The following is a 101066-nucleotide window of genomic DNA, read 5'->3' on the forward strand; positions in this document are numbered from 1 at the left end:
GTAGTGCTGAAAGCTGAGACTTACTTGAAAGTTGTTGTTCTTCAATAAAGTTGAAGACAAAAATGAAAAATGCGTGGTTGGCTTTTGTTTTGACTTGTGTGTAACAGTCTACCTTCTTCAGCTTACCGAGTCATTCGTCAGCAGCCAAGAGCGACTACTGGTTGCTGGCTCCTCTGTCTTATTAATTTCTTTTAAATCACTGGTGTCAAACTTAATTTAGTTCAGGGCCCACGCACATCGCAATTTGATCTTAAAGGGGCCCGAACCAGAAACACAATAGCACAAAACCTCTACGTGACGACAAATCCGGATGTTTACCTTTTGTTTTAGAGGAAAGAAGTGCAAGTAGATAATGAAAATGTTTATTTTTAATCCTTTAACTAAAACATTTCATGTACAGCCTGTAATCTCTTAAGTCAAAAAAGTGCAATTTCTGCACATTGCTGCCCTCTGCTGTTTAGTTCTGAGACTCTTGGTGAGAAGGTGCGACCCCTAGTGGACGAAATAGGAATTGCAGTTACTTCTATTGAAACAGTTAAAGTCTGTCCATGTCACTTTGCAAATTCACTCCGAAGACCAGATCGGACCCTCTTGGTGGGCCACTTTTGGCCCACGGGCCTTATGTTTGGCACCCCCACCCGTTTTGAAGTGTGTTTGTGAGTGAGGAAAGCAATGGAAGTATTCAAGGAGGAAAAAAAAAAAAAAAGGAAAAGGCAAAGTGCAGACATTCGAAATGAGATGAAAGGCTAAAAAAAAACTGAGAGGCATGCCTGAAATAGATCTAGAGATATGAAGGAGCTCGGAGAGTGAGAGATTTGTTCTGAGCCTCTGCAGGTCTGTGATTGAAACCATCTCCTGTGTGTGAGCGAGTCTGGATGTATGTGTGTGTGCGCTCACCAATCGGTCAAGGGGCTTGGTCAGGGAGTCTGTGCCTGAGGAGCTTTACCAAACATGGTCACATAACTCAATGAAAAGTTCCTCTCTGCTGCTACTACAGCACACTTTCATAGTGGGCTGAATGTCAGCATGTTTTGTGCGTAGGGAAAACACACCTGCGCCTTACACGACGTCTGTCTTCGTTCAGCTCGACGTGGCACACGTTGGCGATTCTCAAAGGAAGGCCGCGGCCTCTTCGGTGTGTTTGCTTTGTGTCAGATGTTTGTTTGGGAGACATTTTAACTAGACGAATTCTTAACTCTTCCCTGCCGGTACGCAACGCGATCCGGTGCGCAGTATTGAGCAAAGTAATAGAGACGTAAAAATAAACACATCAGAAGCACATGCCTATTTCAGGAGGAATTTATGTGTTAGACCTTTCCCAGACTTGGAGAAACAAAAACACACATTAAAAAAGGGGGGGGGGAAAATCAACATACCAGACTTTGGAGGAGCTATAAACAGAGCTCATTTTACAAGGTGCTTAAGCCCTTGACAGGAGCTGATTAAAATGACTTTAGGACCGGCTCGTTAACGAGCAGCACCTAAGTGTCACCGCCGACCTCAGCCAAAGGTGTCACGAGCCTGTGAGTAAGAGCCAAGACTGGGAGGTGTAAAAAAAGAACTAAAAGCCCAAGAACGAGGCAGATTTACTACAGATTCACATACACCCATCAGGCATAACATTACGACTTCCTAATATTGTGTAGGTCTCCTTTGTGTCTCCAAAACAGTTGTGACTCATCAGAGAATGGACATGGGCCTTCTGAGGGTGTCCCGTGGTGTCTGGCAACAGAATGTTCTTAGTGGGGGCCTTTGGGTCCTATGGGTTGAAGGGATGGGCCTCTGTGGATCATCCCACAGACAATTGATCAGTTTGGCATCTAGAGAATTTGGATGCCAAGTCAGCACCTCTGGTCTAAGTGGGTGCAACATGTCTAAGTAACATTCACATGAATGGATGCTAGGTCCAGCTACAATGATGTTTCCCAGAAGTTTCCCAGCAGAACACTGAAGTGTCACAAGATGGTCGATGTTATGTACTTCCCCTGTCAGTGGTCATAATGTTGTGCTCCTAATGAGACAACAAACGGTGTCCCGGGGTATCTCCTCCCAGGTCTGGACCAGGGCATCTCTTAGCTCCTGGACAGTGGATGGACGGAAACGTAATGTCCCAGAAGTGTTCTACTTGATTTAGGTCAGGCAAGCCTGGGGACCAGTCAGTGGTATCAGTTCCTTCATCCCCCAGGACCAGCCTGCACCAGGAGGAACCCAGGAACCATAGCACCAGTGTAGAGTCTGACAATGGGTACAAGGGTTTCATTCTGATACCTAATCGCAGTCAGGATGCTGTTTTCTAGCCCATAGAAGTCTGTGCGTCCCTCCATGGGTATCCTTGATGGTTGAACGATGTTACAGTCAGCATATTGTTCTCCACAGCTTCTCCAGAACCTTTTTTTGATTATTATTACCATCTCCTTTCCAGCTGGAAACTGAAGCCACTAAATCAATCCTTCTCAAAAATGTCAAACTTTCGCCTCAATCAGTTAGTCTGTTTGTGTTGTTGTGTAACTTTAGTGTATTAACACAGTAGTCCAGCTCCAAATACAAGTATTGGGCCCTAGCTTTCGTTCAGGCAGACCATGAGGTCATGCTTAGCCAGATTTATGGTTGTGAGTCAAATCCACTGTACGACGTAGCTCCGTACCCTATGCACCTCCCAAGAAGTGTGACTACGCGCTGCTGCTACACAGACCACAACAGCTGGGACTGGTCCAAAATGCATTTCGTTGTTTACACATCTCCTTGGCCTCTTTCCGCCTCCTACAAATCATCTTCTCGGACGTCTTCTCTCTTTTCTGTTGCGCTGTTCTCAGTAAAAGTAACTGTTGTTCGACATTTATTCTTGCGGGAGTATAAACCAACCTTAGGCCAACCCGCATCAGCTGATAACTCGGCTGAGGCATCTATTAGTAAAATCTTGTTCAGGGCAACTTATTTAAACTGTTTTGGCCTTTGCACTTTTGCTGTTTTCTCCACCCCAGCTTCTCCTTTAATGGGGAAACTACTGTTTTTTACAACCTGGACCTAATTTCTGGCATAAAATACGATTGTTTACTCACCCATATAACTTTGCTGTCATTTGGAGTCATTTGGACGATATTTAGTTCCGCTTATATCCATATAGTGGGAGTGACTGGGGCACCGAAACACAGCCTCTAAATAACGCATTTTCTGCCACGAAACTCGTTCATTTCACCAATATTTTGTTATGATACACTAGTGCTATTCCCCGTTGAGTCCAGAGTTACCTGTTATCTGTTTGCGGACGTGCAGTGGTTTGTTGTTCTTTGGCCAGCTGTTCCTCTTTCTGCCTCCGCATCCTCCTTTCAATGAGCTCCTCATCCGTATACTCTGGCTCATAACGGTAAGGACATCCATCATAAACAAAGTCGTCATCCACAACCTCAGAATCGGGAAAATATTCAGCCATGTTGCAAAAAACTAGCAGTAGCAAATTACAGGTAAACAAGCCGACCGTCGCAGGTGTGCGCCGCGCTCAGAGATGACATCACCCAGGTCAGATGTTAGTAGGTCAATCTACAGACCCCGGATGACGATATCTGGTAACTCCGGACTCAACGGGGAATAGCACTAGCGTATCGTAACAAAATATTGGTGAAATCGCAGCAGATAATGCATTATTTAGAGGCTGTGTTTCGGTGCCCCATTCACTCCCATTATATGGATATACGCGGCGCTCCGCTGGATCTAAATACTGTATCTTCTGAGTGACTCCAATTGACACCAAAGCGTCATATGGTGAGTAAACGAAAGTGTTTTATGCCAGAAATAAGGTCCAGGTTGTAAAAAAAACGGTAATTCCCCTTTAAGCTGTTTTGACCTTTGTACTTTTACTGTTTTCTCCACCCCAGCTCCTTCTTTAAGGTGGGTGTCACTACTTTATCAGCTGCTAAGTCTGTGTCCTGAAGGGTTTCCTAAGTCAGGCTTTCCATGTTGGCACAATAAATGGCAGAGAGGTCCAAGCCATACCCCCAAAATTATTCACTGCAAATGCAAAGTATTTCTTTGTCTTCCTGACTAAAATATTGTGCAATATCCTGTAGAAATACACTGACTGTGGATGAATACCTCATACAACCCCACCAATTATCCCTTAAAGAGTAGTTTAAGCCTCAGTTGAAGTCCAAACACGGCAAAGTCTTGAAATGTCTCTTGAAGTGTAGTTGATTAGCTGTGCTTGAATTGCCTGTTGAAGCAAAAATGCGATGGAAATCCAAGCACTGAAAGAAGCTGAGGTAAATTATGTGTGAACATTGGAGGCTAAATAATCAAACCCTAAAATGGATTGACGTGTCATTGGTCCAACGGAAAGGAGTCGAAATGTGAGTTGAGGGAGGAGATGAGATGAAAGCCGCGGAAACGTAAGAGTGATAGCTCAATGGAGTTTAACAAAATTGAATTACGTTAATGTTGAACACTGGAAAAGTAAAAGACATGCGACTTCATTCTTAAAGTATACGGTAAGTAAGTAGTTCAAATTCCGGTCATGTCAGTGTCGGCTCAAGTGGAAGCAGATGAAGGGTATGAACAATTGAAGTTGCGAGACTTTGAAGAGCAGTAGAAGTCAGTGAATGTAAATACACCTTTAGTGATAGAAGACAGTATTTCCCATGTGAGTAAAATATCATTGTCCATCATTCTCTGACGTTGACTTGCTAAAGTGTTTGACTACACTTCCATGAAACATTCCTTTGGATGAAAATTTTTAACCCGTTTCTAATCCACCCTCCTCAAAATTTCCATCACCACCATCATTCCTTTTTTTTTTTTTTTTGTCGTCTGTGAAAATTCTCAGACATCAAGGTTATGGTATATCCAAAAAAGAAGAAGCTGAAAATCAGGGCGACTGGACTTTTCTTGAAGACGTTTCATCCAAGTAGCTTCTTCAATTCTAAAGGTGCGATGTGCAATGCCCACAGATGTTCCTACTTGGGGTTTACCCCAACTGTCCACCAGTCCTTTAGAACTGAAGAAGCTACATGGATGAAACGTCTTCAAAAAACTCTAAAAGTCCAGTCGCCTTTCTTTAGCGTGTTTGGACCTCAGATCTCCACCATCTTGTTTCAGAGTTGGTCTGATGTTCTTCTCCTGAAAACCTGACTCCGGTCTGCTCTTACTGGATCCAAACACATGCACACATTTTCCCAAAAGGCCCGGTCTTTGCCTGTATGTTCAGAAGAAGATTCTCAATGATCCAGATTATGCTATATCGCTTGTCTGAGTTTTCTTGGAGATGTTTCATCCGAGTGGCTTCTTTGGTTTTAATTGACCAGAGGAGAGTTTGACCACGGTCTGTTAATAATGACCCAATACTCCCCAACAATTGGACGTTCAGATTAGCCTCGGTGGTATTGTCTACATAACTTTTTTGCTGACGCCTCCATATCGGCGGGAAAACTCTGAGGAAAAGTGAATGGTGCCAGCACTTTAAACAGATAGAAATTGACCAGTACAAGGCAAAACTCGACAGATTATATATCATGGACCCTTATCATGCCCCAGGTTCATGACGGTAACGTAACTACAATAACAAGTAACTGTTTTATCCTGAATATCTTTCTCATTGTGAGTAGTTTTAGTGCTGAATGAGCAACACCCCTTTGTATTCCACGTTATGAACATTAGCCTAACTTGCCTTTATGAAAAGAAATCTGTTGGACATCGTGTTAACAACATGCTAAATAAAAAACGCTGGATTCCGTACCTGATATACACTGATTGCCACACAAGCGAAATTCCTTCAGTTTCTTTAGGGATCCCACCGCTCCGTTTGCGGAATCTTTAGGAATCCTATGAAACGATTTCCACTTTGCCTGTCCCAGACTATTCTGGTGTCCTGGGTCACAACAGCTGTTGACCGTTTTTGGATGCAACCAGTACCAGGACAAGTTGCTCGCAGTTGTCAACCAAATAGTAAAATCGAAAAGCGTGCTTTCCTGCCAATATGGCGGTGTTGTGATTGTCGGTGCAGGGTAACATCAGCAACCGGAGATCTATTGGCAACTGTTTTGTTGTCAAACTGTAGGTTCCAGATTTCCAAATCTTTTTCTGATCATAGACTTGTTAATTTTGGCTCCATCTGTTGTAGAGTTACCAGCAGATCCTGCGGGGAACATTTGGGAGTTCTTTCTTTCGGGCTGGACTTTCTGGAGTTCTGGACAAATCGGAAGTCACTTTTTGAAAATTTTCCTGGTGGATTTTATGGATTTTAAGGTGAGTATATATGCGGATTCTATGGGATGGATCACTATCATGATCATTTATTTAAATTACTGTATAGTAGGTTTCCCACATAGAGTACGTTTTGTGGTTTGCTTGAGTAAATACCCCTTTTAAAAGAGGTCCGTCCAAATGCAGCATGTTGAAAATGTCAAAACTATTTTTGTGTGTTTCCTCACGATTATAACAAGTGAAAGCTGTTGAAGTGTCACTGAAAATGTGAGCGACGTGATGAAAAATCCCTTCCGTCAGTTAATAAACTCCAGTCAGATTTTTAAGGTTTTGCTGAAGTGGCTGAAAGACCAGCGTCCAGAGGACTCGAAAAATACTCCATAAATATTCCATATATATAATCAGATGTCACTATCTGGTGATTGAATGGGTCTGAGATGGAGCTTGTGGTTTTATTGACCAAATCCAGGTTTGTTTGAAGCTTCCTGTCCTACTGTAGCGACAGGTTGGAATTATAATGCCATGAACTCAGCCTCCAGAACTCCTCGGAGCTGGATCTTGAGGCCTTCTACCATAAATAGCCAGACAGAGTGGAGTGAGGAGAGGGGTCGGTGGGTGGGTGGAGGGACGGACGGACGGCTCGCTGTGGAAATGCCCTTCTGAGCTCCGGCTCCAGTCTCCTCCTTTTCTATTCCCTTTCTGCGTTGGAGCCCTCGAAGCTTTCTGTCTAAATGACTTGCTCTCGGTATAAACACACAGTCAGCCGCCAGCCATCCGAGACGTTTCATCAAATTATTTATCGCCTCACTTCGAATCACTCTCTCTGATATGTGCCGTGCTTGTACAGTACTGTACAGTGTGTTTCGGGCTGGAAATTAAAAAACTGTAAAATCCAAACAAAGGAACATTAAACTGCTCCTTTGTTTGGATTGGTGGGTTTCACCATCTGAACATAAAAGCATAAAACACATGCGGCTAATTTAAAGTCAAATTATTATAAATACAAAGCACATTATGGCAAAATTTCTCAGCGAGTCGATAAATTCGTGACACATTTATTGTCCTTAAATGAGTACCCTTTAGCTCACCTGCTACCTTCTCCAAGGCAATAAATGCACCCAGAAGTAGCACCTATTAGCCTAGGTGTTAGATAAACCGGGGCCAACGTAAACAGGAAAAGCCAAACCCTGCAGTCAATATCTGTTATTTTTAGTGCGAGGGATTCCTCGTTCACAAGACATTACATCTCCCCTCTCCCTCTCCCAGTCAGCTCAGGCCCTTCCCTTCTCCCATCATGCCCAAATAAAGTGTCCGAATTCCATGTGTGTGCTTCTTCTTCTCTCTGTGAAATGTTTATAAGACCCTTGCTTGGTTTGTGCGTGGCGCATGTGTGCGAGGGAATGCGACTGTGTGCATAAATGAGCATGGACTCACGGCTTGGGTGAAAAAAATAAAAGAGAGATTTATGCAGAATTCTGTATTCCAGCTGGCTGTTTATGGTAATCTGTCGAGATCTGATGTGATCTCGTTCCGCGTCACAAATTATGAGGATAAAAGCGCTGTGTGGTGGTGGCGGCGGTGGTAGTCTGAGGCAGAGGTTTAACCAGTTTGATTAAGGTCCGTCATAATGTGCCTGCTCACTCTTTTATTGGACTCTGATTTGCTGGTTGTTGGTGCGCAACATAAGCACAATGTGCTGAGGTGATGAGCTCAAATTCTACCTGTGCAAAGAAATTTAATGTGCAGCTTTAATGTATTTAAAAAAGATTTATTTCTGGTGGATATGTAGGAAATGTGATTATTATATTGAAAGCTTCAGACATTCCTTGATTTACAAATGAATGAACATCCTTTACATTCGCGCAATGCTCATTGAGGAAATTAGCACTCGTATTTTGCAGTTTACTGGATTTTTACATCCATTTTCTGCAGCATTCCAGATTAGGAGCATTGGTTGCGTTGCGTTTTAATGTCAAAGTACCCCACAGCAGCCACTGGCACGGTCGACGTCCAATGCAAAAGCCAAGGAAGCGTCCAAGAAAAGTTTCTGATGCGCTAGATTAAAAGCAGAAACTCTCTAATCAGAAGGATTGCAGGCTAAATTGATGGTGACAACAAATAATACTACTTCTAGAAAGCTACAGGATTGTCTAAATAGACAATAGTCTTGAGTTTATATTGTGTTTTTCTACCTGTTAGTGCTCAAAGTGCTTTAGACTCGCAATGACGCACCAACCCACTCGTTCACACAAGCACACACATTCTCAAAGCAATGCCAAGCACTGGCAGCAACCGGGGTTGCAGTGTTTTGCTCACATCGAACCGCTAACCCTTTGGGTCACGGACAGCTCTACCTACCTTTCTGAAGCCACAGAAAGATAGTATACAAAAAGTATAGTGGCAAATTTCTACAGTTTTGAATTCATTTGGGTCGAGCGAATGCACTAGCCACAAAGCCTAACATGTCCAAGAGCAGTAAGATGACATCCATGCCTGCTCTAAGTGGCAAGCTGCAAGACCACATAGCGAAGCCTGTCCAGAGGTGCCGAAAACTGCAGTTCCTTAAATGGCCAACCAAGGCTGGCTCCAAATGCGAGTCAGTCCCCTTAGACCTCCGTGTTAAAATGTCCAGACTTGCGATAGAAATAAACATGTTTCCAAGCAGGTACGGAACCTCAAAGGCTAATTTGCCCCTTTATAACTTACAGAGGTGATTTTTTATTTTTTTTTGATAACTCACCCATTTCAATAAAATCAAGACTTAAAGTTATGCATAATTTAAGCCCCACCCAACCTGAACTCTTTGACCATCTTTGAATCAGCCGGGAGTTAGGAGGACACAGGCACTGCCAAGATGGTGACAGCCAAAGCCACCGCGCTGAGCTTCAAAACCAGTCTTCGGTAATCTTGTTCTTGTGCCATTATGTGCAGTCAATAGATTAATAGGTGCAGTGTTGATTGGTTGGCATGTTTGCAGTCTGGTAGAAAAAAAATGTAGTTGTGTAAGAAGGGGGATGGGGTTAGATTAGCCAGGCGGTTTAAGGAACTTCCAAGATGGCGACGACCAGAGCCACCGCGCTGAGCTTCAGCCGAGAAACTATGGGTTTGTTCATCTACGCGCTGTCCATGAACTGCCCTCTCCAATGAAGAAAAGCCACACCAAAGGTAATCTATGCCATCAATGCTCGAGTTAAGAAAACAGGTAAATGTTATGTCTGTCTGATTAGTCGGGTTAGCGCAGTTCTTATCCCATTGGTTGACACTTCAACTCCTCTCAGGTGCTTTTGTATAATATGGAACCTTATTTTCTTGCAATTTACACACTTCAACACCAACAGAAGTTTCAGCTCGTTTCCTCGGGTAATTCAAGTGCTCTCGTCTCTACTCGACTGACCTTCTGCTTGTTTTTTTAGCACTCAAGGTGCTTTCAGGGACCGAGCTGCGTCTGTGGCTCCCCCGCTATCTAAATGTGACTGGTAAGTGGCTGCGTTTATGTAGCGCTGTTATCCAAAGTGCTTCACAATTTGACTCTCATTCACCTCCTCCTTGTCACTCACGCGCAATGACGGTGGCGGTGGCGAGCTACCATGCAAAGTGCGGGCCGTTCCGAGCAATTTTGGGGTTTCGGTGACTTGCGCGTGAAACGCTTTCGACACGCGGACGGGTCGCCCGGAGTGATCGAACCGCCAACCCCGTGATTAGCGGCAACAGATCGCTGCGTGAAAGCACCGCAACGCTTTCAGCCGACAATTCAACTGCTTTTAGCCTTCAGAAATTGGCTTCTAAGCTGTACTCTAACAATTCACACACACGTCACCTGACATTTGAACTGCCATTGCTCATACGCCAACTGACGCCGCACGATTAAAGTTTACTTCCTTGTGTTGTTTACGGTTCAGCATTCCTTTCAAGTGCTTTCATCTTGCGTGACGGTTCAACTCCTTTCACTGCCGAGACAAACACAAAGGCATTTCATCTGGTTTCAGCCCTTATTCATCAGCTGTTGGACATTTTATTGCTTTCGGAGCTTAAAATTCAATCTAAAATCACAAATGTTTTGTCGACTTCCGATGCTTTTGGATCTCGCGTTTCAAAACTAAAGTCTGTAATGTCTTTAATGATGGTATTTAATGTATTTTAGAGCCTTCTCCACAGCCAAAATATGAGTATGATGGCAGATTACTAAAGTTGTGATATGCTGTGTCTCATAATTCTGCAAACAACCCTAGCCAACCCTTGAAATCACACTAGAACATTGATTTATTATCAGTTGATTGAAACTCCCCAAAAGTAGCTACTACCTTGCACCTCCGATCACATTGTGATGTCTGCAGTTACACCTCTCATATCTACTCCCTGTAATTACCCTGCTTTATCATATCTCAGATCTGGTAGTGGAGGAAACCTTGAAAGCGTTGCTATTAGGTCCCCTTCTATCTCTTTATCAGATTTACACATCCTGGACTCCACTTGAAGCTGTGGGATCAATAGTAATCAGGTGCTGGACTCCTAAAGAGATTTATTTTTCCTGCAGAAAAGTTCTTGTGATATGTTTTTTTTTTTTCCTCTCCTTTGGTCACCTGGTGTTTTCATTCCTCGAGTACCAGCACAGCTGAAGGGTGCCGAGTTGTGAACATAGCTGCACTGTTGTGGTCAGTGGAAGCCTGTCATGCAGACCATCGCTCTCCGCTAATTATTTTCAGCTGTGGGTGTATAAATTCACAACACAGGGTCCCGATTGAAGTCCTTTGTGTTGCTGCTTGTGTTCTGCATTGGCGTCTGTTTGCGTTAGCGTCACATCTACGCTAGAGTGAACGGCTGTAGAGATTCAGCCAGAGAAGGCTACGTAGACACAAGTCCCTAACTGATGACAACGTGGCAAGTTCGAGGGCTGAAAAGTGAGGAAGTCCAACGCAAAAACTTTGTATGGTGGACGTCTGACAGAATAAAAAAAACGATATGTCCAAGAAAAGTTTCTGAACGAGTCAGTCCATCTTAAAATGTTCAACTGCTAGCTGTTTGTTTAGGTATCTCCCGCCCACCTCAGCTCCGCTTACGCTTCACCTCTTTGACCATTTTTTTAGATTAGCCGGGAGTTAGGCAGATTCAGGCACTTCCAAGATGGTGACGGCCAGAGCCACCATGCTGAGCTTCACCGAGGAAACTCTGGGTGACCAAGGCTTCCTTCATCTATGTACTGTCTGCCTTTACTGTAGTCACTTCTTTCAGAACTCTCCAATGAGTCACCATTTTTGAATTAGGAGATGTCAGGCACTGCCAAGATGGTGACGGCCAAAGCACCGCGCTGAGCTTCACCAGAGAAACTATGGGTGACCAAGGGTTCCTTCATCTATGTACCGTCTGCCTTTAGTCACTTCTTTCAGAACTCTCCAATGAGTCACCATTTTTGAATTAGGAGACGTCAGGCACTGCCAAGATGGCGATGGCCAAAGCCACCACGCTGAGCTTCAAAACCACTCTTCAGAGGATTTATACGTCGTTATGTGCAGTCAATGGAGTCAATGGAGTCAATGGCAAGCTCAGTTTTGGTCAACTACTTTGTCCAGACAATGTCAGGGCCAACGCTAAAAAGGAGCTTTCAGCACAAATCTGAACAAGAATAATTTACATATTGAGTTGTTCCACATTTTTTTTGACTCTGCCACCGAGTGGCAGCAGACGGCAACAGCAGGTAGACTGCATCTGCTAAGCGCTGCGTAGCACCAACTCTGTTAAGTTCCTCTCTCTTTCATCGATGCCTGGCCTTTCCAGAATGTTCTGCTCAGGCTCCAGCGGCATGCCTGCATGATCGTGACACACAAACACACTCAAAAGACAAGAGGAGGCGGGGGTGAATCATGCTTGTTCGGGTGAGCCCCCACCCCTCTCCGGCTCCCTGCTACACAAATCCCCTGAATCCGCTGCATTCCTTTCCTTGTCATCTGCCTATGGAGGGAAAGACGAGTAACACGCTAGAGTAAAATAGGAAAACCGCCTCATTGTTAACAGAGTGACGTCAGGCACTCAACAGTAGCTTTCGCGCAAAGGCAAACACATGACAAGCACGCCACAGTCACCCCTACAACAGCGTATAGTGACACATACCTCGTGTATGTTTGGGTTATAAATTAGTTCTTTAAGTACTTCTAATTAAGTTTTGGCTTGAATACTAAAATTAAAACGATGCATGAGTAGAAGAAGAAGAAGAAGGAATCTCAGCTACTGTCCCAGCTACAGCTATAATATTGGTTTTCAACAGATTTCAGTCTTTTGTTGTAAAATAAATTCTGACCTCAGTCAGGAAACATTGTCAGAGAGAAACACCATGTCACGAATCACATGGTGTACGCTGCTATGTACTAGCATAAATGACAATAGCCACATTGGAGTGACTGATCTAACAAGCTAACGCTATGTGCTATTATCTGTCATTTAATTATAAATATTTAGACTGTTACGAGTACACTGTCCATTTTCTCTTAGTGGACTGTAAATATAGAAGTACGCAGTTTGACAAATTAGCATGTTAGCTGCATCGCTGTTTGGATGTAATGCTTGGTTGTCAGTCCAACTGACTGAGATATTTAAGCAACTTTTACCAATGAAATTTTGTACATCTTTGGCCACTTTATAATTTAATGACAATGGAAATCCTTCACTTCTAGCACAAGGTATTAAGAATAAAAAAAATATATTATGCTTTGCAGTTTGCCACAGAAGAGTCCATCTTCTTTTCTCAGATGATAAATTCTAAAATATCTCAATGGCTTCATGTCAAAAATGTTCAATACTGACTCCGGTTCATGGAATGAATTACCTGCAACCGTAGCTGCCTTCAGGTGGTGCCATGTTTACGCGGAAAGTCCACAGGAATTCACTGTTTTAGTTTGGCCCAAGACCGGTCCACTATCAGGGAAGGGGCGGAGCTTGTGACCTATAATGCAGCCAACCACCAGGGGGAGCTCCACATGCTTTGGTTGTCATGGCGTCCACTTTTACTACAGTCTGTGGTTCACACTGTAGGCAACAATAGCAACAATGTGATCAGCGAGGCTAGCTACCATTGTAGCTGGGCATTGAAAAAAAAAGTCTTCTTCGTCTTCTTCGTCTTCTTATTATTATTATTCTTATTATTATGATATGTAAGAACTACATGAACTCCTTTTTATAATTTTATATTTTTTTAAATATTTTTTATGTCAGCATTATTCTTGTTTAATTGTATTCACTCTGTTGTTATTATTATTATTATTATTATTATTATTATTATACCGTACTGCAACTACTCCTTTTTATAATTTGATATTTTTAAAATATTTTTATGTCAGAATTATTCGTGTTTAATTGTATTCACGCTATTATTATTATTATTATTATTATTATTATTATTATTATTATGATATGTAAGAACTACATGAACTCCTTTATGTAATTTTATATATTTTTTAAAATATTTTTTATGTCAGCACTATTCTTGTTTAATTGTATTCACTTTGTTATTATTATTACTATTATTATTATTATTGTACTGTACTGCAACTACTCCTTTTTATAATTTTATATATTTTTAAATATTTTTATGTCAGAAATATTCTTGTTTAATTGTATTCACTCTATTATTATTATTATTATTATACTGTACTACAACTACTCCTCTTTATAATTTCATATTGTTTTCAATATTTTTTTTTATATATATATATATATCTGCATTATTGTTGTCAAATTGTATTCACTCTTGATAGTTATTGTATTATTTATTTATTTAGATTTATTTTCAGTAATTTTTATGTCAGGTTCAGGCTCTGGGTTCACTTAATAAATAAAATAGTCAGTTAATCAGTATTTTATTTTTATATTTTAACAAATATTTCCTCTATAATTTAGATAAAACGCGCAGATGATATAATAATCTTTGTATATTTAGCGAATATTTGATGATTCACACCTTAGAATACAATGTGTAGTTGATCAGATGTTTGTTCGAGGGCTTAAAATGTATTTTGAGACTATGACCGGCGAACATGACGGTGACATAACACCGGCAGAGCGCATCTTAACGCGAGAGTCGTCCCAGGAGCGACGGGAAGGCGGAAAAAGTGACACCGATTAAAAATCCCAATACCGGAGCGGTGACATCACTCCCCCTTCGACCCGGCGAGGCTGCGCCGCGATTGGTCGGCGGCCGCGGCCAATCAGAGCGCACACACATGGGAAGCGTTTAAAAAAGATTCAGAAAAGTGTCGGAAAGTTGTCCCAGAGCGTCCTCCGAGCAGGTTCCGAGCGCGGCTGCGGCGAGTTGTTGCAACACGAGAGAGAAAGAGACCCCGAGGAATTTTTAATTTTTATTTTTTATTTATTATTATTTTTTTGTTGTTGTGCCTGTTGTTGTTGTTGTTGTTGCTTTTTTTGTGTTGAGGACTGTGTGTTGCGACTGCCCTCCTGCCCTCGGACAGAGAGCTGAAACCTGCTTCTCCATTTTTAAAGCTCTCCTCACTGTAAATAGACAGAAACAACAGAATGTCAACACATTTCAGGAGCGGTCCAGCCTTTGGACTTTCTGCCGAGGTCAAGAGTAAGGTAGGTTTATTTAAATGCATTTACAGAATAATAATATTAATAATAATAATAAAAACACTGCAGCTGGAGCTTTGGCTGCTCAGGTGGTCTCCATCAGAGGTCAACAGGAGCAAATCATCTGCAAACACCATATCTGTAACTGTTTTTAAATAGTTTTCCTAAATAATATCTACCTTTAAAAAGTTTAAGAACTCAAATTGTTCTTTATATGATATCTTTAAGCCCCTGGCACAGATTTTTTTTGCATATCAAACTACTGAAAGGCGTTTAACATGATTAGTAAAAGGGTCCGTGCTGTGATCCGGTGCCAGGTCGTGTGTCCTGACTTTCTGGGGTAGAGGGGGGGCGATCGGTGAAGGAGATGATTGTTTTGGAGCCGAGGGCAGGTTCTTGAGTGGCCAAATTATTTGGGGCGATTACGAAAGGTCAGGGAATTTAGCCCGCGCCTGTTATTCCTCTGCTCCCGGGTCAATGATCTCCTCTGCTTGCAAGAAATCAAAGCGAAAGGAAGTCGTGTTAATTTGGCAGATATGAGCCTGTAGGGACGTCGGGATGCATGTGTTTTGAAAGAATGTGCATTTTCCAAATTAAACTGTTCTTACTGAGGGGAAAAGTGCAGATTATTTTAACTACCAGTACAAAAAAATGTGCAAAAAAATGCCTTTTCACTTACGTACTTCTGCAGGAAAAGTGGCACATCATTGCACAGTGCAATATTAGATTATTTAAAATGCCTCAGCGTGCAAACGAGGCTTTGTGTTGGAGCTAGTTCCGTTATGATCTCTGCAAACGCATCAGATTTCATTGGTTAAAAGACTGCGTGTTGGGAGATGTAGTGGAGTGGAAGTAGTAACAACTGTGGGCTGAATTTTTGGCATTTTATTAACGCGTGACAGTGTGCAGATGAGTCAGAGTCTCTTTTCCAGCTTCGTCATTGTCATGGAGGGATGTGGCCTCTCTTCCCTGAATAGTACCGTCTCTCAGCGGTGCCTTCATGTCACACCGAGGTGCGGGGCACTCTGTGAAGCCCGCATTCCTCTCATAACTGCTACTCAAAAGGCGCTACCCTCTATATGGGAGTACAGTGAGTGGAAGTGGGGCTCCATGCCGGGATGGCGAGTTCCAGCGGCGTGACGTCAGGGCGGAGCAGAGGCTGAGGGACTTGACAGGTACATCGGCATCATCTAATGGCCTTTTAAGGAGTGACCGGGCTCTGACTTGGAACATGAGAAAGTGTCCGTACTCTAAACAGTTTACACCAGAGTCAAATATGACAAAACACTGTCCTGACAGAACACAGGTGGACGGGGGGGGGGGGTGGGGGGGCTGGATGGCGAAGACAAAGCGGTGCCAGCAGCTCGCGAACTTGGACGCAGGCGGAGGCGTAGCGTGGGGGCGTGGAGGTATTTCTGAGTTTGTGTGTTTTTTCCAGGGGTTTTCCACGTATCACTTGCAGACAGGTGGACGCTTATTTACCCTCCGCTCTGTGGGCTCTGAGCCGAGTGACACGGTTCCTCTTACAAACTTAACATTTCATACACAGTTCTCTCAGAGTTTTCGGTCCTTCAGCTGGTCCAGCATGACATGAGCTAATGGTGGCTAACACTTTTTTCTTTTTTTTAATACTTCCACGATCCTGCGCTGCGTTCCATCATGTTTTAAACGGACTATCAGTTGAAATGTTTTGACTGTAGTGTTGAATTTTACTATTTAAGCTTTCCTTCTTAGTAGATATAAAAGTAATTTTTCTTTTTTTTTTTACTAAAACCGTGATTTCAGTAAAGAATTATCCAAAGAAGATAAAAATGAAAAACATATGATGAACTAAAATACATCATGTTGCTTCTTAGCCAGTCGGGGCCCATTGGCGTATATTTGCCCCTACCTTCTCAGACATTTAATTTGAGGAAAGTCCTAATTTGTGTTACGTATTTTTCATTTTTCCTTCTTTTCAATCAATCATCATCGCAACATCCCCTCAAATTAATCTCAGATTAACTGCTACACAGATTTTTTAGCACCGTGGTTTGATTAATCTCAACCAGTCACAACAATACAAAGATCTGCAGTCTAATATATATTGGATCGTTTTTATACTTTTGGTACCTTAAGCAATTTAATTTAATAAACAGAATTATTTTTATTTTTTAACATTTTTTTTTATGCGATACATTGAACCCTAAAGAAAACACAAAGGACAGGACATAAGGGATGAAATCCACGATAACTCAGTCCAGATTTGCAGTTTTGTGTTGCTATCTGTTTACATTGAATTCCCAGAATCCTTCACTCTGCAGAGATTGAATAAAGCCAATGTAGAGGCGTCGTAGATGCACAAAGCTTGGTTTCACTGCAGTACAATGATCTCCACAAAGATCTTTAAGTGGTAAAGGTCCAATAACAGAAACTTGGAGAGTAGCCTGCATTGCCAAAAAATAAAAGGTAGACATTGGTGCAAACCGTACTGCAACCTTTTCTTGGTCCGATGTCACCGGCAGATGTTCCTTAATGCTAGCGTGGCACGATGGAGTCCGTTCTTCCTCTCTTCTTGTGCTAAGATGCTTTAGCGTTTAAGCAAACATTACATTGTCTCGGCTGAAGTAAATTATCTCAGTACTTCCAGGTCACAACTGGACCCTTCTAGAGTTTTCTTGAATGCGTTACACCACTCGTCCGTGTTGCGTCTTTACTTCAAAGTTTAGTTTTGCGGTTGGTGCAAACCGGAACCTCGCACGACGAGGGTGCATTAATGACCCAGTACTCAATAGAATTAGAAGATCCTCATTGATGAACATCCTTTTATTCGATTCCTAATGAAAACCAGTCTTTTGGAACTAGAAACGCCAATTGGATGAGTGGTGAAGACGACTCAAACTAGTTAATTTGGGTTTGTTGGGACTTGTTTTGGAGATCTTAGCCTTAGCCTTAGAGACCGGAGGTGCTAAAGACGTGTCCAGTATGAGAATATAAAGGTGCTTTTGGAACATTAAAGCAAGTAAACCTATTGCAGTAGACCCCCAGAATAAAATAATGGCCTCTTTAATATTTCGATGTTGTTTGAACATCACTGTTTCCATTGTATTGTCTATAAAGAGCGCCAGGTGTCAACTATCTGTTTTTACCGTAGGTGAGGTTGAAGCTGGTTGGTGTTCCACTGAAATGAAGGCTTCTAATAGTCTATATTTCTTTTCCTTGCTCTGCCTGAGAGTGCCTTAATTGGTGGACAATTTTTAAATTGATCTAATTGAGCTAATGGCAGGGTTTTGAGTCAACAATATGTCAAACCAGTCCACAAAAAAGATCCCACAAACTGCTCTGTTATTTATTTATTTGCCTTATCTGTGTGTCACGCATCAATTGTCTGTCACGGCTCATAAAAACAACCAGTTCCTGATTCCGTGTGAAACGGCAACACAACTAAACCAAACTTCCTCCGCTGGAAGGCAGGACCTGTCGATCTTGGCCTGCCTTTATCGGACGTGGTTTTGCCTGAGTAGACGGCCCCGCTGTAAAAGGGCAGATTCTGGAAAACCCTGAGGGAGAGCAGAAGGGAGAGAGAGAGAGTGAAAGAAAAAAGAAAGCAGCACAGAGAGAGAGGGGTAATATGAGCTCGGCCAATTGGCGAGGGAGAGGGAGGAGCGTTTAGGGAAGCTGTTTCTCCCAAGTTTGGTGTGATGGACTAGAAGCCACGGTATCCCTGCTGCTTTGAAATTCTTGTTTGTGTTGGCTGCTGGTCCCAGACTGTGAAGACTTATCGGCAGAACATTCAGGAAAAAGGGGGCGAGCGTGCCGGAAGGGGTTAGGGTTAGTGTTGGGGGAGGGGGGGGGGGGGGGGGAGGCTAAGGGCTAGCCTTAAACCCACCCCACACCAGAATTCAAAGTATTGGGGCAAAGTGTTTGTGCCAATAAGGAAATACATGGAGAGAGAATCGAGGGAGAGCCAGTGAGTTTCTACATGCAGGAATGTCCACAGGCCTTTTTACGTTTTCATTTTGGTTCCTGGTCTCTTCAAACAACCCCGTCGATTATAAAGTGAGGCTCTCTACAACCATTAAGAAAATAGTGAGTGCTGTTATTTTAGTAACACAAAACCTCAAATGGAATATTTTATTGAAGTGAGGTCTGCGTTTGGGTGTACCCTTTTAAAGATTTAAGTGACGTTTCTACTCCTTTTGAGGTTATCTTCATTTTCCCATTGATGGCATACGGTGGAAAATATTTAAGCATATTTTTGATTTACAGGTGGCCTTTTGGACATTTTAAATGAGCTGAATGAGAAAAGCAATGTATATTCAGCTCGTCTATATAGCTCAAACTCGGTTATCTACTCTAGATGACCTACGGGTTTTAGACACATCCAACTGATATCCGAGAACTATCGGCAACTAAGGCCGACTTTGACAAAAGAAAGTTACAATTGAATACACCACAAAAGACTGCAGCTCTAAAAGGAGATAAGTCTTCGTACCAGCAGGTGGCAGTAGTCTGGCTTCATTGTTAAAAAGGGAAAACGGGAATAGCTACAATTAGCTGGGAGGCTAGCTGCCGACTGTCGCACAGAGCTGGCCTCTCCCGAACCATGCTGATCAGTTGGTCTTCGGTTTATCCATTCTAGACGATCATGTGAAACTATTCGTGGATTTGAATGTTCGGATTAGATGGAAATGCAAGCCAATCGGAGTGATCTCTCTCCTCAGCTTCACCATTATTTAGCTTGACTAGCGCCAATGGTGCGGGATACGTGGCCAAGAGGTCTGGTACACATGTCGAGGCATTATAGCACACAACTTTATAACTAAATGAAATCTAATTTATATGAACTTTTGTTTTTTTCTCTGAACTTAAAAGTAATTTGTTACCCGCAGGTAAAAAGAAAACGTTACAGGGACCTACCGTATTGGCTCATACGATTATAAAAACACGGAATTTACCGTAGGAGACGGATTTAAGTACGGGTAAATCGTAAATATGAGATAAGATACATCCTCTAAGCGTTTAATCAAAAACTATTTGTTCAAAAAGCTCTGACCAATCAGAGGAGACTGGGCTTTTCGTGGGGGAGGGGCCTTAAAGAGACAGTAGCGAAAGAAATGGGGCATTTCAGTGAGTAGGTGTAAAGAGATACTAAAGAAGTGTCCGGTATGAGGATAATAACAGCATTTATGGACACTAAATCATGTAAACCTATGGCAGTAGACCCCCAAAATAAAATATTGAACTTGTAAATGAGCACAACATGGCCTCTTTAATGTTGTGGTATTGTTTTAATGTTCTAAGTGTGACTTAACTGATGGACCGTTTTTAAAATAACTAGTTCCAATTGTGTATGATTTTTGTATTAAACTGTTTTCTGTGTGTTGCTCTGCCACGTCGGAAAGAAAATTAAAAAGCACAGGTCTGGTCAAGTGTTTCACCGCTGACCTCTGCTTTATTTTTTCAGCTGGCAGGGAAGTATGACCCACAGAAGGAAGAAGAGCTGAGGCTGTGGATTCAGGATGTGACCGGCAAAAAGGTTGGGGACAACTTCATGGAGAGTCTGAAGGATGGAGTCCTGTTGTGCGAGTGAGTGGATAGAGACTGGAAGGGTACATGTAGCCCAGGAACTTTATTATTGAGTGATCCCCCTAAAAGGAGACGCCTCTGACGCATTCTTTCTCTGCCTTTGTAGACTCATTAATGTTCTCCAGCCAGGTTCTGTGAAAAAGATCAACAACTCCAATCAAAACTGGCACCAGGTAAAGTCTTAGTTATCCTGAATGTGATCAAAGTGAAGGTCCTTTTCCAGAAACATGTGGAAGTCGATTCGTCTGCTGCCACTGGCACTGACGACAAAGACTTTTATTTACATTCCACGAAGTTGCTGCCATATCAAACGTAGCCCATCTAAGTGTGGCTTTTATGAGCCTTTTACAGAACCTACAAAAAGCAACCTGAGCTTTTAAGGGTGGATTGAAGCATGTTTATGAAAAATGTCATCGTGATATCAACACTTCTGAGAACGCACGCGCCGTTAAACCGATCAGGCACAACATTAAAACCACTCACAGGGGAAGTGAATACCATTGACCACCTTGTGACAATTTGATGTTCTGCTGGGAAACTTTTGGACCTGGCATTCATTCATGTGGATGTTGCTTAGACATGCACCACCCACCTAGACCAGACCAGGCTCCTTGATGGCAGCAGCCATTCCCAGAAGGATGCGACCACAAAAACGCTTTAGGAACAACTCAAAAAAACATGAAGAACAGCACAAGGTGTTGACCTGGCCTCCAAATTCACTAGATTCCAAACTGATCAAGTATCTGTGGGATGATGCACAGATGTCCCTCCCCTCAATAGGACCTAAAGACCCCCAACTAACACAGGACACCCTCAGAAGACCCATGTCCATTCTGAGTCAGAACTGTTTGGAGGCACAAGGGAGACCTATACAATATTAGGCAGGTGGTCATGCCTGATTGGCGTATTTAGCAATTGTCATTTGTGCTAAGCTAACTTCCAACAAGCTGTTTCTTCATATTAACTGTACTTGTAAGAGTGCAACGAATCAAAGCAAATAAGCTAAATTCCCAAAGTGGAGAACCGATGACAACCATCACAGATTATTGTCTTTGCTGCATAAGGATTAGATTTTCAAGCACTGCACTTGTCAACTGATTCCATTTTCTACTCTCCCTGTTTTTCCTCAGCTGGAAAACATAGGAAATTTTGTCCGTGGCATCACAGACTACGGCCTGAAGCCACATGACATCTTTGAGGCCAACGATCTATTTGAGAATTGCAACCACACTCAGGTCCAGTCCACACTCATCGCTCTGGCTGGAATGGTGAGGGCAGCTAAACTGTTATTCCAGTGAGATCCATTACATTACAGCCTTGTGTTGGTGCCTTACTGTACTCACCACTGTCTGTACACTAGCATCTGATCTTTGTAATTATACACACGGCCGTATTTCCGTCATCTTTCTACCTTTTGAAAAAGAATCGCTCTATTACCGTCATTTTCCTTTCTGTCTCTGCCGCTTCTCCTCCGCAGGCCAAGTCCAAAGGTTTCCGCTCCAAGTACGACATAGGAGTGAAGTACGCTGAGAAACAGCAGCGGCGCTTCGCCCCTGAGAAGCTCAGGGAGGGACGCAACATCATAGGCCTGCAGGTCAGAGATGCCGAAATGCTAAACTTGTAATCTACTACTTTATGACCAGTCTTTCATATGGTAGAAAGAAGGTATCCAGAGAAGTTCTGGTGGCCTGGATGCTTCCCAGGGGGGGCTGTCATTTTACCTCCTGCTTGGTTCACGTTCAATGAATCTTTCTGGGAAACTCTTAGAGGAACATTTAAATTTCTTTGAAGTGGTGTTGTATGAGGTATATAGGAATCTTCACACAGCTGTCCTGATTTGCAAATATAACCTAGGACCAATGTGTTAATGGATAAGCGATAAATGAATAATCTACCACCTTAGGCATTACCTCTTAAATGATTCCCATTCTGTGTACAAAGACTTTAGGGAACAACAATGACTAGACTATACTTAGGCTCCTTTCATTTCACTGCGTCTCCAGATGGGCACCAACAAGCTTGCCAGTCAAAAGGGCATGACTTCCTATGGGACACGACGCCACCTTTATGATGCCAAGATAGGCATGGACAACCCCATGGACCAATCTACCATCAGCCTACAGATGGGCACCAACAAGGGAGCTAGCCAGGTAAGGAGAGATGTATGACTTTACGCTAAAAAAATCGTGACTGAACTTCCGTAACATTCCTCTACTGCAGGGGTGTCAAACCCATTTTAGTTCAGGGGCCACATACAGCCCTATTTGATCTCAAGGGGTCCGGACTAGTAAGACAATAGCATAATAACCTACAAATAATCACAACTTTTCCGTTTGTTTTAGTGCAAAAAGTACATTATAAAAATGTTTACATCCTTTTACGAAGCATATTTCAAATGACCTAAAATGTCTAGGGCAATTGCTACCATCTACAGTTTAGTTCTGGGTCTTAGTGTTGTGTTATGTCCTCAACTCTTATTAAAACGGTGCGAGAACGGTGAGAAAAAGTTACAAATGTAACCACAGTTCTATGAGGTCACCATTTCTGGCGGTCTTGAAGGATGAGCTAAAATTTAGAAAGTGTCCAAGCATTGTTTCTGACAAGATGCTCAAAGGAAGGTGTATAGTCTGAATGAGAAAGCAGTTAACCTGCGAAGGACAACCAGTGATTAACGATGATTTGGTGTTTTTCTTTGAAATGAGAGAGTCAACCGAGGAATTATGGATTGTAGGCGTGCGTCGTATGAACGCATCAACAGTGTTTGTGTATGTACTTTGACTAGTGTATCTTTTTCTTGTTCTATGAAAACCAACACCGAATTATGAATTTGTGTGTCCTCTGACCGAGTACATTTGAGACACCTGGATGTGTCGTTGCCCCGCCCGTTTTATCGAAGGTGTATCTTGAGGTAACCTGTGTGGACTTGGGACAGCCAGGTATCCCCAGAATGCAAAATTGTGGGAAGTTTGTTTTTAGTACTAGTACTAGTACTGTAGTCCCTGGGGCTGAGTTTGATTCCTTGTCTCTAATGTTTACGACCCATTCCAACAGACTGTCCTGCAAATGACAAATATGTTTTAACGCGATTTTCCAGACATCATGAAGTACGTTGATGTTCCTATTCAGAAATCACCGTAGTGCATCCTCCCATCCTGACACCCCATAAGTTGCCAATGAGGACTTTTTTCAGCTATGTACATTTCGTGCTTTCGCTGTGATTCCCAGACTTATTTGGGTGCAAGAGGGCACATGGAAATGTTGGGGATAAGTTCAGCTATTTGAATGGAATTTGAGAGGAATAGAAGTATTGTTAGTACCTTTTATAAATCCCTTAATTAAAAACCCCTCCGTCTTGCTTTCTGTCCCAGGCTGGCATGACAGCTCCGGGAACTAGGAGACACATCTTTGACAAGAAGCTGGAGTTGGAGAACTGTGACACCACCACCATCTCTCTGCAGATGGGCACCAACAAAGTGGCCTCCCAACAGGGGATGACCACCTACGGCCTGCCCCGCCAGGTCTACGACAACAAGTACTGCACAAACCCCACCGATGCCTACTATAACAACGGGAGCGAGGTGGAGTTTGACGGCTACAACCAGTATTCTGACTAAGAAAACCACGGACAGCCTCGCCCCTTGCCTCCCCTCTTCCTCCTCCTCCTCCTCCTCGTTCTTTGCTTTAACTTTTAAGACGACCAACCGCGACTGTCTTTGTGACGAGCAAAACCTCCCAGACTGTTATTTAACACTGATTGACGTCATTGTCGTCTTCATCCCCCCTTTTTTTTTTTCTAAACATGTTTTTATTCTTAGGAATCTATTGTTTGCCTTTCCATGAGTAAAAGAAGACAAGTGTTTACACTGACCTTACGTCAAAGAGTTTTACGCCAACTTCTGTCGCTCTGGTTAACATTATTACTGCTTAAAACACCCACGCACCACTCAAAGGTTGAGATTTATCAACCTGTGCTATTTATAGATTTTTTTTTTTTTTTTCTACGGCTTTTTATACTTTGCATTGTAATTAGAGATTTTTGACCGTGTTCATACCCTTCGCCTCACATCTGAACCCTTCCCATCCAGTTTTGAACACTGATGAAGCCGAATTTAAGTTTAAGTTCCTTGATAGGAAACAAGTGACCGTGTTGGTGCTATAGAACATTGACCCAGTCGAGTTCACGCCCGCACCGGAGGACTCCTCCCCGCGGGACGACGTTGAAGCTCCACGGACCAGAGACTGATCTGGACGCACGACGCAGGAGGACTTGTAGCTTTTGCGCGGACATTGCTTTGTTTCGTGAGCACCTGCGCTGACAAATAGTCATGTTGCCAAGCCTGCAGAGTTACGCACTATGCAATTTTTACAGGGCTAATATACATGTCTTTTTTTTTTTGAGAAAGTATTCTGAAAAAGGTTATGAGAGACATGGTCCACTGTGTTTTGTTTTGGTTTTTTTTTAATATAAAAGGACTAAATGTATGTGCGGTGGTATCCAGTTTGAAGTTTGGTAGTCATCAATAGTTCTTGGGCCGCATGTGAGTCCTGTTTTCCTTTTCCAACCATCCTTTCGGAAACATTTTCTACTTTTCCTTATGCCTTAGAATACTTTCGTCTTTAGGGTTGTTCTTTTGCTCTATTTGCACTTTACCTGGCCTCACCCTGTGTGCAGTGGTGGAATGTACATTTACTCAAATACTACAATTTTCCGACTCTTATCCTTCGGTATTTCCATTCGAAGCCCTTCTATACTTCTACTGCACTGCAATTCAATTGATAGTAGAGTATTTAAAGTAATAATAGTGTGAGTATTTTGTCCAACGCTGGTAGTAAATTGCAATATAAAGCCAGGGCTTGCAGATATTAGCTACTGTGAATCATGGCAAATAATTTCTGCGTCATACTGATAACCCACCGAATTTCTTGAATGTAATGTTATTGTACGGTTAGAGCTGCCACTTTAGGTAGTAGTTATGTATATGTATATGTATACACACTTTCATATTGGCTTTGAATTTTAAATTGCTAAATTGTGCTGCATCACACTCCAGCAGCCATGATTTAGGACTTGTAGAAGTGTGCCATCTAGTGTTGTAAGACTTTAATAGACAGACAGGGGGGAAAAAAGTGCATGTTCATTTACTGTGTTTTAAATTAACGACTCTAAATCTCTAAACGTTCCCCGTGTTAAACCAACGTAGATTCTTCCTTTTTCTTTATTTAACAGTGCATTAATTTGTCTTCACCGATACCCTCTGATACCCAGAATAGTGTTGAGTAAATGTCAAGTAACATTTCACCCTAACGTGTTGGCTTTTTTTTCTCTTTTCCCCAATATCTTTGCTAACTTTTTTTTTCTCCTCTATATGCCTTTCACTAAACATGACATTTGTGCAATAAAAACACTTAAAAAATACGGTCGTGGTTTTCTTTTCTCAAAATACACAAATGTGAAATACACTTTAGAAACTACATGGTTGAGGAAAATTGATTGTTACTCGAGAGAGGCTAAGCCGCGTCTTCCCGTGGACGTCATGGGACCTTTAATTTGGAAAAAATATGTACGGTATTCAATTTTTTGATTCTGTTTGAATTGTGCTATAAATTAATCATATAATGTTTGTGAATTTTTAAAGGTAGTTTAACAAGTCGCGGTTTGTCATAAAACTGTAACGTAATTAAAAAGACAATGGACCCAAAAACTTGCTTACGATATGTCTTCATGATTCACATTAACATATTTCTTTTTCCAAAATAGCTGCCGAAGATTGAAATAAATAAATAAATAGCAGCGATTTTCACTTGTTTCTTTTATACGTCGCGGTGTTTTACAGTCTAAAATAAAACCAAATGGTACAATTTCTACGACAAAACGCGACTTCACTAACGAGCTGAACCGACTCTTAAATCGAATCACATTCACGTCCTTACCGTACGTTTTTCTGTTTTGTGTTTTTCAAAAATAAAGTCCTACTTCGTCCACCAAAGGTGACAGAACTTCGCCTTTCTCTACCAATTATATAAATTAATTTAAGTAAAAAATAAAAGATTTGGCAGTGTATCAAAAAAACAAAAAAAAGGATATCAGTGCATTTGTGACATGATTGAAAATTAAAAAGAAATCTACTAAATACAACATAAATACTCCATTTCTTTTAAACATTAACCACAAAGAATGAAAAATGGACAAACGGGAACGTTCAGACGTACATAATAAGACAGGATCTAATTAAAATAAACTTCTCGCCGATATAAGACGTGAAGACGTTTACACTGAGAACAGTGTGGGAGACGGGTTACTGTCAGAACAGCCGTGCAACACTCTGGCCCAGCCAGGCGGAGCAACGCCGGAGCAACAGAAGACACAAGCTGAGAGTGAAAAACTAAATGTTTTGATTTCGGGAACGAGCAGAAGGTGAGGTTAGAGAGAAGGTGAGTTCGGAGGAATGCGACTACTGGTTGGCTGCTTCACAGGCATCGATCCAGTCGCTGTAAACATCCACTGGCTCGGACAAATCTGTCGAGAAAAAAGGTTAAGGGCGAAACCCAAGTGCACACGCCGTCTCCGCTACGTTTAAACGAAATAATAAAGGATTAAAAGGATACAGGTGATTGGAGTCTGGAACTCTTCTAAGCAAACACTGCACGATATAATCCCCGTGTTGCGAGTTCGCTCCCTGGAAAATTATCAATTACTTCAGTCACGTCGCTCTAATGCACGTATTTATATAACATTTATTTGGGAAATGCAAGGACTTACTTACATTTTGACGTCGCAGGACTTCTCGTGGTTACAGAAAGGGCAAGTGAACTGGGTGTCCAGGTTACCTGTCATCTTCTTCTTGGGAGGCGGTTTTCTCTTTGACTTCCTGCGCCCCATTGCGTCTCTGCAGGTACGGGAAAAAACAGACGAGAAAGTTTCTTCTTTTGTTGCTGTTGTTGTTTTATTTATTATCTACAGACTCTTCCACACCCCTTTGCCTTTTGAACTCTTTTACACAGATAGTTTAAATTTCTCCACCACTGTAGCACAGTGTACTCACCGAGGGGCAAGTGGGGTCACATACACAGAATATACGCATTTGTTTCACTCGATATTCTGTGTTAGTTTGACTGCAAACACTCTGGGATGTGTCCAAACGTTTTGGCCCGTCCTGTATTGTGTATCCTGGCACTGATTGCTTGCCCCTAATGTTTACAACCATCTCCAACAGGGCTGTCCAACAAATATGACCCAACATCGTGTCTTCCCTTGCGCCTCCAAAACAGTTCTGACTCTTCCCTTTAACTCCATAGCTAAGCTCTATGATAATTAAGTTAAAACAAACATGTTTATCAATAACGGCTCAATCATAATCGACTTACACAGAAGGAGCTAAAGTCATGTGATCAAAACATGCACATAAACAACTCAACGTTATGTCATTAATAGCTACTTCACGTAGCTTACAGTGTGCGTTTAAATGTTTAATTGTGTTTTATTAAAGCCACGGCTTGCTGTTTCGAGCTTTAAAATTATTCATTTATTTTAAAATTCACCCAAATAATGACACACATGATCAGCAAACACAAAGCTACCGCTACATGCTAGCAGCTAACTCGCTAACAGCTGCTAGCATGTGTGTAAAAAAAAAAAACTGCTTCAAATAAATTTAAATAAAAAAATTGCTTTTCGAAGTTGAGTTTAAAATGTAAAAGATAAACCGTTTTCATCTCTTTACACGTAGCAGCTTTCCTCGGTAGCCGGTCGACATTACGGCTGACTTACCGAAATAAATAAAGATGCTCGAAGCAGCGGAGGATGCTCTGAATTTCAATTCAATTTGATCCGGATGCAGCATCTCGCCGAGGAGGCCGCTGATTGGTTGGTTGGGATGCAGCTCGGGACGTGATTGGTCCAAAAAAGTATCCAATGGCGGATCTCGTTGTCCGGCTCCCACCGCCAGTTAGATACAAACTGGTAGAGATGGAGAAGTGAGAGCGTTTCAGAAGATAATGAATTTAATAAACGTACAAATGCAGATATAACAAGAACGTATATATATATTTAAATAAAGACGAATAAAAGAATAATTTAAAAATAAATAAATTAGCGAACAAATGTCATTTAGGCGATTTAAAAATCACCTAAACCAGCCAAAATGAATTCAAAACCGCTGACAGTTTGGTTGGCTGCACTTTGCCTACTATTCATTCACCTTTATTAAGTGTTTACATGTTATTTAACAACTGGGAGGCCTTAACCTTTACTTAATCAGTATTTTGCCGTCAAAAAAGTAGACTTACATAGATTAAAACAGCTTTATTTGCAACCATCATTAGCATGGTGTGTATGGATTAAATATTGATCACAATATGTGATAGTACTCTAAAATTTACGCCACAAATTTACGCCAATAACATGTATTCTTGTGTATTATTATTTTTATTGTAACAAACCAAAATTGCACACTTGAAATCGCATTATTTGACGGTTAAATAGCCATAAAGGTAAAATAAATTAATTACATTTTTATTTTTTTTGTATTAAAAACATCTTAACGGTTCTTTCGACCTAAAGAAACTACAGAAAACCGTTTGTGATGACAGTTAAAAAGGGGGGAGGGGCCTGTGAAGGTAAACATCCGAGCAAAACCAATCAGAAACGCCACAATATGACGCGTATCCTTTGCGAGGAACGCCATTGGTTGGTTTTTCTTTGAGGGGCGGGGCTTGGCTTGCTGAATTTTGTGATAGAGGAAGTGTCTCCGCGTTCATCCGCTGAACCTTGGATCCTACCAATTTGTCGCTGTCATTCCGCATTACCCCTTAAACAAAACGAACAAAAGGTGAGTGTACACTTGTTCGCGTGCGCAGTGAGAAGTTGTCCAGGTGAAGTGCAGAAGAAGCCGGCACCGGTGACGAGGTCAAACTTGTGTAACTGTCTTGTTAGCTCAGAGGCTAAAGCTGGTTAGCTTCACCGGCTGTTACTGACACTTTTAACCTGTCACCTGGTGTACCTGTCCGCTGCTTCTCTCTCGTGTTTACCGCTTTCTCTTTAATGCGTTTAGGGTGTTTTCATTGTGAATTTTTGAAATGTGTTTTCCCGCTTTTGCCTCTGCCTTGCCTCTTATCTCACTCTGGGAGTTTATCAGGTCTGCTGCACATGTGGAGGACCAGCCCCCCAGTGAGACTTTATCTCTTTGGGCCTGTTTGCTTAGCCTTAATGTTGCTCTAATTAGTCCTGCACATCAGAGCATCTAAAGTAGAGTATATTTAATTGCACACGTTAATCTGGATCAGATTTAAGATCAGTTTGTGCCACAATTACACTATAAGAAAGTAAGGTTTTATTCTAGACTAACTGTGCGTATACTTTTCTTTGAAGCGACACCATGCCAACAGAGGGGGAGCCAACGGACTTGGTCAAAGTGTCACACCTCCTGGTGCTGTCCTTCTCCTGGGGCATGCAGGTCTGGGTCTCCTTCATCGCAGGTACGTGGAGCACGAACTGAGGCCGCGGTGTGCAGCGTTTGCGTTTTCATAATCTGCCGTCGGTGCCCCGCAGGCTTCGCGCTGGTGAGGCAGGTGACTCGACACACCTTCGGCCTGGTGCAGAGCAAGCTCTTCCCTTTGTACTTCTACTTCCTGCTGGGGAGTAACTTCGTCAACCTGGCCGTGTACGCCGTGTACCACCCCAGAGAGCTGCTGGACTGGCATGAAAGCGTGCAGGTCGGTTCGTCAAACAACACATTTGCCTTATTTTAATAAAAAATCCCGCCGTGTTGCCTTGTGCGGCGTAACGCATCCCCTTCTCGTCTTGCAGATGGCCCTGTACTTCGTGGCGCTGGTCACGGCCGGTCTGAACGCCCAGTGGTTCGGCCCCGCCGCCACCGAGGTGATGTTCCAGATGAGGGAGGTGGAGACGGAGCACGGCCTGGGGAACCAGGTTGGCCTGGGCAGCGAGAAAGAGGCGTACGCCAAGCTCAGAGAGCAGGACCCCAAGTACGGAGCCCTCAAGAGTAAATTCGGCCGCTACCACGGGCTGTCCAGCCTCTGCAACCTGATAGGGTTCATCTGCACCACGACTAATTTGGTCTACATCGCTCTGAATCTGTCCACCATTTAGAGGAGAGCTGGTCGTGCTTTCAGATTAAAAACAATTCTGTTGATCACTGGTAATTAGTTTCAGGTCAGTAGCTGTTTATCACATATTATTATTATCGCAGTATTTCACATCAAGTGACTCAAGACAAACAATAATGTACGTATAGAGTTAAATAAAAGTCTAAGCAGCATTATTTAAATTTAATTACACTAAAAAAAATGTTCTACTTTATCTACACCAAGTGTCCTTATGTGCACGGATGCCTCGCTTTCCGGTGAGCGTCCTAAAAAACCACTGCCGCTTCTTTAGTGGGCTTGTCAGTCAGTGTTTAAATAACGCCACCTCGCAGAATACGATGACTTTTTATTTTTTTTCTCATGTTTGTATTTAATTTTATTGCTTTTAAGAAAGAAAGAAAGAAAAATAATCTTTAAAAATTAAAAATGAGAATGAGGACAGGTGCTTTGTGGGGCAGTTCACTGCGTCTCCAGCAGGGGGTGATGTTTGGACACAAATCTCTTCATAGCACATTTCATTTGTAATAAAATGAAGTTATATTTCATGATATTGTAATTGAAATATGTGTTGTTTTTTTTTAAAATAGTCAGCCATGTTGAATTAACACTGCGATTGTGATCATTTGCATCCACTTGTCTCTATTGTTATCATTATTATCTTTACGCACTAAAACCAAAAACACTTAATGAAATCAGTTTGTAAAGAAGCTTTAATTCTGCTGGTTTCACGCCCACGAGTGAACGCAGACCCGTGCATGTGGAAATAGCCAGGTTTTAATTTAATTACCGGTGACGCACTTCAGATTTTGAGAGGAGCGGCCTTGAAACTGCAGAGAACGGCGCTCTGCCGGCCAGCCACGAGCCGAGGGGAAGGCACTGTCCCTGCGGTATGGGCGCTAATGGATCGTAATGGAGTCATTTCAATATAAAAAAAAAAGCACCGGGGCTGAAAGTAAATGGATTGAGCTTTTTTTTTCTCCCCCAAATGCAATCAGTGCTGGCCCTTTCAAGGCCGCGATCGAGGTTTTTAATTTCCATCTCTCTCCCCCGGCCAATGAAAATAGAGTCGCATATAAACAGACAGAATTCCCTCTGATTGTTTTATCTTTGCTGGGATATCGGTGTCCCTCGTTGGCAGACTCTACGAGGAAGTTCGTCCAAGTGTGTTGAGGAAGCAGAGCGATTAGACACTGCGAGGCGTCTAGTAGGTCTTGAGCTGTCCTGTCAGGTTGCCCATCGCTGTGGCATCAGGAAACAAAGCGTGTTTAAACAGAGAACAAGTTTATCCAGTCACCTCTTCTTGGCAAGGGAGACAGATTGCAGCTGAAACGTTCTTATCTTCAATCCAGCTTGACTAGTTGGCACAACTGTAGGTTAGAATAACTGTAAATCTACATATAAATACATGCACAGAAATATATATATATACATTAAATAGAAAGGTCTAGACACGTTTAAGTCCTGGAGAAAGAACCATAAACTGTTGAAATTCCTGAAATCAGGGCGTGCAAAGTAAAAACATGAGGAAGTGGGGAAACAAAAGGAAGCGCTGGAGACAAGTTCCACCATTCCAGCTTCATTCCTGAGCCGTACAAGGAAATGAATTTCACTGGAAAGTAAGTAAGTGAAAGTCACAGCAGCAGTGGCAGTGGCAGTAGTGGCGCTCTCTGTAAACTTGCTGCTGGTTCAGTCTTGGAGCTTTTTTACCGATACTGCAGAGGAGCCCTGCGGCAACGCGGCGCACGGCTAAATTAATTATGAGTCTGGGAGTCTCGAGCTGCTTTATCCAGTCATCTCTAATGTGGAAATGTAGGGGCTAATTTGCAAGCGTCTAATCTCGGTGATGGATAATGCACCTACGCTGAGCTCCTAATAGAAAGTAGAATTTATCAATGACTGGGCCGCACGGGTTGATACAAACATTCACCACAGACACTCAGAACTCAGATTTAGCTGATCAGCGTCTCTGCAAAATGCACCAGCAAGGCCTCACATACAGAAACATACTTATTTTTCCCTATAATATTTGATGCATATAAGACAAATGTGTGTTATAGACAGATTAGCAGGAAATTTTACAGTGAATTTTCTGATTTACTTCTACTTTTTCACCAATAAATAGGCACCAACTTAGCTCGCCACTCACAACGCTTGCAAAACCACAACATATCGTTTTCACATTTGTTATTTTTGATGGATTAAAGTGTAAATCTTATCTAAAAAGTCACGAGCTACGGCCAGATTGCGCAACTCAGTGGTGATTGAGCCCAGGACTCGGTGATGAAATCACACGGAGCACATTTAATTTACAGTGTTCTGAAAAACTGGGTGTCTGTGGAGACATCTCTTCCTGCCACAGACAGTGGGCGGAGCTAATGTTTATCAGGCTGATGATGTAACACAAGGACACACTTGCAAAATTGAAACTTAGCTTCATGGGTGTTGTGGTTTTAAAATACACTGCCTAGCCAAAAAAAAAAAAAAAAAAAATGAAAGTCACCACTTGGATTTAACTAAGCAAATAGCTACGAGCCTCCTATTGGATAATTACTGCATTGGTGATTATCTTTCAGCTGGCAACAAGTTATTTAACTGATGCAATGAGTAGCTTCTCATTTCTTAAACAACCATGTCTAAAGACACATCCTGTAGTCGTGGGAAAGAAGTTAGTCTGTTTGAGAAGGGTCAAATCATTGGCATGCATCAAGCAGAGAAAACATCTAAGGAGATTGAAGAAACTACTAAAACTGGGTTAAGAACTGTCCAACGCATTATTAAAAACTGGAAGGATAGTGGAGAACCATCGTCTTTGAGCGATCACTTAAACGTTTAGTGAAATCAAATAGAAGAAAAACGACAGTAGAACTCAGGGCTATGTTTAATGGTGAAAGTAAGAGCATTTCCACAAGTACAATGTGAAGGGAACTCAAGGGATTGGGACTGAACAGCTGTGTAGCCTTAAGAAAACCACTAATCTGTGAGGCTAACTGGAAATAAAGGCTTCAATTTGCTAGGAAGCATAAAGATTGGACTCTGGAGCAATGGAAGAAGGTCATGTGGTCTGATGAGTCCAGATTTACCCTGTTCCAGAGTGATGGGGGCATCAGGGTAAGAAGAGAGGCAGATGAAGTGATGCACCCATCATGCCTAGTGTCTACTGTACAAGCCTGTGGGGGCAGTGCTATGATCTGGGGTTGCTGCAGTTGCTCAGGTCTAGGTTCAGCAACATTATGTGTCCAAAGACTGAGGTCAGCTGACTACCTGAATATACTGAATGACCAGGTTATTCCATCAATGGATATTTTTTCTTCCCTGATGTTCACGGGCATATTCCAAGATGACAATGTCAGGATTCATGGGGCTCAGATTGTGAAAGAGTGATTCAGGGAGAATGAGACATCATTTTCACACATGGATTGGCCACCACAGAGTCCACACCTTAACCCCATTGAGAATCTTTGGGATGTTGCACCAACACGTGTTTTTCTGATCTCATTTTAGTCGGTGGGCTAGGCTAAAATTAGCTTAAATGGCAAAAATGGCTCAAGTATAAATGAATAAATACATTTTGGTAATGCAAAAAGTGAATAATGACATTGACGTTTACATAAACCAACTTTTATTTGGATTAATTATGTATTTCATTTATTAATTCCTACATTTATTATGTTTGGTCCTCAGTAGTTTAACAACACCACACACTACATCCACCAGAACAATCATCTTTGAATCTTGAATTAACACCTTTTTGTATTTCACTATTGTACCTAATGTTTTGAAAGTTTAAAAATAAAGTTCAATAATTTTTTAACCACTAGCTTTGTAGATTTCTAAGGCGCTCACCTGTCGCCCAGGTAACGACGTTCAAACATTTTTCTTTGGGGCGTGTGTGCGTGCGTCGCCGCGCGCTCAGGTGCGCACGCGCCGCTGGTCCAGCCTCTCTCTTTCTCAGTCAGGGAGCTCCAGCTTCTCTGTACACACACACACACACACACACACAGACAACCCCGGATCCGGGAGCCGCTCCAGTCCCCCTTTACTGCGAACACCGGAACGCAGAGAAGAAATATCAGCCCGGCGAGGAAAGCTTGGAGCAGCTCGGCCAAGCGGTGCTGCTGTTACCGGAGAGGATATTCACTTTGTAGCCGCGCTTTGACTCTATAAACTCCGGCATCTTTTTTGCCGGACGGAAACTAATCAGAGTTGGACGTTTTCTTTCTTTTTTGAGGTGAGTTTCTGAGTCAAGCTTTTGTTTTCTTCCTGCCTCACACTTCCTGATAAGTAGGAAATAACTTGCTTGTGTTTTTATCCCCGTGGAAGTTAGCCGTCTGTTCCTGACTATCATTTGCATTTTTTTTTCTCCATTATCACCACCCTAAACCTAACAGCCTGTATTGTCTACATGCATGTCCTCCTCCTTCCTCCTCTTCCTCCTCCTCCTCCTCCTCCTCCTAATGAGAGAACAGATGTGACAGCTGCCAGCTGATCAATACAGCTCATTTCCTGTTGAATCCAGGCAGCCTGGCTCAGCAAACAGTGCCAACTCAAGGGACAGGGCTGCACCACCTATTCACCATATTGGCTTCTGTTTGTTTTACTGGAGATAATGGCGCCCCATTGTGCCATAAAGCAGCTCTCATCTAGTCTGCAGCTCAGTAAAACGTCCCGTCATCTGCGCTGCGAGGAGGATGGCTCTCAGTGGTGGTGTGGCAGGTGCTGGTGTGAGACTCAAAAGTCTGGGCAGCCTGTTTTTGTTTTGTTTTTTTTAAAGAGATGCTGCTGTTGCTTCATTGTTGTTGCGTCTGAGTGCATGCACTCGCTTGAAAACACACAAGTGAAATCCCTCTTTAAAACCGTTATCAGAAAGGTGGTATTTCATCTGTGTTATCGTTGTTTAGCTGTTAAAACCGCTGACTAAAGTCGAGAAAATAACAGGAAATTATTGTTCAAACTGAACACCTCCTGTCACGATAGAGTTCAGCTCAAGGCTGCTGTGCTAGAGTTCACTCACAGCCACTAGTGTGCCTAATAAACTGGCAAGCGTTTAAGTGTGCATCTCCAGGGAAGGGAACTTGAGACCGCAGAATTAGGCAACATCACCACAACCGGCAAACCCTTTGTTGTATCTGTGACACGTCTGTAGCGATAAAGAAAAGAAAAGGGGAAGTCAATTTAAGAAAATTCAAGAAAAGTCAACACGAGGCCTTTTTTTTTTTTTGCCTACAGCCATCCTGAGCTGCTCAGTAAACACGGGCGGCATGTGACCGGGTTTACCTCCTGGCCCCGAGCTGAGCCGAGTGGAAATAAGAAAGCGGTGTGACGTTAGGGCGTGTGAGTCGACGCTACGTTGACCCCCCGAGAACTTTTCGCATGGGGCATCATGTGGTTTGGGAGTTGCTAATGTTCTCGGGAGATTAGGGCAGACTTGCTTGAGAGCACGGGGCTTTAATGTGGTGGTAGGTGGGAAGCAGTGTTCAGGGCGTTGAGGGGAGTTTCTCTTTGAGTGATCGAAGTTGCGAAAGAGCGCTGTGGTGTGTTGACGGAGATGGTAAGCAGTTTTATTGCGACATGTAAAGTGTGAATGAGAGTGTATTTTTAGAGCAGCAGCAAAAAACACAGGCCAGGGTTAGGGCTAGGGCTGGGGTTAGCTCAGAGTTGCAAGTCATGGATTCGACTGCAGCCGTGCACCCAACCAAGCTATCAATGCACAAGTATTTGTCCTCACATGCCCTGCAGTGTAATTATTGCAAAAATAAACATGTAGGCACTGAGCGATTTAGCCAGGTCTCTTCTTTTATTCCTCAACAACGATCCATCCCCTCTTTCTTCCATTGCCCTCGGCGGTAGTGTGATCGATCACGCCATCCCAGCTCTGGAGACCTCCGTCTGCCGCGGTTAAAAGCCGAGCGGGGCGGCGGACTCCCTGCTTCGACCGCTAATGGGTCTCGCAGCTGAGTCCCGGTCTGGTCTCCACGGAGACGAGAGAGAGAGAGGGGCGTTGCCGATCTGCACCGATTGATCAGCTTTGTGTTTGAAGGGGTAGACGGGGTCAGCTCCCTCCTCCTCCTCCTCCTCCTCCTCCTCCTTCCACCGTTTGACTGATAGTACAAGGCTTAAAAGGCAGGTAATCCCACACCTGCCCCCAGGAGAGATTACGCTGAGGTTAATGGTTGTAGTGAAGCGGCCTGAACAGATGGCTTTCTTTTCCATAATTTAAGCACACACTGAGCAGTCAGTATTTTTGGAAAATCTCTTAGTGGTATCAAAAACAGAATCAGTAAGTGGATCAGTTTTGACTCGCGTTTGTCCGAAGTATTGAGCGCTAGTGGTCGAAATCTCCACCTTCGATGCACCAAAACATGAACAGCAACAACATCTGTACCTCTTTTCAAAGCATAACAGGCCAATTCATACAGATTCTCATCAATATGAGTGATTTAATTATCCACTGAGCAAATGAAATGCTCCTCTAATGTGAATATACGCAGCCTTTCTCAATTAAATACCAATATAAACTGATTTTTGTTTTGCTTTTGGACTATTGAAAGGTTAGAAATATTAAGTCGGACTGTTTTGGAGGGTCTGTTGTAGGTCCAAATGATAAGCATGCAAGGTTAATTGGGGAATCTGAATTGGCTGTAGCTTCACATCTGAGTGTGAATGGTTGTTAGCCCCGTGGCAAACCGGCAACTTGTCCAGTGTGCATCCGATCTCTTGCCAGTTGACGGCTACGATTGGCGACCTTTTAGAGGATACGGTGATGGATGGACGCAGTCGGCCGTTGGGTCCTGGTGTACCATCATGCGCCTATGGAAATTGCTTTTATGCCCCTAGTTTCTGCATAATGGAGATTGATCCGAAGGTCCCTCTTCCACAGAAGGGATAGGATGTACCTAACCAGTCCAAGAGGAATGAAGCCTTAGTGCCAGGCAGTGACCCTTCGCTCAGGGTCAGGGTTTCTCCCGCCGACAATTCGACACGAAGCTCTTCTGGAAGATTTTATAGAGCAGTTCAGCTGATTAAGAAAATAAACCGCCATAACGCTATAATTCCCTTTTTCTCCCCCCCAACCCTCCAGATGGCATCGAACGACTCGCGGCTCCAGCAGCAGCCCACGCCGAAGGATGCGGCCGACCAGAACTTCGACTACATGTTCAAGCTGCTGATCATCGGCAACAGCAGCGTGGGGAAGACCTCGTTTCTCTTCCGCTACGCAGACGACTCCTTCACCTCTGCGTTCGTCAGCACCGTGGGCATCGACTTCAAGGTCAAGACGGTCTTCCGCAACGACAAGAGGATCAAGCTGCAGATCTGGGTGAGTGGATTAAAGACACAATACACTGGATTTACAATCAGACCATTGATTGTAACAGGCAAACAGAAAGCATGAACAACAGGTTTTGTCTTTAAACTTTAAACTTTAGAGACGCTATTTCTACACTAGCAAAGACAAACAGGTTGGTGACATGGGAAAGTTATATTATTTGAAATGGCCGTTGGCAACTGGCACAGTTATTCCATCTGCAAAGATAGGAGGCTTGAACTCGAACTGTAGGTTGTGCAAGTTAAACCTGTAAACTGTGCAAGTGTTGGTGATTTCCTCATGTTTTCACACTCATTCCTACTTCCTTCTCAGATCTGGAATCTGTGCTCACACTAACGTGTAAAGGGGAGCAATCAACCTGATTAAAGGGACTTGATTCATGTTTAAGAGTTGATGTTAAAAAGCCTACTTGGGGGTTTAAGCTAAAGATATAATGAGAAGCTATTAGTATTTGCCTTTGAGTATGCCTCAAGGGCAGGTTGTTGCCTCAAAGATGCCTTAAAAGTTGAACTAATCTAAACTTTGAGGCAACAACCACTTGGAGTGACGCATCCCAAACGTTTACTGCACGAAAACATAATTTGGTTCTCGCCACTAAATTCACTGATAGCGGATACCGGGCTTGGCGCGTCGGTTGAACCCAAATGTAATGGCGGTATGGTTGTTGATGGAATTTTCTTTTTCTTTGCGCTGCTGACAGGAAGAGCTAGGGTTTGGCAAACTGCAGAGTCACAGAGTCTACCTCAAGGAAACGTTGCCACCACCAGATTAACCACGCAGATAGCGAGGCTTTGAGAAGCGTCGGGTGTTTTAGCAGTGATGGCAAGAAGACCTAGCTCTCGGCAATCCATAATGTACTGCTTTGTTCTAAAAACTGTACAAGGCCTTTTCTTGACTTCTTCCATACACTTGCGATATTTTAAGGTTCTGCTCGTTTCACTTGGACAAATATACGTACGTCCACTACCAACCAAATGTCAGCTACAAGGTGATGGATGACGAGGAAATTTCTTTATATTTGGACAAGGCTTTACTGAGTGTTAGAGGAGGAGTACTTCTCATACGTCTACCTAAGAAATATTAATTCACCATCAACAAATTAGGGTTATCTTTGGGTTGTTCCAGAGCAACATGTCTCAATAAGAAACCTGCACCTTGGCGTCATCTGCAGGGCCTTCATATTGTCCTATGAGGTGTATCCTTGATCAGCTTCCACCGGTCCTTATAGTGCACTCCAAATCCTATTGCTATACGTCGTTAAAGTTGTTCAAACAAGATGATTCATTTGAGCCAACAATCTGGGAGCCACTGTACGATGCACAAACAGTGACCAAAAATGAATCAGCGGCCAGCGAGGAGCCCACGCCAAAGCACACAACTCACCGGCCTCTCGTAAATGACAAGAAGTGCTGGCGGCGTGTGATACTCTAGTAGCTGAAAATGAATTAACCGCGATGATTGTAGGATATTAGAGACTATTGTGGCTGGTTTGCTTTCTGAGAAGGTCAATGCCAGGAAAGGACAGCCTTGATGGAACCACCGACGTCGGGTGACAAAGCAACCTGGTATTTCCTAAGCTCAGGAAGCGGAGGAAGTCCCCTATCAGCCGTCTGACTTATGAAGATATACTGCAGCGCAAGCGGAGCAGTGTGTTCAAAGGGTGTGGGAGCTGCAGAGGATACAAGGTCTTGATACGAGCCCTTCTCTACGTGGCGTTAACAATCAACTCTGCAATGGCCCCGGCTGTTAAAATCATGTCAGCCACCGTCCGAGAGAGATTTAACCAGATCCTCAGACGGAGAGGAGAGCATTGTTGACGAGCCCACTCCACCAGCTGCCGGCCTCGCTTTGTGCGTTGTGGAAACAAGCTAGCCTGATAACACGCCACATGGCCCCCTTTAGCACGGTGAACACACAAGAGCATATGTACAATGTGTTCACGCCGTGCACACATATTGTTTAAATCCCCTCCTTTATTTTTTTTTGTGTCATGGAAATATGTTTCTGATCTTTAAGCAAACACACACCCTTCGCACACTTAGCATAAACACGTCCACACGTATGTTGTCTCACGAGCGGTGTCCCGGGGGACGACATCCTGTGTGCGCCGCCGCAGCTTTTGTATACGCAGGTGACGCGTGTTTAAAGACCGGGGTCTTGAGAGTCTTCGGCCGTGCAGAAATCCTGATTCGAACTCCTCCACGTCTTTCATCACGCGCACACCAGGGAGCAGCTTTGTGTTTACCGGTAAAGGTTGATTGTAGCAACCCCGGAGACTGTCTGTTTGGTTAGTTCTCCCATTACGCTGCCAAATATTTGATCATCTCTGCGTGGATGAGATAAAGATGGACCTGGAATGTTTCGGTTTGCACTTGGACAGAAATAACCTGCGTCAGGAATCGGGAGTCTAGGGAAAGATTGAAGAGTAAAGCCGCCGTCTCAGATGGGGAGGATTTACGCGGCAGACGGTCCGTTTTGTGAAGTGAGAAGGATGATTCGGGCCGATCACCCTGCGCCAGTCCTGGCTGTAATGGAACATTCATAACCCTCAATGGCCTCTGGTTACCTGGACAACCCACCCCTCCTCCTCCTCCTCCTCCTCCACTTTGAAATGAGGAAAACATCAGACAAACACCGAAACACACACACACTCACAAAGGCCTCTAATGCAAATGAAGGTCTCGGACAGGTTACCAAGTAACCATGAGAGTTACTAGACCAACTCTACTACTACCCGTCTGATCTTTTTGCTTTGATGATCCATGAAACTAAACCGAGCCCTTGACTGTGTTATCGCCGGCCATGTCCATTTAATTAGAATTACAATTAGCTTCCAGGTCTTAGTCTCAGTATTGCTCACTGCACAGCGGCCACATCATCTCTGACTCCGAGGGGCTTACGTTTCTGTTATTTGCTGCAATCTGAGACGAGCCAGAAGTCCCAGTTTCATGAGAAATGATTGTGGCTGTCCTATTTGCTAAGGGATGTCTCGATCAAGTTTTTTTTTTTTTGTTGCACTGATCTGATCCAGATCTTTTAATATTCGCTATCAGCTGATACGAGTCCGGAACATTTCCTCCCTTGGAGATTTATAAAGGCTTTTCATAGCTTCTCCTAGATCACGTGTGCACCATGCAACAGGATTAAGTCCAATAAATAAGTTATTGTAGTGTGGAGAGGGTAGCTCGTTCCTCGGCTCCAGAAATGTTCTGGTCGTCCAACGCCATGAACTCCCTAACCCTCTCTCTTTGACACTGTCTCCAGGAAACTTTTCTCTTCTTTTAAACGCAGCGTTCATAATTTGTTGTTGTTATTTCAGTGCAGACTCGCCGTGTTTTACTTATTTATTTATTTTCTTGGTGGCGAATAAAGGTGGTAGTATTGAATGTTGAATGACGATCTCCTACTACCACCTCAACAAGCATCCACATTGCATAATTTTCAAATTTTCTGTCTGACTGACTTCATTTTCCAGAATAAAGTTCTTCCACACGTCATGTTTTGTCACGTGATGTTGGTTCTTCTTCTTCTTCTTCAATATTGGCAGCTTTGACCCTAGCCAACTGCCACTGAAGAAGAAGAAGATGCTTTTTTGACGCTACAAGGATTTTATGGCTTATGGCAGCCCTCAAAAAAATAACTACAAAAGGCTTGGCCGAATCTCGTACCCATCCGATCATTTTAAAAACTCCTCAGTCCCTACTATTTGCCGTCTTCTGGTGCATTTTGTCAGGTGGAAAAGTGGCATTTTGTTGAAGACAAAGGAGAAAAATAATGAAGGGTTCACAGCTCTGTCCTACGCAGGAACGTTTTATTACCTACTACAAATTAAACCAAAACAAATTACATATAAACACGACTCCTGTATTATTGGAAATAGTTTTTAGTAAAGCACAAAGTCAGAGAGAAAACTAAACAGTTTATCTACCCAGTAATACCACTGATCATCTTAGCCCAGATGTTCAAAATCCAGAGCCTGAGTAGTGCAAACTGTTTATATGAAGTTGACATGAAGTGTGTAGGAAAAACTGTGGAGAATGTAATCAGAAAATATGATTTTTAAAAAGTCAGCCACACGTTAAGAGTTTTCCTAGTTTAAAGGAACTAAAACAGAACCCACTTGTATGTAATGAACATCAAACATCCAGTTTAAAGTGTCAGTGACATGCATGTATGGGGATTGATCTGTGTGACAAGTTTTTGGGGAGTGAATTTTATTTGAAAATGCTTAATGTTAGAGAAACTAAACCTAACCGCAACCTAGAAATTCTCAATCAGAGTTCAGAGTAGCACTCATATCTGATCTTACAAGTAGCAAGGGAGTACAAGGGCAAACAAAAGAGGGAGCGCTACAACCAACGTAGTGACTAAACAGCTCAAGTAATTACTTGTCAAAGGCGAAATCATGTCAAACGCGCATCAGACAGGTTTGTTGGACTAAATTAGACCGGATCATTAAAGTAGATCACTGACTCTAATGTCAAACTGATTACTACTGCGGTAAAAACACACATAATGCCTCCTTCTGGTTTAAAATCATGCATTGAACAGTCACAGAAGGGTTAATTCTTTAGTTTTGTTGTTGTCTTGTGCAGCTTTTTAATGAATGTTAAGTGTGTGGAGCATAGTTTGAATAATGTGTGTCTGCAAACGCAGGATACAGCAGGACAAGAGCGCTACCGCACCATCACCACCGCCTACTACAGAGGAGCCATGGGCTTCCTGCTCATGTACGATATCAGCAATCAGGACTCCTTCAGCGCAGTTCAGGACTGGTGAGTCGGAACGTGTTGGGAAAGGTTGAACGCCTGGAGGTTATGTTTGTTTTTGTTTTTTTTGGCCTGGTTTGTCATTTTGTGAGTCGACTGGAAAGTGTGAGGGAGGAGGTATTTTGGTGTGATAGCCCCACCATGTGGTCAGTTATGAGGAGGCCATGCTCATTTCTTTCTGCACACATTTCTGCCTTTTGTAGCTTTACGCAAAGCTTTATCAACATTGCCGTCTATGTTTCCCAAAGATTTTAGACACCACATTATGCCAAATTAATGCATAATGCGGTTCTTACTTCCAGGGCGACGCAGATCAAGACGTACTCGTGGGACAACGCTCAGGTGATCCTGGTTGGCAACAAGTGTGACCTGGAAGACGACAGGCTCATACCCACGGAGGATGGCCAGCGCCTGGCAGAGGACCTAGGTAAAGTCAAGTTGACACTGACTACGTACTCTCTCTAAAACACAGTAGAAAGTAATGCTCTGCAACAATGAAATCTATATTCTTGACGTGAATACATATACTGAGCACAGACAACTCATGTGCTACATACTGTGTGCTGCAAGTATGTATAGCCTGTATAAAAACAGGCAGCAAGTCATCACCATCAATAAAAATGCAGTATTTCTCTGAAGCCTTCTCCGTGCACTGCAGCTAAAGGTCTAATAACTTTAACAAATTGTTGATGTGCTGCCTCCTTCTTTCTGTTACTGCATTGACAGCTGTTGAGAGGATGTGGACCATTCCTCTGCTAGCGTTAGCGTTAGCCTTTCCATATGCATTGCAGTAGTACTTTAGTTGTATTTCTACAAACTTGATGAGCCTCTGCTAGTTTGCTGCAACGACCCGCTGGGCTCCTTGTCTTCTTCTTGGAGGCGTCCATGTCAGCTAATCTGTACCGCCACCATTAGCTTTGACAGTGTTAGCTCCTGGGTGACGTCCGTTTTTTTCGTGTGCTTACTTGTCAATTGAAATCACATTCAGCTCCGTCTGTGCGTCTCAGGTTTCCAGTTCTTCGAGGCCAGCGCCAAGGACAACATCAACGTCAAGCAGGTGTTCGAGCGCCTGGTGGACGTCATCTGCGAGAAGATGAACGAGAGCATAGAAGGAGACCCTAACCTCATATCCAACCACAGGAACCAGGGCTTTAAAGACTCAGAACCAGAGAGCCACGGGGGCTGCGCTTGCTAAACCGTCCGCCTTCTTACCAAGTCTCCCAACACACACACAAACACACACACACACACACACACAATGAAGAACAACTTCCTCTCTGTGCCTCAAACATTTAAAGTGCCGCAACCTCTTCCACTCCCATCACTCGAGCCACGCTGAACTCTGCTTTGTCCACTCGGCAACCATCGCACAGCTAGCTGAGTTCATCTCCATCAGACCTTTCTAATCCACTGATGTGTGTTTTCTCTTCTCTTTTTGTCTCTTCATCATCATTTCTTCTGTGAGCTCATAATAATCCACTAAAACCTGCCCAGGTTTTCTGTCCACACATCATCCACCTTGACCGCTGCTGCCCCACTGATTCGTTGTGCTACGGATAGCGACAAGCTAACGATGCCACTAATGTTGGGATTACAAATAAACACCGGTTCTTCTGTCGTTCACTGTTGTGTTTGAGAGTCATACAGCGCACGTGCTTACGTCTGCACCCAAAGTACCCGGCACTTTTAGCCCCAGGAACTTTTTCTTAAAGAACTTTAAGCATCCTGTATACTGTTGGTTGTTTTCTGCGTTTCCGGGGCGATCTAAAGAACCGCAAAGTTTTAGCGACTTAGTCCGCTGACATGTGAAAAAGCAACAGTACACTTAATTTCTGCATGGACGTCTACAGCTGCATGCTGCACTCCAGTCCAGTAGGTGGCAGTAAAACATATAAATATACCAATAAAGGTAATTCCAGACAGACAGCTTGGAGGAGAGATGTGATTTACTGCTTTAAAAATGGTCTCATTCAGAGCTAGAAAAAGGAACGGATTTAAACAGTAGGCAAACTGAGCTTGACTGTGAGATATCATGCTACCAATAGTCAACGAATCAAATGTTCTTTGCTCCAAGTTCAACAGAAGTACTACCTCCCAAGCAAGGAGGTATTTCGGGGGGTAAAGTAATTTCCCAGGAACTTAATTTAGAGCCTGATTCCTGCCTCCAAAGTTTCTTGAAAGTTCCCGTGGTGGAAACACGTGTTGTCAGGTCAGCTCTACGCTTCTTCAGTAAACGGTAGACTCGACCGTTGAGAGAGAGGTGGCTGGAGCTATCGTTACCTGGGAGACGTTATATGAATGAATGAATGATTTTTGTGCAGCCCGCTCAAGCTCAAGGTTTGGGAGAAAGAAGTGTTTGCTTTCCTGTCGAGGGTTAAATACGCAGATACAGTACGTGTGAGGTAAATGCAGAGCTAGCTTAGCTTAGCTTAGCTTAGCTAAGGGGCAGACTTTTTTTAGTGCTGTCTCCTGTTCCCTTCTCTGGTGAAGGCTTCATGTTCCCTGTACGCGACAGTCTCATCTAAACTAACAAACATCAAACCATTCCTTTAACTCCACTCTTTCTCTGCTGGTAAACCTCAACCTCTTTTGTCCTGCCCCACACACACACACACACACCTGCTTTCGCCATGATACCAACACACACACACACACTCTGCTCTCCTGGCTGCAGCATGGCTAAACAGACGGCATTACAAACCTGCTGTGCTTAATAACTGAGTATTTACAGAAGTTGGTAAATGATCTTTTTGTTGTTGTTGTTCGTAACTGACATGACGCTTGTTTTGGGGAAGTAAGTGTGTGTGTGTGTTAGAAAGGGATTAACACTGATCTCAGAGAATAAGTCGGGGCCACAGCCGTGCGACTATCAGGGGGAGGGTTGCTTTATTCCTCACTGCTGTAATATTTGTCCTTTTTTTTCGCTCATCGAGGTGAATAAAATTAGGTTTTACATTCCGTCGACGTGTTTGTACGTTAAATTGCTTCGACGTGACAGTACTGGACCGTTCATTCATTCATTCATTTTCTGTAACCGCTTGTCCTGTGAAGGGTCAGCAGGGGGGAGCCTCTCCCGGCTGTTGCTACTGGGGCGAGAGACGGGGTACGCACCTGGACAGGTCTCCAGTCTATCTCAAGGCTAACACAGAGAGACAGACAACCATTCACACTCACATCTACGGCCAATTTAGAATCACCAATGAACCCAACGAGCATGTGTTTGGACGGTGGGAGGAAGCCGGAGCACTCGGAGTGGCCTTCATTGTCGACGTGCCGGCTGCTGACTGTCGGTTATTATCAACTGTAGCCTCTGTGCCACGATAGCGTCCCCACGTTGGTCACAGCTAGTGGTCAGCCCACTCCCTGCCATTGTACGGGCCCGTGGTCAGTTATCTCCCCTGTCAGCGCGCGCTGCTCCGTAGCGATACACTTTCACTGATGATCAGATAACCGATGCTATCGTCCGCGCAACGCTGGGCTTTGATGCGGGGGGCTCTAACACAAGGGTGTGCGGCGCGGGGACCCATAACACTACTTGTATTGCATCGTCTGTGTCCATTTTGTCAAATATGTGCAATTTTTAGAAACTCCAAGCAAGTCTTTCTTCCTTTGTCTTCATGTGTTTCGTTCCTTTAACGTTCAGGCTCCGAATGTGTTGGATGGAAGCAGGTGTACCTTAAAAAAAACAACTACTGTCACTGTCTTGAAATGTGTGTATGAAAATAAAGAGTGAATTCCTTGGACAAAACGGCGCCCTCATTCACTGTGTAGGTCTCCCCTGTTGCTTCCAAAACAGTTGTGACTCATCAGAGAATGGACATGGGCCTTCTGAGGGTGTCCTGTGGTGTCTGGCAACTGGGGGGGGGGGGGCTTTGAGGGTCGGGGTCTCTGTGGATCATCCCACAGATACTTGATCAGTTTGGGATCTAGTGAATTTGGAGGCCAGGTCAACACCTTGTGCTGTTCTTCGGGGATTTCGAGAAGACAGGGTGGGATGACTTCGTATAATTTACTGTAGGGACAATAAAACTGAAACCGTTTGGATAAAATTGACAGAAATATATGTAAATGTTTAATAATTGTTTAGAAATGTGCGTTTCTGAAGCAAATAATTGAAAATAATCTACTTTTCAGCCGCAGTAACTAACTAGACTTTCATATCTGAGACAACTATGGTAAAATGCCCTCGGCTGATCATAATATGTTAGTCCACATGGTTCCCTCACACTTGTTGCCGCTTCATTTTGACCTCCTCAGCCTCCATGCTGCTGAAAGAGGTGCCAGAAAACCCCCAAGTGCTTTGCAGAAGGCAGGAACGACTTCACTCGCTTCTGGGAGGAAGATGAGGAGAGGGCTGGTTCTGTGGAGCAGTACTCCTTCACATACGCCTATCAGTAAGTTAATAACAGAGTATGTGGCATAAAACCCAGTCATAGTTGGCTCTTCCGTTTTCCGTTTGCGATCGAGACGCTACTCATGAGTTATTTCAAGTGCTATTCACGAATTATTTTGAGGAACTGAAAATGCATTTCGCAACCTTCAATGAATTTAAAGTCAATGCAGATACAGTGAAAGTCGAGCTGATGCAATAAAAGAACAACTTTTCCCAACTCGGGTGAGGTGGCTTCATGTAACGACAATCAAACATCATCTTTCAATCCTTTGTTTTGGATTCACTACCTGCAAAGGTTGTGACTCATCAGAGAATGGACATGGGCCTACTGAGGGTGTCCTGTGGTGTCTGGCAACTGGGGGGGGGGGGGGGGGGGGGGTGCTTTGAGGGGAGGGTCCTCTGTGGATCATCCCACAGATACTTGATCAGTTTGGGATCTAGTGAATTTGGAGGCCAGGTCAACACCTTGTGATGTTCTTCATGTTTTTTTGAGTTGTTCCTAAACTGTTTTTGTGGCTGCATCCTGCTGGGGATGGCTGCTGCCATCAAGGAGTGTCATTGCTATGGGGTGGGGGTCCCTGGTCTGGTCTGGGTGGGTGCTACATGTCTAAGTAACATCCACACCAATGAATGCCAAAAGTTTCCCCTGCATAACAATGAATTGTCACAAGATGGTCAGTGTTATTCACTTCTCCTGCCAGTGGTTTTAATGTTGTGGCTGATCGGTGTATGGTAAAAGCTGAAGCATGCACACACGGTTAGGTCTTTTGTCGCCATGGCAGCATCTCAAGTGTGATTTATGATCATACATCCGTTTTTTTTTCTTTGTTTTTTTCACGTTTTATCTGAAGAACCAGAAAAACCGCACTCTGCCACAACAATACAGGTTTCCTCATCCTCTCCTTCCTGCCACCACAGACGGTAAGACACAGCTACCTTCTGTGCAGGGCCTCCACTTCCTCACAAAACTGTCTCAAAGGACCGTGGGGGGGTTGAATTGCGCAAAGCTGGTTTATTATCTGCAGCTTGAATGCGTGCGGTCCCGTGTCCACGCCAGGGGTCAGGCCGTCCTCCTCCCGTTTGTACGTGATGCAAAGACGCGCTGAATTGCATTCAAACTGACGGGGATGGGCCCGAGGGTACCTTATCATGGGTGAAGACGCGGGGTCGTCTGCAGCTCTGATAATGCTGGTCAAACGAAGAAAACATGCGTGTGCGGCGAGCAGATAAGAAACCGTTTGGGTCTGCTGCCTGCAGAGTGAGGAATCCGCGGTTTCCGGACACGTGCAGGTATTTTAAAGAGCTTTGTTCTAAGAAAAATACGCCAGCTCCTCAAAATCAATCAATGAATCAGCAATTCAATCAACCAATTAGATGTAGTTTGATTCATTGACTATTTATCTAGATATCTATTGATCCGTGTGCGTATTTACGCACGCCAACTTGGATCACTTTCTCAGTCGCCACAAACAAATTGTAAACATCAATGAGCTCGTGATTCCCGCCCATCAACTAGTGAGTAAAACGTTTTGTAAGATCTTTTCGCTCCACCTCTTCTTCACTCACTTTTAGGAGAACGTAAACAGATCGACCGTGCGCACCTTATCGCTCCCAAGCAGGCGCGTAACCGCGTTGCGCCATCCGCGGTATCAGAACAAAAAAACAAGCGTCACCCAGAGGGAGAGCGTGTTTTTTTTTCCCTCTTCATTATTATTTCGGTGTGTTGAGCTCCAGCGATGCAGGTGGAGGACGGAGAGCCGCAGTCTTTGTGTTCACGGAGAAGACAAAAGGATGACATGTGATCACCTGAGCCGACTGTTGGCACTCTACCTGATCTTCTGCGCCACGCGAACGCTTTCCATCGTCCAAGGCGCACGGGATTTCGAGAAGAAAGGTGGGGTGACTTACTATAATTTGTAGGGACAATAAAACTGAAACCTTTTGGGTAAAATTGACAGAAATAATATGTAAATGTTTAATAATTGTTTAGAAATGTGCGTTTCTGAAGCGAATAATTGAAAATAATCTACTTTTCGGCTGCAGTAACTAACTAGACTTTCATGTCTGACACAACTATGCTAAAATGCCTCCGGCTGATCATAATATGTTAGTCCACATGGTTCCCTCACACTTGTTGCCGCTTCATTTTGACCTCCTCAGCCTCCATGCTGCTGAAAGAGGTGCCAGAAAACCCCAAGTGCTTTGCAGAAGGCAGGAACGACTTCACTTGCTTCTGGGAGGAAGATGAGGAGAGGGCTGGTTCTGTGGAGCAGTACTCCTTCACATACACCTATCAGTAAGTTAATAACAGAGTATGTGGCGTAAAACCCAGTCATAGTTGGCTCTTCCGTTTTCCGTTTGCGACTGAGACGCTACACGTGAGTTATTTCAAGTGTGATTTACAAATTATTTTAAGGAACTGAAAATGCATTTCGCAACCTACAATGAATTTAAAGTCAATGCAGATGCAGTTAATGTCGTACAATCCAGAGCTGATGCAATAAAAGAACAACTTTTCTCAACTCCGTCTTCCTCCGCCCTGAGCAGAAATGAAAACAGCAGCAGGTGCCCGCTCCGAGTCATCCCTGCAGCGGGCGGGAAAAGGCTGTTCATCTGCCACCTGAACCGAACCAAGATGTTCGTCCAGATGGACATCCAAGTTCACCGTGAGGGGGTCCTGGTCCACAACCGCAGCCTTCTCATCGAGCTCGTCTGTAAGGGACTTCATTGCCTTCAAATTCCACTAAAAGTAGTTCAGGTCACAAATTTAGACTTCATATTCACAACCAAGCACATGGGCCGTGGTTGAGGTGGCTTTTTGTAACGACAATCAAACATCATCTTTCAATCCTTTGTTTTGGATTCACTACCTGCAAAGGTTCTGTTATGGCCTCAAACCTCTCATTGGCGTTGTTTTCCGGCCCCAGAAGCCACCAAGAGCCTCTAAAAATCTGAATTTCCGCTAGTTGTGCAACTTCTGAACAGCAGACAGACACGTCTCAGGAGTTTATGGAAAGAAAAACAGAGCTACTGCCTTACAGCTACTAAGAAACTAATCTGTCTTAGGTGTATACACTTGTACCGAGGATTTAGAGTTATTGGAAACTCCAGAATTTCTTTCTAACAAGCGACGTTGTGTCTGTCTGTTCGACAGTTCTTCTGGACCCTCCTGCTAACGTGGCGGTGAGCACCACGGGTCAGCAAGGTCAGCTGAACGTCAGCTGGGTGCCACCTCCTCTGAAGTACATGGATGACAGCATGATGTACGAGGTCCTCTACGCTCCAGAGGACAGCCATGCCGGGCAGGTATGTATGTTTGTTAGCTTAACAATACGCTCTGGGTTGAATACAACCTTGATTGCAGGTTAGATGGCTACTCATGAACCTATTTTACAGTTCGAGGTGGCGCGAGCCTGTTCAGAAATGATCCTGAGAGGCCTGCAGTCAGGTACAAAGTACAAGGTGCAAGTCCGTGTAAAGATGGACGGGATGAGCTACAATGGCTTCTGGAGTGCCTGGAGTGACCCGGTGTTCATGGAAACTCTGCCCGCAGGTATTCGAACGCATCTACGCATAAATGCAAGGCTTTCTTAAAAGGAACCACGCATTCAAAGATGTAACACACTGATCATCCTGTGCCTCCTCCAGAACTTGACCCACTCATTGTATCCCTGACTCTCATCATCTCCTTCATCCTCCTTCTGCTGTGTGTTACCATGCTCCTCTCCTATCAAAGGTCAGTCACAGTCCCTGACTATCCTAAGAAAGATGGAAAAGAGAGTTCGGGTATTATATTCTCAGCATCTGTTCCCTTTTCAGGTTTCTTATCAAGAAGATTTGGCCAACTATTCCAACTCCCGACAAAAAATTTCAAGGTCTTTTTACTGTTTATGGTGGGGACTTCCAGGTAAGGACAAGACTAAAAGTCTTCCAGCCACGCCAGCTTCTCTGTGAAGCCTTACTCTTGACGCAAGGCTTTCTTTTCATTGCGTTTTTGTACAGGAGTGGTTAGGGCACACCAATGGAGGCCTGTGGTTGACCCCGGCGTTCATCTACTCTGAAGAATGCCCCTCGCCTCTGGAAGTACTCTCAGAACTCAGCCTTTGCCCCACGACGCCCTCTCCGCCTCTGCCGCCCAAGGCCTCTAAAGCTCCGACTGCTGTCAGAAAGGAGGACAAGGGAGCGAAGAAGGAGCCAGACGAGCAAGGGCTGTTGGAAAGGGGCGATTCGGCTATGACACATGGGTGGAGACCCATGCCACATGACCACTGGCTAATGGACCGCTTACGGGCGCACCCGGTCCCCTGCTCCCAGTGTTGTCTGCTGGAGTCTCAAGATGCCTACGTCACCCTCAGCGGCAACGACCACGTTGAAGACGAGCGCCCGGATGACAACCTCGAGGAAACCTTACCCCTTGAGGTGCTTTTTGCCTCCAGAAAGACAGTGTTGTGTGAATCTCACTCCGACTTGGGATCGGTGCAGCAAAGTTCAGGGTCGGGTCGCCTTTCGTCCCAGTCCAGCTTTGAATACCCAAACAGTGCCTGGATTTCCAAAGGCCCTGGATACACCTACATGGCGGTGGCAGACTCTGGGGTCTCTATGGATTACAGCCCCATGAGCAGAGTGGACGATTTGGGGAAAGTGGTCATCTATGCAAACGAGTACAAGAATGAGATCCCTGTTCATAGACGACCCTTCCTGACGAGACAGTACCCTGTCCACGATGAAGGCTGAAAGGGAGCTTAATGGACTGAGTCTTAAACCAGATTTTCACCTAAGGCTACATAACCCCTCACATACTGTTAAGAAAGGAACCTAGGAGCTTACCAAAAACCAAAGGGTAAGCTAAAGGACATATACGAAGAATTCTCCACTGGATGTACCTGATCTGTACAGGACACTACCACTACACACAAACGGCAGCTGTGACCCGTCCATTAATATCCTACCCTGCAGATCTGACCAGGAATTTGTGATTCAAGTTGAGGGAGTGAACTCTTGAGTGTTTCTACAGTAATGCGTTCATATCTGGGCTAAGCATCTACTTATTTTAAGCTTAAATGTAAGAATCGCTAGTTAAAATAAACAGTAGACTCTGAAATGACTGTTAACCCTTTTCCTCTGATACGTCTTAGTGTATGTGGTTGGTGAGATCATTCTTTACTATTATTATTATCAGCCAGCTCCAATAAAAGACTTACAAGTATCCAAAGCCTGATGTGTAGTAGCGTTCCTCTGTGCTACACACCAATTTATGAGTGCAGGGCCCAAACTTTTCTCTATAGACAGCTACATACTTCTACAAGTAGTGGCCGGAATACTTTTTTCTGGTCTGGGGTAAAATAATTTCATCAGATCAAAATGTTTAGGTCCTGGTCTGTGCAGTTAAAAGATGCTGAGAACCTCCCAGGGTTCCTAGTCCCTGGAGAAAGTTCCTGCAGCGGCAAATTGGCTTATGGCTGCGTCTACTATAAGAACATTAGTTTTGATGGTCCGTAAGCAAAAATTCTAAATAAATAAAATGATTTGACCTCATTATGGAGCTACACCTCTCATCCTGATTGACAATTCAGTGAATAGTGGTTGACGCATTAGGAAAAGACAGGAAGAATTGGAAGAGAGATCAACAAATTGTTGGGTTTTTGGTCTTTTGTGGAATTTGTGGATGATCAAAAATCTTTAACTCACTGTATTTGTATATATCATGTCTTTTTGTTGATGTTTTATCACTGCTGTTTCGTAGAAGAATCAAACCAACAAGTAGACGTCATTTCCCAAACATAGGATCCTGGAATAATTTAACTACCACTACTACTACTACTACTACTGTAGGCTGTGCAGGAAGGCTTTAAGGAAATATCTATTCTCGGGTAACTGTACTTGTTGGTAAGTTGCTTTCTTGTCATGTTTAAGAGTTTATTTTAGTCACTACTGCCATCTGAAGAGCGCATCGTGCATGACATTTCTATGCAAGACATTTAAATTGCCATACGTTTTATTCGTGTTTGCTTTGCTGGCTTAAGAAAACAAAATTAAATTGTAGTTAAACTTTGTTCATTTCTATTTTTGTACATATACATAAAAAAAACATAGTGTGAAAATTCCTACTATGCAACATATATTTTAAGGTAAAGTCTTAGTTTTATCACTCAAATGGTAACTTTCTATAGTTTATATCTGTTTTGATGTCTTTTATTTTCAGTAATAGTTCAAATAATATTCTAACAACATTTTCTATGCGTTTTATTTTCTATTTGTAAAACTCTCTGTGATATCAGTCCAATGTTTCACACACAATGTTTAAGAAAGACAAATATTCTATATAAAATGTACATTTATTTTAATATACAATATATATTTCAGCATTTCTTTCCCTTTTTAAGGCGGCTTTGCCTCGTTTTCAGGGTCCCTGAGTGAAAGTGTTCATGTAATTTTTCTGTGTAACATTCAACTTAAATGTTTGTCAAATCTTTAAGTCATTAAAAATTACAAATAATTAAACGTTGTGCGTGTAGAACTGTTGTGTTAACGGGTATCTGAGAGGGAGAACAGCATGTTCCAGTATTAGTGGTAAGGTTTAGTGAAAGACTGGTTATGACACATGACATTGTAACATAGAAGTTTCTATTAATGCTTCTATTAAGTCTTTTCAAACCAACTTAAACTCCATTAGACCGTCAGGAAAGATGAAGAGCAGCCACTCTTGGGTTCCACCTGGAGTGTCCTCACAGTCTTTGGCAGAAGAGCCCTCTGTGACTCCTCTCCCAGACAGGTAAATGTGCCACACCTCCTGTACTCCAGCTGCAGCAGCTTCATAGCCTCGGTCTTGATCTAGAGTGCAGCGAACTTGGAAATAGCGGTCGAGGACATCCAGGGTGGGATCAGTGGCAGAGGGATCTTTGCTGGTTTGCCCAGCGTCCGCCACTGACAAGAAGGAGGCAATGACGCGACAGGGGGCCGAGCTCGACCCCCGCCGCTCCAGGACTTGTGTGAGAAAGGCGGCTGTGTCGCACAGCAGGGCAGAGATGTGGGCAGCGCGGGACTGCTCTGCCGGGTAAAACCCACTCTGGCTGTTGTTTCCGGGAGCGTCCAGGAAGCCCTCCAGTCTGTCTACTATGATCAGTGAGGGAGGTGTGGGGGATGTGTTGGAGGGCTCGTGAAGTTCGGCCACCTGCTGGAGGAGCTCCTCCACTGTCCTGGGATAAGAAAACTTTATTTTCTTTAAAAACAAAAAAAAAAAAAAAAAGTAAGTTGACAGGGACACAATGAAGAGACCAGTGTCTATGAGGGCTGCAAGGACAGCAGCATTTTGATATACACTATATACTTTGTGAATATATATGTGATAGATAGATAGATATATGTACACACATATATACTTTGTGTATATATATGTGTGTGTATATAGCTATATATATAGATATATATACATGTGTTTGTGTGTATATATATATATATATATATATATATAGATAAATAAAACTCAGACTTTATTCTCATTCATATATAATAAATATATATATATGTGTGTTTGTATATTTTATATACGCATTGTGTATTTTTCTATATTTGTTGTATAATTTGTACATATACACATTGTATATATACTCTTGTGTTTTTAATATTCACTTTGTATATTTTTAATATACAGATTTCATTGTCATTCATATATATATATTTTATTTATATATATTTTTGTATATTTTATATATACTTTGTAACTTTGTACACCTGTTTTCTATATAGTTTTGTTTATTTTATATACACTGTTTATTTTTTAATATACAGACTTAGACTTTATTGTCATTCCTATATCTATATCTATATCTACATATATATATATATGTTGTGTTAAATATACACTGTTTACTATTATTATAAGACTTTATTGCCATATATATACACATATACACACACACACACACACATATATATATATACATATATATGAGCTTTGTATATTTTTATATATACTTTTGTATATTTTATATATACCTTTATACACTCTACCTCACTATTCCTCCTGTCTCTGTGTAATGTTGCTACACTGGATACCGAATATTTTAACTATTTTCCCTCCACAGAGGACCAGGAACTTTATACATTTATTCCCCTAAGTTCTGGGGAAATGGTTTGAATTCCATAACCTTTAGAAATATATATATATATTAAGGCAGAGTCTTAGTTTTATCACACTCAAATGGTAACCTACGACTATGGGCCACACAGTCTGAGCGTTGGTCGACTTCTACCTTGAGACTCTCTGGACTCAGGCTGGGGACACATCTCTGCAGACACACCGGGAGGCTCTGAATCTGTGTCCGGGTGAAGAACACCACCTTCATCCCCATCTCCGAGGCGGCTGTCACGGCCGCCAGCAGCAGCAGAGAGCGGCTGATGCTGTGGTCTCCGAGCACCAGGGCGCTGCCGCAGGCTGCAGCTGGCGGAGGACTGACAGTCAGCTCCTTCTTTAAACCCGTTTGGGGCAGAAAAGTCCTAAAAACAAGTGTCAAAATGTCCGCCATGTCTCATCCTCCAGTATTACACACCGTTATACAACTGTAGCTTCGGATAAGGACGTTTACGCTCTAGTTTCCCGCTTCTGTTTACAAGTTGGACGTTGGTGTTCCAGAGTCATTGCTCCGGGTGAAAAGCGTTTAAGTTGCTCTATGGTTCCGCCTGTGTCCCCGGTAAGTATTCCCGCCACTATTTTACTTGTATATTTGCTTGAGGTGCCCTTGTACATTCAACAGTGCGTTTGCAAATTTTCCTTATTCTCTGCGGGTAAAGACAAGCTGAAAAAATCAGTTTGTATCAGCGCTTCCGGTGCGGATTCAGACAACTTCCTGTGTGTTTGCAGCATCAGCTGTTGTGGCCAAGATGGCGCACCGCCTGGCAGATTTGGATGCTCCTCTGGACGCACACCAAGCCGGGGACCAGGGGAAGGGTGTTTCGAGGCGCTGCAGAGGACGGCCCAGGCTCACGGACTCGGACCGGGCGCAGAGGCGCCTCGAATCCCGGAAGAAGTACGATGTCAGGCGGGTCTACCTCGGAGAGTCGCACAAGCTGTGGAGCGAGCTCCGCAGGCGGACCAGCCTGAGTGATGCTGGGCTGGCTGAGTATCTGATCCTCCTCAACTCCACCTACGGAGAAAAATACCAGCAGAAATACTGCGGGTAGGAATATAAATGTAGATGTTTTATTTCTTTCAGGAAAAACCTTTAATCAGACCTCAGATTAGTTGGATTTTGCAGAGCTGTTGTGATATCTGCTCTCTTAGACTGTACTTTGAGCATTTTAGCCCTTTTTTTAAAATCTCAGCTGTTTATTTTTGCAAAATCTGACTTGTTCAAGTTCTGTGTTTCTGTGTTACAGGAAGAAGATTGCAGCAGAAGTCTCAGTAAAACAGAAAAGAAGTAAGTGTTGCCTTTTAGTGGGTTTGATTAGTCCTTAATGTGTATTTTTTGCCAATTTAAATAAATAAAAATGAGTATGCATGCCTTATTTTACAGTATTGTGACCGCTTTACCTTGCTGTAAAGCAGTATTTTCCTACAGAGGAAGGAAGCCACAATTTTTGTCAATAGAGTCTGGTGACTTTGTAGAGAGCATCGATCGATAATTGATCCTCTCTGCAAAGCCGCCGGACTCTATTCACAAAAACAGCCATTTTATTTCGCAGAGCTCAGGAGATATTAGTCCAACGCCGTCTCGATCGGCTAATTCTGTTGCGTTATTGTGTGACTTTTGTGTTAAAACGTCGGTTCAGGTCCGATTCAATGTGTCACAGCCTCAAATTCTCACAGCGTTGGACCTGTGCTGTGAAAAATAAAATGACTGTTTTAGTCAATGGAGTCTGGTGGGTTTAAAGTGCTTCTTTAAAGTGCTTCTTTCTACTTCTTTAAACAAAAATCAAACAATTGAATCTTTCTTCTGTCCCTCAGGTAGGAAGCAGCGTATGTCCGGCCTCCAGAGTCTGGTGCTCTGGTACCAGGAGCACTCGCGCTCCTGCCCCCACGAGCCCCAGCTCCGAGCCCTGGAGCCCCAGCCCAACTTCTCCACCACTGCCGTCTGGAAGTGTGACTCCAACCACTCGTTCGTGCAGTACCTCTTCCCGCCACCGAGGGAGGCAAGTGACTCCGAGCACGAGGAGGCAGAGGACGGAGACGCCGATGGTGAGGGTGAGGGTGCAGCGAAAGCAGAGGTGCCGGCGTCTAAAAGCATCGTGGGCAGGAAGAGAAGAAAGGACAAGCAGTTCAGAGGTACAGGAGGGTGCATTTGGAGATTTGTTGTAGCTGGTAAATCCTAAAATTCCTCAAAGATTTCTTTGTTATTATATTTTCTCTGCAGATGTGGGAGAAAATGTGGATGTTGAACAAACTGTGAGCCCAAGAGAAGAGGCTGCAGCCCTAAACCACCAGCCCAGTTTAGAGGCCTCTTCTAAGGACGCCCCACTGACAGAACAGCCTGTCTGGGAAATGGCGATGGTTCAGCAGCAGAGCTCGCTCTCATCAACATTTCACTCCATCCCTGCAGAAGGGGAGGAAGGCGAGGAAGGGGAGGCAGAGGAAGAAGAGGAGGCAGAGGATCTGAGGCGAGGCAAGGACGGAGGTGAAGAAGGAGTGAGGCTCAGAGAAGAAGAAATCAGGACTGTTCAGCACGATTACGAGTGCGTTGCCATGTCGGCGTCGTTGGCCGAGGAACTGGAGAAGGCGGACGAGGACTCGGCGTTGTCGCAGAGCTTGAGCGGATCGGTGACGCTGGGAGCTCAGCCGGAGCTGTCGATCCCGCCGGCCATGCAGGTCGAAGAGCAGCAGGGCGAACTGTTCGACCCTCAGACTCTGCAGACGGTGGTGACCGGCTGTGAGATTCCCGATTCCCAGAGGACGACTCTGGAGGGCTCTCAGGTAGGTCCGTGAGAATCTTAAGACATCAAGGATTGTTTTTATTGTTTTGGTTTTTTTTTTATCGTGCCATCTTCTCCTCAGTTAATTATCATCACGGGCCCCAGCTACGAGGCCCTGGCATCGGAGGGGATCCAGCTCAACATGGGCGGCGGGAGCGTGGAGGAAGTCACCTGCACGGTCATCGGGGGCGTCACCTACAACCAGGTGTGCTCGTCCCACTCGAAGATCAGAGCGACGGACGACGAAGACTCCATGACAGGTGGGCTGCATTTGGGTGTGGAGCTTCATTGACTCCAGGAAGAAAATTTTTTGAATATTTCTGTGATTGTTTCCCAGGCAACAGATTCTGTATTTACAACAGATTCCTGATTGAAGCTGCTTTGGGACAGGGGCATTTCAGCTTTCTATTTATAACAGTGCGGTTATGAATGTAACCACAGTTCTATGAATTCACCGTCTCCAGTGCTCAGAATGAGTGAAACAGGATCTAAGAGTGAGTTTCTGATAATCCAGACAAGAAGGAAACTGGAAGATGAATTACAATCAAAGAGAAGTGTCCTGCGTGCATGTCCGTGTTTGCGTAGTTAGTATCACTAAATGTATGTAGCTATAAACCTAAAAGGGGAACTACCGTTTTTTACAACCTGGACTTTACTTCTGGCATAAAATACGATCGTTTACTCACCCATATAACTTCTGCGTCATTTGGGAGATATTTAGGTCAGTGTATATCCATATAGTGGGAGTGAATGGGGCACCGAAACAGAGACTCTAAATAACGCATTATCTGCCACGAAACTCGTTCATTTCACCAATATGTTGTTATAATACGCTAGTGCTATTCCCCGTTGAGTCCGGAGTCACCTGTTATCATCATCCAGGGTCTATAGATAACAAAATATTGGTGAAATGAACGAGTTTCGTGGCAGATAATGCGTTATTTAGAGGCTGCGTTTCGGTGCCCCATTCACTCCCACTATATGGATATAAGCAGATCTAAATATCTCCCGAACAACTACAAATGACACCAACATTATATAGGTCAGTAAATGATTGTATTTTATGCCAGAAATAAGGTCCAGGTTGTAAAAAACGGTAAATCCCCTTAGCCTATGCTTCCCGCAACTCCCTGTGAAATAAAAGAATGAAGGTATCACATAAATTACACTTGAGGAAACAAGAATCATTTACTAAAGATGTGACAAAAAATCCTTTACTATCTTCATGCCACTAGCCCTGTTTCTGTACCACACTCCTGACACTAGTATACAATAAGGACACTGTCCGTTACCACGCTACTGACGTCACCAAAAGAACTGCACAAACACCAGATGGAAATTTATGTTCCATGCAAACACAATGTCATTTGACCTGCTCTGTGTTAAGGTGTCGGTTTCAGCTTCCGTCATACATTGCAGTAGTTTAAACTTGTGTCGCTCTACGTTCTGAATTGCTGCAGTGTGCTCGTTGCAAATCAGGCGAGATATTTGCCGTATACGCTTACGCTTTTGGAAATAAAACACCGAGCAGTGCCGCCACAAAATACAGCAGCAGACAGTAGTTCTGATGAAGGGTTATGACAGAAAGTTGTCATACAGTTGTTTTGCACCACCTTCAGTTTTAGCGATTCAGCGCTGAACCGAACATCTACTGCAGCAGCTCTGGAGAATTTGCATTAAATTTACAAAAAAAAACAACCTTTGAATGGAAATACTGGGAATCTTGTTCCCTGCATATTCAGCGTTCTTGCAGACCTGATATAGAATATAATAAAAGTGCTCGAGTGCCCAATCCCCAACTCCTGAGTTCTGACTTTTTCCTTCATAGTCACTTCACAGTCGTCGTCTTTCGCTCTGTTTCGCTGCAGGTCTGAGCGACAAACAGCTGCTGCGTCCCACCGATGATGACGCTTTGGAGCTGAGTAGCAGCAGGGAGCTTCAGAGGAGTCTGAGCAGGTTTGAGAACCACATACTCCATGTGATTAACAGAGAATCACTAGCAAATCGTTATCAGACACATTGGAAAAGATTCAAGGTCCGTGAGATCTGCAAAGACTGTATTGCAGCACCCCTTACAGTGGCAAAGATTAGCACTAAAGGTCACGGATAAGTTACATTAAAGTAGTCAGTTATTGGACTTTCTTATCTCATTCTGTGAGCAACCTTTATTTAGCATTTTGTATAGAGAGATTATGTTAGCAGTAACCTATCCTCCTCAGGTCAAAGAGAAGCAGACGAGGTCCAGTCATCGAGGCTGATGGGATGCTCAAGATGTTCCACTGTCCCTACGAGGGCTGCAGTCAAGTCTACGTAGCAATTAGCAGCTTTCAGGTGAAATAACATTCCCCAGTTACACTTCTGATTCATTCGGTTTTTCTCGAAGAAGGTTAAAACAACTGCAATCTGTTTGCTCGCCGTAGAATCACGTGAACCTGGTTCACAGGAAAGGGAGGACAAAGGTTTGCCCGCATCCCGGCTGTGGGAAGAAGTTCTACCTGTCGAACCATCTGCATCGCCACATGATCATCCATTCAGGTGGGCTCGCGCAAACTCATTTTCGCGTCGGAATGTCGCCTTCGAACCCTCGCAAATGTAAACGTTGGTCCTTCTGCAGGGGTCCGAGATTTCATCTGTGAGACTTGTGGCAAATCGTTTAAACGCAAGAATCATCTGGAGGTTCACAGGAGGACGCACACGGGAGAAACGCCACTGCAGTAAGTTACAAATGCACGTTACTGTGGCACCTTTGGCTGCTATTACATAGTATCCCATTAATAATCGGACCATAAAATGCCTCATGTAACTATCACAGCTGAATTAGATTCCAGATAAAGGTGAACAAAGATGAATGGAGCTGCAATCACTGTTGCCACAACGTTGAAAACATGACTTCATCTTGGTCATGTTCCTCTCTTGAATGAATTCAGTGTTGTCAATAAAGTTGAGACACAGTTTCTGGCATATTTCCACTCTGCACATGCATCTAAACACATATTTATTTCATGTAGTGTTCCTGTAAATAGCTAAGTTGGAATCCCTGGTCAAAATTATTTCATTTAGGAAATAAACATACGTGTTGACTTGTTGGAGCTAGATTTATTTAAAGGGGAACTACCGTTTTTTTACAACCTGGACCTTATTTCTGGCATAAAATATGATCGTTTACTCACCCATATAACTTTGGTGTTATTTGGAGTCCATCGGAAGATATTTAGCTCCAGTGGAGCGCCGCGTATATCCATATAGTGGGAGTGACTGGGGCACCGAAACGCAGCCTCTAAATAACGCATTATCTGCAGCGAAATTCGTTCATTTCACTCATTCAACTCATTCATTCAACGGGGAATATCACTAACGTATCATAATAAAATATTGGTAAAATGAACGAGTTTCGCAGCAGATAATGCGTTATTTAGAGGCTGCGATTCTGTGCCCCAGTCACTCCCACTATATGGATATACACGGCGCTCCACTGGAGCTAAATATCTTCCGAAAGGATAACAAACAAATAACACCAAAGTTATATGGGTGAGTAAACAATCATATTTTATGCCAGAAATAAAGTCCAGGTTGTAAAAAAACAGTAGTTCCCCTTTAATGTCCAACGTCCTTATTTTTTCTATCTTCCCACCATCAGATGTGAAATCTGCGGCTACCAGTGTCGCCAGCGTGCCTCCCTGAACTGGCACATGAAGAAACACACTCCGGAGGCCCACTACAACTTCACCTGCGAGTTCTGCGACAAGAGGTTCGAGAAGCTGGACAGCGTCAAATTCCACAAGCTGAAGAGCCACCCGGACAAGCAGGCGACCTGAAGCAATCAAGACTGTGGGAACTGGTTGAACCCTCAGAAACCAAAGGAAGACTTCCGGTGAGGAGAAAGACTTGTTCTTTGCTGCGCTTGTCGAAGCCTCCAGCGTCCGGGATGAGAGCGAGAGCATCTCCGGTGTTCATTCGGGGCCAGCGGATAATGAAGGTAGAAGTGGACTGGTCTAACAGCTGTGCAGGTCACAAGCTGTGTTGGAGGAGGGCTAATTATGGGTTTTGGACATCCTGTATTCAGTGCTGTGTTAAACCACTCCCAAGCAATTCCTGACCTTTTTCAAGTGACTGTTGACTGAGCTTGGTAACCTTAGAAAATGGTTCTAAGGTTAATTTAACTAAGGTTTTGTTATTTTTAGTTGTTTTACTCTCTCTCATCAAAAACCCCAAATTACAAAAGCATTAAAGCTACATACGTTAGCATGGAGAGCTAACTGGCTTGCTAACTGGAGTAGTAATCATTGCTTTTTTAGCTAATGGCATTTCACACTACATTATTATTTGGCGTTACAGATTAAGTTGAAGGAAAGGTCACATCCATAACCAACTCACACACTCTATAGTGTTGCCTGACTGTTCGGGAGTCAGTCCAGAGTTTAGGCTAATTTTAGCGGCTAAATCAATTTTTGCTAAACCACTCCTGAGCAATTCCTGACCCTTTGTTTAAATCATCTTGGTAACTTTAGCAAATTGAACTAAGGTTAATGTAACTAAGATGTTGTTTTTTTTTTTCTGTGATATTTTCAAAAAAACAAAAGTACAAAAGCAAAATTATCAAAAGCTACATACGTTAGCTTGGAGGGCTAACTAGCTTACTATTTACACTAGCACTCATTGCTTTTAGGAGTTACGTTCAAGAAAAGGTCACATTCATACACTCTACAGTATTACCCAACTATGGTGGAGTCAACCCTGGATACTCAAGTTAGCTTAAGCTAATTTTAGCAGCTCTATATTTTAAGCTAACATTCCAGCGAGCCTTGCTAATCTTGCTAACATTTTTGTTGGCTTTGGAAATAAGCAGTGATCTTTTACATGTTTTATTACATTCTCTCCACAAATGGTCCCTTTAACGATTCAGTATGATTGAAATGACACCAGGAAAGATTACTGATAAGCGTGTTGGGGAAATACTCAGACACCACTCCAAATGTTTATTGAATATATTCAAACTTATGGCTGTGACACTGACAGTGGGCTTTCAGTGTTGGGTGTTGCACTACTCTGCTTTGACTGATGCAAATATTGGTTCCTCAATTTCACTCATTCAAAGTGAGTACCTGTTTTAATTTCATATTACCCCCTTTATCTCTTTGATCACCAACCCAGGGTCACAACTCAACAGGCACCAGTGACAAAGCATGTGGGTTTAAGGTGACGGTTTCTCAGGTAAATTCACCCCAGTCCTCCTGTGTCTCATTGTCTTCTTCTGTCTTTGATTCAGTTTCAAAGCAAATGCACTTTCTTTCTCTTCTGTCACTTTTGTCAACTGGTGAATCACAAAAATATGTGAAAATAACTCGTATTTATACCGTACTTTTCTTAAAGATATTTGATGATTAATGACGTGAAATGTGTGGTTTTGCCTCTTGTGTAATGCGCTCTAGGGTGTGTGTTTGTGTTTGGGTGTGTGTATAAATCGTGAGAAAAAACAATGCACAAGTGTCACGACACGAAGTAATGATGACAAATACCGGACCTTTAGAGTCAGATAAATGGTGGACACGTCAGTGGTTTCAAGTCGTTTAAAGCTGCCCTGCGGAACATCTGTATCCCCCTTGTGGCAGTGAGAGCAATTACATACAAACTGTTGACCTCGTTCGGTTCAGAAAGTCCCGCGCTCATGGTCTGAAAGAGAAATTTCCACATTCTAATTATTCAAATACACAAATCGAACATAGCATTATGACCACTTCCGTGATATTGCGTAGGTCTCCCTTGAGCCTTCAAAACAGTTCTGACTCATTAAAGAATCGACTTGAGTAAGAGTGCAATAAATAAACTACAGGAAATCACCGACTAGAACAAAAGCAGCCGACCGCCCACCCTTCAAAGAGGTAGAGACAAATTCTAACCCACACACACAAACCATATTTAGACATCTTTACATGTGCATTGCAACTGCATGGGATGCGGGGTGTAATAACACCAACACTTTTGCTGAAAATTAATTCCACATAAAGCTAATATCGCCAAAGAAATATATGAATGAGTCTGAAAAAAAAACATGCTTATGTCAAGACAGGTTGACAGCCAGTTATAAAGTCAAAGAAAAGGGAACAAACTCTAAGTAACTAATGCTGCTTTCAGTAGCAAAGGGGTTCTGAAACAGTTTGAAGTGTGAAACCAAACCGCATTAAGCCATGCTAAATAAGTTAGGTCAGGTTTTCACTTCCCTTTATGTACTGGTTACCTTTTGTGTAATTTTGAGGGAAATAACCAATATCATTTACATATTATATTTGACATTTTGTTCAAGGGGATGGATGAAAATGAATGTAAACATGGCACTACAGTTTTTTCCAAGCCTTAAAATGGTAAATCTTTGGTTTAAAAATGTCCAAACAGTTTGATACGCATCAGCACATTTGACACCCATCGCCGAATCATTTATCATGATTGCTTCTTGTAGTTACTAAGTAGCTATGAAATGTAGGTTTATAGTGTCTTTTTACTGGATGGTTTATGTTTGTCTTTGTGTGTACACATCAAGCTGTGGTTTGAATGAGCACAAGCCATCCTTTTGTTTGGATAAATTTTAAAGAGAACAAGCTTGTGCAAACGAGCACACCTCAGACACGTCATCAAGGTAAACAGCTTCTTTTACCTTACCGTGCCATGCTGGCGCAGAGAAACCCCATTAGGTGATAAGGTAGCGTTGGCCAGACCTTGTTTTGAGATAAATGAATGAGCCAGTTTCTCCATTTAAGCTGCTGTGATTATTTTGAGATTAATTTCCAACGTCACTCATGGTAAGTAAAGTTGGCAAACTCCATGTGAATCATTTTAAAGGATTGCCGTGATTTTTAAATTCTTAACTTGTTAACAAATTGAGAAAAGTATGTCTAATTTTATGCATCATGTTCTTCTGGTTCATTCATTGATTTGTAAACTCTAGGAACGAAAACATAAGCCTGCATTTTAAGAGTGAAGCGTTCTTTTGGGGTAATAGACCACTACTGTTATTCAAGGATTTAAAATTCTGTTTTTGAATCTACCAGTAGCGAGTGACAAGAAACTCACAACATATGAGAAATATGATCTCTTTCTAACTCCTATCAGAGCTCTTGCTGAAAGATTTTGGATCGCCTCGAGGCTTTTCAGAGAGTTATTGGGACATCATGACAATGAGGAATTACACAAGTCCAGCCAAAACAAAAAAAGTAGAAACAAGTGAATAAAGGCAGTCTCAGAGATTTGCTGTATTTGTGAGTTACCATATTCTGGTCAAATTCAGAGTAATACCATCTAGAGTAACTGTATCGTCAACAGAGTGAGGCATAAGCGTTGTCTAAATTTAAAAGTAGAAAAGTAAGTCATCCAGGTCTCTCGATTTAAGACATGCATGCAGATAAATATAGCTGGGTGTCATCGGCATACAAGTGCACATTTATGCAGCGTTTCTTGATGTTATTAGCAAAGAGAACTATGTATAATCTAAAAAGTATCGGCCCCAGAACAAAACCCTGAGGAACTCCAGGATGATGAGATGGTCAGACTGGAATCTACCGGATAGATATGACTTATATTCTTCTGTGGTGGTACCGCCAATCAAAACAGAACGCTCCCGTCTCTGTTAGAACATGTACAATTCAATTTTTTGATTTTATCTATACGGCGTCAATAACAATACAAATTGTCTTAAGATGATTTACAGAATCTGAGACCCCCAGAGCAAGCACTAAATTGACGTTGACAAGGGAAAAACTCTCTTTTAACAGTAAAAACCCAGTTCACATGAGGGGACCCATCTGCTTGAGGTCGGCCGAAGTCTCCCCAAAAATGTCCCAGACTAGCTTCATACAATCAAGTCATGTCATGTTGTTTGACGTTTTGTCAAATGCTCTGATGATCTGGCAGGACGAGCATAGAGACTAGTCCAAGAGATTTTTGTACTATGAGAAATTCCTGCTTAATTGGTCAACCAACTGACTTGCAACAGCTTTTACAAGCATATAAGAAATAATCGGGAGGGCAGATGTAGGTCTGTAGTTGCCGAAACCACCAGGATTAAGCTTTTTAAGATAAGCTTTTATTTCGTCAACCTTAAAAGCCAGCGTTCTGTAGCTTGTAAGAGATGTGTTGATGGTTAGGATGAAGAAATTCTTGAGGTCAAGCTCCGTCCGAGAGATCTATCTGGCAGTGCTGGTGAAACAATGCGATTATTTTTTTTTTTACTTCTAAAGAAGCTCATGAAGTCATAGATTAGCGGAAAACCACTTCCTTCCCAGCTTTCACGTTATCTCCTCTGACTCACTGCTTTCCTTTTCAGAGCCTAGAAGTACCATTAACAAGCCAATCATCTTGGGTAAGAGAGGAGTTTAGGTCTTGACCCTCCTAAAGTAAATAAATCAGCTAATAGTGGAATAACCTTAAGTTCTTTCAACATCTTTCACACCAAAGGTTCACTGTTTAATAAAGTTTAACCCTCGGGTTAATTAACAAGCTTGAGCGAATGACTGCTCCAGCTCCTCCTCTGTTACCTCCTGCGACCTGGTTTCAGCAAAGACAGAATAAATTAATTTGACCTGTTATCCAATATATTGTAATTTTAAAAAAACAAAAAAAACAACTCAGGGTTGCCCCCCCCCCCCCCAAACATTTTTGTCACAGTCCGATCTTTCTTCTAAACTCTAAAGATGCTATTTATTTATTTAAAAAAAAAAGAGAATTACCGATTGTTTATTCACCCATATAACTTTGGTGTAATTTGGAGTCATTCGGACAATATTTAGATTCACGTATATCCATATAATGGGAGTGAATGGGGCACCGAAACGCAGCCTCTAAATAACGCATTATCTGTCGCAAAACTTGTTCATTTCACCAATATCATGTTATGATACGCTAGTGCTATTCCCCGTTGAGTCCGTAGTTACCTGTTATCATCATCCGGGGTCTGTAGATTGACCTTCTAACGTCTGACCTGGATGATGTCATCTCCGAGCGCCGCGCGCACCCGGGACGGTCGGCTTGTTTACCTGTATTTTGCTACTGCAAATTTTTTGCAACACGACTGAATAGTTTTACGATTCTGAGGTTGTGGACGACGACTTTATGGTGGACGTCCTTACCATTTTGAGGCAGAGTATACGGATGAGGAGCTTGTTGAAAGGAGGATGTGGAGGCAGAAAGTGGAACAGGTGGCCAAAGAACGACAAACCGCTGCACGTCCACAAATAGATAACAGGTAAATCCGCACTCAGCGAGGAATAGCACTAGCGTATCATAACAAAATATTGGTGAAATGACCGAGTTATGCGGCAGATAATGCGTTATTTAGAGGCTGCGTTTCGGTGCCCCAGTCACTCACACTATATGGATATAAAAACGGTAATTCCCCTTTAATTGTGCATTTTCCCGTGGCTAGAATTACAATTTAAACCCTTCTGGGGCCACACTGTGTCCCCTGCTGATGGAAACTCACTGTAAATGTATTTTTTCCCAGGAAGCCTTGAGTTTTACCCGCGTTGACTAATTACACATTCTTACAATCACAGGTGGTGTTATTACATGATCATGTTTACCAGCTGTGTTCAAATTAACACCTCGAAACAGACGAACAGAGTGTGTGTCAGGAAGTCAGTCAGTGCTGCTCCGCTCAGGTGATACAGGTGATACTCCCTCTCTCTCTCCCTCTCCCAGGAGCTGGCGGCCCAGCTCCATGGTGATGTGTTATTATTCAGCCGCCACGGTCACACCCACACACTCACCCCTCCCCTCGCGGCACTTATAACCAGCCGACAGCCCGAAAAATAAGAGCAGAGTGCTGAGAAAAGTCCTCCGCGGGCTCTTTTGTGTGCGTTACAGAGTGACAAAAGCCACAGGAAGCAGGAGACAGAGAGCATATTGTGGGCTACTTTCAGGGGACGGAAGAATAATACACTCCTGTTGCTGGTGTTATCTCACAGAGCGCTTCCCACAGCAACAGCCTCCAACGCAACGGTGAAGGTAGAGGCTGTGAACAAGTGACCCAGCCTCAGAGCACATCCCTGGATTTCTTCTTTGAAAGGTAAGAAAGGAAAGCTTTACAGTGAGTGATTTTGATTGAACGTTAGGGAATAGTTTCTTCTTCTTCTTCTACTTTTGAGTTTTTGGTTATTTTTCAAGAGCGGTGCCAACATAGGGAAAGGATCCATCCAACAATGACCCTTTTGTTGTCCTCCGGAGACCTGCCTGCAATTATTCCTGGTCAATGCCGTCCTTTGAGATCTTTGTTTTTGAGTTGATTAGCCGGGGGAGAGTTCAGAGGATTTGCAGATGTGAGACAAAAGAAAACGCAAAACCGCACTTGTGTCATGCAGTTACAGTGTTGGATGCATCACCTCCAGAGCGAGAGCGCTCCGCTATCCGCTACGAGCCTCGTCTCGTGGGCGTCTTTTCGGATCCACATGTGACTCGGGGCTTGTTAATACATCAACGAGTGTTGGTGTCGAGAGCGTAATCGCTGACCACAAGGAAGTGGGAAAGACTCGAGAGGGAGTTTGCGGGAGTCAAGGCAACATCTCATAATGTCCTGGCACATCAATGTATGATTAACTTGATGACAAGCAGCTTTACTGTTAACGGAGCCAGAGCCTGACAAACTACTTCCTGCTTCGGGGGTTAATTTGATGTTACTTGTGTGACAGATATTTAGGGAAGCTGTTAATGAATAAAAATAACCACGAAGGCCACGCCGGAACAATAAGGCATAAATTAAATGTTACAAGGGGGAGGCCACGAGGGATATTCCAATTCTAAGAAAGGAGCCCGTTGCTGTGCACAATAAGGGTTCTGCTCTGTCATTGTCATCGGGGGATAACAATTTGTCTGTTTTGTCACACGACACAAAGGGCACTGTTCCCCCTCTGGGCGGTCTAAACACACACACACACACACACACATATCTGAAAGCGACAATCTTGCAGCAGCTCAGAGACGAAGGTGTTAAAACTAAAGCGGGGGAGGGGGTTCAGGGATGGGTTGCTGTTATTTTTTAGTTCCACACTTGACTTGTACTTCAGAAAATGAAGTGTTAAGACGCACAGAGGTAGTTAAAGGGTGTTTACTTCACGCTCTCTGAAAGTAGTGGAGGTCAAAGATTGGTTTGTTGGCTAAGCCTAGAGTTTTCTTTGCAAACACTAGAGTCTTTTATTTGTTTGATGTGTGCTTTAATATGAAGGGTCCATATTAGGGTCCACGTCGTCCCCAGGCTGGTGGTTTTAAACATAGCGCAGTGTTTTGAGTTTTAATGGATAAAGGAGAGGGATATAGGGAAGCAGAGGATGCACATGTGTTGGTGCTGTAACTCCACATCCACTCATTTGCATGCCACTGGCTTTTGATTTGTGTATAGAAAAACTTTTCCTCAACGGCCGCCTCAGTGCCCTGCATTTTAATGTTAAACAGAAACCCCCTTATCTGAGTTCCAAGAGAGGCAATATGCATGCCGCAAATGCCCTTACTGTAGAAATGGAAGGGCACGTCGAGTGTTTGAGGAAGATAAAGGGGGAAAAGGTGAGGAGCAGTCGGGGGAAAACGGCAGGTGTTTTCCCCCCCTCTCGCCCTTTGGCCCCCCTTGCCACCAGAGGACAAAGTGCATAGCGATGTAGCGGGACTGGTGACAAACACATCGGCGAGATGATTAATGCTGTGTGCACAAAGGAACTCTTACGTGTGAACAAACCCTTTGTTTAATTGCCGTTGAGTAAGCAAAGTGTTCAAAGGCAAAGTTTTTACGAGAAACTCTGCATCATGGAGGCCTACGTCACAAATCACTTTAGTATCAAAATAAACACAGTTTTCTATTTTTTTTTTTTCCCCCTCCGTAGGTTGAACAATCAGCAGCAAACATGGGATGCTTTGGATTCCTCAAAGGAATGATGTTCATTTTCAACGGCATCATCTTCGTAAGTGAAGGCTTAGCGCTTGGAATTTTACTCTTTTGCCGCTTCCTGCTGTGGCCGCCGACAGTACCTAGCATTGCACTGCACAAAAACAGTGCGGCGCAATGTCATTTGATGACTTTTGACACAGAAGTCAGTCAGTGGTGCTTTTCACAACAAGAGCCTGAGACATTTGCATCGAATTTAAATGTGCACGTGAGCGAAGCTATGTTTAGCTGCGGACTGAATCAGCAGACGTCCATCCTGTTAGCTTGTCTCTGATCTTAAAGATGATATATATTCAAGCAGTGGTTGAGCAGCTATAATCAAACTTGCATGTAGACGGTGGTAGCATAATAAAAACGAAGAACTGAACAATATTACCGCCGCTTGCAACGGTGTAGGCCTCTCATGTAGTTTAACGATGAATTCTCCGTGTAGATCTGTTTTGCAGGAAAAGCTTGATTAGCATCACTTCCAAAAGTTTCAGTTTTAGTGGCCCTAAAATTCCAGACTGTTGTGGAGTACAGCAAAGGTCAGGCAGATCAAAACAAATATGTGTTAGAGTGCTTGAAGCCTGAGATGTAGGAGGCTCCAGTTCTCATAATTCACCTCTTATATAAGACTCTACCACCCACTATGACAAAACTTTCACTATGAAACCTGCAAAGTGCTCCTTTGACCCTAAAGTCTCTAAACTCTCTCCTTTAGTTGGCAGGTGCTGCCATCCTAGGCGTTGGGATCTGGGTAAAGGTGGACAGCGGTTCCGTCCTCAACTTCCTCGGGAAAATTGAGGACGTACCGTCGGAGCTCAGTCAGGTGCTCAATGTGGGCTACTTGCTGATTGCATTAGGGGCTCTGCTGGTGGTCATCGGCTTCCTGGGCTGCTGTGGAGCCATCAAGGAGAGCAAGTGCATGCTGCTGCTGGTAGGTTTTGGTTTTCGTAATATATCAACGTTCGGGGGCTTGTTCCCACTCATTTTCTTGCAGAGAATTATGGTGCATTCACGTGCTCCTTGGATACAATAATGTACTTTTGAGTACAAGATGTGTTTTATTGGTTTTGCTTCAAGCTTTTAGATATGTGCTGATACCTGTTTAGGAAAAAACTAGCATTTGCAAAGTTTGGCTTACTTATGCCCGTCATGTTTCCGCTTGTATAAAGTCAACAACAAGTCGTTATGGAAATATTTCACACAACTGCATTGTTGTTAGCCTGGGAGTGCCTTTACACACATGAACAGAGAGTATAACACTTCTCTTGACTCTTGTAGTTGAAAGGGTGAAATTTCCATTGCTTAAATACTTTGGTAGATTTTTTCTTAACCTTTGTTGAGACTTCTTGTGTGAACGCATGCCAGGCTACTGAGCGTGTGAGGTATCGTGTAAACCACAAAAAAATACAGTCTGGATTTCCTGTGCCTTCATATGGGGTTGTTTTTTTTTTTTTAACATTTTCACAGTCCACGTGAACAACCGTCTATTGTGGTATTCACAAGTTTGAAAATGAAAATGTTCTGAAGAGAGTTTCTGAGTTTTGACTTGTTCAGAAATGATGAAAACCATGGGAGTTTAAGTTAATATAAAAAAAAAAAAATCGTTTTTAAATTATTATTTAAAAAAATTATTAGTTTAGCTTTAGCTAACTAAATTATTAGCCTCAACAGCTTGAGGTTCTCAGACTTTACGGCTGATGTTACCACTTGAACGCCAGACATTTTCACTTATTTCAAAACCACAAGCTCACAAGTTCAATTTGAAGGCAACACAGAATAGAATTTAGTTAGATTTAGAGGTGCTGGTAGGACGACTTAGTTTGAGTTTGTAGCCAAATGACCTAACTAGCTCCACCTTGCATAGAAACGCTGTTTGTGCTAAGCTAAGCTAGCCAGTTTCTGAATGCAGCTTCATATTTAGAGTATGCATAACACTGGTATTAGTCTTCTCATTCTTCAGAATAAAAATCACTTCACACAATAAATAAGTTCAAACTACTTTTGTGTTTTAACGTTGCCATCTTCTCCCTAGTTTTTCATCATCGTCTTGCTGGTCTTCATAGCAGAGATTGCAGGAGCCGTGGTGATTTTGGTGTTCAGACCACTGGTAGGTTGTTAAAGTCGCCAGATTACTAGCAGTCAGTTGTTGCTCTTTGGTATCTGGATTCAAAATCCTGTATTTCTTTGCACATTAGGCAGACGAGTTGTTTGTCAAAGTTGGCACGGCAGCAGTTCGAAATATTAAGAAGGACTACGGGAAAAATCCTGACATCACAGGGCTATGGAATACCACAATGACCACGGTAGGTAATTTTTCTCAACCAATTAACCAATGTTTTTTGGTCGGCAGTAGATGGAACCATGTTGCCGGCATTTCAGTTGATTCATCATGTTGACAGACAAGAGATCACTCAGATTGGCTGTTCAGCGAGGTTCAAAGGACAACCAGATGACTTTTCTCCTTTTACATCTTCATCTAATCTGAACATTCAAATACACAGATATTTTCTCAACAAGATGATCATCTAGAATGAATACACTGTAGACTAAGTGAACGGCATTTAGGAGATTTTAGCTCTTCCTAGCTTTCTAGCCACCCAGCAAATAGTAGCCCTTCCTAGCTTCCTAACCTTCCAGCTAATAGTAGCTCCTCCTAACTTCCTAGCCACCCAGCTAATAGTAGCTCATCCTAGCGTCCTAGCCTGCTATCTAATATTAGCTCTTCTTTGCCACCCAGCTAGTAGTAACTCTTCCTAGCTTCCTAACCTCCCAGCTAATAGTAGCTCTTCCTAGCTTCCTAGCCTCTTAGCTAATATTAGCTCTTCCTTGCGACCCAGCTAATAGTCGCTCTTTCTAGCTTCCTAGCCTCCTCTGTAATATTAGCTCTTCCTTGCCACCCAACTAGTGGTAGCTCTTCCTAGCAACCTAGCCACCCAGCTAACACTAGCTCTTCCTAGCTTTCTAGCCACGCAGCTGACAGTAGCTCTCCCTAGCTTCCCAGTTTCCGGTCTAATATTAGCTCTTCCTAGCTTTCTAGCCCCCCAGCTAATACTTGCTCTTCCTAGCTTCCTAGCCGCCCAGCTAACAGTAACTCTCCCTAACTTTCCAGTTTCCTATCTAATATTATCTTTTCCTAGCTTCCTAGCCACCCAGCTAATAATGGCTCTTCCATGCTGATGTATGTTCAAGTATCTTATTGCACCATAACATGTTCTCTCTTTGCGTCTAGTTGAAATGTTGTGGATTCTACAACGTGTCCGACTTTGTGGAATCTCCGTATTATAACAACCACAACATGACATTCCCACCGCTGTGCTGTCCGGGTTTTGCTTCCCCGTGTAATATAACTGTGGCCGAGAGTGACAAGGTATGAATAGTAGCCGAAAAAAATAAACATGCACATCACAATTCAAAACCATTTTAAATGTTTATCCTAACCGTACTCTGTATTTTCCTTAGGCAATCACCGGTTGTTTCCCACAGATCAAGCAGCTGATTGATGATAACACAGTGGTTATCGTGGGAGTAGCACTTGGAATTGCAGCTTTAGAGGTAAAACAAGTAAATCATTGAAATCATAAAATTACTGTTTAGTGGTATGTTTTACTTATATACATATATATTTCCCCCTCAGATATGTGCCATGGCTGTCTCAATGATCCTCTACTGCAAAATAAAATCCTAAGCACTAACTGGCCATAGAAGGATCCCTTTAATCACTGGAGTCTTTCTACTTCCTGTATTGCCTACTACAATGCCTCATCATTGAAGACAGCTAATGTCAGTTCTTGTGCAATCAGAATTACTGAATGAAGCAACCAAATCTATTTTTACTACATTTAAATCTATCTAATAGGCGCCATTTATGAATGTAAATTATCTATTTCTTAAGAACACTTGTCTTTATAAAAACAGATTGTGGAGGAGTGCTCCCACTTTCAACGCTTGGCTAGTTAATGAGGAGTTACGAGCTCATTGTGATAATGAAACTGAAGCTGGTATCAATGTGGGAGACAGGGAGCACAACTGTGAATGTTACGATTGTTTTTTGGGCTTTTTTTTGCAGCTTGTAAAATAGCAACAGAAGCGATATATTGTCTGTTTGTATGTCCACTGTGATTGAGTTTGAAATAAAGTCTGGATTCTGGCGATTTTTTATTTATTTATTTTTGAACACTTTGGAAACATTTGTGGTGTTTTATGAAACATAGAAATCTTAAATTTCCTCACTTGTTGCACTTTTACTGGCAAACTGGCAACAAACACGGGTTAAAAGCTCATTTTCTGCCTAAATTTGTAATTGTTGATGTTCAAGTAAGATGGCTTTTGCTTCTTAGGCAGCATGAATTAGGTGTTAGATGTGCATCGGTTTGGACTCTGGCTCCACTTTCAGTTCCCGGAAAAAAAAAAACTTCCTCGTTCTGGGCTAATGCCCGACCTCTGGAATCTGCTGGTTAATATCAGTGTGGCACAAGTTAAAGGGGATCTACTGTTTTTTACAACCTGGACCTTATTTCTGGGATAAAATGCGATCATTTATATAACTTTTGTGTAATTTGTATTCCTTCGGGGAATAATTAGATTTGCGTATATCCATGTAATGGGAGTGACTGGGGCACCGAAATGCAGCCAATAAATAACGCATTATCTGCTGCAAAACTCGTTCATTTCACCAATATTTTGTTATTGTACGCTAGTGCTATTCCCCGTTGAGTCCGGAGTTACCTGTTATCATCCGGGGTCTGTAGATTGACCTACAGACCTACTGACCTGGATGATGTCATCTCTAACCCAGTTTACAGGTAAACAACCCAATCCTCACTCGTGTGTGCTGCGCTCAGAGACGACATCATCCAGGTCAGATGATAACAGCTAACTCTGGACTCAGCGGGGAATAGCACTAGCGTATCATAACAAAATATTGGTGAAATGAACAAGTTTTGCGGCAGATAATGCCTTATTTAGAAGCTGTGTTTCGGTGCCCCAGTCACTCCCACTGTATGGATATACAGAGATCTAAATATCTCCCGAAGGAATGCAAATAACACAAAAGTTATATGGGTGACTAAACTGTCCAGGTTGTAAAAAACAGTAGTTTCCTCTTTAGGATGGCAGCCTAAGGCTATTAATAATAGCTGGCATCTGTAATTATTTAAATTCACATTGAATGCTTTACTCCGGTCTTAATCTTTACAATACAACAAACCAATAAAGACCATGCTCCAAACATTTGCATGGTCGTGTCAAAAAAGCATCTTTCAGCTGGAAAGAATTATGCAAATGTCTGCTGTAAACACATTTACAGAAAGGCCACAGTCATGCCTTTATTTGTTTAACAGATCATTGCAATTTTATTATTAACACCTTGTAATAGCAGCACAAAAGCTGCCGAGCAGCAAAACTTGTGTTTTTGTGACAGTAAATTTAAAAAGACTTTAACTGAACTGGATATTTAGGGGAAAGGAAGTTTTGCAGCTGGTCTCTGGCTGATCTGTGCGTTCATAGACTGTTCAATTGTTTGCAGATGACTACATGTTTAATAGATATATTAAAAAAAAAGAAAACATAGTGCTGCTATAAATTAGACTGACACATTTAAACACACATAACTGTAATATAAACAGTACAACGGCATAGAATACATGCACATGAAAACTATATATATATATATGTGTGTGCGTGTTATAATAACACCTGACGGATGTATCTACCATTCACCGACTGAATTCATCTATTACTTTCTCTGCAGAACAGCGGCGTTTAAATTACAATCCGATTTTGTGACGTTTGTGGATTGAGACTCGTTCAAAATGTAAATTTTAATACAACCTTTTACAATGCGGTTTCACAAAGCTGCTTTCCATTGAACTGTACACAAACAAATGTTCACACACAGTCACATCCCAGTGCAGCAGAAGCCGACGATATGAAGGGAGGTTTTATATTTGAGCACATGTGTTGTTGTTTTTTGTGCGTTTGCCATCTTTAAATCTCACACAGACATCAGTGACATTTGACAGTTTCTCTTTGTCATGGAACAAACGGGCAGATTTTTTAGCATGTGGCGCCACCGTGTGGTTATATGTGTTAACTCTTGAAACTCGGATCTAAAAATCACACTTCTTTTTTTTCTTTCTTGGATAAAATATAATGTCACACATATGCTGGATGGGAATTATGTTCAGACTCATGTAGTTTAACACGGCAGCTACACATCTTCTTGATTTCAGTTAACATACACAATACTGATGTTACAGCAGAATCCTTTGAAACATTGTCTATTGGCATCAATCAGAGACTACAGGGGCAACTAAAATGACATTGAAAGCTCTCAATCTGCCCCAATTACAAAGAATAAGAAGTTTTATTGTCATTGTCCGGTGAAAAAATACGAAACACAGTAATTAATCAACACAAATATCCATTCAGATGCACATAAAGTCTAAAAGCCCACACCTGAGAACACATCCAAATTAAGTTTACTGTGCAATGGTAAATTAAAGTGGCCATTAAAGATGATTTTGTGTGGAGTTTGCATGTTCTCCCTGTGTCTGCGTGGGTTCTCTCCAGGTACTCCATCCAAACCGTCCAAAGGCATGCTCGTTAGGTTAACTGGTGATTCTAAATTAGTCGTAGATATGAATGTGAATGGTTGTCTGTCTCTGTGTTAGCCCTGAGATAGACTGGAGGCCTGTCCAGGGTGTACCCCGCCTCTCGCCCCAAAGACAGCTGGGACAGGCTCCAGCCCGTGACCCTTCACAGGACAAGTTTCCTACCAAACTGATTGATTAGTTGTTTCAAATGTCACTATATATCATGGTAAACGTGCAGCTCTTATTTAACAGAAGAAGAAGTAGGGTTTCAGCATTCAAGATTATTATTCTGGTGTAATAGTTTGCTGTGAAACTGAAAAGCAAATTGAGTAACACATTCTGTCTGCCAGTCTTTTCTTTTTTTCATCTTTTTTTTTTTCTTTGTCCCCTCTCATGTATGATGTTCTGAACAAGTATTTGCCCGCTACTTTATTGGGACAGGAAGCCAAGTTAGTTCCTTTGTTCATGAACACCGTGCATGTACTCTAAGTCCTCGTTTCCTGTTTTCATGTTAACGGAAGAGGCAATGTTTTACTGAAAATATTGTCTTTAACAGCTCATGAAACTCCTTTTAGTTCATCTGATTCATTCGTTCATCTTTTGAGTGCTGTCCATCGTTCAGTTGTTTTCCTTTCACAGATCTAGATGTTACGAGGGTTAAATCCTTCCAGCTGAGGTTTGTTTCTGCACATTCTTCATCATTGCCTGCCACACTTCAGATAAGAGGACGGCATTACTAACCTTGGTTCCTGTCATCATACACGGAAGGAAGTCATCACCTAAAATGGAAATTGAAATACAAAATAGACAGATACTAGCCTGGCTGACGCGACTGCACATCTCAATGAGATGCTGGTCTGGAAACTACGTGTTTATTTTCTCGTATTTGAGGCGTGGTTTTACAAATGCCTAGAGCCGTTTATTGGGCGCTATGAATGTCTATAATTCCCATGCTGCTTTGCGCGCGATTCATAGCCAAAGCCTGTTGGTAGCAGAGCAAACACATCCTTCTTGGCAATGAAGTCTTTCAACGCCAAACGTTGCTCTTTTTTAAAATAAACTTGCGTTCTAAGCTACTTAAAACACTGTCTAAGGCTGCATCGAACGGTAACGTTAGGTCCGCTGCCATGTTGGATTAACACACTACAAGCTTCGGTGTCGCGCATAGACGTCGTCATCGTCTTGCTGCCCCCCCCGTTCTGTGATTGGTTCCCTATCTCAGGAGAAAATATGGGCGATGGTTTCCAGACTGCTTTTGCAGCGAGAATGAAATCGCGCGCAAAGCAGTATGGGAACACCCAGGCTAGACAGATACACCAATCAGGCATAACGTTACGACCACCTTCCTAATATTAGGTCTCCCTTGTGCCTCCAAAACAGTTGTGACTCATCATGAATGGACATGGGCCTTCTGAGGGTGTCCTGTGGTGTCTGGCAACAGATTGTTGTTAGTGGGGGGTCCTTTGGGTCCTATGGGTTGAGGTGAGGGGCCCACAGATGCTTGATCAGTTTGGGATCAAGGGTGGTCACACTGTCACGTTGGCTAGAGTCTACTGTAGGGCCTATGGTGGTGTTTAAAGGAGTTATCGAAGTTTCTGTAACGAGTTGTTTTAGGGGTTTTGGGGTTGTTAGCCCCACGCCCAACCCCCAACCTGGAGGGCCAGGTGCTGCTTTTCATCCGGCCTCTACTTCTGGAAACCTTCCCGGCATTAGTTGAACCTGCTGAGGGTATGAACCCCATCAGGTATAGCCTTCAGAGTCATGGAGGAGCGCAAGCTTTGCCACCACGACAAGGTAGCAGCACAACAAAGTAGCCCTGAGATGGACCCCACCTGGAAAGAGGAAACAAGGGAGGCCAAAAACCACCTGGCGGAGAACTGTGACCTCAGAACTGAAAACGGCAAACCTATCGTGGGGCAAAGCACAGCATGCTGCACAGGATAGCACCAAATGGAAGCAGATAGTCGCAGCCTTATGTTCCACCAGGAAAGAAGAGGATTCAGTAAGTAAGTTGGGATCTGTGAGTGAATTTGGAGGCCAGGTTAGGTTGAGTTGTTCCTAAACCGTTTTTGTGGCTGCATCCTGCTGGGGATGTCTGCTGCCATCAAGGAGTGTCATTGCTATGGGGTGGGGGTGCCTGGTCTGGGTCTAGGTGGGTGCTACATGTCTAAGTAACATCCACATGAATGAATGCCAGGTCCAGAAGTTTCCCAGCAGAACACTGAATTGTCACAAGATGTTATTCACTTCACCGTCAGTGGTTTTAATGTTGTGGCTGATCGGTGTAGATAGAGTTACTTTTTAAAGTTCAGACAAGATTTTGGACTGGTCTACGTTTGACATGCAGAAATAGATAGCTAGATGCCATCAGTGCTTCTTCCAGGTAGAGCTACAGTGAACTGACGCGTGAATTTACAGTAAAGACTCTTCCCTTCCTCATTCTTCCTCAGTTAAGTTGTATTATATCTCTCTCCCTAAATTAAAGTGAAGCTCTAAAGTCTCACTGAACTGACTGCTCTCTTCCATATGTCATGAGATGCAGCAGTGGTGCTTCAGCCTTGAGGGGGAAATACTAAAAAAACTAAAAAACTAAAAAAAAAAACTGTGACATTTAAAGACAGCACTAATAAAAGTCACCACCAACGGTTGCACTGGATTTAGTCCCGATCTGAAACTGAACTATCCTGATCCGAACTCTTTGTGTGTGCGTGGCAGTGGCAGCGCCGCGGAGGAGGAGCCAGCAAAGTTGCTCAACGCGCAATACCTCCTCAAACTGCTCTATGCGCACCGACGAGCGCATGCCTTCACCTCCCGAGCTCCTCCTGACCTGACCACTTTGACGTCAGTTTTAGCCGAGAGCAGGACGCACTCCGTGGCCCGGCCGTCAGCTCCCAGGTGTAAAAAAAAAAAACCTCCTCCTCCCCCCTCCCCACGCAACCCCGGATGCGTCTTGGTTTTTCCGCGAGTGCCGAGGAGCTGCTTAACAGGTGTTTGGGCACGCCGCCCGGGGAGCGATCATGTCCAATGGGAAAGACGCGAGTGGTGCTGAAAGGTGAGTGGGAAAAAAGTTTGCTAACTAAAACGCTGGGTCGTCGCGGTTTGTGGTGGCAAATGGTGACAAAGCAACGTTGCTCTGGATGTCTGTCAGTGAGAGTTGACTTCAAACTAGTGGCAGGTAAATAGACCGAGGCTGCACCAGGAAGGAGCCTCCTTAAGTTTTGCATTCTTTCAAGCTGAGCGAGACAAGTCCACAATTTTGCCAAAGAGAAGTCATATGTATATCCTTGAGACTATTTTGCACTAATCTCACTAATGTTTCATGAATAGGCAGCTTCATATCAAAAGATGTGAACCCTCCACTCTTAGAACACACATGTGAGTTCACTTGCATCATTTTCTTGTGTGTATCTTTTATTTTTTTATTGAATTTGTGCACCAGCTCCTCAGAGATGACCCTCAAAGAGTGCCTGGACGAGTGCATGGAGGCCTTGGACCTCTTCCTTAACAACCACTTCAACGAGAGCCTGGAGATGCTGCGACCAAGGTAACGCGACAAATCCAAAGAGGCCCTAAGCTGAGCCGCCCGACTTTCGTCTCAATGGGGAACCCTGTTCTCGTTCTCAGCTCGTTCGCAGTGGTATGATTTAGCATGATCTCAGCAGTTTTCGTGCCTCTGGTGATGTTAAAGAGACGTATGTGGTGTGAACTGTGAAGTGGCGTCCTTCCTGTCAGGCTTCAGTTCTCCAGGATATGAAGTGTTTGCCGAAGCTGACGCCCAGAGGCTGAGTGATTCAACAGCTAACAGACTGTTAGCCCTGCAAAATAAACACGAGACCGAGCGGGATGGCGGAGGAGATAGAAAGAATAAAGATATTTACTCTTATCTTTTCTCTGCAGGAAAATGGAGGTTATACAGAGGCTGCACGTTGCTGTTATGCAGAGTTTGCTTACTGTATGAGGTGTGTGATGTTGATCCCGTGACTCTGTGTGCCCTGTGCAGAGTGAATGAGAGCATGTACCATGCTCTTATCTACGCCACAGTCCTGGAAATGCAGGCCATGATGACTTTCCAGCATGATGACATTAGCAACGCAGGGAATACGATGAAGAGTGCCCAGGAGGTCTGTAAGAGGTCAGCGAGACTCGATTATTCTCAACAGATATGAATGAAATGACAATTTTTGTGATTTGGTGGAATTGAAAACAACTCTTCAACAACAAAATCCACGACAAAGAGAGGTACATTTTAAAGCGGTGCATTTGCATTTATGGCTCCACTGTGACCATACTACCGATTTGCCTGCGTTTGCATGAGAGAAGCGACAATAGCCGCTGCTAATGTAGCAGAAATGGTGGCATTTAATTAGAGGATGAGCTGCGTGTCAGGAACGACGTGTTTACCACAGCAGAAGTGCTAACACCGTGTTTGGTGTTTCAGGTTTCGACGGAAAACCCAGGCTTTGGCTAACAAGTCAGGAGGGGACCCGCTCTCTGAAGGTAAAAGGCTTGAATGTCTCACTGGTGCAGTTTTTTGAAAGAAGAATCATCCAAAAACATTGAATGCATGGATGTAAAAAATTGATTTACTGCCCTCATCCCAATGGATTTATGGAAATAACGCATACGAATGATATTTACATTGGCGTTAGACACCATGTATACCTTTTGTTGGCTTAGAATTACCCATTGACACCTGAAAGCATTTCTGCAAGGCCCATATGAGCAGTGATGCTCACAGTAAAGCATGTCAATGTTTACCACGTTAACCATTTACAGTGTTAGCGTGCTAAGGTTTGCCGATTAAGACAAAGTACATGTGCGGCCGACAGGTATGCAGCAACGTGTACATAAACCAGTGGTCTCAACAGATTAAAGGAGATGCATGACCGTACCAAATGTCATGAGAAATCACTGAACAACTTATATGTTGCTGCCATAGCAAACTCTGGGGATGTGATGCATCATAATCAGGAATTCTTGGTACTTTGTACGCACTGGGAGGCAATGACTTTAAAGATGTGTGGGTTAGTGGGGTCGTCTTGTTGGTGTAGGGGTTATATTGTCATCGATTTGCTAATGTGGGGAATTTAAACTCTTTTCAACATGTGCGTGGACTAGCAAACCTGTTGTAGCATCCCTCTAGTCATGCTACAAGTGTGGCTAAAGCATTACTTTAGAATTATCAGCCTATTAGTGATGGTGGGAAAATAAAGAAGAGTGGTCCAAGCACCAGTCCCTGGGGTACACCAGAGATTAGTGCTTATTAACCGATTTTTTTCCCATATTATTTAGCACGAATGCCAAACAGGATAACAGTTAAATAATATTCATATTTGAACGAGTGATGCCTCATTGAGAAGATGGACGATGGTAGTTTATGTATGTGCAAATTCAGCAAGGGAAGGAGACACGAGATGTGAGGAATTTGTCTGAATTTTACGCATTTCATTATTATTTGTTTTCGCATTTTTTGTTATTATTTAACGTGTGTGTCTACGGTTGTGCTTTTGCAGTGCAGCTCCATGCAGAAGTGTGTTACGCAGAGTGTCAACTCCAAAGAGCCGCTCTCACCTTCCTGCAGGTGCAGTGGGATTATATACTTATTAAAACACAAAGGCAACTGTATCACCTGATTGTATTAAATAACACAACACAACCAGAGTTTCCAGCCACGCTAGTTTTCCATGAGTGTGTGGTTTATTTTTATTTTTTTATTTTTTGCAGGATGAGAACATGGTGAGTTTTATCAAAGGAGGGATCAAAGTACGAAACAGTTACCTGATTTACAAGTAAGTGATCAATGGGGGAAAAAAATGCATGTATTAAATGTTTGAATTTAAAGAAATTTCGTTTTATTCAACATAATTTTATGTTTCACTTTGGCCACCTGTTAATGGCTTCAGACTTCTACCCCCTCCAGTTGCATGTGCAACACGCTCATGAAGTTATTTTTAAGGGGAGTTGACGCAAGAAAACGTCAAGAGACCATGAATATTAATGAAGGAAACAAAGTCCACCACTCTGGTTGCTTCCATAGACTGTCTCTTCTTCCTCCCATTGGGAAAAGTGAGGCTAGAATTCAAGGGATACGGGCGCCGCCATCTTGCAAGTTTGAAGCCAGAGGCTGAGCCATACTGTCGATGCCATACTGTCTCAATATGAATCCCATAAAGGAGTGCGCCGGTGCATTGGGGATAGCTTCACGGAGTGGCGGTCAATGGCAGTTGTCAATAACAGCTGAAATAGCGAGCTGTGACGACAACAAGAGTTGTCCGTACACTAGTTATGTCTTTATGCTTTGTGCTTGTTTCATTCAAAAACATACCGAAGCAACTAGGGAACTGAAACGCCCGCTAGCAACCAACTGTCGGCTACAAAGCAATGGGCAATGGGATTGTTTTGACCATGGATAACCGCGCTGCGCTACGCCGTAAAGAAATTCACCACATAACATTAGCTGCAGTAGCTGTATGGGTTGTTGACTTGTCTAATGCTAAAGTTAGGTAACATTACGCTAGCTAGCATTATTTGCGTCTGTTTTATTAGAAGGAAATTATACAACTACATATAACGTGGACAAAATTATAATGCATTTACTTGTCCTGAGTCGGATCAGGCAGATTTTGATCAGCCCACGTTACTTCACGACATCATCAAACTACGCAATGTGTCGTTGTTGTGATTGAGAGACCCCTAGTGGCAGGAACTTGCATTACACATTTTACTATACATTTAAGTAAAATGGTAGCGGTGTATATAATACATTATGCACTTAAAATTATATATAAAAAATAACATATAGATTGTTTAATGCCCAAACGTACTGGAATTGTAACAAATGTGTTTGTGTCAATATTGAAGAAACTCCGCCAGTGAATTTGCAAGCTCAGTTTTCTAAGCAAACGCATTTATTATAAAGAGGAAGTCAAACGAAAAGAAAAAGCAGGAAGAATTGCATCGTGGGAAATGTAAGTTTTGGTGTATTTGGAGCGTCGCCATTTATGAAAGCTGCCATTCTGACCATTCTTTTTTTTAAGATCTGTCTTTAAAAAAACATCTGTCAATCTTTTATTTGCCGTTGTGCCGATGTGTTTTTCGTAATCGCATGTCATTAATCTCTGCAGTAATTAGGTTAGGGTGAGCCGCGTTGTTAAACGACTGCCATATTTGTCTTTTATCGTCCAGAGAACTGCATTCCTTCATAAATTCCCACAACTGTCTCAAAGGACCCAGCCACGTTCACTTAGAAGGAGGAATATCATTTGGAATAGGGGCATTTAATTTGGTATGTCATACCTAACGTATATAGAAATTTCCACACTTGTAGAAATGCATCAGGTCTTATCAGGTCTTCTTTGCTTCCAGACGCTCTCTCTATTTCCTCCACGGATACTCAAAGTTTTGGAGTTTGCAGGCTTCTCTGGCGACAAGGTAAGATAACTGCACATACATTTCCTCAATTATGCATTTATTTACTGACACCCTTATTAATGTTTTCTTTTACATGTTTTAGGAATATGGTCTGTCTCTTCTGCATGATGGTGCGACCGGATTAAACCTGCGCTCCATGCTGTGCGCTCTGCTGCTGCTCTGCTACTACACCTTCCTCACGTTCTTACTAGGTAGTGTTGTACTCGGTCCGAACGTTTGATTGCGCCAGCTCGTGGGAAAATGTCTGCGTCGTATTACATCATGTCATATTTCTGTTTTCATCATCACAGGAACCGGTGAGGGAGAAGTGGCTGAAGCTGAACAATTGCTGAAACCTTTCCGGCTTCGCTACCCACGGGTGAGTCGCGCTTAAGATAATCTTTTTATAGATTAAAACAGGAACTTTCTGTCTGGCAATGAAGGTGATAAGATATTTTGTTATTCTCATGAAAAGGCGGCATCGGGGACTTCTGTAATGTGCACAGCAGTCCGAGCATTTATTTTTTTTTATTGGTATTTCAAGTTTGCTTTTAAAACCAGAAAAGAAATTTCGGAAAAACTATTATTACCAAAACCGTAAAAAAAACAAAAAAAAAAACAACGAAAACTGTTTTTGTACCAGGCTGTAAACATATTTATTTCTGCGTTGCAGTTGGACCTTTTAATATGGAGGTCAATGGGGACTGACTCACTTTACGAGTCAGCCTCAAGTGGCCATTTGAGAAACTGCAGATTTGTGCACATAGGCGTTAGCCTTGGAGGTTGCTGCTTGATTATGATATGCAGCCATTTACAAAAGTAATGTTAAAGGGGAACTACTGTTTTTTACAACCTGGACTTTATTTCTGGGATAAAACACAATCGTTTACTCACCCATATAACTTTTGTGTCATTTGGTGTCGTTTGTCAGATATTTAGATCCACGTATATCCATATAGTGGGAGTGACTGGGGCACCGAAACGCAGCCTCTAAATAATGCGTTATCTGCCACAAAACTCACCACCACCAATACGCCGGACTCAACGGGGAATAGCACTAGCGTATCATAACAAAATATCGGTGAAATGAATGAGTTTCGTGGCAGATAACGCGTTATTCAGAGGCTGCGTTTCGGTGCCCCAGTCACTCCCACTATATGGATATACGCGGATGTATATATCTGACGAATGACTCCAAATGACACCAAAGGTATATGGGTGAGTAAACAATCGTGTTTTATGCCAAAAAAACGGTAGTTCCACTTTAAGTAACGTCGCTCATGTGCCATTTTTGCCTGCTTCTCATTCTGTCGCAACTTTTTCAGAGCACAATAATATTTCAGTGGACATAGACATTGAATTATTATAAAGTTTAAGCAATAAGGCCAGAATATGCTGTTTCCAACTTCATTTAAACTGAATATTTTATGGACATAATTATCTGTAACTTATTCGAAAAGGAAAATTGGTCGAAGCCGCAACTGTGCTACGATTTGGGACATGGCCAAAAAAAGAAGTAATATGCATCAACGGTTCAATTTTGGCCTATTGTACTTGCCGTACTGTTTGTTTCATATGCCTTGAGGGTTTATTATAGTGGTTTCAGCCATTAGTGTTCGAAGAGAGTACACATTGACTGTAATTTACAGCTATTTAGTTTCTCGATTGTGTCATTATTCATGTAATCTTTCTGTTTCCACTCCTTTAATTGTGCGTTCGGAATCATCCACACCCTGATTGCTTTCTTCTCATACTCCCCTTCGTGCCATCGCCTTACCCGCCGCCCCCACCTGACTCACATTCTTGTCAAATCGCAATCCCTGTTACCACTCCACCTTTTACCCACATCCCAGCCCATCCCAGAGAACAAACTCAGAGCTCCTTCACACTGTGTGCCAAAGCAAAAAATGGAACCGTCTTGGTCAAACACTGCCAAGAATGATTGTTGAACGATGCGCCTTACAGCAAATATGAGACGTTTACACAGACGTTTTCCTTTTCTGTTCAGGGAGCGATATTCCTGTTCTTCGCCGGGAGAACTGAGGAAATCAAAGGGAACATTGATGAGGTGTGTTTATGTTTCTTATTTTTAATACACCACTTTCTACTTAACATGAGAGGAAGTAAATGCACCTTCTGAGTGAATCGTGAAATGGTTTGGTTGCCGCGGTGTGACTGTTGCGTCAGCCTACAAGCTCCAAAAGACCAGCGCCCAGTGTTAATATTTAATTCACAGGGTATTGTACCTTAAATGCATCGTCACAAATGCTTATCATTTCTGTCGAATGGTGTCGTTGCACTGCGCTACCAGGCGGTGGCGCTCTTCGAGGACGGCTGCAAGGCCCAGCAGACGTGGAAGCAGTTCCACCACATGTGCTACTGGGAGCTGATGTGGTGCTTCACCTACAAGCGAGCGTGGAAGATGGCGTACTTCTACGCCGACCTGCTGAGCCAGGAGAGCCGCTGGTCCAAGGTATGGAAGGAAGTCAGGATGGGAGGAAATGTACAAGTCAAACGTCTCGAGGAATAAATGAATCGTGTTTCTGTCTGGTAGGCCATGTATGTGTACATGAAGGCTGCTTACCTCAGTATGCTGCCTGAGGAGGAGTCCAGGCCGTTTGGGGAGGACGAGGTAGAGCTGTTTAGGTAAATACACACTATGATCATGGCTTTTCTTTACAAATGTGCAGTTGAAGTCGGACATTTACATACATGTAGCTTGAAGTTTGACATTCAATTTTTTTTTTTAAACGTTCTACAGATTTCTTGTTTTGTCAAGTTGGTTAGGACATCTACTTCATGCGTGACACAAGTAGTTACTTCTAACAATTACATTCATCACGAGTCTGCCTTTACAGTTCCTGAATATTATGTCATGGCTTTGGAAGCTTCTCATTAGTCATCATTGGAGTTATGACATGGCGCTTTAAGCAGCCACTAGTCACTGATCACATGACAATAACATCAAGTTCATCAAGTTTGTGGAAATACTTCACTAAAGATGAAGCCCATGCTACCGTGACATGTCAGTCCTGAAATACAACTAAAGTACTACTGCAATTCTTCTGAAATGGCCTCCGCTAATACTAACAGAGGAACGGTACAAATCCTCGCAACAGCAGTCAGTTAAGAACTTTACCAAATGTCCTTTGAGAGAGAATAAGGCTGCACATCAATTTGTTGGTTTGTTGGTGAATTTCATTGTCAAAGTTATTAGACCAGTACTCAGAGAAGGCTTCAGGGGAATTACCGCTTTGTTTTGTTTGTTTTTTTTGAAAAAAAACAACCTGGCTACACTATCCCATCTTCAAACACGCTGTGGAGTACTATTATATGCTATTGATGGTGCTGAGTTGCTGCCTGTTTTTATACAGACTATACATATCTGCAGCACACAGTATGTAGCATATGTAGCTGTCTGTTCTCAGTATTTGCATTCAGGTCAAGAATATTGATGTCATTGATGCAAAGCATTACTTTCTACTGTGTTTTTAATAGCGACATCATCAGAGACTAGTCGGTGTCGATTTTAAAAAATCTGAAGTCCTGCAACGTATAATTTGAGTTAATTGGAGTTGTACTACAGGATGTACCTAACTACTATAGAAACTCAGTACCTCTCTGTTTGACATCATGGAAACTTCAAATGGCCTCAGGAAAATTAATGGATCTCCAAGTCTCGTTCATTCTTAGAAGCAATTTGCAAATGCCTGAAGGCACCACCTTCATCAACAGTACATTGCAAGTATGGGTTGCATAGGACTACAGTACCATCGTACTGCTCAGGATGGAGACACATTCTGTCTCCTAGAAATAAACATACTTTGGTAAGACAAGTACAAACCAAAGGACCAGTAAATGACCTTGTGGAGACACTGGAGCGAATATGTACAGAAAGACCTATAGCCGCAGCAAAACAAGTCCTACATCAACATAACCTGAAAGGCTGCTCGGCAAAGAAGAAGCTCAGCTATAAAAATAGCTAGACCGAGGTTTGGAGGTGTACGTGGAAACAGAGAAATGTCTTCTGGTCTGATTAAATAAATATCTAGCTGTTTGGCCATAATGTTGAACATCATGTCCAGAGGAAAAAGGTGGAGCAAGCCAAAGAACACTGCCCCAAACTTAAAGCACGGGGGTGGCAGCATCATGTTGTGGGGTTTTTTCGCTGCAGGACGGACCATCGAACTTGACCATTGAAGAAAGTTCAAATGTGGATATACTGAAGCGTCGTCTCAAGTCACAAATGGGTCTTCCAAATGGACAATGACCCCAAGACTGGGAATGTTAGCAAGGATTTAACTTAAAGGTCTTGATTTGAACTGTACGTTCAGTGGGCACTTTCTACTTAAAACAGAGGAATGAAAAGTGTTAGATTAGGCCCGAATCACGTCTGCTTGACGCTGAGCTCTCGATTTTGTACGTCCCAAACAAAACTCTTAGAACAGCCGTACCACTGCAGATGTGTCAGCCTTTAAATATAGTTGTGTTCTTTTTATAGTTTGGCCACAGTCGTCTGTTGATGGTTTTCACGAGTGAATACATTCACTGCGGGTTAGTTTGGTCAGTTACTAATGTAAAAATATTGACCTGTGCAGCTTTAACAAAGAAGTAACCCTCAACTGTTAAGTGTTTTAGTGGTTTTCAGACTGATTAGCTTAAACACGCTGCCCTAGCAAGACTAGTTGGTCAACACAGACCAGCTAAATTTCCGTCCAGAGCGTGGCGGAGACCAAAAATAGAGTTTAAAGAAGGTTGACTTAAAGCTCCCTGTTTTGTTTTCTTTGGCGCGACTTTTGTTGGATTGCAAATGCATGTTCAGCGTCAACTCAAGACTTCCAAACGATCTGTTAGCAGAAAGACGAGCGTCGCTAACTGCGTGCAGCAAACGCAAACACCCAGATCCAAACATGTTAATAGGGCTGTCATGTATAATTTAACCTCAGGCATCTTTTCTGCTGCCTCGTTTGGTTAGAGATAGCGACTTAACACATGAAAATCAGGTAGGCGGATACTAAATGATCTCTTAATGTTTGCTTACACAATTTATGGGTGGTCATATTTTGTGTACAGCTTCCTACGTGGGTAAAGCGAATGACGTATTAACTTGGACAAATTTGTCTTTATTCTTTATTCCTCTTTCTTTAGACAAGTGCACACCTTCAAGCAGAAGATAGCGGGGAAGTCTCCCCCAACGGAGAAGTTCGCCATCCGTAAAGCCAGACGCTACAAGGCTCCCAGCCCAGTCAGGCTCCCAGTACCAGTGCTGGTAAACCTTCACACAAGAAAGAAGACACAAAATTTATATTCTTGTTATCTTTGGTATTTATATTGGTTCTCTTATAGGAGATGATGTACATGTGGAACGGCTTCAGCATGATAAAGAAATGTCCGGAGCTGACTGAGGGCATGTTGCAGACTGTGGTGGAGGCAGAGCGCACTCTACTGGAGTCTCCTGGTAACGCCGCTTATTCCAGGCTAAAAAATCTGGAAGAAAAGGAAACTCTTTAAGTTGCTTTTGAGAAAACTGACGGCGTCCGCTCTTGTCTCTTGCAGCGAATGAGTACACGATGGACGATCGCTGTTTGATCCACATGTTGAAGGGCCTGTGTTTCAGGAACCAGGGTCTCCTCCAGGCTGCAGAAGACTGCTTCAACAAAGTGTGTTCATGGTGAGCTCCTTTCAGTTTCGGTCTCTGTGCTGCATATGACACATACACTCCATATAATCCATCTGACAAAAGTCTTCAAACATTAGCATTTGCTTGCCTTTTGTGAAATTCGTATCTGCAGCACGTCTGCAGTGCAGCCTCTCTAGATCTCTATAACTGGATGTGATGACGGTGTCGTGTTTGCTTAGCAACTATAAAATGTTCTCAGCTCACTAAGTCATACAGTGAATATTTGCATGGCAATCAAGAAGGACTCTACGTCTTGTTGAAAACACACTGATGGTGCTTATGTGTGACGAGAGGCGCTTGCTTGTTCGCTTGTTTGGCGACTGAACAAACCGAACAAGCATTGCAGAGGACGTCTCATTCGGTACAGGGAAATAAAGTTATCTGTGTCTGTCTCTGTCTTTGTGTGTGCTCAGTGAAAAGAAGATCAGGTTTGACCACTACCTGGTGCCCAACACTCTGGTGGAGCTCAGTCTGCTTTACATAGACCAAGGCAGGAGGGATGAGGCTATTAAACTGCTGCACAAGGCCAAGTAAGTTAAAGCTGTTCATGAGAATTCACCTTGAGGTGTTTACACTAGTGATCTGCTAATAATCAGAATAAAAATGCCTCGTTTATCAGAACATCCACACAATACAAATATATCTTTCTCTCTGGGTGGAATAAATACATTATTTCTGCAATTGTTTGGTCCACGCGGAGTAAACGTAGTGTGGAATCGATGTGGGCGGTGCCGTTGAAAACGTGGGGTCCATCTTGGACAGCTTCTTCTTTGAAATAAATAGATTTAAAGGGGATCTACTGTTTTTTACAACCTGGACCTTATTTCTGGCATAAAATGCGATCGTTTACTCACCCATATAACTTTTGTGTCATTTGGTGTCGTTTGTCAGATATTTAGATCCACGTATATCCATATAGTGGGAGTGACTGGGGCACCGAAACGCAGCCTCTAAATAATGCGTTATCTGCCACAAAACTCACCACCACCAATACGCCGGACTCAAAGGGGAATAGCACTAGCGTATCATAACAAAATATCGGTGAAATGATGAAATTAAATTTCTGTAATTTGTAGTCATTTGGGAGATATATAGATCTGCGTATATACATATATAGCGGACAGTCGGCTTGTTTACCTGTAATTTGCTACTGCTAGTTTTTTGCAGGGGTCTGTAGGTCAATCTACAGACCCCGTATGATGATAACAGGTAACTCCGGACTCAACGGGGAATAGCACTAGTGTATCGTAACAAATAATTGGTGAAATGAATGAGTTTCGCTGCAGATAATGTGTTATTTAGAGGCTGCGTTTCGGTGCCCCATTCACTCCCATTATATGGATATACGCTGATCTAATTATCTCCCGAAGTACTACAAATTACACAGAAGTTATATGGGTGAGTAAACGATCGTATTTTATGCCAGAAATAAGGTCCAGGTTGTAAAAAACAGTAATTCCCCTTTAAAGAAACATTGATTACTGTGTTTATACGGCATTGTCGTAAACGTAGTCCGTTATCCAGCACGTCCACCACAAATACTGTACGTACATATGCTTGATAACAGGTCTGTGCATTTATTTATTTATTGGTATTTCAAATTTTGCTTTTAAAATCATAAAACGACTGCTATGTAGCTCTTCCCCTTCGTGTCCAATGCTTAATGCTAAGCTAAGCTAACGTAGCATTTTGTGACATTCGTCTAAAATGTTCTAATTTAATCTAATTTAGTTCCAACTATTACTAACATTGTTTGCTGAAACATTGTATCTTGGTCAATATACTGAATAGGGATGTCCCGATCAGGTTTTTTTGCCCCCGAGTCCGAGTCCGAGTCATTTGATTTTGAGTATCTGCCGATACCGAGTCCCGATCCGATCCAAAGTGACGTCATGCCGCATACGTTGTTTCTGTGTGGAGTTGAGACGGTCTGACTCTGTACCACCACATAACAGCAAATACTAAGCTGTTATTTTTTCCATTTGTTTTGAAATATTATAGATCTGATAAAAAAAAATAATGAGAATAAATATAAATATATATATATATATATATTCGATCCCTGATCGGGATGTAACGTCCGATTCCGATCGAGTCTGAAACCACGTGATCGACCCCGATTTCCGATCACGTGATCGGATCGGGACATCCCTAATACTGAATGTCATTTAAAGCAGGGGTGTCAAACATATGGCCCCGGGGGCCAAAACAGGGCCACCTGAGGATCTCATCTGAAAGACTTTGAATGCATTTTTTTTGTTTCAGTAAGAGTAGCTCAGAACTGAACAGCTGAGGGCAGCAATGTGCCGAAATTGCAATTTCTTTAAAAATTTTCAGGTTGTTCATAAAATGTTTTGTAAAAGGACAGCTAAAACAAAGGGAACAATTTGGGAGTTGTCATTAGTTATTTTAGGTTATTATCCTACTATGTTACTGGTCCGGCCTGCTTGAGATCAAATTGGTCTATATGTAGCCCCCCTGAATTAAAATTAGTTTAACACCCCTGATTCAAAGACTGGTTTCTTCGTGTAGAGCCACTGTAAGGACACTAGAGGTCGCTCTCTGCCTGCGTAAACACAAATATGACCCATGATCATCTTTAAAGGTGCCCTTTTGAAAACCCTTCTAACACTGTATCTACTGTTTCGACTTGCAGACACAACTACAAAGAATACTCGATGGAGTCTCGCACGCAGTTCAGGGTACACGCCTCTCTGGCCAAACTCAAGGCAAACCCCGGGGAAGAGGAGGACACGCACATGTAGGAGGACATTTCTTCAGGACTGACTGCACAGGCTCCTCACGCCGGACTGTTTTAGCTCCACACCTGGTTTTAACATATACATATATGTATATTTTCATTAAGTTAACACCGGGTTCCCTTTTTTTTTTTTTTTTTTTTTTTTTAAAGAACTCAGATTAAGTGTCACAGAACAAAGGTAAAACCTGAATATTTACAAGAGCGTTACTGTGAGACAGGCCTGACTGAGGGACCTCTGGAGATGAGTATGTACAGTAGCCATTTTATTTAAATTGATGATTAAACACTAAATGGTAACGGATTTGAAAGCCACTAGACGTATCTGATGTAATTAATTTTAAAACTCAATGAAATGTATATTTAATTGTATTTAAAGAGTGATTTTTAACCTAATTAAGCTGAGAACACTGTGCTACTGTAAAGGTGTTAAGGTAGAACTCGAAACCAGGGCGTGAAGACGTTTAAAGTCTGCAGCCGGTGTCCCGCCACGTCCGCCGGAGTGTCCCATTCAGCGCGGGATCAGAGGGAACGCACGGAGGCAAACCGAAGGTCGAGCTTTTGCTTATTTCTGTCAACATTCGCAATTTTGGAGAGTTTGAATTCATCCTAACTCAGCAGTGAGGCATGTTTTGATCGGGGTGGGCACATTGCAAAAACTTGAAAAGTGTAAAAAATTATTTTTGCATAAATAAACTGTCCTTATGAATGTCTGTGTTTGAAGATAACAGTTCAGCAGTTTGTAATATTTATATTCTTCCTTTAATGGTATATGACAAAACACAACCTGTACAGAGATTATTTTACTTAATCCAGGTCATTAGAAAAACGATCTGGCTAACACAAAACACAAACACTGGTTCCATCTCATGAAATACATTCAGTCCAACGCTTATTTATGCCTGAAACGACTCGGCCCAAGGCTACGACGATGATGAGGCGGCGGCGGGAGGGCTATCGTCGCCCGCCACCTGCTCCTCCTTCAGCCTGCGTTTCATCAGCTTCTTCTTCTTCTTCTCTTCCTTCTCAATTTCCGCCACCATCTCCAGGAACTTGGGGCTGCGGGGGTCCACCGTGTGGCCAAATCGCTCCCTGGCCTCAGCCAGCAACCTCGTTCGCCGAGCCTTCTCCTCCTTCAGCTTCAGCTTGGACTCTCGCTTTTCCCTGCGCCAATCCGCGACCATCTTGGGCATTTTGGCCATGTTTGCTGCTATGATTTTCTCCCTGCGGAAAAAATAAAAATAAATGGAAAAGATCAGTATAACGGATGATAACAGGTGTTGAATTAGGTAGAGATATTCATGTATGCATCTTAGAGCCTTGTAGATATATTGTTTGGCCAGTTTGATCAGCAAATATCTGCCTCTTACAGATAAAAATATTGATTTATTTCATTTTTACAGAACATGAAGCAGAAAAATATGCTAGAGGCAACTTTCACATAGTTTGTCCTGCAGATTGCACTTAGATGAGTTACAGGCGGTTTATACTTCTGCGTTAAGCGCCTTAACTGGCGTGCACCTCCTCAGAAATGCAACTACACGCCACGGCAACGCAGTCCGCAAGAGTTGCTTTAGTATTTCCAGTATTTGGTATCTCTGCAGTTTTCAAATTGATTGTTTTTTTGGTCAATAAAGATGGAACACATCGAGGAAAGGTCAACTGAGGAGGTTCAGAGATACAAACATTTGTATGACTCATGTTTGGGTGGTGTTGTTACAGAGTGAGCCAGACTGATGAGAGCACAAGTTTAAACAGCTCGCACTGTCGTAGGCTACGTACGTAGGTTGCTCTGCACACAAATCCTTAAAGTAGACAAAGAAAACCCAATCAAACAAATATTATACTTGTGTATTTGTTTTGTTTTCAGGAAAATGAGCCAATATTACATATCAAGGCCTGTTCGTTTAATCCGAGGAAGCATAAAAGCAGGTTTTTCCTTCAACTCCAGAGACTTTTAACGGAGAAACTTAACAATTCATGAATTAAAAAAACCTAAACTGGTCAAAAGATACAAAGGATTCGTTTGATAGTTAAATTGATCCCCACAGGTTCATACAACCTGTCTGCTAATACGCAATTAACTACTGAATGAATTTATACAGATAAAAAAAGGCCTGGTATCTTGATTGAAAAGGGGACTTTACAACTTTGATTAAAACCATCCGGCAAGACAAAATTCAACAGCAAAGACTCGTGTCGTCTCTTTTGTAGACTGAAAACAGTTATTACAGAACTGCTAAATATATATTTTTTAATGTTTCATGAAGCCATGTGGATCGTTTCGTTTCATAAAGTCTGTTTTTGTGCCATCGTTGAATCATCTACAGATTTTCACCACTTTAACGGCTTCCACGTCCACAGGTCAGTTCAAAACTTTATCATAGAGTTATATTCCTCGTATGAAAGCCTGCGTCCTCATTTGTAAGACGTTTTGAGCTTTAACGCTTTAGTCCAGAGATTATAAGCGAAACATCTGATCACAGGAGAGGAACAGAGCTACGCAGCCACCTTGATGTTAGAGAAGACTTTACAGATTCACCAGCCTAACATTTGGGACATTTGATGTAGGTAGGTAAAGGATAAGGTCATATGGATATATAATTTGTTCTCAAGTCTTATATGAAACACCTCTTGATCACTATGAGGCTTCCTGAATAAATAAAAGTTAAATATGCAGACTGTATTACATTAAACCTGCTGTGAGTAAATAATATATATATATTTTAAATAATAAAAAAAAACATCTGATATTTTAGACACATTGAACAAAGATAAAGTAAAATGCACAGATTTCATGTCCAAGGTCATATAATCTAGTCAAAACATGCAATTAGTATTGGCTTGTGTATAATTAAGCCACTTTTCTTTGGTTCTACTTCCAACTTCTGCAGTAAATAACCTTAAATTTATTCTATTTCCACAAACACGTTCAGTACTCTAGTAAATTTTTTATCTCTGCGACTCTCTTTACTGAAATAATCTCACAGCCAAGTCACTGAAGCCTGAGGTGACAGCGAAGAGACCAGGTTGTCCGATAATTAGCGCATAGCCGTTAGCTTTAGCCGAGTACTCACTTCGCCAGCCGTTTTTCAGTTTCCTCCTTCTCCCTTGCTTCTATGTTCTTCAGCATAACCTCCAACGGGGGGTTCCATTCCTTTTCCTCAGCGATAATTTCGTCCAGCTCCTTACGACTGGGCCACAGAGCGGCAGGGTCGATGCCCGACGCTGAGCCGTAGCGACCGTAAAGCTTCCTGTCATAGCGGGCCGTCTTCTGCCACTCCGGCGTCTCCTCGCTGCTCTTGTCCGGGATGTACGGGTCCCGGAGGTTAATCTTTAGAGGCCTGGCGTTGTAGGACGCTGCCTGTAGTAGAAACGGACAATGGGAGTTCACAGAAAGCGCACCTGTTGGCGGTGAAATTCCCTTTAAAGTCCTGCATAACGCAGTCGTCCTGCTCCGCAACATGGACGCCGCCATCTTTGTTCGCCTACAAGAAGGACCCGGAGTGAAGTCAGAGGTGCCCGCAGCGGCGCCTGTACGCAGCGGCAGGTAAGTTTTCCCGTGTGCTCTGGTATTTGTTTGCAAAGATTAATATCAAGTATTGACACGTTACATGTTACTAACTAACTGATACTGGTTTGTTGTAGCATATCCACTGCAAAGAGGCATTTTCAAGTGGTTGCTATGAGGTAAAAGACAAGAAAAACTGTAATAATTTGAGAACCAATGAAAGAAAGTGTGTGGACCTAAAAGAAATTTTAGCTAGTTTTATTAAATTGGGTAAATATTCTTGCCAAAAAAGGTTAGTCATTAATAAACTGTTTGTGTAATGACAGATTTTACTACTTTATGAGATTTCAGTGATTAAGTAAAGGCAATAAGCTGGGCAGAAATGTGTTGAAGAGACTGCACTCTTTTAGGTATTACAACAAAATGGACGCCTTTGCAGTTTCTGTTTTTAAACATGTTTCTCATGTCATGACAAATTGTTTAAGTCATGTTCACCATGGTAATGGACGATTGTGGCGACCAAGGGTCAATAGGTTCACAGCTTTTCAGTGCAGCGCTCAACGCCTCCGACTCTCGAGGAGTTAAATTCAGTGGTCCCGGTTGACTTGGACTTTTATATACAGCCTATGCTTGGACGTGGTTGTGAGCAGGTGGGCTGTGGCCAAAACACCAGAAACAAGGAGGGGAGCTGAGAGTCTTTTAACACCTTCTTTGAACATTTAGGGACCACTGGGCCGCGGAATAAACCTTAAAAGAAAGGATCTTTGTTTTAACCTCCTTAGCTCCACGTCCTCCTTCCCCTTTTAGCAGCCTCCGCCCTCCCTCAACTTTTATATTTGATTTCTTTTCAAGAAGTGGAGATGGAACAAATGGGGTTGCTCTGGAGTGCAGCACTTACAGAGACAGATGTCATCGCTTTTGTGTCGTGGGAGCGCGCAGAGCTCTCCATCGTCATTAAAGATTTAGGGTTCCCATGGCAGGGGTAGCGCTAGACTGAAGGTGGGGGTGGGCATGACAGAGGCTTAATTTGGCTTAGGAGCGATCTGGTGCCAAGCCCGGGGCTTTAGGGATCACATCAACGTCAGTCACAGGCAAATAGGCTTGTTAGCAGTTAGATGATAAGGGGATGGTGGCGAGATGACAGGTCTATTTCTGAGTAAGTGAGTAGGAGGGATGGTGGTTAATACGTGTTTAGGGAAGTTATATAGAACATGCTCACCTGAATTATGTCTTGCTATGTTTCCCTTTGGCGGTGACTTACTGTGTGTCTTTTCAGATGCATTTCATTTAGCACATTAGTCTTCAGTGCGGTAGCTACAATGGTGCAGAATACTTGCTCAAAAAGTTTTTTGGGTCCATTCATTGAGGTTAACTGTTAGTAAGCACAGAGGGTCTGCCAAGCACAACATCCTGGACTCCGCTGGTGTTGGTCAGAATGCAACAGCACATGAAGACACACTACGGATGGTTTAGAAGAAGTTTGTTAGGGTTGTTCTGGATTTTAAGCAACATTTCAAGTGGTTATTACAGAAGCATGCCGACAAATTAGTCTTAAAGTAGTTTTGCTTGTTTCAGACTCACTTAGCACTTGTTGTTTGAGGATATGTATCCAGAAGATGAAAGTGTGACGCAAACATGTATTTTAAGTAGGGATGCACAGAAAATTTTCGGCCGAAAGTTGTTGCGGTTGTTGCTTGGACATGTTGTTTCGGCGATAAAAGTCCGAAATTTTTCGGCCGAAAAGCCGAAAATGCACTCTCGGGCCATTTTCGGCCGAACATTTATTGCCGAAACTGGATGTTGTGATGATGCAAGCAACAACCGCAGCAATTTTCGGTTTTCGGCCGAAGATTTTAACTAAAGTTTAACTAAAACCCCTCTGGTTTGTAGTTATACGTTCACCAGTTCATGCCTAACCCTAACCTCAATCCACACTTTACCCCTAATCCCAAACAGGACCTCAGAAATTAAGTTTAGTCTCACGGCCCCATAACACCCCTTAGTGCAAAATGCCATTTAAAGGGTTTCTTGCATGTACGGCTGGACTAGGTAATTGCTTAACCCTCCGTTTCTTGCCTTCTATCCATGCCTTGGTGGTTTTGTAGTGTCCTTAGGTTCCGGTTTAACTTTCAGAGCAATGGCCTCAAAGGACCCTTAATTCCTCTTTGTGTTGAATTCATAGCTGAATCAGTGACTCCAAATTGCAATATTTTCTCTACCATCATGCTTCACAGTTGGTTTCGGGTTTTTCTTCTCTTTTTGTTCGCGCCAAACGTGTCTAATGTTACTTGTGGCCAAACAACTCGGTCTTTGATTTGTCTGTCTATAGCGTACAACCCCGAAAGACGTGGTCTTTGACTGTATGTTCGTTGGCAAACCTTAGCTTTGCTCTAATGTTCTTTTTGGACCTCTTGGGCTTTTTTCCTGGCGCTCCTCCCAATGCAGGTCAAAGCTGTGAAGTCTCTTTCTGATTGTAGACATGTGCACTGTGACACCCGACAGCTGTAAGTGTTACCTTCAGGGGGGTTTTTTGGAGACGTCTTATTGCGTGAAATGCTTTGCTCTTGGGTTTTAATTTGCAGGGGTGGCCAGTTTTGAGTCTGCGCCCCTCGTACGCGACTTTCCCTACAGTGGAATGATTTATGTAAAACAATTTTGTGATCTTTTAAAATCCCTTGTCAGACTCGCAGGCATCCACAAGCTTAATTCTGAAGTCCTTAGCGAGTTCCTTAGATCTTGGCATGATGATACCACATGCTGCGGTGGGTAAGAGAACAGTAAACCCTAGATGGAAGAAGTTTAAAACCACCACCTGTCACTCTTTTCAGGAGGTTGTTATCGTTGGCGCTTAATCTGGAAACCTGATTCAAATTTTAAGGTGTGATAAATGTAGAGGTGGACCAATGTTTCCCCCCTTGACGGATCCGTTTTATAATGAAAATGGCAACAGAATGTCAAATTTATGTGTTAACCGTTTGAGGGATATCAAGTTATGAGTAGACGCTGTTTCAGAGAGGATCAAAATATGTCAAAAAAAAACCTAACAGTTTCCATTGGACGTACTTAGTTTTTCACATGACTGTTCTTGCTCACACACAGGCAGAGCCAAGGTTCGGTTTTGTCTTTCCTGTGAAGCAATTTGCCAAGCCAGTGTTACTATTTGTTGAAACAAAGAAGAAATCATAATAAATTGAGTCTAAATGAACCACTCTTTTGTTGGCCTTAAACAATGACGGGGTTTTACTCAGAATTCTGGCACGGGAATTAGATTTGTCAGCATCTCCCCCAGAACAAGGAACGAGGACAAAATCCAAATAAAAGAGAGCTGAGCCTTAAAATATCTCCATTTCCTGGTAATGACAGCACACCGCGGCCGTACGGCGCAAAGTAATAGAAAAAGAAACGGGGGAGGAAAAAAAAAAAAGCCCTCTTGGTAAGATGAGTCCCCACAGAGCTGGTGATAAATTACATCTTTCCGCGGGAACATCACACAGAAATTAATAATCCAAAGGTAAGTAATGTTGTCCTTGGCAACGGGGATATGAATTACCCATAGACAACTTAAGCTTCCTTCTCAAACACGTGAAATCTGCACATCTGCGTCCTATTACTAATTTCTAAAATTGTGACTAAAACAAGACCATCCGGCTCACTGCGAAGAACGAAGAAGATTTTTTATTTGCTTTTCTCGAGCATGGCTGTAAAGACGTGTCCTGGTCTCCGCATGTTGGTTTTTAAACACCCTAACCGCACCCCCCTCAACTAATGTTAAACTTGGACTTGGCCCAATTCAGAACTGCCAGCGTAAGCGGTCCTGTGAAGGGAGCTGGGGTTGGTGGAGTTTTAGGGCAGCTAAAGTGTGAAGGGAAAGTGGGAAAGAGCTTTCAGTGGGGAGATAGTTTCACAGTAATGGATGTACCACATGGAGATTCAGTTTGTGATGCGTTTGGAGCGTGAAGAGGGTGAAGGGGTTTCTCAATGCCCTGCTGCATTCTCCATTGTGGAAAAATGCACGGGGTGGCGGCGGCTTTTGAAAAAGGTTCATCCACCTGGGTGCAGAGGTGATGGAGAGGCTGGTGGGGGGTGGGAGTGCAGCAGTGGAACCACCAGAGAGCTTTTATTTCTGCTCACTTTGCAGCAAAGAGTGCAGCACGAATGGCGCGCTGGGACTCCCTCAACCGCCATTGCATTTCCTGCCACATAATGGCGGTAACATTTTATCCAAATTATCTCGCGTCGCAAATCTTTATATCTCACGATCATGTAAACACCTGAGGAGAAGCGCATTCCTGCAAACACACTCTGGGTTTACATAAGGATTTGGCATTTGTTCCCGGTCTGTAATGGCACCAGATTCCCATGGTAGTAAACAACCGTGCCACTCTCAGCCCGTGATACATTAAGATTTTTTTCCCCCCTACAAATGATCAAATAGCCTTGGGAGTTGAACAGATTGCGGTTTATGAAAAAAATGTGTATCTGCCCAATTTGACAGATTTGTAAACAGCAATGATAACATCCCCGAAATGTTTTAGTTATGATGGAGCTCTGAGCTTCTCCTTTCTCGTTGGGAGTCCTCAGGCCTTTACAGCCCAATCCAGGGTCCTAATGAGATGATGAATGGGAGCATACGGACTGATAGAGGCTCTCGATCCACTGGTGACTGCTAATTTAAGGGGGAGATTCATCAAATGCGGGCGTACACTCAGAAGCACCTTCATAAAACAGTGCCGGGGTCCAGCGAAGATGAATGGAGGTAATTATCAGCTCTACCTGTTCACAGCCTTCTGTGTGGCTTCCTGGGGTTTCAGGGCTCGTAATCTGTCTGCATGAGAAGCCCATGTTTAAATCAAACTCCTCTTTTTACTGATAGATCTCAATTGAGTCTGAAGTGAGAGATTGTTCCACGTTACACTTATGCAGCAGTTTTGTTTCTCTGATCTGACGCAGATCTGATCTGAAGTGCCAAAATGGACGCCCCCCCCTTATTCTGCACATTGGCGCCAATCGATCTCAAAGTGCTGCTTGTTGTAAAATCTTTGTAAAATTGAAATGATTTGTATGAAATCTCCTCCAGCAGGCACCGGATATGCTCCTCAATTACCAGAATTGTAACTGCAGGTAGAGCTTTAGGGGGTGTATGTTTCTGTGCTGGAGTTTCTTATATTTTCCAGAGCTACCCTTTAAATATTCCACTTTGGTTAGCTAAAGAGCGGCACAAAGATTCTGTTACCATTCATTCAGCGCTTAGTGAAGGCCTGTCAAACTTTAGATTTATCCACTGTTGTGCGTGGGGTTATTGAAGAGATGGGCAGCTTGTTTCAAAATCAAATGACACAAAGATGAAAGTAGTTAAATTGATTAATGGGTTTTTGTTAGC

The 101066-nt window shown here is 42.9% G+C and overlaps 10 protein-coding genes across 12 annotated transcripts; 7 read left to right on the plus strand and 3 right to left on the minus strand.

The window, feature by feature from the left end:
- The first annotated feature begins 14681 nt into the window (after nt 1-14681).
- cnn1b (calponin 1, basic, smooth muscle, b) lies at nt 14682-24079 on the plus strand. Its single transcript, XM_084569954.1, has 7 exons — nt 14682-14772; nt 20213-20334; nt 20441-20507; nt 21465-21602; nt 21812-21928; nt 22338-22484; nt 23703-24079. Exons 1-7 carry the CDS (start codon nt 14713-14715, stop codon nt 23946-23948), a joined length of 897 nt encoding a protein of 298 aa, XP_084426080.1. The 5' UTR covers nt 14682-14712; the 3' UTR covers nt 23949-24079.
- A 637-nt stretch (nt 24080-24716) lies between these two features.
- Nucleotides 24717-28238, minus strand: elof1 (elongation factor 1). The gene is made up of 4 exons (XM_084571423.1): nt 28103-28238; nt 27099-27221; nt 26941-27011; nt 24717-26851 (listed from the first exon to the last, which is right to left on the minus strand). The coding sequence occupies exons 2-4, from the start codon at nt 27212-27214 to the stop codon at nt 26787-26789; spliced, it is 252 nt and encodes an 83-aa protein (XP_084427549.1). The 5' UTR covers nt 27215-27221; nt 28103-28238; the 3' UTR covers nt 24717-26786.
- An 823-nt stretch (nt 28239-29061) lies between these two features.
- On the plus strand, nt 29062-30986 carry tmem205 (transmembrane protein 205). The gene is made up of 4 exons (XM_084571447.1): nt 29062-29162; nt 29702-29808; nt 29882-30045; nt 30140-30986. Exons 2-4 carry the CDS (start codon nt 29709-29711, stop codon nt 30440-30442), a joined length of 567 nt encoding a protein of 188 aa, XP_084427573.1. The 5' UTR covers nt 29062-29162; nt 29702-29708; the 3' UTR covers nt 30443-30986.
- A 3387-nt stretch (nt 30987-34373) lies between these two features.
- rab3db (RAB3D, member RAS oncogene family, b) lies at nt 34374-46269 on the plus strand. Its single transcript, XM_084569955.1, has 5 exons — nt 34374-34666; nt 37517-37753; nt 42419-42537; nt 42834-42958; nt 43539-46269. The coding sequence occupies exons 2-5, from the start codon at nt 37517-37519 to the stop codon at nt 43724-43726; spliced, it is 669 nt and encodes a 222-aa protein (XP_084426081.1). The 5' UTR covers nt 34374-34666; the 3' UTR covers nt 43727-46269.
- A 1298-nt stretch (nt 46270-47567) lies between these two features.
- Nucleotides 47568-53377, plus strand: epor (erythropoietin receptor). The gene is made up of 8 exons (XM_084570173.1): nt 47568-48818; nt 49085-49220; nt 49472-49638; nt 50079-50230; nt 50321-50477; nt 50573-50660; nt 50744-50831; nt 50927-53377. The coding sequence occupies exons 1-8, from the start codon at nt 48716-48718 to the stop codon at nt 51656-51658; spliced, it is 1623 nt and encodes a 540-aa protein (XP_084426299.1). The 5' UTR covers nt 47568-48715; the 3' UTR covers nt 51659-53377.
- A 174-nt stretch (nt 53378-53551) lies between these two features.
- Nucleotides 53552-55505, minus strand: swsap1 (SWIM-type zinc finger 7 associated protein 1). Its single transcript, XM_084570174.1, has 2 exons — nt 55177-55505; nt 53552-54143 (listed from the first exon to the last, which is right to left on the minus strand). Exons 1-2 carry the CDS (start codon nt 55447-55449, stop codon nt 53574-53576), a joined length of 843 nt encoding a protein of 280 aa, XP_084426300.1. The 5' UTR covers nt 55450-55505; the 3' UTR covers nt 53552-53573.
- A 299-nt stretch (nt 55506-55804) lies between these two features.
- Nucleotides 55805-66163, plus strand: znf653 (zinc finger protein 653; the record flags this gene model as incomplete). 2 transcript variants are annotated; one of them, XR_014699698.1, is made up of 11 exons in its annotated part: nt 55805-56100; nt 56300-56340; nt 56868-57185; nt 57274-57830; nt 57912-58089; nt 59698-59785; nt 60049-60160; nt 60250-60364; nt 60444-60543; nt 61467-61805; nt 66144-66163. XR_014699698.1 is itself a non-coding variant. In XM_084570586.1 (10 exons), the coding sequence occupies 10 exons, from the start codon at nt 55805-55807 to the stop codon at nt 61642-61644; spliced, it is 1983 nt and encodes a 660-aa protein (XP_084426712.1). In that variant the 3' UTR covers nt 61645-63339. The 2 variants fall into 2 exon arrangements, 1 of the variants encoding a protein (XP_084426712.1); XM_084570586.1 differs by lacking the exon at nt 66144-66163 and having other exon boundaries at nt 61467-63339.
- tspan34b (tetraspanin 34b) lies at nt 66156-73885 on the plus strand. 2 transcript variants are annotated; one of them, XM_084570588.1, is made up of 9 exons: nt 66156-66179; nt 67783-67883; nt 69685-69762; nt 70450-70665; nt 71767-71841; nt 71930-72037; nt 72964-73101; nt 73194-73286; nt 73369-73885. In XM_084570588.1, the coding sequence occupies exons 3-9, from the start codon at nt 69706-69708 to the stop codon at nt 73417-73419; spliced, it is 738 nt and encodes a 245-aa protein (XP_084426714.1). In that variant the 5' UTR covers nt 66156-66179; nt 67783-67883; nt 69685-69705; the 3' UTR covers nt 73420-73885. The 2 variants fall into 2 exon arrangements, with proteins under 2 accessions (XP_084426714.1, XP_084426713.1); XM_084570587.1 differs by lacking the exon at nt 66156-66179 and having other exon boundaries at nt 66981-67883.
- A 5209-nt stretch (nt 73886-79094) lies between these two features.
- Nucleotides 79095-92895, plus strand: LOC311506680 (tetratricopeptide repeat protein 39A). Its single transcript, XM_084570731.1, has 18 exons — nt 79095-79379; nt 79767-79871; nt 80328-80459; nt 80766-80824; nt 81841-81908; nt 82052-82116; nt 83513-83612; nt 83693-83758; nt 83841-83949; nt 84049-84116; nt 85746-85805; nt 86049-86210; nt 86292-86383; nt 88886-89006; nt 89084-89195; nt 89294-89408; nt 89831-89947; nt 92074-92895. Exons 1-18 carry the CDS (start codon nt 79345-79347, stop codon nt 92180-92182), a joined length of 1695 nt encoding a protein of 564 aa, XP_084426857.1. The 5' UTR covers nt 79095-79344; the 3' UTR covers nt 92183-92895.
- Nucleotides 92896-92906: 11 nt separating this feature from the next.
- Nucleotides 92907-95668, minus strand: gadd45gip1 (growth arrest and DNA-damage-inducible, gamma interacting protein 1). The gene is made up of 2 exons (XM_084570732.1): nt 95253-95668; nt 92907-93399 (listed from the first exon to the last, which is right to left on the minus strand). Exons 1-2 carry the CDS (start codon nt 95651-95653, stop codon nt 93099-93101), a joined length of 702 nt encoding a protein of 233 aa, XP_084426858.1. The 5' UTR covers nt 95654-95668; the 3' UTR covers nt 92907-93098.
- Between the last annotated feature and the right edge of the window lie 5398 nt (nt 95669-101066).

This window comes from Chelon labrosus (genome assembly GCF_963514085.1).
Source record: "Chelon labrosus genome assembly, chromosome: 21".
NCBI lineage: Eukaryota > Metazoa > Chordata > Actinopteri > Mugiliformes > Mugilidae > Chelon > Chelon labrosus.

Excerpts from the sequence above, each read along its gene's own strand:
- rab3db (XM_084569955.1), top strand. The coding sequence starts at position 37,517 with ATGGCATCGAACGACTCGCGGCTCCAGCAGCAGCCCACGCCGAAGGAT. Across the intron at positions 37,754-42,418 it reads GGATCAAGCTGCAGATCTGG|GATACAGCAGGACAAGAGCG; the intron begins GTGAGTGGATTA and ends CTGCAAACGCAG. Across the intron at positions 42,959-43,538 it reads GCGCCTGGCAGAGGACCTAG|GTTTCCAGTTCTTCGAGGCC; the intron begins GTAAAGTCAAGT and ends TGTGCGTCTCAG.
- cnn1b (XM_084569954.1), top strand. The coding sequence starts at position 14,713 with ATGTCAACACATTTCAGGAGCGGTCCAGCCTTTGGACTTTCTGCCGAG. Across the intron at positions 20,335-20,440 it reads GATGGAGTCCTGTTGTGCGA|ACTCATTAATGTTCTCCAGC; the intron begins GTGAGTGGATAG and ends CTGCCTTTGTAG. Across the intron at positions 21,929-22,337 it reads GCAACATCATAGGCCTGCAG|ATGGGCACCAACAAGCTTGC; the intron begins GTCAGAGATGCC and ends CTGCGTCTCCAG.
- LOC311506680 (XM_084570731.1), top strand. The coding sequence starts at position 79,345 with ATGTCCAATGGGAAAGACGCGAGTGGTGCTGAAAG. Across the intron at positions 85,806-86,048 it reads TCAAAGGGAACATTGATGAG|GCGGTGGCGCTCTTCGAGGA; the intron begins GTGTGTTTATGT and ends CTGCGCTACCAG. Across the intron at positions 86,211-86,291 it reads AGGAGAGCCGCTGGTCCAAG|GCCATGTATGTGTACATGAA; the intron begins GTATGGAAGGAA and ends TCTGTCTGGTAG.
- tmem205 (XM_084571447.1), top strand. The coding sequence starts at position 29,709 with ATGCCAACAGAGGGGGAGCCAACGGACTTGGTCAAAGTGTCACACCTC. Across the intron at positions 29,809-29,881 it reads CTGGGTCTCCTTCATCGCAG|GCTTCGCGCTGGTGAGGCAG; the intron begins GTACGTGGAGCA and ends GGTGCCCCGCAG. Across the intron at positions 30,046-30,139 it reads ACTGGCATGAAAGCGTGCAG|ATGGCCCTGTACTTCGTGGC; the intron begins GTCGGTTCGTCA and ends CTCGTCTTGCAG.
- epor (XM_084570173.1), top strand. The coding sequence starts at position 48,716 with ATGACATGTGATCACCTGAGCCGACTGTTGGCACTCTACCTGATCTTC. Across the intron at positions 49,221-49,471 it reads TCCTTCACATACACCTATCA|AAATGAAAACAGCAGCAGGT; the intron begins GTAAGTTAATAA and ends CGCCCTGAGCAG. Across the intron at positions 50,661-50,743 it reads ATGCTCCTCTCCTATCAAAG|GTTTCTTATCAAGAAGATTT; the intron begins GTCAGTCACAGT and ends TTCCCTTTTCAG.
- tspan34b (XM_084570588.1), top strand. The coding sequence starts at position 69,706 with ATGGGATGCTTTGGATTCCTCAAAGGAATGATGTTCATTTTCAACGGC. Across the intron at positions 69,763-70,449 it reads TTTTCAACGGCATCATCTTC|TTGGCAGGTGCTGCCATCCT; the intron begins GTAAGTGAAGGC and ends TCTCTCCTTTAG. Across the intron at positions 73,102-73,193 it reads CTGTGGCCGAGAGTGACAAG|GCAATCACCGGTTGTTTCCC; the intron begins GTATGAATAGTA and ends TATTTTCCTTAG.
- gadd45gip1 (XM_084570732.1), bottom strand. The coding sequence starts at position 95,653 with ATGGCGGCGTCCATGTTGCGGAGCAGGACGACTGCGTTATGCAGGACT. Across the intron at positions 93,400-95,252 it reads ACTGAAAAACGGCTGGCGAA|GGAGAAAATCATAGCAGCAA; the intron begins GTGAGTACTCGG and ends TTTTTTCCGCAG.
- elof1 (XM_084571423.1), bottom strand. The coding sequence starts at position 27,214 with ATGGGGCGCAGGAAGTCAAAGAGAAAACCGCCTCCCAAGAAGAAGATG. Across the intron at positions 27,012-27,098 it reads AAGTCCTGCGACGTCAAAAT|GGAGCGAACTCGCAACACGG; the intron begins GTAAGTAAGTCC and ends ATAATTTTCCAG. Across the intron at positions 26,852-26,940 it reads GTTCCAGACTCCAATCACCT|ATTTGTCCGAGCCAGTGGAT; the intron begins GTATCCTTTTAA and ends TTTTCTCGACAG.
- swsap1 (XM_084570174.1), bottom strand. The coding sequence starts at position 55,449 with ATGGCGGACATTTTGACACTTGTTTTTAGGACTTTTCTGCCCCAAACG. Across the intron at positions 54,144-55,176 it reads TGAGTCCAGAGAGTCTCAAG|AAAATAAAGTTTTCTTATCC; the intron begins GTAGAAGTCGAC and ends TTGTTTTTAAAG.